At 40.4% G+C, this 140,677-nt stretch overlaps 16 protein-coding genes across 18 annotated transcripts; 11 read left to right on the forward strand and 5 right to left on the reverse strand.

Moving 5' to 3' along the window:
* The first annotated feature begins 16,581 nt into the window (after positions 1-16,581).
* LOC108019212 (glycine, alanine and asparagine-rich protein) lies at positions 16,582-29,853 on the forward strand. 3 transcript variants are annotated; one of them, XM_017087009.4, is made up of 5 exons: positions 16,590-16,719; positions 17,520-17,897; positions 19,963-20,033; positions 20,115-20,943; positions 28,792-29,853. In XM_017087009.4, exons 2-5 carry the CDS (start codon positions 17,840-17,842, stop codon positions 29,757-29,759), a joined length of 1,926 nt encoding a protein of 641 aa, XP_016942498.3. In that variant the 5' UTR covers positions 16,590-16,719; positions 17,520-17,839; the 3' UTR covers positions 29,760-29,853. The 3 variants fall into 3 exon arrangements, with proteins under 3 accessions (XP_065723804.2, XP_016942498.3, XP_065723805.2); XM_065867732.2 differs by having other exon boundaries at positions 16,582-16,719; positions 19,963-20,943; XM_065867733.2 differs by lacking the exon at positions 16,590-16,719 and having other exon boundaries at positions 17,498-17,897; positions 19,963-20,943.
* Positions 26,409-28,143, reverse strand: LOC136117298 (uncharacterized). The gene is made up of 3 exons (XM_070997227.1): positions 27,938-28,143; positions 27,765-27,842; positions 26,409-27,709 (listed from the first exon to the last, which is right to left on the reverse strand). The coding sequence occupies exons 1-3, from the start codon at positions 28,084-28,086 to the stop codon at positions 26,434-26,436; spliced, it is 1,503 nt and encodes a 500-aa protein (XP_070853328.1). The 5' UTR covers positions 28,087-28,143; the 3' UTR covers positions 26,409-26,433.
* A 3,600-nt stretch (positions 29,854-33,453) lies between the features above and the next one.
* On the reverse strand, positions 33,454-34,995 carry LOC108018877 (uncharacterized). The gene is made up of 2 exons (XM_036819831.3): positions 34,831-34,995; positions 33,454-34,394 (listed from the first exon to the last, which is right to left on the reverse strand). Exons 1-2 carry the CDS (start codon positions 34,889-34,891, stop codon positions 33,643-33,645), a joined length of 813 nt encoding a protein of 270 aa, XP_036675726.3. The 5' UTR covers positions 34,892-34,995; the 3' UTR covers positions 33,454-33,642.
* A 4,985-nt stretch (positions 34,996-39,980) lies between these two features.
* LOC108019052 (probable serine/threonine-protein kinase kinX) lies at positions 39,981-42,925 on the forward strand. Its single transcript, XM_017086678.3, has 2 exons — positions 39,981-40,239; positions 40,414-42,925. The coding sequence occupies exons 1-2, from the start codon at positions 40,107-40,109 to the stop codon at positions 42,783-42,785; spliced, it is 2,505 nt and encodes an 834-aa protein (XP_016942167.3). The 5' UTR covers positions 39,981-40,106; the 3' UTR covers positions 42,786-42,925.
* A 2,928-nt stretch (positions 42,926-45,853) lies between these two features.
* Positions 45,854-46,673, forward strand: LOC108018878 (uncharacterized). The gene has a single exon (XM_017086466.4). The coding sequence runs from the start codon at positions 45,918-45,920 to the stop codon at positions 46,671-46,673; it is 756 nt and encodes a 251-aa protein (XP_016941955.3). The 5' UTR covers positions 45,854-45,917.
* Positions 46,674-48,591: 1,918 nt separating this feature from the next.
* LOC108019056 (uncharacterized) lies at positions 48,592-49,702 on the forward strand. The gene has a single exon (XM_017086681.3). The coding sequence runs from the start codon at positions 48,698-48,700 to the stop codon at positions 49,568-49,570; it is 873 nt and encodes a 290-aa protein (XP_016942170.3). The 5' UTR covers positions 48,592-48,697; the 3' UTR covers positions 49,571-49,702.
* Positions 49,703-52,515: 2,813 nt separating this feature from the next.
* LOC108018879 (matrix metalloproteinase-2) lies at positions 52,516-54,232 on the forward strand. Its single transcript, XM_017086468.4, has 2 exons — positions 52,516-52,676; positions 53,295-54,232. Exons 1-2 carry the CDS (start codon positions 52,607-52,609, stop codon positions 54,104-54,106), a joined length of 882 nt encoding a protein of 293 aa, XP_016941957.4. The 5' UTR covers positions 52,516-52,606; the 3' UTR covers positions 54,107-54,232.
* A 1,281-nt stretch (positions 54,233-55,513) lies between these two features.
* LOC118878162 (ras-interacting protein RIP3) lies at positions 55,514-56,290 on the forward strand. The gene is made up of 2 exons (XM_036819835.3): positions 55,514-55,568; positions 55,641-56,290. The coding sequence occupies exons 1-2, from the start codon at positions 55,514-55,516 to the stop codon at positions 56,288-56,290; spliced, it is 705 nt and encodes a 234-aa protein (XP_036675730.3).
* Positions 56,291-58,752: 2,462 nt separating this feature from the next.
* LOC108018880 (putative uncharacterized protein DDB_G0274435) lies at positions 58,753-59,910 on the forward strand. The gene is made up of 2 exons (XM_017086469.4): positions 58,753-58,919; positions 59,040-59,910. Exons 1-2 carry the CDS (start codon positions 58,859-58,861, stop codon positions 59,855-59,857), a joined length of 879 nt encoding a protein of 292 aa, XP_016941958.2. The 5' UTR covers positions 58,753-58,858; the 3' UTR covers positions 59,858-59,910.
* Positions 59,911-62,083: 2,173 nt separating this feature from the next.
* On the forward strand, positions 62,084-63,381 carry LOC108018881 (PH domain-containing protein DDB_G0287875). The gene has a single exon (XM_070997853.1). It carries the CDS (start codon positions 62,209-62,211, stop codon positions 63,202-63,204), a length of 996 nt encoding a protein of 331 aa, XP_070853954.1. The 5' UTR covers positions 62,084-62,208; the 3' UTR covers positions 63,205-63,381.
* An 893-nt stretch (positions 63,382-64,274) lies between these two features.
* Positions 64,275-64,775, forward strand: LOC108018882 (uncharacterized). The gene has a single exon (XM_017086471.3). The coding sequence runs from the start codon at positions 64,275-64,277 to the stop codon at positions 64,743-64,745; it is 471 nt and encodes a 156-aa protein (XP_016941960.3). The 3' UTR covers positions 64,746-64,775.
* A 431-nt stretch (positions 64,776-65,206) lies between these two features.
* LOC108018968 ((3R)-3-hydroxyacyl-CoA dehydrogenase) lies at positions 65,207-66,362 on the forward strand. The gene is made up of 2 exons (XM_017086570.4): positions 65,207-65,364; positions 65,431-66,362. Exons 1-2 carry the CDS (start codon positions 65,322-65,324, stop codon positions 66,135-66,137), a joined length of 750 nt encoding a protein of 249 aa, XP_016942059.3. The 5' UTR covers positions 65,207-65,321; the 3' UTR covers positions 66,138-66,362.
* A 7,780-nt stretch (positions 66,363-74,142) lies between these two features.
* Positions 74,143-75,222, reverse strand: LOC139353444 (fibrous sheath CABYR-binding protein-like). Its single transcript, XM_070997656.1, has 3 exons — positions 74,679-75,222; positions 74,518-74,595; positions 74,143-74,447 (listed from the first exon to the last, which is right to left on the reverse strand). Exons 1-3 carry the CDS (start codon positions 75,104-75,106, stop codon positions 74,285-74,287), a joined length of 669 nt encoding a protein of 222 aa, XP_070853757.1. The 5' UTR covers positions 75,107-75,222; the 3' UTR covers positions 74,143-74,284.
* Positions 75,223-77,828: 2,606 nt separating this feature from the next.
* On the reverse strand, positions 77,829-102,289 carry rst (irregular chiasm C-roughest). The gene is made up of 8 exons (XM_017087012.4): positions 101,878-102,289; positions 94,019-94,120; positions 84,448-84,946; positions 83,774-83,974; positions 82,217-82,453; positions 81,843-81,945; positions 80,399-80,947; positions 77,829-79,678 (listed from the first exon to the last, which is right to left on the reverse strand). The coding sequence occupies exons 3-8, from the start codon at positions 84,940-84,942 to the stop codon at positions 78,936-78,938; spliced, it is 2,328 nt and encodes a 775-aa protein (XP_016942501.3). The 5' UTR covers positions 84,943-84,946; positions 94,019-94,120; positions 101,878-102,289; the 3' UTR covers positions 77,829-78,935.
* A 25,044-nt stretch (positions 102,290-127,333) lies between these two features.
* LOC108019050 (fibrous sheath CABYR-binding protein-like) lies at positions 127,334-128,468 on the reverse strand. The gene is made up of 3 exons (XM_036819955.3): positions 127,869-128,468; positions 127,708-127,785; positions 127,334-127,637 (listed from the first exon to the last, which is right to left on the reverse strand). Exons 1-3 carry the CDS (start codon positions 128,273-128,275, stop codon positions 127,475-127,477), a joined length of 648 nt encoding a protein of 215 aa, XP_036675850.3. The 5' UTR covers positions 128,276-128,468; the 3' UTR covers positions 127,334-127,474.
* Positions 128,469-133,842: 5,374 nt separating this feature from the next.
* Positions 133,843-134,882, forward strand: LOC118878181 (uncharacterized). Its single transcript, XM_036819956.3, has 3 exons — positions 133,843-134,363; positions 134,447-134,524; positions 134,595-134,882. Exons 1-3 carry the CDS (start codon positions 133,942-133,944, stop codon positions 134,734-134,736), a joined length of 642 nt encoding a protein of 213 aa, XP_036675851.3. The 5' UTR covers positions 133,843-133,941; the 3' UTR covers positions 134,737-134,882.
* The last annotated feature ends 5,795 nt before the right edge of the window (positions 134,883-140,677 follow it).

A 140,677-nucleotide genomic window follows, 5' to 3' on the forward strand; every position in this document is an offset into this window, starting at 1 on the left:
TTTCTAAGCCAAGCGGAACGCGCCAAAGTCGAGAGCTTAGCGAGAATTTAAATATGCGAGCTGCATACTTTTAGGGGCAGGCAAACAGTGCGTGCGAAAAAGCAGTGGCGTCGGCGGAAGGGGGCTGGTGGAATCTAGAGGGGTGGGGGGGCAGGTGGAGCAGCAGGTTGAGCGCAATGTTTTCGGCATTAGAAGGCCACGTGGCCGCTGTGATTGTTGTTGCTGCGATTTTCAAATCAATTGGCAAACAGAACAACAAAAGCGCAAACACAAACAGGGAATTTAGTGTGTGAGTGTGTGCGTGTGTGTGTGTGTCTGGCTGAGTGAATACGATTTGTCTGTGTGCGTGGGCACTGCAAGAAACTTCGAGGCAGTTTTCTAGGCAGTGCTTCGTTATTTTCCATAATTTCAATGTTACTTAGCCTATAATTTATTTATTCGTTTATTTATTTTAAATTTTTCAAAAATGTATTTGGTATTTGAAAATATTTTAACTTTGTGGTATTATAATTACAGTAGTTATTGCTTTGAGTTCTTAAAAATCTGATTTAAAAAATTCGTTATAAAGTTTAGAAATGGTAAACCAGTGGTGTTGTTCAACATTGTCTTAATACCACTAAAATACTCTTATTATAAGCAAAATAAATATATTAAAGGGAAAAAATGTTATTAAATAAATACATTTTTTCTTGAACTCTCTATACTATGAATTTTAAACTGTAAGTAGATTTTATTAATTTTAATTTTTTCCTACTTAAGAATTAATTATTTTTTATCTTTCTAAATTAAAAAATCCTTTTTTTTATTGCGTATATTTTTTAAGCAGTCCAAACTATGTTTCTCAAAATTTCTGTATATATTTCTTCGCTTACCCTTAATATTTTTTAAGTAACCTCCGGTTTCTCGCAGTGCCGTGTGAGTTGTGCTTTGGCGGCATTTACTCGGTGCAGTAACATAAATTACCGCAGGCGGCGACCGCAGCGGATTCCCCTCCGCTGACCCACACGACATAATAAACGGGACAGGTCGCGACCGCCGAGGAGGGCGGCTGTGGGCGGCGGTGGGCGTGGGGGCGTGGCGGTCGAAAGGGAGGACCGCAGACGAGCCACTGCAACGTTTTGCGGCTTGCAAATTATTTACTTAATTGCCAACGAAATGTGTCTAATGAGCCAAATGGCGAAATGCAATGAATGCCAATGCGAGGTCCTGGAAATGAAAATGGCACAAAGGATTACCGATGCGAATGAACACGGCCATAAAAGTCGGCGGAAAGTTGCCTGAAAACGGGAATTGCAAAGGTGGGCAAGTTGGGCCTTTTGGAAATTATTATTTCGACTTTGTTTCGAAGATGATTCGATTTGTTTTGACACCCCCCTATTAGATCAATTGGTCCTTATTTCTGCCATCAGAGGGCATTTAAAGTTCGTTATTTCGCTGCCATTGTTTCGCTTTTATTCTTTGCTTAGCTGCAAAATAATTTCCGGTAGACAATGGACAAGCGAGAATCGAATTTTTCGGAACGTCAACGGCAAGGACGAAATAAAGGAGTGACCAGTGGCGCGAGGAGAGGGGTTGGGGGTTCATCGGAGCAGGACGACGTTCAAAATGGTCATGTTTGCATATGTCGCTTGTGCCCCTGCTGCACACAGAGACGGCGGAGGGGGGGTTTTGGGGCACCCTGCCGAGGGCGTGGCCATATCGAACATTAGCTAAAACTCAAGTGAGCCGCAACGAATTGAAACGAATCGAATTTCTAGCCGGGAACGTTGCAAGGAATGTGGGGCACACCGAAAGAACCCCCTCTTGAGCCCCTCTCGAAACCCCCCTCTAAGCGCTTAAGCACTGGAAAAAATTCCCTACATATTTACTTTAAAAAAGGTTTAGGGAATTACATATCTTGAGTTTAATAATATTTGGTTCTGTTATCTTACATTTTAATTAATTTAAATTAAATGAATTTATCACTTATATACTTAGAAATTTATCCAGCATTGCGAAATAAACTGAAAGAACGTAAAAAAAAGGTTTACAAAAATTCTCAGATGTATTTTATATTACATATTAATTTCCTAAACTTTTGAGCTCACTTGTCGTATACGCAATATCAATGGTCAGGTTCGTATACGCAGTGTTGTATGTTAATATTTCGTATATGACAGGTGGCGAGTATATAAAACATAGATTGCTTGATTTTCCAAGCTCATTTAAGGTAATTGAAATATTTTCTCGCAGTGCATTGGTGGGGCGCAGCATTTTGCGGCGTGTTTGTGCAGTGACAGCAACAGCGACAAAGTTGATTTATCAGTTTGCTGGCCATTAATCATCGCAGCGACAAGTTGGACAGCCAGCGGACCAGCTGGGGTCAAACACGCCCCCCTTTGAGCCCCCTAAGCCCCTGCCTTAACCCATGTTGCCCATGGTCAACAATGTCGCTAACGCTTCAGCGCTTTGCCATACTCCAGCTCGTCTTGTTTCCTTATTTTTTTCACCAAAATTTCCTATCTATTTTCTTTTTTTTTAGGAGATAATAAAACAAGTGCTGGGAGATAGATCGATTGGGGATTTTCGGGTGAGGCGGAGGGCTTCCTAATAACCCAGGAGGACACTGGCTTACCAGGTGACACCGGCAATGGCCCCGCCCACTTTTCCACTTCCGCCTCTCCGCCCTTCGGTTTGGCTTTGCATTAAAGCATTTTCTTGGCTGCATTTCAATTCACAGCACATAAATCGACAAATCGCCGCTGGCTTCGAAACTTTTGCGGCAGTTAGAGGAGCCCTTCCTGCCCCCTGAATTCCCATTGTCCGAAAAATACCCTTAACCCACTGTAATCAGTTAATTTTAGAACCTTTTTAGCTTTTAAAGAGCCATGAAAAATCCTTTCTTTTTCAGAAAAACATTTTGTGTATATTGAGACATCAAAGAAAATAGTATGTTAAATATTTTTAATTAAAAAGAGAATTAAAGAAATTTATTAATTAATTTAAAATGCCTATTATTTGTAATCTTTGGTGTTTAATTGATTATTTTAAGCATATTTCATTTGCTAAGTTGATTAAAAATGACTGAAAATCAATGTAAGAAATTTTCTTTAAGCAAGAATAATTGAAAATTGGCTAAATGGGTTAAATATCCTTCGTGTCGTATCCTAAGTTCTTGGCCATTTATCTGAGCTGCACAGGTGACACGCAGTGGAAAATGTGCAAAATTGCTGGACATATATATTGATCTGCTACGGCTGCTGCTTCTTCCCCTGCGCCTTAACCCTCTGTTGCCCCAACCCGAGGCGATAGATGTTAAACGGCCAAATCGATGGCAACACATGCGAGCCAAAAGCCAAAGAGAATTCGCTGCCATGGGAGTCGATTCCTTGGCTTGGCTTTCGCCGGTATCCTGCTGCTATTGACCCCCTCCACCACCCCCGCCGTCACCCCTGGCAGCCACGCCCATGCCCAGGCCCCTCCCCCCGCCGGCAGCAATTAAAGCGCCGCCAGTTAAAGCCGACAAAGCGAATGCAAACAAGGAAATCAGTCAGCGATCTTGGCCAAAACGGTATGGGAATGCTCTATAATTAATATCCGCTGTCATTTATGATATTATTTTATAATGGTTTTGAATAATTTATAGTCCAATAAATAATTACTATTTATATTTGTCCATAAATACACACAAAATACTATTTATAACACCTAAATAAAGGGTGTTACAATATATAAAAATTTTAATTTAGGAACTTAATATCATAGAAGTATTTTAACCCATAAACTCAAGAAAATGAAGTTTATATTTAAATATATTCTCAATATTGTAGTATAGTATTGTAATAGTATATTACAACTGCTGTTTAAGTATTATTCTGCTGTATTTATATAAGATATACATGCAGAGCTGTGAGAAACAAACCATAATAATAAATGCATTCATAATGAAAAATTCTAACCAACTAAAGAAATCCTATACCCTGTAATAACGCCGATCCCTGTCATATCTTAGTCTGCGATAGTAGTACCATCGTAGTACAGACCCCTTCTATAGGGCATATGCTAAACCAGCTCATAAACCATTTGTTATTCGCTGCCTGAAAAAATGTGGACTCCGAGTAAGTTATTTGCCACCCAGCGAGGGGCTCTGGTTTTAGTCAGTTAGTCTGGTGTTTGTGCTGTGTGCCGGGCATAAATAGCACATGGCTATATGCCGTATAGTCGGGACCCATGGCTATCCTATCCTATCCCAACCATCCTATGCCATTCCATCTCCCCTCGGCTGTGTGGATATTGCGTATGTTTACACAGGGCCACAACCACCGAAAAGGCAGACGAGTGGTGCGATTGCCAGTGGTGCAAGTGCCAGTGGGTTAGTGGAGTCACAGTCGCAGTCACAGGCAAAACTAACACCACACTTGGGCACTAACTGCGTGGAGATGTATCTTTTGTGTGCTTAGTGTAGTTTCAACTAATTGCTTAATCAATAAATACATAGTTCAATTACTCTTATGACAGCCCGCCAAGAACTTGAATAGGCCCGTCTCTGGGGGATTCGTCCTACATCAATTATATTTGGAGCTGTTTGTGATATAGAGAAGGCTCCCTGTTGATATGTGAACAAATCGATTTACTTATATAATATTTCCGTTTAAGCTTCTTGAAAGCTTTTCCATTTTTATGACATATATCGCTATATTAATATTTTTTGGTATATTACATATGAATTTTACAATGGCATCATTTGTTAAAGAACCCATTAACCATCAAGCAGGATTTTTATATTATGTCGAAATTAATTATTCCTTTTTTTATATATGAATTGATCCTCTTGGTAACGCATTCATAAATAAATTCTCTATGAAACAAAAAATATTTTTGGTTCAATATTATTAAAAGAATTACTAAAAGAATTATTTAAGCCTTACACAATTATCTTTCTACATTCGTAGAGCTTCTATATTCATATATATTGATATACAAATATTTAAAGAAATTTGTTCATAATTATATTTCTATCTCTTATAAAAATGCCAATGGGCTCGTTGTATTTTTGTGCAGTACACATGAAGCTGTCAAAATTTTAAGCTGAGCCAGCCTAATTTTTGCCCCAGGCGTGTTGCCTTTAATTTCGGTCAACGTTTTTAGTTTTATTTTTTTTTGGCATTTGGCGAAGGGGCGGACAAGGGGTTTTGGCCGTGTTTTTGGTGTGAGGAAGTTTTGGTCAAGCTAAGCGGCTTAAAATTTCGAGCACACCAGTTGGCGACGTCAAATGGCTGCCATCAACGGGGATTTTCGGGCCCGCGGACTTACCAATTCAATGAACCCGCCTCCCCCCCACCCGCGAGCCAGCATTTTCCAGCCTCCGGAAAATTCCCTAACCCCCCAGAGCAAGCCTTAGCCAAATGCGATCACACAAAAACCCAATTAAAAAGTTTGCATTTTTATGCCTCAGCCCCGCGGAAAAAAAAAGATGTTGCGCCAAAAGGGAAAAGCAAGGAAAATGAAGGGAAAGCGCCCGAGAAAAACGCGTGCGGAAAACTGTTTGTCAAATAATTTTTCACAGGCCAATCGAGAGCTTACGCTGGGGATGTGGTATGCTGATAAGGCGGCGAAATGATAGAGAGACAGGAAAAGTGCCGGAAAAGCGGAAAATGGGCGGCCCATTAGGTGGGCGGGCCCAGTCGAAGAAAATATAAATACGAAAAATAAATGGAATTGTGACGTTTACGCGTTTTGCCAGCTTAGAGTGAGTTAATACTTTGGCACGTAGCTTGGAAAAGCGCGAAAAATGGCTGAAAAATCGAGGGGGTTGTGTCGTGGAGGGGAGGGGGGGGGGAGCTGGAAAAGCAGCTGTCACCGAGGCGGCGGAAAAGCGGGAAGACATCTCCAACTTACTTTTCCCAATTTTAATTATTTTTCTTCTCGTTTTATTATTTTATTTTCGTTTTTTGCCTTTTCATTTCGTGTCTTGTTTTATTTTCATTATTTTTTTGTAGTGTTGTTTTTGGCCCCCGCTAGTTGTGTATTTTATTTTTACATTTTTAATTAAAACGCAATTTGCACTTACTTAGAAAATCATTTCGACTCTGTTTCCTTTGCTTTGTTTTTTGTGTCTTCCATTGTTTATTTATCTTAGCTGGCTCACTTCGTCGCCAATATCTTTCTTTTCGTTCTTCATTATATCACCAGAGGATTATTTTTCCCATGATTTTGCTGTAGGCAGCTGGGAAATTTTAAGGAAAATGCATTAATTTAAAGAATTTATTTGTTGTTGGAGTTGACGTTTTTATGAAGTTAAAAGTGTATCCAAGAAATCGTTAGACTTCTGGCACTCAACCTAGAATTATAAAATCATAGAATGTAAATAGTAGGAATTTTTAAGCCATTTTAAATAGCTTGTGATTTTGACCCACTATTTGTTAATTAGCCATTTTAAACAAGGCAAAAATATGGGGTGTTGAAGGCGTGGCCCCGGGGGCGTGGCAGGGTAATCAAAAAATTGGCAAATGCAATAGTGGAAATTTCCAGCTGTTTATTACACTATTGGCCATCAAATAATCACAAATGCCAACAAATTTAAAAGCAGGTCGCTCTTTCCATTGCCAAAAATGTTGGCCTTTTAATTGTTCGTTTGCCGAAAATGGTAAAATGTTTGAACACTGCGAATTTAGCACTGAATGCGAGTGCATAATTAATATCGAGAGTTGCCACGGAAATCGGGGAATTCGGGGGCAGTCGCGGAACTGCGGACCTCTCATAATTCTCCTAATATTTGGTCGGGTCTGTGGGTCCATGGCAATTGGTATGTGCTCCTTTGTTTTGCTGTGAACATAATAAAATATATTTTATCTCATTGATCTGAGCATGCAGGCACGTCAAAAAATATATTATAATTTTAAAATATGGATTATGGTATGGAGATATTTTGCAGATTTTATAAACAAATTATCTATACACTTAAAATGGTAAGCAACTTTATAAAATATATATATATTATAAATATTTTTTAAATATTTAAAATTTATATTAGTGTATTTGCAAACAATGGAAAATACCAGAGGTAAATTCCGAGGGGAAAGGTGCTATTCTTGCTATTCAAAATGACCGCGAGAACTGAAAAACAGGGAGAGAACGGAGTAAGTACAGATAGAATGATAACAATGGCGCAGACTGTACATAACCGAACAATGGAGGGATAAACGGGGAGTTGGGACACATAGAGCCACAAAAAGAAGAGAATGAACAACATAAATTAAATTTAAGGCGGAAAAAGTAGGCTGAAGTGTTGCGAACAATTGAAAAGCTGCTTCGGCTGAATTCGAAACTACACACTACACTTTATTGAAAAATACAGCATAATTAGAACTTGGAAATATGTCAAACCTTACTTTTTTCCAGATTTATCCTCCGCTTCACTTGAAAGGCAAGCCATTTACTTTTCGGCGCGAAAAGTCCTTTAAGCTTCTATAACTTATTTTTCTCAGCAGCCTCTTAAGGCTTCACTGCCAAAATAAAATAAATCCCTCTCATAAAGTGCTGATGATTTTCGGGGATCGTTCGCGAGGCGTTCAGCTCGGCAAACAATTTAATTAAAATATGTCAGTGAGCCAACCGAAAGGAAAAGCCCCACAACACCCACCCGAAAAACAAAACAAGACGGGACAAAACAACAATTGTCGCCGGGATAAAATGGCAAATTGAAACATTTTGCAGCCGTGACAGAAACTGGTGACAATTTTGCGACTGGACAGGACGAAGGCCTCCTTTCGGTGTTGCCATAAAACTTTGCAGCCACTTGCTCCACATTTTGAGTTGAACCCCCTTCACAGGACCATCCAACAACGCCCGTCTTACACCCCTCTTGCTGCCGAATCACCATCAAGAAAAACCCCCTTTGTTTTTGCGTTTTTAATTTTGCTTTGTGACAATCTCTCTGCTACTTCCCAGGATCTCCAGCTCCTCATCCTGCTCCTCATCCTGCTCCTCATCCTTGGCACTTCTTTATTTTTTCGCAATTGTCAACTGCCTGTCGGAAACGCCTTCCCTTAACGCCGCCCCCCCTGGACTACACCCTTGTGTTGTCTTCATTTGTGCAATCTTTTCTTCTTACTTCGCGTCGCCATTTGATAAGTTTGACAGCGGCTACTTCTCGGCCTCCCCTCGCTGCCAGCCACTCTTCAATGGCTGCACTGGGAGAAATTGGAGGTTGAGGTTTCCTTTTATGAATATCTTTCTCAACAGATTTAGTTTTTCAGAAACGTTGAATATTAATCAATTTTTGTCTAATATTTTTAATTGGTGGCCATATTAATAAGATATTTCTTATATAAAATAATATAAATAATATTGATAAGAAATTTGCTTACATGTTTCTGTAGAAAATAATGAGAATTCATGTTTAAGCTAAATCTTTTGAGGCCCTAGTTTATTTTTGGGCTTAAGATATATAAAGTACTCTTGCTAAAAATATTATAACATATATATATTTATATTTAAAGATATCACCATAAAACTTAGCAAATCATTTTGTACCTTGTCCATATCTTCGTCAGGGTAAAATGGTCTTGCCGATCGTATGAGTATATCCAATATCTGCATTAGAAACATATAGAAAATATAGTATGCCAAATTTTAATGTTTTTCAAAATATTTGTCTATATTTTACTGTTTTATATTTAATATTTTGAATTAATACTCTTTTCGTATCAAGAAAAATGTGTATTGTGCACGAATTTTATTCTCGTTTTTAATGAATTGTTTTTTTTTTATGGATTACCATTTCCATTTTTTTTTCAGTGCACCATTCACTTTTCCCCCTTTGCAGCGCCGCCCCTTCGACACTCTTTCTGCTGTGTATTGTTGTGCAAATAAGCAGCGCTCAGGCGTCAAACTGAAAATAAATGAGCCAAAAGTGGTGAGCGGCTAAGGGCCAAAGAAAGTGGCGGAGAAAGGGGCACAAAGGGGTGGCGAAAGACGGGTGAAAGCGGGGCGAAAACGGGGGACCGGGCAGCCAGGGGATTGTGGATGATATTCTTGTTGCTGAAGTGAAAACAAATTAACTATCTCACGCTGGGTTTTTGTTACCAGTCGGGAGACTCTGAGAACAAGAGAATAGGACGGGAAGGACGAGGAAGGACTTGCCAGGATGCGGGGACAAGGACGCCATCGCTAGGCTCAGGAAAACAGGCAAACACTCGCCGAAATGGCACCGAGGATTGTCCAAGATGACAGCTCTGTTGATTCAGCATTACGCTCGAAAAAAATGAAGCATTTTGGGGGCAGGAATCCTGAGAATACGTCAATCTTGAAATATGTGGATTATGCTCTCAGGATCAAAACATGCCAGCCAATGTCTGAAATCAAAAGGGATAAAGGATAACTATAGATGAACACCTATGTAATCCACTCATTATTTATTTGATCTCTTCTTATAAGGACTATACAACCATGCATAATTTACTTCGAAATCATAATTGCCTTACTGAAATAATATTTCAATTCTGCAATATTGCTTCTATTTAAGTTATACTTAACTTAACATCAACAATCTATTATTATATTTTTTCTACTTTAATATTCCATATTTATAAGCTAATTTGTAAATAATCTATTATCTTAATGATTCCTTTTCGGCAAAAGTTCAGTGTATTTGTAACATCTTGGACATTGCTTTCTTTGCTCGTTCTATCACTTTCATTCCGTTTGTCTTTGGCACTTTGCCTCATTGCTTTGAGCTGTCGTAATACTCTATTACTTTCCTGGGTCCATAAAAAAATGATAGCTAATAAAAACAAACAGTTTAATTATTTATTTAAATAATACTTGAAGAGCTTAATAACTTCCCAAAGAACTTGATAGATTTCTACCAATATGCAGTATTTTTATTGGATTACCCTCTAAATTTTCTTTATAAGGGCATTTACAATTTGGTTTTGGGCTTCACTGCTCTTCTTTTGTTGTTTGCTGTCCAATTTCGCCGTTCGCGATTCGGTTTCTCTTTGTATTTTTTAGGGACTGCACCTGTTGATGAGCTGCAAATGAGATTTGGCAAACACTGAGGATGATGAAGCGAGTCCCAGGAACAAGATGACGAGAAGGCAGAAGTGGCAGCTGAAGTGGCGCTTTATGTGCACAATTTTATGCTAATGCCTTGCCATGGAATTAGCAAACAAATCCACGCACAACTTTAAGCCAGTTGACACACACACATTTGTAGAGGGGGAACTAGGGAAAATATAGGGTGTTTCAAGGAGAAACACAAATAGAAAATATGAAGGGTACACGGAAATAAAAATGTTAAATTAAAATTAAATATTTAATCAATATAAATTATTAAACTAATAATACATAACAACTTATACTGTGAATAAGATTATAATGCTAAAATCACCAAAGCTTTCAAAATCCCTTATTAAGGTGTCTAAATGTATGCAATAAAAATCGAACTTTTTCCGGACGCAACATAAATTGTTGCATACTTTTTGACACCTTTATAAGTGATTTGAAAACTCTAGTGATTTTCGTAAGAGATCCATAATGTATTGTTGCATACTTTAAGACATCTTTACTAGTGACTTGAAAACCCTAGTGATTTTCGTAAGAGATCCAAAATATATTGTTGCATACTCTTAGATATCTTTTAAGAGTTTTCTAAACCCTAGTGTCTAAGCAAGACAGAAATATGTATTCATAGCTGGTTTTTTCCCATGTACTCACACTTTCAACTCAGGACTGCCGACTATCCAAAGAGGGATTTTATGGACTAGGGTGGTTGGGTGGTTGGGTGGTGCTGCCACCCACCCAAAAGACGAAGTCAACTCGCTAAGCCAGTTGGCACCAGTAACAATAACTTAACAGCCAGCAAACAAGGAAAATCTGCTGACGAGCCACCCACCAGCACCACCCCCTGTGCCACTTTTCCCCCTCGAATGTAACATTTCAATTGAAAGGATTTACATTCTGTTGTTATGCTTTTCAACATTTTTGTTTTACAGCTAAGGTCGCCCAAAGACAAGTCATAATTGTGTGGTCTGCAGTTTCTGTTTCTGGATTTGGATCGGGATTAGGAGGGGCTGACTGCAGCCCCCCAAGACAACCCCCAAATGGAGGGTTTGTCAGCCAGTTGTCCTCGGCTTTATTGTGTGGGTGAGAATATTCAAAAGTAATTGGGCAGTTGAGTGATGTCGAAGTGAAGTGCAAATAAATTTATTTAAATTGCAGGGGGGAACTTAAGCACTCGGAATTATGAAAAGCATGGGAACTTGTAATGGATTTGCTCTATAAATAAGTGATGGAAAAAACGCAGGTATTTTATAAAATCGGCTTACTCATACTAAAGTATTTTAATATTTAAGAATATTATAGCCTTAAAAAGCTAACAACCAAATAAATTTGTGGACAACAAAGCAAAATAGGCCACTACCAAAACCTCCAGTCCGTTGCCATTCGCACTTAATTTTCGAGTGATTCGGCGATGATTTAAATCCATTTTTCGACAGCCAACGCGCTTCGTTGGCCATTAATTTGGCTCAGATCGGCTCATCTCATCCCAATTCAGTTCAGTTCAGCTAGCCCGGATTCATCCGAACTCGACTCGAAAATTTAGCCCCGGGCCGCTCGACTGATTCACTCATTTATGCAGTTGCTTGTCTAATGGCATTTTAATTGTCTCATGCGAGTTGCCAGTTTGCCATCGCCACTGCCATCATCATCGGCGTGCGCCACCTAGCGGTGGCAGCCCGCACTCGCACCCGCACCCGCAAAAGTTCCGCCCACAAGTTCGCAACCAGAAGTTTTTATTTCGAAAATAAACTCATTTTAAATACTTTTGCCAACAATTTGCCATAATTTGGCTCATTTCCTACAACACACGACGCTGCCAGCTTTGTCACCAGTGGCGGGGTTTCAGTGGGTTAAAGGGGGGGCGGGAATGGGAAAGGGGGTTAAAGCGGTGACTACTGCAAACTTTTGCGTGTGCTGTGCCCAGGGGGGAGGGGGGCGTGGCAGACCCGCCACTCCGCCCCCTTTTGTTGCTTGCACATTTTGGCATTGTGTGTTAAGTTCTTAAGCGCTGCCAAAAACTTGAGCCCGTGCAGGCAACCCTAAGGCGGCAACCCCACAAATGCCACGCCCCCCCGACTCCCGACTGCCGCCCCCCGTCGCTCATAAAATAGTTAAAATGCGACAGTTGCGAGTGGGGCGATACCGACCCCGCAGAGACCCTCTAGAAAACTGGAGAAAGTCAGTAACTTTACGAAAATGAATTCTTTAAAAATGACATAAGATATACAAATATTCTGCAAGATTAAAATATTTTTTGATTTATCATTTACAAATTAGAAAACTTTTTCAACTATAGAATAATAATTTTGTTTTTAAAGAACCACTACAATTTTGAAATATATTTTTTATATAAGCGAGTGTAGCATGGCTATATTGACTAGGTTCCACAGATCTTACCTACGAATACATAATTTATTAGTTAAATTTCAGCCAGGTGAACTTGGGCAAATATAGGTGAATTTATTACGGCTTTTTCCAGGGTATCGGGCACAAAAAGTGCCGCCAATGCAGTTATAACAAGGTGGGTGGTTGGGTGGTTGGGTGGTGGTGCAGTTGCTACTTTATTACAGGGCAAAAACCGAGTCCGGCGGAAGGAGCAGGAAGAGACATCTCATTCTTGTCTAAGGTCCCGTCGTTTTTTGGCCTGTTTGCATAATTTCCCAAAGAGAAGCAACAATTGGGGGTGGCAAGGGGTTAAGCCAGGGCAGGGGTGGGTTAAGCACAGTGAGGAAATTTAGAAAAAGATATTTAAAAAAGATTCATGAATATATACTTAATTGATTTTATAAATTACATTTGCCTTTCATTAGAAACCCCATTTTAATATTAGCTTACTAAGTATAAATTATAAAATATTTAACTTATATGAATCTATAACTTATTATAAACATCTACTATATTTGAAGCTATATACACTTTAAAACCAATAAACATTGTGTACATTTTTTGAAACAAATCATTTTATCTGCCTAACTTCAAAATAAATTGTTTCCTGTGCAGTTGACTGGGTCTGGCTTTTATATATATATATTGAACCATCTATCCAGCAGACACAAGGGTTCACTTCGGAAGAAGTTAGGAGCCCAAGTTGAAAGGAATAAGGGACAAAGGGGTGCAGGAAACACAACGCAGGATAAGGGCAAGGATAAAGAAAGGGGGGGAGGGGGTGCCACACAATGGACTCCCTTATGTCTTCAAAAATTACATTTTAAGTTCTGAAATTACAATACAAAATTGAAATATCTTATTTCAGCGCTGCAGTTGGAGGCAATTTTTCATGCGTATAAAGGGGGCAGGGGGAAGGACGAAGGACGAAGGGCGAGGGACGAAAAGCTAACGAGCCGCATGGCAGACAAAACTTTGCTGAATTTATCAACGAGTGTGTGTATCTGTATCTTTTGCATTTATGAAAATGTAATAATAACAAAAGACGCAATGCAGACGCGGCAGAAGTAAACTGGAAACAAACACAGGACTTTCAGGACGAGGGCGAAGGAGCGGCAACCAGGATGTGCGGCATATGTGTGCGTGGCAACCCTAGACAAACATATGGCTCACCGAATGCACAATGTATCTGCATCCGCAACTGCATCTGTATCTCTTTCTGTCTCCGTGTCGCCATCTCGCCAACTTCTGCTAACGAAATTTGCAACTTAAAAAATTTGTCAAAACAAATTATCATAAAAAGCTCATCAGTCGGCGGGAAGTGAGACAAAGGGAAGGAAGGTATCTTCAACAGACCGAACAAAAGAACAATTAAGCCTTGTGTGTATAAGATGGAATATTCCCCAGAAAAGTCAATAAATACACTTTTAAGACGCAGATAATCCTATGATAATCCTATACTAATTTTAGTAATAAGTAATTTAAAGTTATAATAAGTGGTTTATACTTAGGAGGTAACAATATTAAATTATCATAGCATTAATAAAAGTATGGTTAATTAATTTACATATAGAGAAGATGGAATAATGTTTAAAATATTTTTATTTTATTTTTATTAGTTATATTATTTATACACGTTTACACAACCTTCACCCCAAAGAAACATTTTAAAACTTTAAGATCTGTGAATGCATCCCAACTTCGGCTCTGCTTAGAAATTCTAGTTTAAGGCATTAGGTGGGAATGTAATTAAATTGAACTTGCCCTGAAAGGGAAGCACTCAGAACGCAGCTCCAAAGTGAATTCAAATAAACCAGTGTGGGGTTTACCTCTGCTCCCCCCCTCAAGAACTCGTATATATATGGGAATATGTGATATCCCCTCGAAAGCAAATGAAACTTCAATTAGCAGCACAAATCAAAGTCAGACAGTTTCGGTCGAAGGACAAGCGGCATCAGGAACATCGGAGAATGAAACCAGAAACCAGAGGCCAAACCAAAAATAAAATATAAAAAAAAAAGTTACAAAAAAGTTAAAGCCGCGTGTCCAGAAAAGTTGTGGGCATTAAACTGATAGAAATAGAGGGGCTCAAATGGGGGAAAAACAAAATAATTGGAAGGGGTTCTATGGAGGGGGGCTTGAGAGTTTTGCTGCGATATTTTGCCTTTGATAGAAAAACAATTTTTCTACTCCATTTCACGCGTTCAAGGCAGAACCATAAAAGCTGGCCAGAAAGAGAGGGGGAGTTCGGCCAGAAAGAGAGGGGCAACTCGGCCAGAAAGAGAGGGGTATTTTGGGGGAATCGTCAGCGTAAAGATGCCGCCAGAGCGATAAACGCTAGAAATGAAATAACAATAAAAACCAATTTTTTATATCGAACACCAAACTGAAGTTTAGCCCTCTCTTTCTAACACACTCGTTCTTTCTCTTTCTCCCCGGCGAAAGTTGGTGTATGTGTGTGTGTTGACCCAATTTTCGTTGGCCTTGTTGTTGTTACCGTTCACTGGTTTCTCGCAGTGTACAAATTTCGATTTGCAAACAAAATATTAGGCAGAAAAATATATCACGTCATTGCCCAGAACGATTTTAAGTTAGAAAAGCTAAAAACGATCGATTAGAATGTGAAACGAATTGGCAAAAATATAAATAAAATAATAAAAATATTAATACACTTCAAAAAAATAAAAATAATAATAAGGTATTTTTATGATACCAAACATATTATTATGAATTGATTAGAACTATCAGCTTTTAATTTTACTTACAATATTTTTATTTAATAATTTAATACAATAATGTTCATTTAATATTTAATATTTTTAGAAAACTTGTTGAAAACTCTTTTTAAAAATATAATTATTTGAATTAATATTTTCTAATATTTTAAACACACCCACTGTATAACCTGTAAGTCCCATTGTTTTGCTTGTCATTAGCAACTTAATTAATTCATAAAGGGAAGCTGCCCACCCGAAATATACGTATCTACAAGTTCATTAATTAGAACCCGCTGGCTTAATATTATTCCACACACTCACAAACGTTGTTCTTAGGACGGGTTTTTTCTAGCCCCTTCCACCCGAAAAGAGCGCTAAAAACTTTTGTCAATAAAAGAAAACATTAACAAATACAAAAAAGAAGAGTTAAGACGGGTTTTTTGTTGATGCTTCTATTTGTTTGCCTGTTTGCTGACCAAATGTGGAGGCTGCCAGCTTGGAGGGGCTTAAAGGGGGTTACAAGTGGCCAAAAGGAGGGTGGCAGATGTCCAAAAAAAGCGGTAAGAGGGGCTGAAAACGTGGCGCCCAACGAGCGAATTCCAATTGACCTACAGCGCGTTCATTTGAAGTTCAAAACTTGACCATGAAGTGGCAGATGCTCAGCGGAAATCAAAACCGAAACTTTGAGCCGGGGATTCATTCGAATAGCCACTTGTGCTAAGGTCGATGGGAATCACCCAGAAAAATTAGAGTCATTGAGATGATCTAGCAAACAAATTTGTCGGGTTTATTTATGGGGTGTTTCAAGCGAGATTCTTATAAACACGGCATTAGCCAGAATTTGTGTGTCATTTGCGAAGTCATTTCACACTTTTGCATGACAATTTGAATGATTATTATAGCTTAAGGAAACTATTCTGCATTGCATATTTAATATAATAAATATATTTCTAAAAACCTTTCCTACTTCAATAGCTTTATAATACGAAGCTTGGTAACCCTTTTAAATACGTTTGGAAAACCTTTAAAATATATTCATAAATATTAAAAATATTAAGACCAGGTGCTTAACAGATTAACTACCGCTTATCTAAACACCATTTCACCGGCTGGCTTTCTCTGTCCAATGAAGACTTTTAAGTAATTCAAATATATGCCCGGATAATCAGTAAACCTTTCTCCCGTGCCAAAAATCCCCCGCGAAAGAGAAACCATCTAATGAGGCGGGGAGGCCCAAAAAAAAAGATAGATACCTATTCGAACTTGTGATCGGGACAGGAAAAAACCAACATCGAAAAGTGATCAGTGTTTGTTTATTGTTGCCCGAAACGAGTTAAACGTGATTTCGGTTCTTTTTTGGGGGTCTGTCGCATCGAACAATAGGCATATTGACGGTTGGGCGTCAAGTCGGACGTTAATTATTGATTAGTTTAAAGCCCGATTAGCAAACCGGCATCGGGGTTTAGAACGAATCGGAACGTCCGACGCCCAACAACTTCCACCGCGCTCTCCGAAAACGGTTGAAAACAAGAAAAATCAAGACAGGTACACGGAGAAAAACAGCCTATAATTGGTAATATTTTTGTTTTTGTGATGGTTATGTAAAAAGTGTCCTTTATAAGAAATGCAGGAACTAACAGTTGCTTATTGCTCATAAGTAAGATGTATTCCTATTTCCATTAAGTTTTAAATGTATTTCAGTTTTCCATAATTATAAATGCAAGATAACATGCTGAAAAGAAAACTAAATTGATTAAAAATAAAAATACGACTAAATAATAAATAGTAAAAGAGATAAAAGTAGGCGTTTGCATGCCTAAGATTTTTTTCTATTCACATAGTTCCTAAATATAAACCAAATAAAATGTACAAAATATTTAAAATTTAATAAAAAGTTAATTAAAAACTATACAACATATTTTAGAATAGACAGATAAAGACAAGACAAGATAAAACGACTAAATAATAAATAGTAAAATATATAAAACTTATAGAAAGGCCTTAGATTGATTTACTGTTAACATATTTCTTATATATAAACAAAATAAAGTATACAAATCTTGAAAATGAATACAAGGTTATAACAAGTTAATACAAAAACATAAACATAATTTGGAATGGAGAGATAAAATTATATTTACATAAAAAAAATAAATTTATTTCTGACATTTTTTTTACAGTTAATAAAAATGTACCATCCTTTGAATAAGATTTACAAATAGTGGGTATAATATATTCATTAATATTCAAACATTACTGTCAGTGCAAAACAGTCATTAACTATTTTTTCGACTTTTGAAATAATTTAAAATCTTATTTTTTGTGATAATTTAATACTTGAAAATAATCAGAGGCAAGTTCTATTTTTTTCAGTGTGGCCAGAGAGGCAGAGCTGCGGCGAAGAACCGGCGGAACAACAAACTGAACAGCGACACCGCAAAAAAAACACGGCGGAGAAACAATAAAAGTCGGCCAGCGGCCAAAAACGCGCTCATTGCGTGCGCTGTTTTCGCAACGGCAACGGAAAATTAGCCACCCGGTTGAGGTGCGAGCGAGACAGCGAAAGTACGGCAGCGGAATACGGATTTGCAGAGTAACGGGAAAAGTACGGAAAGTGCGGAAGACCCAGAGGACAGGCGTACGAAATACGGAACACGGAGTGTACGGATACGAAGTACGGATACGAAGCCAGGATGCGACACGCATTTGTTGGATTAATTGTGTGCTGGCTGGCAGTTTGTCAACCGCAAGGTAAATATTTTTCGAATACGCCACGGCATTTGCGGGGGATCGGGCATAGACAGGATAATGACAGGATATATACCCCCACGCACACACACGCACCCACACGCACCCACATTAAGGCCAACACACACGGGGCCTTTGTTATTACAGTAATAATTGCAAAATTATCGCTGGATTTTGCGCCTACGTGCGTTGCATTGTCAACAGAAAAACAGTGAATAGTCTTTTGCAAAAGGCGAAAGAGACAGAAATATTGGCAAAGAAAGGGATAGCATATGTGGAAAAGGAGGCATCAAAGGTCTAAGGGCTTATCCATGTTACAACCACATTTTAAAGCTTATTATCTGCGCTTTCGTGGGGATCAGTCTATTTTGTACATTTATATCTGACATGGAACCCATGTTGGGGGCTTAGTACTTCAAACTTAACGACAAAAAGGGTTTTCAGTATTTAAATACATTTTTAAGGACCTAGAAATATTATATTACTAGATTTCGAAACACAAATGTTCGCTAATCAGCAATAGATACTCCTATTATTATCTGCGCTTTCGAGGGATCAGTCTATTTTGTAAATATATATGTCACAGGGAACCCATGTTAAGGGTTTAGTTCTTTAAGTATTAACAACGAAAACTGTTTTCAGTATTTAAGTACATTTTTTAGGACCTAGAAATATCATAGTACTAAATTTTGGAATACAAATGTTCGCTAACTAACATTAGATACACATATTATTATCTGCGCTTTCGGGGGATCACTCGATTATACATATTTGTATCAGTACATAAACATAACAGCTTTGCCTGACTAGAAACCTTAACATTTTAGTATATACATTTTTTTAGTATTTTAGTCTATGGCTTTAGGACCTAAAATTATCGTTTTACCAAATTTTGAAGTTCATAAATGAACTTTTTGTAGAGCCAATGAACGACATTGATTAATTATAGGTATTTTTCAGATCATTAATATTTATAATTTATGCAAGAAAAAATATTCTTATGAGAACGACAGAGATGCCAATATCTCCCCCTTTTGTTAGACATTTTAACATAAACACCATCTTTCGAGATGTACACTCAAAAACCAGTTAGAGATCTTTCCAGCCTTCGTCCCTTTCTCGCAGCCAGCCATCTCTTTCGTTTCTGTGCAATCTAACAAATTTTAAAACGAACAATACTCAGAAAGTGTCGAGGAATAAAGTAGAATGGAATAAAATGTGTGGAACAAGTTTTGCGAAAAGATTATAAATGCATGGTGTTCGGGGGATTTTGTTTACTTTTGACTGCTGTCAGGGCAACTTGCGGAACTTTCCACTGATGTTTGTTACCACTTTTTTACGCTCGCTTTAGTTGCAAGTAAAAAACGTTGAAATGTCTTTTCCACTGACAATTGCATGAAACTCGAAAACCGATTACCCCAATGATGGATTTACTTAGAATTTGCATGCTAGTGCTTGGCAATTTTTTATGAAGCTGTTTTGAACAGCAAAGTGCTTTATGAAAATTGTAATGGCTTTTTAAATAAAGTTATTAAAACGTTTTACCTTGCTCATAACATGTATAATCAAAATATTGTCCCTTTTTAAGAAAACATCTCGAGTACGTACAAGTTTGTTAAACAATCTACACTTAAAATATAACAAAAAAACACCTCGTTCTGCTTATTAAGTTTAGTACTAGACTGAAATATGTATAATAAGTAAAAAAAATAAAATTTGCAAGTATTTTCGAAATAAGGACAACATGGCGTATGAGCGTTAAATATTACGTATACGCAAAGTGTGGCAAGAAGTTTCTCTTAAAAAATACGAAATGTTTATATTAAAGCCCATATTTTTTCTGCTTTGTGTAAATAGTTTTTCTTTGTCTGAAAATATTTTAATTGATTGTGTGAGTGTTTTTGGTTATTATTTTATTTTATTGATATTTATTATTATTTCCTGTCTGTGCAGCTAACTGAATCGGTTGTGTGCGAAAAAAATCATATTTCCTAGGTTCGCCAGCAAAAAGTGATACACATTTTCACTTCTATATATTTATAATATAATTTTGTAACTCTTTTTTCAGCTGAGGCGCAGTTCGGGGGCTTTGGACCGCAGCCGCAGTTCCTGCCGCAGTTCCAGCCGCAGTACCAACAGGTATATCGCCAACCGCAGTTCCAACAGGTGTATCGCCAACCGCAGGCTTACCAACAACAACCTCTGGTCTATTACCAACAGCCCCAGCAGTTCCAGCAGCCCCGCCAGCGACAGGGATCCGTCTCCAAGGCGAACACGAATGCCTACGAGCGGCAGGTGGACTTCGGGAACAACCTGGAGTACACCCAGGGTCTGTCCAACTCGCGGGCGGTGACCAAGCAGAATGGCCAGCGGCTGGTGACCAACAGCCAGGCGCAGACGAGGGATGTGGATCTGGGTGGCCTGCAGTTGGGCAATACCCTGACCAGAACCAGGACGAATGCCAATGGCCAGGTGTCACAGGGCATTGCCGATCAGTTCCGGATCGGTAACGTGGGCCTGGGCGCCTCCCTGTCGCCGCAGAATCTCCAGAATGGCTTTGGACTGCAGCGCGGTGCCGACGGTGACCTCCGCCTGGGTCTGGGCCTCCTCAATCTCGACCTGGACCGGAATGTGCCCAACCCAACGAACACCCTGTCGCAGGCCCAGGTGAATGCCCAGGGCAAGGGCGCCAAGGCGGGATCGAGCAGTAACACGCAGTCGAATACCCAGAAGTATGGCGGAGTCACCGTCACCGACACGCGCTCCAATTCGAATGCCTTTGGCAAAACCAGACGGGGCCAGACCTCGGCCTCCACTGGCGGATTCGGAGGCAATGCGGCCACCAATGGCCAGGTATTCGGCGGTCCCTTCCAGCGGGTGGTGCGCCAGAACAGGCCAAGGCCCAAGCGGAGGGCCCAGTTCGTGCCCTTCGGTTATCCCGGTGGCGGTTTCGCCCCACGACCAGGACCCTTTGGTGTGGGTCTTCTGGACAGGCCGAGGAGGCAGTTCGGCGGGTTTGGCGGTTTCGGAGGTGGTCCCGGCTTCGGAGGTGAGTTTTTGATTATTTTATATTAAATACTATAGATTTTTATGCCTTTGATACTGTTATATTTTTAAAGAAATTCATTTGTTTTCCAGCCCCTCTATTTTATGCACCATTTTTTTCGCAAAAAATGCGAAAATGGGTAAAAAATTAAATTTTCCTTAAAATGATTAGGATCGTTAGCATATTTAGCAAGCTGTTCAAAACAGTCGGTCTTTTAGCTGTACGCCTTGATTTGGCCAAACTGCGATTGAAAAACTGGAAAGAAAAATCGGTTTTTTGGCGAAAATTTGAATATCATATTTCTGAAAAGATTTGAATCCCATTTTTTCGCCATAAAAAATTAGTTTTTTGGCTGCTATAAAGAAAATAAGCGTCAGATCGAGGAATGTCATACCTCGTTGGATTCGTAGTTCAATTTCCAAACTATTGGCACTCAAACCTAGAAATTTTTTAATTTTTGCCATTTTTCGAAAAAAAGACGATGCACCCCTTACAAAAAATGCGAAAATGGGTCAAAAATTAAATTTTTCTTAAAATGATTGGGATCGTTAGCATATTTAGCAAGCTGTTCAAAACAGTCGGTCTTTTAGCTGTACGCCTTGATTTGGCCAAACTGCGATTGAAAAACTGGAAAGAAAAATCGGTTTTTTGGCGAAAATTTGAATATCGTATTTTTGAAAAGATCTGAATCCCATTTTTTCGCCATAAAAAATTAGTTTTTTGGCTGCTATAAAGAAAATAAGCGTCAGATCGAGGAATGTCATACCTCGTTGGATTCGTAGTTCAATTTCCAAACTATTGGCACTCAAACCTAGAAATTTTTTAATTTTTGCCATTTTTCGAAAAAAAGACGATGCACCCCTTACAAAAAATGCGAAAATGGGTCAAAAATTAAATTTTTCTTAAAATGATTGGGATCGTTAGCATATTTAGCAAGCTGTTCAAAACAGTCGGTCTTTTAGCTGTACGCCTTGATTTGGCCAAACTGCGATTGAAAAACTGGAAAGAAAAATCGGTTTTTTGGCGAAAATTTGAATATCGTATTTTTGACAAGATCTGAATCCCATTTTTTCGCCATAAAACATCAGTTTTTTGGCTGCTATAAAGAAAGTAAGCGTCAGATCGAGGAATGTCATACCCCGTTGGATTCGTAGTTTAATTTCCATTCTATTGGCACTCAAACCTAGAAATTTTTTAATTTTTGCCATTTTTCGAAAAAAAGACGATGCACCCCCTTACAAAAAATGCGAAAATGGGTCAAAAATTAAATTTTTCTTAAAATGATTGGGATCGTTAGCATATTTAGCAAGCTGTTCAAAACAGTCGTTCTTTTAGCTGTACGCCTTGATTTGGCCAAACTGCGATTGAAAAACTGGAAAGAAAAATCGGTTTTTTGGCGAAAATTTGAATATCGTATTTTTGACAAGATCTGAATTTCATTTTTTCGCCATACAAAATTAGTTTTTTGGCTGCTATAAAGAAAATAAGGGTCAGATCGAGGAATGTCATACCTCGTTGGAATCGTAGTTTAATTTCCAATCTATTGGCACTCAAACCTAGAAATTTTTTAATTTTTGCCATTTTTCGAAAAAAAGACGATGCACCCCCTTACAAAAAATGCGAAAATGGGTCAAAAATTAAATTTTTCTTAAAATGATTGGGATCGTTAGCATATTTAGCAAGCTGTTCAAAACAGTCGGTCTTTTAGCTGTACGCCTTGATTTGGCCAAACTGCGATTGAAAAACTGGAAAGAAGAATCGGTTTTTTGGCGAAAATTTGAATATCGTATTTCTGAAAAAATCTGAATCCCATTTTTTCGCCATAAAAAATTAGTTTTTTGGCTGCTATAAAGAAAATAAGCGTCAGATCGAGGAATGTCATACCTCGTTGGATTCGTAGTTTAATTTCCAATCTATTGGCACTCAAACCTAGAAATTTTTTAATTTTTGCCATTTTTCGAAAAAAAGACGATGCACCCCTTACAAAAAATGCGAAAATGGGTCAAAAATTAAATTTTCCTTAAAATGATTGGGATCGTTAGCATATTTAGCAAGCTGTTCAAAACAGTCGTTCTTTTAGCTGTACGCCTTGATTTGGCCAAACTGCGATTGAAAAACTGGAAAGAAAAATCGGTTTTTTGGCGAAAATTTGAATATCGTATTTTTGAAAAGATCTGAATCCCATTTTTTCGCCATAAAAAATTAGTTTTTTGGCTGCTATAAAGAAAATAAGCGTCAGATCGAGGAATGTCATACCTCGTTGGATTCGTAGTTCAATTTCCAAACTATTGGCACTCAAACCTAGAAATTTTTTAATTTTTGCCATTTTTCGAAAAAAAGACGATGCACCCCTTACAAAAAATGCGAAAATGGGTCAAAAATTAAATTTTTCTTAAAATGATTGGGATCGTTAGCATATTTAGCAAGCTGTTCAAAACAGTCGGTCTTTTAGCTGTACGCCTTGATTTGGCCAAACTGCGATTGAAAAACTGGAAAGAAAAATCGGTTTTTTGGCGAAAATTTGAATATCGTATTTTTGAAAAGATCTGAATCCCATTTTTTCGCCATAAAAAATTAGTTTTTTGGCTGCTATAAAGAAAATAAGCGTCAGATCGAGGAATGTCATACCTCGTTGGATTCGTAGTTCAATTTCCAAACTATTGGCACTCAAACCTAGAAATTTTTTAATTTTTGCCATTTTTCGAAAAAAAGACGATGCACCCCTTACAAAAAATGCGAAAATGGGTCAAAAATTAAATTTTCCTTAAAATGATTGGGATCGTTAGCATATTTAGCAAGCTGTTCAAAACAGTCGTTCTTTTAGCTGTACGCCTTGATTTGGCCAAACTGCGATGGAAAAACTGGAAAGAAAAATCGGTTTTTTGGCGAAAATTTGAATATCGTATTTTTGACAAGATCTGAATCCCATTTTTTCGCAATAAAAAATTAGTTTTTTGGCTGCTATAAAGAAAATAAGCGTCAGATCGAGGAATGTCATACCTCGTTGGATTCGTAGTTTAATTTTCAATCTATTGGCACTCAAACCTAGAAATTTTTTAATTTTTGCCATTTTTCGAAAAAAAGACGATGCACCCCCTTACAAAAAATGCGAAAATGGGTCAAAAATTAAATTTTTCTTAAAATGATTGGGATTGTTAGCATATTTAGCAAGCTGTTCAAAACAGTCGTTCTTTTAGCTGTACGCCTTGATTTGGCCAAACTGCGATTGAAAAACTGGAAAGAAAAATCGGTTTTTTGGCGAAAATTTGAATATCGTATTTTTGACAAGATCTGAATTTCATTTTTTCGCCATACAAAATTAGTTTTTTGGCTGCTATAAAGAAAATAAGGGTCAGATCGAGGAATGTCATACCTCGTTGGAATCGTAGTTTAATTTCCAATCTATTGGCACTCAAACCTAGAAATTTTTTAATTTTTGCCATTTTTCGAAAAAAAGACGATGCACCCCCTTACAAAAAATGCGAAAATGGGTCAAAAATTAAATTTTTCTTAAAATGATTGGGATCGTTAGCATATTTAGCAAGCTGTTCAAAACAGTCGGTCTTTTAGCTGTACGCCTTGATTTGGCCAAACTGCGATTGAAAAACTGGAAAGAAAAATCGGTTTTTTGGCGAAAATTTGAATGACGTATTTTTGAAAAGATCTGAATCCCATTTTTTCGCCATAAAAAATTAGTTTTTTGGCTGCTATAAAGAAAATAAGCGTCAGATCGAGGAATGTCATACCTCGTTGGATTCGTAGTTCAATTTCCAAACTATTGGCACTCAAACCTAGAAATTGTTTAATTTTTGCCATTTTTCGAAAAAAAGACGATGCACCCCTTACAAAAAATGCGAAAATGGGTCAAAAATTAAATTTTCCTTAAAATGATTGGGATCGTTAGCATATTTAGCAAGCTGTTCAAAACAGTCGTTCTTTTAGCTGTACGCCTTGATTTGGCCAAACTGCGATGGAAAAACTGGAAAGAAAAATCGGTTTTTTGGCGAAAATTTGAATATCGTATTTTTGAAAAGATCTGAATCCCATTTTTTCGCCATACAAAATTAGTTTTTTGGCTGCTATAAAGAAAATAAGCGTCAGATCGAGGAATGTCATACCTCGTTGGATTCGTAGTTTAACTTCCAATCTATTGGCACTCAAACCTAGAAATTTTTTAATTTTTGCCATTTTTCGAAAAAAAGACGATGCACCCCCTTACAAAAAATGCGAAAATGGGTCAAAAATTAAATTTTTCTTAAAATGATTGGGATCGTTAGCATATTTAGCAAGCTGTTCAAAACAGTCGTTCTTTTAGCTGTACGCCTTGATTTGGCCAAACTGCGATTGAAAAACTGGAAAGAAAAATCGGTTTTTTGGCGAAAATTTGAATATCGTATTTTTGACAAGATCTGAATCCCATTTTTTCGCCATAAAAAATTAGTTTTTTGGCTGCTATATAGAAAATAAGCGTCAGATCGAGGAATGTCATACCTCGTTGGATTCGCAGTTTAATTTCCAATCCATTGCCATCCAAACCTGGGAATTTTTAATTTTTGCCATTTTTCGAAAAAAAGACGATGCACCCCCTTACAAAAAATGCGAAAATGGGTCAAAAATTAAATTTTCCTTAAAATGATTGGGATCGTTAGCATATTTAGCAAGCTGTTCAAAACAGTCGTTCTTTTAGCTGTACGCCTTGATTTGGCCAAACTGCGATTGAAAAACTGGAAAAAAAATCGGTTTTTTGGCGAAAAATTGAATATCGTATTTTTGACAAGATCTGAATCCCATTTTTTCGCCATACAAAATTATTTTTTTGGCTGCTATAAAGAAAATAAGCGTCAGATCGAGGAATGTCATACCTCGTTGGATTCGTAGTTTAATTTCCAATCTATTGGCACTCAAACCTAGAAATTTTTTAATTTTTGCCATTTTTCGAAAAAAAGACGATGCACCCCCTTACAAAAAATGCGAAAATGGGTCAAAAATTAAATTTTTCTTAAAATGATTGGGATCGTTAGCATATTTAGCAAGCTGTTCAAAACAGTCGGTCTTTTAGCTGTACGCCTTGATTTGGCTGTGCTACGGCTTAATAACCGCCAAAACAAATGGTGTTCTTGCCTAAAATCGAAATATTTTTTTTCGCCCAAAAAATCCGTGGCTACCTGTCGTATAAGTTATATTTTTAAAGGAGTTCTTAAATATAGCCGGTTGACAGGTTTTTAAAAACAAATATGTATTGTTAACTTAAAAAATGTTTTTCCACATAATTAATATCAATATGATACGGGTTCAGACCAACATTTGCAATAGATATGATTTTATTTCAAATTGATTTGAATGAGTATCAATTTGATATGAAAAAAGTTATATGTAAAAATTGAGGAGACAATATCAAACGGGTATTGTTCCATTTTTTCTCTGTGTAGAAACGAATATGATGAACAACGAGGCTAGAATTTGTTTCCACTCAGAATTATGTAAATGAATTCTTTATTTAACAGTTTCGATTTCGGGCTTTCGATAACTCTTCGAAAGCAGGTACAATTGCTTCATCATTTCGTCACCCTCAGTAGTGTTCATTGCGTTAACGGTGGCCAATCCGGACTCATAGAGTGCAGCCGACACTCCGGGCATATTCTTGTTCACATAGTGGGCAGAGTTCGTCTCATGAAGGAATAGTTCCGAAGAAAGAGAGTGGGCCTTACTGAACTCCTGCAAATCAACGCTCCAGGGGAAGTAGGCACCGGAGAAGAGACGCAAGTGTAGCAGTTTGTGGCAGGTATCGAGATTGAAATTCTCCGTGCCCATGGTTTTGCCCACGATCTTCTGTAGGGCTTCGGCTAAAACGGCCTTGCTTTCACCATTTACAATCATGACTGTGCCGTCGGCCCAAATCCAGCCTATCTGGGGGTCCTCGAAGCGAACTTCGATTACTCCTACGTCGCTTCTGTAGACGGCGTTGTCGAGGTTCCTCACAGCGATTTCAAGATCCACTTGTCTGTGAATCTGCAGGGTACAAAACACTCTGCAGATCTTCATTTCAATGAGCAAGCGCAAGGGCTCGCTTTGGCTTCTTGGAATCCCTGACTTCTGGAGGATCTGCTCCTGACGAACTGGCAAGGGTGCAAGCACCAACGTTCTGTATAACTCCTTCGCCGACTCGGAGCCATATAGCTGGCTCCACTGGGCAAGAAGTCGTTCGGCCTCGGGATCCTTGTACTTCCACACATAATAATCCATGCTCTCCTCTACGTCTCCATTGCGAAGTAGGTAGCTAACGTGCCAAGGTTTTTTCGCGGCACCCACTACGATTCCAGACTTTCCCGACCTTCGGGGCACTATGTGCTCCTTGGGTACCTCCCCTTCGAAATCAACGGGCTTGGCACTCTCCTTAATAACTAGAAGTAGCAGTTGGTCGGAAATGGTAGTACTGCATTGCTGCAGCCACTCCTGAGTTGCGGCCTCGTCTTGGGGCCTGGGCGGGATTGATTTCAAACGTACTGGCGTAAAATCGTATAACTGGATTTCGCGAACTGGCTCTTCGTAGTCTTTGGATTTGTCGTCTACAGATTCCGCGATTATTTCATCGTGCGACTCCACAGCATTCATTTTAGGTCGGGCTTTAGGAACAATACATGATTTTGGAGGTGGCATGAGCTCCGCGTCGGATTTCATGTGGATGGAGACAGGGTTGCTCTGGATGCCAGAATTCAATACAACACCTTCAAGACAAAAATTGTCGGGCATTTCTTCTGAAATCGGGGCACTAAAACGGGTTTTAAAAATTGAATTGTTTACCTAGTTTACTAAAGATGGCTTACCAGGACGAAAGAAGTTCCGAGGAGGGGTCTGTTTTTAAGGGCTCATTTATTTCTGGAGCTTCTACAGGAAGTAGGGTCCTGAGTATCGGAAATAAATTTAAGGAAACGCATGAGTAAGTTCAGAAAACATTCTGGCTGTTCAGCGTTAAATTAAATTCTATGTGCGTCCCTACCTGTTAATAGGCTCGACTGGCTCAGATAGACGTATGCGCTTGGTTGGGATTACATAGCCGCTTGCCAATTCACCTTTATCTTCACCGTCCTTCGATTTAGCATGTCCTTCGCGATTCGAATCGGATTTGGTTACCAATAGACCCGGCATTTTGTAAGAAAAAAATTCAGTGCACGACGATATCTACAACCTAAAATCAAACAATTAAATAAATCTTACTGAACTGTCAGGCGTCAAATTTCCCAACAAATCTACAGGGTTGCTGCGTTAGCAATTGTCGTTCGATAAGACCTATCGTAAAGGGTTTTCAATTAAACCTATTCCATTTACTTTATCTTATTTAATATTTGCAATAATATATTATTCTTCCTTATTTTTCATTATAAGTAAGTGCCTAAATCAAGTATTAGCATTAAATCAAATATTGCTTAGTAGTGATACTAAAATGTTTCTGAGTTGCAATGGCTTTTTAAGGTAACAGGGTGACAACTACGGGTTTCAGCAGATATGTTTTATAGAACGATAATTGCTAACGCAGCAACCCGATATATTTGTTGAAAATGTTGACGCTTGAAAGTCGAATTTTGTACGCCGTCGTATCACGATAAGTTTTTTAAGAGTTTATGAAAATTTTATATATTTTCTTATTATAAACAATAGAAAATTGTATACCCATATGGAAGATACCACAACACGGCGTTTTATAAATTATATTTTAAAATGTTACTCGTACGTAGTATGTGCCACATGTATTTCTTAGCACTTGTACACTCTATTACTATTTAATGTAGCTCTCAAAAAGCCCTCTTCATCCCAGAGTTTCTCACATTTCAAACTATTCTGTAACCCACTCAGGTTCGGAATTCGGCGGAGGAGGCGGTTTCGGAGGAGGACCCGGCTTTGGCCAGGCTCCCGAGTACGGTGGCTTCTACCAGCAGCCACAACAGCAGCAGCACCAGAAGAAGAAGAACAACAAGAACCAGGCGCATGGCAATGCGAATGCCCAGGGAGGACCCGGGTTCAACCAGCAGGCCTCCACCCAGAACCACGCCAGCAACGGCAACACGGGCAGCAGCTCCATCGGCTCCAACCTGGCCCAGGACGGCAGCAGTGGCCAGGTGACCTCGGCGAACACCAACACCCACCAGGGTCAGACGGCCAACGGGGGCTACGAGAGTGACCAGAACTCGCAGAGTCAGGCGCTGAACTTCAGGCCGGGCGAACAGCAGGCCTCCAGTGCGAATGCCAACACCCAGCACACCCAGCAGGGCAACCAGGATACCTACTCCTCGAACAGTGGCTCCACCGCGACGAACAACAATAAGTACGGCTCCTCCACCAACACGGCCAACACGAACTCAAAGGTGGTGAAGGATGGCAACAGCCAGGACGCCACCAGTGATGCCAATAGCCAGAGCATCTACCAGGGCAACAATGGCCAGGGAGACGCCTCCGCCTCGACGAATGCCCAGACGAGCAGCCAGCAGGGTCCCAATGGATACGTGTCCAACTCGGCCTCCAGCAGCGCCACCGCCACCGCCCAGAATGGCCAGTCGGCCAATGCGAATGCCAATGCGAATGCCGGTGGTGCCGGAGGTGCGGGAGCGGGAGCGGGAGCCTTTGGGGGCGGTGGTGGTGCCAACTCTGGTGCCAATGCCGGTGGTTTCGGCGGTGGTGCAGGAGCCAATGCGGGCGCCAATGGCGGTGGATTCGGAGGCGGCGGTGGTGCCAATTCGGGTGCCAATGCCGGTGGCTTCGGCGGCGGTGGTGCCAACAGCAACGCTTTCGGCGGCTTTGGCGGCTTCGGATTCTACGGACGTTAGTTTTAGACAATAACTCTCCTTTAAAACAACACACCCCCTTTTTTTTGTCACCCACGAAAAGCACGAGAATAAAAATGCATTTTCTTAATTTAAACCACATTTTTTAGCACCACGTTATTGGGTTTTTTTTCACAGCACCAGTTACACTTCCTGCATATTTTTTATAATTAATTTTAATATTTTTAAAAATTTAATGCAAACAAGTAGACTTTCATCTTTTTAAAAATTCTTTCTTGTGCATGAAAAATATTATTTTGATTTGAATATTAAGATCATGAAGTTTAACTTAAGATATAGCATATTAATATTTTTAAAAGATCAATTTCACTCTTTAAATTATAAAAAAAATTGCATATTGGCATATTCAATGAGATCAAATTCACATTTTAAATATTTTGAATTTATTATTTCAGTTAACATAACATAATATAAAATATATATTTTAATAACAGAATAATTTATTTTAAACTATAAATTAAATTTATAGAAAATCAAATGCTTCTTTTTATGCGTAAAAAGATTTAAGGAAGTTGAAGTCTGAAATATTTTATGTATTATGTATTATGGATCTCATTCAACTCACATTTTATCTAGGTTCAAAATGAAAGAGAAAGCACATTGTTTGGAGATATGGAGTATTGCACAAAAGTCACTTTTGATAAATTTTTGATATTCCTATTAAAGCCCATATATTTAATACCCCTAGTTCGCCAACGTGCCCAGCAACAGATTCGCTTGCAGCGCTGGCAGCCACGCCCCCAAAATGGCACTTCATCCAGGAGCTCCTCCTCATCGTCCTCCTCCTCGATAAACGATAACTTTGAGTACGTGTACTTCAACCACTCGTCGTCCCGCCTTGAAGATCTGCGGCCTGAGAACTCCGAGATGGATAATTCTGGTCAGGATTTGGGTGGAGCAAGGCTACCGCTTAACACCTCGGTGGATACCTTTGGACCCTACGATAGCACCCAGCGTCAGGGGCGGACCTTCAACTTGATCTTTGACTGGATCAGTGGACTCTTCAACTCCTGCGTCTCACCCTGCACCTTGGAGGCCTACCAGAAGCAGACCTGCTGTGAAACCTATGTGGTGGATCCCTCTTATCCACCACCACCGCCTCCTCCTCCTCCACCCCCTCCTCCACCACAGACTTGCTGTGCCCCTGTGAGACCCAACTACCCCCCGCCACCCAGGCCACTGCCCCCTCCTCCACCACTGCCCCCTCCACCACCACCGCCCATGCCCTACCCCTACCCACCCATTTATCCCAATAAGCAGACGCCCGTGGTGGTGGTGGCCACGCCCATCAACTGCTGCACCGTGTGCACATTCACCTACTACGGACCTCCGCCCTGTGGGCGTCTCTACAACAACAGCAGCAGGAGCGATGGAAGGAGGGTCATCTATGTGCCACCTCCCTACTATGGCCGCTAAAATCATAAACGTACCCATAGCTATAAGTATTTTTTTCCACAATTAAACACAAAATAAAACTAAATATAAAGCTTTAAAAGATTTGTTTTTTATAAAAAAATTGGTTGTCACTCAAATCGCTCGGGTTTAAAAATCACTTGCATAAGTGTCTAAAAGTATGCAGTGAATAAATGAAAGTAGTCTTTCTGAATTAATTTAAAAAACGTCATATTGTTACATACTTTTAGACGCCTAAGTGATTGTGATTATGATTAAATCATTATATTTAATTAGAAAAACATAGTTCTTCATTGGGAAAAAGTAAAATAAACCTTTTAAGCGGTATTCAAAAATGATAGAGATGCCGACAGTTTTTAAATAAAAAGTGCTCCTAAAATATAAATAGAATCTAAGATGTATTTAAGAAACCCCAAAAGTATGCCCTGGACCTAACCAGAAGTAATTGTAAACTTTTAATATTGAGATTAATGACTTCGAACTTTCTCTTCTTTGAGTGTAATTACTCTTTTTAATTTCGTGGAAGCCATGAGTTCTTAAAATAGAAAACAGTCGAGTGCATCTTTAAAGTTTAAAACGGAAGGCTTTTGAGTGTGGCAATATTTTTACCGTATGTCTGTCCCCTGAGGTTTTGTCCCTTTGTTTTGTTTGTTCTTCGCCTGGCTAATTCGGAAAACGCTTGCATAATCTCCGTTGGGAGGGGGGTTTTGTTGCTTGGGGGAATCCTGTCAAAAATGCGGCAAATAAGACACACGACAGGGCCAAAGGGAGGGGGGGCGGCTATATAGGTAGCTGCACTGTAAAAGAAGTAAAGTTTATATACCCTTACTAAGATATAGGTACCCTTGAAAGTTGCTGCATTGAAATATCTCAAATCAATTCCTAATCTACATTTTATAAGATAATTTTTAATCAAATTGAAAACTTAGATATGAAAAGATAAAATTTTATTGCTTAACACTTTAAATAATTGAATATATATATGTTTTTTAACAAGGGGTATTATTTTAATAAACATTTCTTTATATTGAATTTATTTTCTTTTTGTGGTATTTAGACGTTAAAAAATCTACTTTTAAGGAATTCTTTCCTGATTCAGTATATTTGTTTTTTAAAGCCTCTGAGAACTATCTTCGATTTTCCTAAGGACATTCTACATTCGTGGTTATAGCTCCAAAATGGCAGGTTAACGTGTCCCATCTTTCTGCCGCTTTTGTTGTGTGGCTGCCTTTCTTTGGGCCTCCTGTGCCGTTGACTTTTGCGCCTAAGCAAAATTTGTGCCATGTGTTTTGTGGCTGCTTTGTTTGTTGGCTCAAATTTGCTGGCAGGCTGCCACACGAGGACTCTTTGGGACTGCGATTTGGACTGGGATCGGTGCACCGAAACTGAAACTGAGACTGAAACCGAGGACGGGGATGGGGATGGTGATGGGGATGAGGCACAGACAGGACATGTCACGTCAGCGGCACAAAGCCCGAGCACAAAGGCCTGATAACTGCAGTCGCCTGATAAGCAGCGCCCCAAACAAGGACCTTCCGCCCACTCGACGACACTCGAAAAAATAATTGTACATTTCCTACTCACTATTTAGAATACAAAGCTTTTTATGATATGTGACCTTTTGATTTGCAGATAAAGAACATTTTTAGGATATAATGATCATTTTGATGAAATGTGGAGTCAATTCTCTCTAGAAACGAGGCGTATCACTATGGAAAGCTTGCCCTCTTTTTCTATTTAATGCTGTCTTGCTCTTATTCAGAGTAATTCTAGTCATATGCCGGTCTTTTCTCTCTTATTTCTTTTTAAAGAATTTTTAAAGAAATGAAATCCCAGAAATAACATTCCTTAATGGTAACTTTACATTATTCAATAGGAAAGATGATGTGGAAAGAATTATTTAAAAACTTTTACCGGAGATGGAGTAAGATCGACCTAGTATTTGGGCACGGTCTAAGAGAAGGTTGTCTGAATTTTTTTTGTTAAATGCTTTTAGTTATGTTATACAAATATTTGAAAAACAAAAAAAAAGCTTTAAGCAATTTGTCGGATTTTTTAAGATCATAAAGAGTTCTTTATGAGTTATTCTCCAGTAGCGTCTTTTATTGAAATTCAAAATCCATCTGCTTAAAAAAGTCTTATTTGTTATTAAGGAACCTTACTCGCTTTGCAGACTGATACTCCCCTTCCAGCCCCCATTTCTCCCAGTGTGGCCTTTTTTCCTGGAGACCCACTGGAGACCCTTTGCCACCCGGAAGCACAAGTCGCCCCTTTTGTCATTTCGCTCATAACGTTAATTTATATTCAGTTCAGTCTAAAAAAAAAATAAGGAATAGCCAGTGGTAGTGGTAGGTACAGTGAAGCCCGTGTGACAGCCATCGAGAGGAGGAGTGTGGAAAGTGAATAAGTTAAGTTAACTATAGGTTTAAGTATAGGTTTAGATCAGGGAGTTCTAGTTGTAGAACTGCTGGCGACGACGCAGCGCGGGGGAGGCGGCCACGAAGCGGCGTCCAGAGCTGCCCACGGAGTGTCCCGCGGAGGAGGAGCCCTCGTTGGCGGAGTACAGGAGCAGGGGGATCTCCTCCACGCTGGTCTGCTGCTGCTGGGCGGAGTTGCGGACGCCGGAGCGGAGCAGCTCGTCGGCGGACAGTCGGCGCAGGGCGGGGGCGGCTGGGGCGGCGGCAGCGGGAGCGGCGACAGGGGCGGCGGACACACCATCCAGCAGCTGATCCTCGTCGTTCTCCGGCTGTTCCAGCACCAGATCCTCGGGCTGGGCCACAGCGATGCTGTTGCCCACAGGCGTTTCGCTCTCATTGTCGGCGGCCGAGATGGAGCTGCTCTGGAGCAGGGCCTCAATGTTCTCCAGGTTGGAGAGTCCGTTGATCTGCAGCTGGTCGTGGAGCTCGGCGGGAATGGCGATGGCCTGGACATCCTTGTGGCCCGAGATGCCGTTGGGGGTGGGGATGAACTGGACGTTCTCGGGGATCTGGTCGGTGGGATAGACGGGCACCAGCTCGGCCTCGTTCTCGTTGCTCGACTTCAGCAGGATCAGGGAGATGGGCACGATCTTCTTGAACTTCAGCAGGACCAGCTTCTTGATGGCCACCGCTCCGGGGAAGACGCGTCCCTGGGGACCACTGTGGGGCTTCGCTATGAGGGCCCGCTGCTCAAAGTTCTGACGGCGATGGCCACTCACGTGACGGGCTAAGAGATAAAAGGGGAACATTTTATGGAATTAGGAAGGAAGTTGATATGTTATCAGGTGATCTAGTATACCTAGTCTTCAAAATTCTTACATTTTGTAACTATACAAATATGAATACATTTCTTTTTTTTTACTTTATAGAATATATATCGATTATATATCCATCTGTTAAAAATGAGTTGATTTAGATAAAAGTTATATAACATAAAAGTTTCAATAGAAAACCTAACTCAATTTGGGAAAACATTTAAAAATATTATTTGTCTTGGAGAAGATTTAAAAAAAGCTGTCATTTTGTAGTTTCAAAAATATTAAAGCCAACCATTCCATTTATTAATTATTTACCGCTAGATAATTATAGCCCCTGAGCAAATATTTGATAATGATGGGATTAAGAAGAAAGATCCAATCATCAAAGATCGTATCACCACTCACCTTCGCACACGGCCAAGATTGCCAGGCCGATGGCCAAAAGGGCTACCATCTTAATTGCCATACTGGTGGGATCTGGAAACTGTTGAGTGGACTTGGGATTGGAAGACTTGGATGTGGACTTGGACTTGGGTCTGTCGCTGGACGAGGGCTTCTATTAAATGGTCTAGCAAGTGCCCGGCAAAGACATTTTATACAGGGGAGGAACGTTCACCTGACCGGAGAAACAGAAAGAAAGAAGGCGAAACAGCGGAGACACATAAAAATCACCCGAAAAACAAAAGAAATTAGGTAGCCGGGCAGCCGAACAAAGTAAAATGTGGCGAAATCGGAGGGGATTTGGATTTGGACGATTGGCAAATTATTAAACTATGCAAATGTCCGTCTACTGATTTATGCACAGAAACCAGAAACAGTAAAGCAAAGACCATTCCATCCCAGAGATCCCAGAACGTTGACTTTTGGTAGGTTCATCTCCATTTCCATTTCCAGTTGCAGTTGCCTCTTACCAAAATCGAGAAATTTGCATTTTGGGTCGTCTCAAAAACTACGGAAAAATACAAAATACATACAAAAATACAAAAAACATGGCGAAGAGTGGAGAATGAACCGTCTGGCCAATTCTTGAGCCAATTTTGAGGTCAAAAGTGAGATTTTCAATAAGTCAGGCCGCCTCCATTTGTCACTGTCCGAAGTGGGCGAGGTCCCACTGTTCTTCCCCCCAGATGTCAGAGTTCGGGCTTATTTGGGCCACATGCATATATGTTGTATATGGCTTGGGCCAGCATGTGTTCCCCATTCGGATCGGACAACGGGCATTTAAATCAATCAAATGGATCGAGTCCATAGTGCGAAATTTATTCTTTTCTCCGCCATTCTCCCCATTGAAAGTCGGTCCAACTTAGTGCCAGAGATTAAATCGTTAACCCATCGAACTATGAGTTGCGAGCCAGGCGAAATAATGGCAAGACGGATTATGATTTTATGGGATTTATGGCCGTTTGCTAACTATTTTAGTTCCCCCCCATTGTTTGCCAATTTAAATCAATAATCCTTTGTTTGTGGGGCTTTGTTTAAAGCCAATTGAAATACAAGAGATTATTAGGCCAAAGAGTGTCTATAAGCCTTCAAATAGCGTTAAGCAGCGCCTAAAACTTTGCCGTAAAACATGTTCCAGTCAAATGTTTTTAAATTGCATTAAAGACTTTATTAAGTAATTTATTATCACAAGAGATAATTTAAAATTATAACATCGATTTAAAAAAAAAAGTGCAACCAGCTTTGAAACACTAATGAATTTAATAAATTGCAGATCGATATATGTATATATATCTATTGGGGCGATTTGCAGAAAAAGTCACACCGCTTAAGGTGATTTATCAAGGGCTAAGGGAAATTTTGAAATCTGTGACAACAAAATGGGTGATTGGGTCCATTGCACTAAAAGGAAAATTAAATCTACGCTTACATAATTACTTACGCTTACTTTACATATACACTGGTCGGCAGAAGTATTTTGACAAAACAAAAGTTCAATATACTCATAATTTGAACTTATTTCTTGTAAACTTTGGCATCAATGGAAAGGTAATTTAAACGCCGTTAGAATGATACAATACATTTCTTAACCCATTCAGTATTTTTTGAAAAGGAAGAATTTCAATCCTTCCTATGGCAGCTATCATATATATTCGTTCGATATTTAAATTAAGAAAAAACTAAATACCAATATCGTAAAATAATGCTATACCCCAGAGAAGGGAGGCATAATTTTTTTTCACTTTTATTGTTATTAATTCAGATCAGATGTCTACAGCTTGTCGAGCGGAATTTACAGACGTAACATTTTTTAAAAACTCTCGGCTTGCTGCGGTAGCAATTGTCGTTCGATAAAATCTTTCTGCTGAAAACCAGAGTTGTGACCATATTTTCTTAAAAAGCCATGGTAACTCTGTAACATTTTAGTATCGCCAGTAAGCAATATTTATTTTAAAAACAATTTAGAAAATGTATTTATATTTTATTTTACTTTATTAATAGCTTTAGGCATTCACTTCAATTAAAATATTGCGTGGTCTTACTTTCGAATAATTTGAAAAAACATGACAGCGGTTTGAAAACGCTGAGACGTGTTGAATTTTTAACAATTTAACAATTCAACAGTTCAGGGAATTCCCATGTTTTTTTTCCTTGTCATATATCCAAATCCCATTCTACCGGTTATAAGCAGCCCAAAACGTTATTTTTGCTGTACGCCTTGGTTTGTATAAACTGGGATAATAATAGAATTTTTGCCTTAAATCTGAATCCCTTTTGCCCTGTCTGAAAAAATATACAAAATAGCTTTATTGCACTTGAGAAGCTAGCCTCGCCAGCCGAAGTTTATATACCCTTGCAGGTGGTTCCTGTGGGAGCTTTCCTATTTTTAAAAAAACTAAATTTAAACAAGAGTGAACGCTTTAGTCGACAGCCTCGATTGATAGTCGATACCCGTTAGAGATGGAGATATACACGCAGCAAAGTGATGGTTCCCAAGATTAAACTCACCGCAACAGTGACACATAGCGTCGATTCCTTTATTTGCTTATAACTTTTTAATCGATTTCAATAATTTGGCATTTATACTTTATGGGGTCAAAAACGCTTCCTTCACAGCGTTGCAAACTTCTGACTGAACTCAATATACCCTCTGCAAGGGTATAAAAATAGCTTTGCCTGGAATTCAATCTTTATACCCGTTACTAGTAGAGTTAAGGAGTATACTAGATTCGTTGAAAACTTTGTAACAGGTAGAAGGAAGCGTTTCCGACTCCATGAAGTATAAATATTCTTGATCAGGATCATTTAGCCATGTCCGTCTGTTTCTTCTGTCCGTATTTTCGTCTGTCCGTATAAACGATCTGCGATCTCGGAAACTATAAGAGCTAGAGTATTGTAAATTCTTGGGCTTCCTGCGCAGCAAAAGTTTGTTTCAGCAGGGTGCCACGCCCACTTTAACGCCCACAAGCGACTATAACATTAAAACCCGTCTAACGCTCATGACAGTTTGTTTTTATTATTAATACCTATCTGCACTCCAAAAATGATTGAAATCAGACCAGTCATTAAAAAGTTATAGCCAAATAATAACCAATATGTTGCAATTCAATCGAGATTGCACACCACAAGCAGCAATTAAGCTGTTTTCACTAATACGCCACCAAGCCGCTAGGGGCGCTATAGGCTAGTTGGCCCTGTAGGCCAAGTGGCGCTATAGAAGAAGAATATAGGTGGCGCTATAGGCTAGGTGTGTTAGTGGAAGAAGCAGAGTTTCTATAAGCATATCTCCATTGTTAAGAAAATCTTACATTTATGTGACGCACGTTACAAATATTTGTGGGCAGCAAAACTTTCCCAAAGAAGAAGTTATTATTATGGAGCGGTTTAATCGAAATCGCATCGTTACCAATACCGATCCCCTGGCCGGAATATTAATTAGATTCCTTGAACAACGTATGGAATCGGAAACCCATCGATTTTCTCCGCCCGATCAAATTCCGAATTCGGGCCACTGACCACGGGTGGTATGATTAATTTTCGTTCTGTGTTTTTTCGTGCCACATTTTTTGCCAGACTCGCCGATGGTTTATCTAATTTATGTTATTGCCGCGGCAATTATTTAAATTTTCCACAGCTACCGTGGTCAGTTCTTTGTAATGGCAAGGGCGGTCTGGGAAAAAAGGAAACATATTTGCGGCCCATTAAGGGCGACATAAACAAATGTTTTTATAACCAAATTATGCGGAGAAGAACGCAGTGTATTCATTAGCTTTGAGGCCTGGACGAGCAAATGAGATCCGGGCCAAGTTATTTGATGCTAATGGAAATGCATAAAAAAATCATAAATACTCATTAGCAAATTTTTCATTTTTTCGGTTTTTTTTTTCGAGTATATGACTAAGAAGAAAGTTGCCCCCAAGTCGGGGTCATCTCATTTCACCTAATCATTTGCGGGGTCAACATATTTGGAAAGTTTCTATAGTAGGGAAAGTTCTATTTTTGGACCATGGCTATGAAAGATTCCCGGAATTGGCACAATGATCCACATTTGCTGAAAAGAAATCGCTGAGCGGAAATTACTAGTTAATTCAGGGGACTTACTTGACTTCGATCAATCAATATCTTTAAGAAACCATCAAAAATAATTTATGTGTTTGTTAGAAATGGAAATATTTAGAAAATGCGATTCATCAATAAATGTAATCCATTTTTCTTAATTGTAATATATTCTTGTGTGTTATTTGAGCAGGATATGAAGTGAAAAATGCCGGGGATCACTAAAAAAATAAAAGTCTGAATAACTCTTATGAGAAGGCTTTTATTAAAAAAGTCATCAAATCATTTTTATTTGGTGACCAAAAATATAAAATTATTTTCATAAAAGATGTTTAGACTTTATTTTTTTCAATAACCCCCGGCATATTTCACTTCATATCTGGAGAGTTCTCTTGGAGATAGAAGTGAAGTTCCAGTGTTTGACTTGTGGGCTGAAATTCTCTGTAGTAATAATAGTAATAGGAGTATTAGTTATTTTTAGACTTTATATTTAAATGTCATTGAATAAAAGTTCCGGGACGACTTGATGGGCTGATATTTTTTAAATACAGACAATGAACCTACTGATCAGGGCTGAGAAAGAAATAATAAGTTCTTAAGCATAATTTATAGTTTAAAAATTATAAAATGTTTTATAAAAAGATTATTAAAAAAAAAATAGAATGTTGAACTCAAAAAACCATTGAAATTTGTGCGACTTTTTGGTAGGCTATGTAAATCTAGAAGACTACCCACCTAGTTTATAAGAGATTAACAAAAACATTCCAGCCTATAGGAGTGGCCGTTTGACCCAGCATATTTATGGGTCTGGGCCCGAACTAGTTATGCAGAAGTAAAAATATTCCAGGCCCAGCGAGACCGTTTAGCTAGACGACCTGCGACCCGATCTCTTTTGGCCAGCGGTCAAGAAACCGCAAATTGATTTACAGCATGGCCATAGCCCCCAATTGCGAAGAAAGAGAGAGCTTTGGCTCTCCGGATCACTCGCTCTTTTTCGGCCAAGTCGGGCTTTTGGCCAAAACCGTTTGTAGACGGCACATAAAAAGCTCGGGTCGCGTCGCTCCCCCAACAGTTCGGCAAAAGAAACCTCTGTCTGTGGACCCCCAGAAATCGAGGGCTTGAGAACGATAGATAGTAAAATACGATCCCAGTGCGTGCGTGATAGAAAATCCCGAGACCTGACCATGACCAAGTTCGTGGTGGTGGGCCTGTGCCTGCTGATGGCCTTCGGCCAGATGGCTTCCGTTTCCGGCGTGACCGAGGCTCCGGAGGTGGAGCAGTCGACGGAGTCGCCCATCGCCGACATGGCGCTGATTGGTAGGACCATGGACCCCTTGAAGCCCCCTGAATTCCCCCAGAATCCCCATCAGAACCCCTAATTAATCTTTGCCTGTGTTTCTCTTTTTTTTTCATGTGCCGTGTGTTTTGTTTGTTTGTGATTTAAATGCATTTTTTTGTCTGTGATTTGTGTGCGCTCGGCTGGTGGAGCAGAAGATTTGGCGCCAATGGCACCCAAAACGCCCACGGAGAAGCCGCCCCTTGTCCAGGATGCCCCAGTGGCTCCAGTGGCCATGGTGGAGGTCCAAGAGAAGGCTGCCCCACAACCGCACACGGTGGCCGATTTCATAATCCACCCACTGATCGCCTTTAAGCCACGTCAGGCCAGCCTGGAGGAGATCCAGGGCAAGCAGACACAGGGGGCACCAGGCTCCTCCTCGGGCACCCCCGCCGCCCCGGGCACCTGGCTCTTCGGCATGAATCCCGCCCAGCAGCTGGGCTCCTCGTTCTCCTCGCTGGCCGGTTCCGTTTCCGGTTGGTTCAACGATCGCCTGCAGCTGCCCGGTCTGGTGGAGACCCCGGTGAGGGAGTCCACCAGCACCAGCAGCACCACCTCCACCACCACCCAGCGACCGGATATCGTGGTGCGGGTGCAGCAGCGTCCCCAGCGTAATGGCAACCGCAATGGTAACCGGAACGGTAACCTCAATGGAGGTAACCTGAACAACAGGCGTCGCCAGCAGCGCCCCAACCGGTTCAACAACCTTCTGGACTCCTTCGAGGACGACTACTACGAGGATGACTACTACCAGGGCAACCGATTCGATGAGGAGTTCGACGACGACGAGGACGAGCAGAGCCTGGAGCAGTTCGAGGATGATGACTCCTTGGAGCTGCGGCCCCAGCAGAAGCCCAAGAGGAAGCATACCCAGGTGCAGAGTCAGAGTCAGCGCAGGAAGTTCCAGCAGGAGGAGGAGCAGCAGGTGGTCAGCCAGAAGCGTCGCCAGCCCCTGAACACCCAGAACAAGAAGACCAAGGTGCAGAAGAAGCCAGTTAAGCCGGTAGTGGAGGAAGCCCAGGATGAGGAGGAGCAGGAGGACGAGGATGCCGAAAACGACGACGAGGAGGAGCAGGAGGATCAGGCCCAGGATGACGATAGCCAGGAGCAGGACTTTCAGCCCGAGCCCGCCCTCGGTTCCACCACGTCGACGAGGCGCAGCCAGAACCAGCCCAACTTCATCCAGCGCGGCCAGCAGAGCATCATCAGCCAGATCCGCCAGTTCACCAGGGGTCAGACGCCCGGAGAACTGGCCACCACCTTGAGGAGAACCCCTGTCTCCTCCTCCGGTTCCTCGAAGACCCGTCGTCCCCAGCAGACGACTCTGCTGGTGAACCGCAATGGTCAGACTGTTTACTTGGCCCCCGAGCTCCTCAACCTGAACTCCCCCTATCCCTACGCCTATGTCCAGGGACAGACCAAGAAGCAGCGCGTCCCTGTCAACGGAGCCTTCCCCCAGCCCCCATTAACGGTGCCGGTGAGGCGTCAGGGTCGTCCCACCCAGTACATCACCATTCCCTGGAGCCAACTAGGTCTCTCCCCACCGGATCAGCAGTCGATGGTCTCCCTGGCCGAGGGCATCCAGGCCCAGCCCCTGATCCTGAACATCCCCCAGAGCGCCATTAGTCCAGTGAGGACGGGATCCTCCGGTGGCCAGAAGAAGAAGCAGCGACCCCACCTGACCGCCTCGGCTGTGCCGCTCTTGGCCGATGCCTCCCTGATGGACATCTTCCAACCGCCCCAGATCCCGCCCTCCAGGACCGGAGCTGCCTCCTCATCGTCATCCTCCTCGGGATCCGGAGCCTCCATCAAGCCCATCTCCGCCCAGCCCGTTTTGATTGCCGCCAAGCCCGTGAAGGCCGGCGGAGCCAACGGACTGCTCCCCACTCGCATCCGTCCGGGAACGATTGTAGAGAAGGCCCCCGCCATGGAGGAGAAGCCCATGGAGGCCACCGAGGTCAAGCAGGAGCAGGAGATGATGGCCACCGAGGCGGTTGCCCCCATGGTGGCGGCCAGGAGTCCCGAGCAACAGGAGTTCATCCTGGTCGGCGATGATGACGAGCCCGGCCTCTCCCGACATGTCCAGCCAGCTTACGGTGATGCCCGCTATGTGTCCTATGGCGATTTCCATCCCTACCTCGATCTGCTCACTCAGAACAGGCGATTCGCCCTGAGGAAGGGCGGTAGGTCCTTGGAAAACCCCGAGGAGCAGGTGGTGGAGCAGGCGCCAGTAATCCCTCAGGAGGAAGTTCAGAAGGAGGAGGTTAAGATGGAGGAAGTGGAAAAGAAGGAGGAAGTGCCAAAGGAGGAGGTTAAGCAGGAGGAGCCTCAGAAGGAAGAAGTTCAAAAGGAGGAGATTGAAAAGGAGGAGCCCAAAAAGGAGGAGATCAAGAAGGAGGAACCCCAGAAGGAGGAGATCAAGATGGAGGAGCCCCAGAAGGAGGAGATCAAGATGGAGGAGCCCCAAAAGGAGGAGATCAAGAAGGAGGAACCCCAGCTCCTGGAGCAGTCAAAACTCCCAGCATAATTTTGTAAAACAGAAAACCCTCCCCAAAAATCGAACCCAAACGAAATAATGAACAACAAAAAAATAATGACAAACAAAACCAAAACCAAACGATTTTCAATCCCCGTGAAAACCACAAAGAAATAAATTTTTTTACCTTTTTTTTGCGTGTGTTAATGCCTGACCAAAAAGTTGAAAAGCCGGCGAGAGAGAGAAAACTATTAGCATAACTAAAACTTTTTTTTTTATTGTTTCTTTCGACCAGTTGAAAGTTCAATTTGCGAGAGCATTGACCCACGAAAGACCAGAAACCTGATCTCGAGCTACGAAAGCGATGGTTTATTAATGAGGCCCGTGCGCTTTGACCGATTTAGATATCCACCATCTTGTAACGCTTCTTTTTCGCTGGCCTTTCCATAATTAATATTCGCCCAGAGACAAAAGAAATTCGGTGCTGGGGTTAAGCAAAAAGAACTGCCTGATTATTGCGATATCGATATGCGAATTGATTGACCGATTAACGGTATTCGGCGTAGGTACAGTTGCTTAAGCATTATAATCGGTCGAAGGCAACTCTGCGCAGGGGTTTCATAGCAGCTAGCTTTTTCAGCACTTTAGGAAGTTTCGAAAGTTCAACAGAGTCTTTTGAAAATATTACAGGTCTGTGAGCTTCGAGCTTAATGGAAGGACACTCAGTAATTGCAATAAACTTTTGTAGAAAAGTATAGATATCAATAAACTAGAAAATGATCTGGAAACTTTAAGCTTTCTGGATGAAGATTCCTTAACTTAAAGCTTATATTGAGGATACAAATATAGAGGATTTTGAAATTCGATTTGAGATCATAGAACTTCGAGAAATTAATAAAATTGCCAAAAATCAAAGAATTTTTTGAGCTTTCAATAGTTAATCCTCATATTTTCATTTATTACTTGCAATATAATAGATGCATAAATATTTTTTCTTCGATTTTGTGAGTTTTCAAGTGAGTGACATGAAAAAGTATTTGAAGGCTTATTTAAAATTCCAATGATCAAAATTACCCAATTAAAACACATGCTTAGCAGTTTTAAATATTTGGTTACCCCTTAATATGCATTTTTCTAATTAGTCAGTAAATATAAGTTAACCGTTTTTGAAGCTTAAGGAATCGGAAATAAGACTTATAAGTTTCAGACATCATTAATTGAGACTCATAACCAAAACTTATTAAGTTTTTAATATTAAATGAAAATATTAGTAAAATACAGAAAGAAAAGCAGACTCCAAGGGATCACATTCAGATATTCAATGCCCGAAACATTGCTGTTGAAGGCCCTTTTATAAATCTCTCCCAGGCGCACTCGACTCTTGGTTAAGGCAAATAAAACATGCCCAGAAGTTATTATTCCAGCTTGATGACCCCGGGCAACGTTTAGCAAGTCAAGCGGATCGGGAACCAGCGATAACGATCCATTCCAGATCGATGAGATGAGATGAGATGGGAATGCGTAGCTGCCAACACACTTTGGGCCCTAGGGCCAAACGGTGGAAATTTGCATAATCATCCCGAGAAGAGCGGACACTATTAGGCCAACATGCGAGCACTTCAGCACGGCCGGTTGACAACATTATTCCAGCACTATTTCGATCGTTAATTGTTTCCAGCGACAAAAGGCCGGGGTTAACGCTCAGCCAAGTGTCCAAAAATGGTGACTAGAAAAAACTGGACAGAAAAGCCCGGAGAAAGAGATTCGAATGCTTATTCTCCAAATCAGGCGTGTGTGCAGAGATATGGTCGTAAATTCATAAATATATCCCCCCCAGGCAAAGGTCAGCACCTGCCGAATCGGACTTGACCATATAATTAAGGCCCGCAAGAGGAACCCGGGAACGGGCAATGAACTTTCAACTCGATCGGGGCCCTGCCCATAAGTCGGACTTAAGACAATTTATTAGCCATCTGCCGGAGTTGGCCAAAAACCAAAAAATCAAAAACTGGACAGCAGCTTTCTTTGTGCCGTTGCCTCGCCTGAATATGATTTTGTATTTTGTTTTTCGGCCTGACCCCGTTGAACTTCTCCCTCGGCACATTCTTATGGAAATTAAGTTGGCGTTTCTTTTCTTTTTTAGAAATTTTTCGCAGTTTCCGCGACTGTTGCCAAGCGGATTCTTCTGCGACTTCTTGAATGTCTCTAATAAAATATGTTTGAATTTGAAATTGACCCAAGTGCGTTTGGATTTCTTTTTTGGGCGGGGGGAAAAAGTGATTTTAAATTAGCGGATTTATGAAGCAAATTTGCACCGTTGGTGGAATTTCTCCAATCCATATATGGTAATTATAGCTGACCTAGTTTTGTCTAACAGTTCATCAGAGTTAAAAGTTCAACGTCATGAGAGAACGAAATTAATTTATGCGACCTTCTAAATTATTTAAATTTTTCAACTCCTAAAATAATACAGATCAGTTACAAACAGTTATCCAAAAGCTGAACTCATTGAGCTTTGATTAATATTCTTTCCTAAAAACTTTGCCATCCTTACGAAATCGTCTACCCTATAAGAGATTTTTTTTGCATTATGAATATTTATGACATTAGATAATGTAGGAATATGTTAAAAACAGAATGCCCAAATTCTTGGAGTGAATAAACTAAAAATACCTCTGGCATCTTTGATCTTCGTTGAAGATTTGCCGAAGAATTTTGACTAAAAGAACTAAAAGAATAAGAAATGACACAAATCGAGAATTTATATTTATTTTCTGATTATCCCAGTTTTGTATTTCGCCATAAAATATAAATGGAAATCAAAACGGTTATCTCTTTTAATCAATTAAAATTACAAAAAGATGACTCGACTATAAATAAATAGATATATAAATAAATTTAAATTTTTTATGTTATGTTCGTTGAATTCTTTTTTTATATTTGTCCAACTTGAAATTTATATATTTATTAAAATAATTAAAAGTTAGTAAACACATTTTTTGATTTTAAATTAATTAAAGTGAATTATTTTTAAAGAATATGTTATTTATTGGAAAAATTTAGGTGTCTGACACTTAGATTTATAATTATTTTTAGTAGTATATGCCTTACAAGTCACTTTGAAGTCTGAAATCTGTGAGCTTGAATCTTGAACCTTGTGAACCAAGCATCAAAAATCTATAAATGAGCGAAGTTCAGAACGGCACCACCGAGAAAGTGGTGATCTATGAGTTCGCCTGGCCACTTTTGGTGGCCGTTTTCGAGGTGAACCTGTACAGGATCCTTTTGGAGCTGCTGGCCCACATCCTGCTGGTCGTGATCACAGTGGTGGTGGTCAGGAAGACCTGGGGAATGGATGACCTGCGCAGCGGCCAGCACGCCCTGTACTCCGTGGTGGGACTCTTTTGGTGCGTGGGCGAGGCCATGTTGGTGTGCCACTCCTGGTGGTTGGGTGACCTGACCACCAAAGAGCGGCTCAACCTGCTGCACATGGTCCTGGGAATGGTGGCACTCTGGCTGGGATTGGTGGGCATCTTCACAAAGAGTCTGGCCAAGAGCAGGATACTCGAAACGCACTTCAACTCCAAGCACGGACTGTGTGGACTCCTGGGCTTCCTGCTCATCGGTGGTGCACTGGTCAGTGGATTGGTGCTGGTCTACATCAGCCACCTGGCCCTGCATCTCACCCACCGACTGATGAGTATGATAGCCTTCATCTTCCTCGGCTGCAGTCAGTGGTTCGCCCTCAACTTGGGGTTCGCCCGCCGGGAGTGGAGCACTCGGAAGATCCAGTGGCTCAAGATCGCCACCCTGGGAGCCACCATTTCGGTGGCCGGATACGAGTTCCTCTGCCTCTCCAGGGACATCGTCCACCTGCTGCCCAGGAACTGGTTCACAGCCATCGGGCTGAATGTTAAGGATAGCCTTGATCTCGATTGATCTGTTTTGCTGATCAAGTTAATGCATAGAACTACAAATGCAGTATTTTGATTGTAAATATTTAATTTTATTGTTAAAATATAATATAATGATAGTTTAAAATAGGTAATTTGTATTATTTTATTTTTAATTAACAGCTTATTTATAAGGATATTGAATGTAAATTGCAGAATTGCAAATATTCCATAATACAAAAGTATACATATATATTTATTCCATTAAGGGCCGGTTTATCGAGCCGCTGACAAAATCCCTTATAGCTATCTGAACAAAAAAGGTCAAAGACCAGAAAAACTTGTCGTAAAAGCAAATCGGTTTTCTTGACTCTTAACTTATCTATACGAGAAACAATGACTAAGTGCTGTTAATCACAAAATTGAGCTGTTCCAGTACAGGTCTTGATTTAATTATTGCATTAGCTGTTTAGGTTTTGTTTGTTTAAAATTAGAAATTGTCATCTTAGTAGGATTTGTAAAATCAGCTGTCACTTTATCGAACCAAAAATTACTTAGCAGGGATCTGAGTCCCTGACTGGATTAGCTCTCTCATTGACGCTCGAGAAAACACAATTTCCTTAGCAAGGACTTTATCTGTCCGAGAAATCCGTCCTTAGTGGTAATACAAAATGAGTAGTACAAATAAATATAAAGCTTAAAGATGTTTTGAACGGCCATCTCAAGCCAACTTTCAAATGAACAATTTTCCTACTTGCAAATATATTAATGGTTTTAAAGCTTGTCCACAAGGGCTGTAAGAAACCGAAATGTACTATACTAAAAATGAACCCAAAAAAAATCACAAATCTTTACTACTAATCAAAATGCTTTAAGTATGGATGTTTAATATTAACAAATAGGAAAGTATCTAAGCAGAAAATGAATTTACTTACTTAATTGTCCTAAAATCTCTAAAACTAATTATCATTATTTTAAACGGAATAATTCTACGAATATGTTGCAGATAACAAATGTTTTGCAAGTACAGCTAGTAATGCAAATTGATCAGTCTTTTCAGAAAAAAATTCTTTGGTGACCAATATAAAACGAGACTTAGGATAAAAAAATACTTCAAAATCAAAAAAAATAAAAAAAAGTTCTTATAAACGGAACCCAGATATACCATGTTTTCTTTCTACGAATTTAATTGGTATAAAAATGTCTGGCCAGCTCGGCTAGAGTCTGCGACTCGATCGCATGTGAGCCATGAACCATCTTTCAGTCTTTCACCTGCAGAATTTCGCATTTGACCGGGCGCGAAGCCACTTTGCCAGCAAATTAATCACGAGAACAAAACCCTAATTCGGGGTCTATCAATCAGCGGTGCTTTAGCCCCATACCATCGCATCTACGAGGTATGGCTACCCCACCCATGGGAATCCACACGGGACATTGGGTATATGACCGGTGGCCGGGGATGGGATGCGACCACTTCGCATGCGTCGCTGACTCCGAGAGCAGGTCCATCGTAAGTTCGGATCGGATCGGCATCGGCCCTTGACTTCTTGACTTCTCGGGTTTCTAGCCAGTCTTCTGGTCTTCCAGTCTTCTGGTCTCTTGGGAGCCTGGGTTCTTTGCGTGTCTCTGATTGTTTTGTCATTAGCATGACCGGCGCGCTTTTTTGGGCCTTTGGTGATCTTCGACTTCTTGATTCGGCGACTGTTGATTTATTCAGCGCTCTTTCTTTTGTCCCGCCGGCGGGTCACTGACTCTCGTTTCTATTTTTCTATTTTTTCACCATATCTATTTTTTTGAAGACTTTTTTCCACAAATTTCGCCACTTGAAATTATGCCGACATCGACCGCAATTATGCCCAGTGTTCTTCTGGCCTGAGTGGGCTCTCTCTTTGTGTCTTTCGGTTGGGTTCTAGATTCTAGATTTTGGCCAGAACTTTTTCGCATAAAAACCTAATGCCGCCGCCGCAGATCGTACAGTTCTGTTTGGGCCTTGCTTACAATTAGGATCCGGTCGGCAGTAAATCTTTCATTTCTCTGTGCACTTTCAGTTGAGAAAAGTCTATAAACAAGATGTCCAAGTTGGGAGCTATCTTGGTGATGGGCCTGTGCCTGTTTGTGGCCTTGGCCTTGGCCGAGCCACGCCTACAACGGGGTCAGCAAGGGCGGGGTCAGCAGGTGCAGTTGCAGGGTCAGAGGTCGCAGCACCCCTACATCTTCCTGACCATTCCCAAGGGCCGCGCCAATGCCGGCGCTGTGGTTCAGGGCTTCGAGATCGTCGAAGAGGAGGACGACCAGGACCAGGATCTGCAGGATGACGACCATGAGCAGGAGCACGATGACGTTGAGGAGGACGATGACGAGGAACTGGAGCACCAGCTTGGCCTGAACTTTGCACGCAGCGGCTTGGTCTACCGGAAGAACCAGCCCATCGATGACGACCAGGATGATGACCAGGATCAGGTGCCGGTTCAGGTTCAGGCTCAGGTCCAGGGACAGGATCAGCTGGCCAAGAAGCAGATGATGGTGCAGCGGGACCAGGCTGGCGCCATCATGGTGCCCGATGGCATCATCGAGATCGAGGGCCAGAGCGTCCTGGACGAGAAGACCGGCAAGGCGGCCCTCCTGGTGCCCCGTGCCGCCCTGGACGCCATTCCCGATGGCGCCGTTGTGGCCCTGATGGAGCGATCCGCCTCCACCGGCGACGAAATCGAGGAGGAGCGCGCCAACCGCGTCGTGGTCCGCCGGCGCAAGAACAACGGACGCCGCAACATCCGTCGGCGGGGCATCAACACCAACAACGTCCGACGCCGCCGTCGTCCCGCCCAGCGTCGCCGTCGAGCGGGCGGCAACCGCAGGCGCAACGTGCGCGTCGGACGCCCCCAGGGCGGCAACCGGAGGCGTGGCAACCAGAGGCGCCGCGGCCAGGTCGTCCTCCAGGGTTGAGCTACAGGAAACGGCTGAGGTACCCGTCACCTCTTTCTATATAGTATTATAGTTAAGATCCACTCCCGATCAGGACACGAACTTTGAGACACTCGATAACGATGCGACAAATAAAATGTGATATGAAAAATATATTTTGTTGTTTGTTATGGGTCATGGGGAAGCCATGGTAAATAAAAGTAAAGTATATAAGTAAAAATTCTAGTTGCTTCCTGTTCCTTCATTCTATAGAGATTAATTGCTCCTCTGATATGATACATTTTTGCAAGTTTAGATTTTGTTAAAGATAGATTTTGTAACATATTTTGTTATACTAAAGCAAGGTGTTTAAACTTATGACACGAACTTTGAGGCACTTCATTACGATGCGATTAATAAAATGTGATAAGAAAAATATATTCTGTGGATTTTTATGGGTCTATTATATGGGGGAAGCAATGGTTAATACAAGTAAATTACAGTAGGCTTATTACTTTGCCTATGAAATTGCAACTCCTTCCTATTCCTTCATATTTTAATGACTAATTTTTCCACTGATATAATACATTTCTACAACTTTCGATTTTTTATAGATATATTTTGTAACACATTTTTATACTAATATGTAATATGTAAATTTATAATATTTGTAGTGAAGATCCACTCTCGAACAGGACACCAACTTTTAGACACTCGATAGCGATGCGACAAATAAAATGTAAAAAAAATAAATTTTTTTTTTGCTTTTTATTGGAATTGAGTTGATGGTTATTCATTGATCTGAATAAGATTCCATCATCCTCTACAAATATTTATATCCTTAAGTTTGCCATTGATTTGTTGAATAATATTCTTCTGAGATTATCATTTCGCATTCGAAATTCGTATAAAATCAATTCTTCTATATATTTTAATATTATACAAAAGGGATAAATAAAAAAAAACACTTATACTCTGGGAATACTAATTTTTCTTACTTGATGATTGATATTTTATGAATTTTTTACATTCTTGGTTTTTATATTGTGGTCCAAGCGGTTAGACAACCGCTAAGCTGACAACCACAGATAACCAAATTTACACTATTTCCATTACAGTGAAAATAAACATTTACTGGGTACTCCCCAAGCAGAAAATTTCAGCAATTGAGAGAACAACCCTAAATGGTTCCTGTTGAACTTTCAAACAGTTGTGACGACAGAAGAACTAAAATAGTCTTTTTAAATTGATTTTAAAATAAATATTGCTTACTGGTGCGCCCACGAAGGGCGAGAAGAAGCGCAGAAAGAGTTCCAAGGGTCTTGACAGGTAGGAACGGAGCAGATAATTTACTTTATGGCTTCACAGCCAGATTGTTTTCCGTACTTACACATTGGTTTTCTGATATTTATTTCATATATTTAGGGCTTAAGTGCATGGAGAAGGTCCATTAGGTCATTCTGGTAAGCCATCTTAGTAAATTAAATATATAATTGATTTTTTTAACCCCATTTTAGTGCCCCAATTTCAGAACCATTGCCCGACCCTTTTTGTCTTGAAGGTGTAGTATTGCATTTTGGCATCAAGGGGACATCCGACAAAGAGCTCATGCCACCCCCAAAAACATGTTTCGCACCTAAGGCTCGACGTAAAATTAATACTGTGGAGTCGCACGATGAAATGATCGCGGAAACTGAGGACGGCGAATCCAAAGACGACGAAGAGCTAGGTAAGGAAAAGCAACTTCTCGATCCTTCCCCAGCATGTTTGGAACCAATCCCGCCCAGGCCCCAAGACGAGGCCGCGACTCAGGATTGGCTACAGGAATGTAGTTCGACCATTTCCAAGGAACTTCTACTCATAGTTATTAAGGAGAGTGCCAAGCCCGTTGACTTCGAAGGCGAGGTACCCAATGAGCACATGAAGCCCCGAAGCTCGGGAAAGTCTGGGATCATAGTGGGTGCTGCGGAAAACGGGTGGTATCTTAGCTACTTACTCGTGGAAATACAAGAATTCGGAAGCCAAACGACTTCTTGCTAAGTGAAATGAGCTATACGCCTCCGAGTCGGCAAATTAGTTGAACAGAAGAAATAAAGAATTCAATTTCATAATTCTGAGTGGAAACAATTTTTAGCTTCATATTCCTTTCTGCTCTGGGGTACGGCTTCTTTTTTACGATTTCAGAATTTCGAATAAGCATGATTTTAAGCGGACGACTATATCATAAAGATTCCATAGGAGCGAAAAATAATGAGAAAACAAAATTAAGAGGTTTTGTTGTTTTTGATCATGTTTCCTTCTACTCTGCATTATTTTAAGATTTTAGAATTTCGATTTTTTTCATAGGAACTGTCGGTATATTTGTATTCGATTCTTAACATAGGTATAACATAGGTCTGTAACATAGGTATAATTATAATTGCAGTTTGACTCTCGAAGAAGATTCCTTTTTTGTTTTTCTATATTATAGAAGGTTTACATTGGAAGTATACAAAAGCTTGTATTCACTGGCAACTGAATTTTAAGTTAAGAGGCTAATGAAAATTACTGATTGGTAGTTGCATTTCTAAGCAAATACTTTTTGAAACTCCAGTTAATTACTCCACTCTGTGGGGAGGAAATGCCGTTCGCAGAGTGTAAGCTGAGGAAAACCGAGAACTGACAGCCAAAGAACTTCTGTTTGGGCCAGATTCCGGGGGTCAATCTCGACTTGACGTCAATCAATCATCGGCTGCTCGGCGATGGATGAAAGAATGTTTTTGGCGAAAGAGATGGGAAATTAGCATAAAATTCGTACGCTTCTGACCCGCGACCCGGTTCACTTTGACCCCGGGCGAACTTTTGCTAATAGAGCTAGCCAAAAAAGGAGGAGCTCAGGGGATAATGGGGATGAGGGGAGGATTTGACAGCTATCGATCAGCTGGACGGGCTACCAAGTGGCTATATAATCCCGGGTCGGACCATCAGTTGTCAGTCAGTTGTGAGTACAAACTCAGAGACAACAAGTGATTTAGGAAGCCTCGATCCAACGTCAAGGAAACCGCAATCGTAATCCCGATAAGGAAAGCCATCTGCAGAATGCATTGCCTGCTTCAACTGAGTTTGGCCGTGGCCCTTTGCGCCCTCTTGGCCCCATCCGCCACCTTGGGTGAGTCCTCCCAAATCTGGTTAGAATAGCGCGAAACAAAGGGCCCAAGCCCTTTATCAAAAAAGAACCTTCTGATCTCTGCCATCTAAAGCTTAGACAAAGCCACACTGTGACAAAAGGTGTTGGTCTCTGACATCATTACTATCTGTAAGATATAGTGTTTTTTGTGTGTGAATCATTTATAGGGAAAACACTCATTTTAAAACTACAACAATATTATCCGAAACTTAAAAAAACATTAAAAGTTTTGGATGTATTAATTTGCAAAACATCTATATTTAAGAGCTAGCAAAATACTTTCAGCAATTTTGCAAACATCTATAACAACTTTTTCTACCTGTACCTTTATTTGTGTAAAAGTTTGATGAGTTTGATGAGTTATTTGTAGGGCATAATATATTTTAGTGCTGGATATGATTTTTTTTAAGAATTTGAAATACAATACGTTTTGGAATAGTTATTACATTTAAACTTTTATTAATGGTTTGTCACTTAAACTATATGCAAATGGTAATTATTTCATTCACTCTAGTGAGATCATTCTATATTATTTCGTAAGCATTATTAGCCTTTCATTTATTTTTCAAACCTAAAAATATAATTTCATTCGATGTCCAGGCGAACGCCGCAATATGTACCGCCTGGGTGGCCAGCGCTCCTCAGAGATTCCTGCGGAGGCCCGCTTCACCTCCTCGATCGCCAACAAGCTGACCTCGCTGAAGGGCGGCAGCTCGACGACCACAGAAGAACCCTGCACCTCCTGCTACACGCCCAGCACCTCCACCACCACGTCGACGGTCTCGCCCACTGGACCCACCACCTCCACGGGAACCACCACCACCACCACCACGCCCACCACCAGCACCGACAGTCGCGCCTACGCCCCTAATCAGGATGAGGTCAACGACGAGGATGACGAGGAGATGCCCCGATCCTTTGAGGAGGAGGACGACGACGATGCCGGCGGCCTGGAGGACGACGACAACGACGATGACGACGAGGAGAGCTTCTACGTGGCCGCTCCCTCCGCCGGCGGCATCAGCAACGCCGTGCAGCAGCCCTCCTCCGCCGACTCCTCGGTGGTCCGCCCCACGGAGCTCCAGTGGCGTCAGTTTCAGCAGGAGCAGCGCAACCGCCGTCGCATCCAGCGCCTCCAGCAGGAGCACAACCAGCGGATCAGGGCGCTCCTGCGCCGCCAGCGGACCGCAGAGAAGCGCAGCCAGCAGCGACTGCGCCGCCAGCGGCAGCAGAACCGTCGCCGCATCGCGCAGCGGCAGCGACGCAACCGCAACCGCTCCAAGGCCCAGCGCCAAAGGCAGCGCAGGAACAACATCAGCCGTCGCCGCCAGCAGCAAAAACAACGCCAGCGCAGGCAGCGCCAGCAGCAGCGCCGCCGCCTGATGCGTCTCCTGCGCCGCCGTCGCGGTTAAGGATCAAGATTCCGGTGCCCATCCAGATCTAGATGTATTACTATTTCTAGCTCCCGAATGGACTCGATCCCGATCCCCAACTGATCCGAGAACCCCCGAATAAACTGACCTTGTATGCAAAACCAAATCTTTTTTTTTTCAATTATTACTCATCATATGTGGGAGAGGAGTGATCCTAACTGGGGATTATCAATGGTACTAACTATTGAGAATGCTTTATTGTTTTATAGGGACAAACAAAAAATAATGAAACAAGATGATGGAAGATCTATAAAGATCATTAAAAGCATATATTAAAAACTTATGAGGATGGATCATGAGAAATATGATAAGGTACAATCTGCGAGGATCATTGTAAGTAAGCAATGAATATAAAGAGGGAAACATATTGAAATTATACAAAACATGGGGCCTTCGGTTTCTCGGTTAGGAATACAAACTTGAGGAAGAAATCCCTAAATTCAAAACCACATAGGAACGCGGATATTTTACTCTGATATGTTTGATATGTTGAGATAAGCATATGAACCTCAAGGAAAAGCAGTCTTTCAGAGTGGTCTACTGTTCAATGAAAGAATATTTTCAGAAATCGTATTACGCTCTACAGTTCCATATGTAAAATTCATTGCATAAATTGCTAAAAATCTGAAGGAAATCTAAGTACATTAAGATTACTGGGGATATGGTAAGAACAATATTAAAATATGAGCTGCATAAAACATATTACAATACTTATTCAAAGTAACCAAAAATCAGTTGCCCATGTAATATCCACAATATTCCTTCACGACTTAGACCAAATCCCTTGAAGTCTCGTAATATCGGAAACTTCTTTGCTACAGAACGTACGAACTGTAGCTCTTTCCCCGAATTCAAGTGGCTTTCTTTGCAGAATTCCCGTTGGGGTCAGTGCTTCGGTAGTTCATTGACACCTCGCCTCCACTTTCGCCCTTTGGTACTGGTACTCAGAATCTGAGATCAGAATCGATTATGAATATGTAAATGCCGTCGATTCGCGAGCTGTATGCAAATGATGAGCGGCGATCGATCGAAAGATGGCTGAGGTTACGGGTCAGATCGCGATTATTTATGGCATTATGCAAAGCGCTTACAACGCTAAAAAAAAGCAGGCCTTTTCTGGGCCCTTTCTTCGTAGGCCTAAAAACTAGCAACTAAATGGCCAAAGACTAACTCTGTCTCGCCTTCTCCACTGTTACATGTCTATTTTTCGCATGTTCCTCTCTTCTTACAGCCGGTCCCCTTGTTGTAACCTCTTGTAACCCGAAAAGGGCCATGGTTACATATAAATATGCCGGGTCTCGACCCAAGAAGTCAGTCACAGCAGCCCAGCCATCCAAGAGATACTCACATCCCAGCCAAGCTAAGGATACAAAGAAAAACCTCGAGATGCATCTGATGAAGGGACTTTTAATGGTTGTGTGCCTGGCGGCCTTTGCCAGCGGTGGGTGATCTTAGGGATCTTTCCCCCTCCCCCCCAAAAGCAGTTCAATAACAATTATATTTTAACCCACAGCCAAGCCCCAGCAGAACTTCCAGGTCTTTGGTCGCCAGCGGGATGAGCCCGCCGCCCAGGGACGCCTCAGCGCCACCCAGCTGACCGACCTGCTGAGCAGCCTGAAGGGCACCAGCAGCTCCACCACGTTGGCTCCCACCACCACCACGGTGCCCACCACCACCACGGTGACCACCTCGCCCACTGGACCCACCACCTCGACGGGAACCTCGACCACCACCACCACCCCCACCACAACCGGCCGCCAGTTCCAGCCGATCGAGGAGCAGGAGGACGACGATGAGGAGCAGGAGCAGCAGGTGGACCAGCACCGCTTCCAGCTGGAGGATCAGTACGACGACGAGGAGGAGGAGCAGCACCATCAGGCGGCCCGCTCGCAGGCCAGCCGCCGCCGCCAGGTGAACGCCCGCCGGCAGCGCCAGCGGCTGCAGCAGAAGAACCGCCGCCGCCAGCAGCAGCAGCGCCGCCGTCGCCAGCAGCAGCAGCAGAAGCGCCGCCAGCAGCAGAAGCGTCGCCAGCAGCAGCGCCGCCGCAAGCAGCAGCAGCAGAAGCGTCTCCAGCGCCGCCAGCGCCGCACCAACATGCGCCTGGTCAGCCGCTTCCGCCAGAGCACCCCCAACCGGAACCGCGTCGTCCGCATCGCCGCCTAAGTTTTGGAACCCCCCTGTAACAACCCCGAATAAACTGCATTGATACATGATAGTTATTCCTGACTTTAAAATGGGAATAGGGAGGGGAAGCTGAAGTCGGGGTCACCACTCAGCGTTACTATTCTTTACTCACAGGATGGGATCGAGGGAACCACCCCGGGTTACCAATCTTTACTATCAATAACACCTTTTCTGAATCATCTTCTATTAAATGGGATAGGAAGTGGGGAAACAGGAGTCGGGGTCACCACTCCAGGGGACTAAGCATTACTATCATGAACATCTTTTATGGACCATCCTTTATTACTAATCTTTAAAATTAGGAACATCTTTTGTGGAACATCTTTTATGGAATGGGATAAAAATGGGAATCGGGGTCAGCACTGTAGGTTACTAATCTTCATCATCAGGAACATCTCTTATGGATCATCTTTTAATATACGGTACGGGAAATGGGAATCGGGGTCACCGGAGTGGGTTTTATGACTTTACTATCAAGACCATCTGATAAGGAGCATCTTTTATTGAATGAGAAGGAAATGGGATCACCTCTTCAAGTTACTAAACATTACTTTCCTGAGCTTAATTTATAGATCAATATTTATTGAATGGAATGGGAAGTGGGATCGGGGCACCACTTCAGGTTACTATTCTTTAATATTAAGAACTCCGTTTGTAGAATATCTTTTAATGAATGGGATGGGAAAAGGGAATCGGGGGCACCCCCGATCACCATCAGAAACATATTTTATAGATAATCTTTTAATAAATGAGATGGAAATGGGTATCGGATTCACCTCTCCAGGTAAAAAACTTTACTATAAGGCACACCTTAAATGGATCACCAAATATTTAAAAAAAAAAGACAGGTGAATTATTAGGCATCTCGATCATATCTTATATTGGCTCAACATTCATAATATTAAATTCCATTTAAAAAGTATCAAATTCAAATTTTCCCAACGTAGTCTTATTGATATATTCTTATGTAGGCCAAAGCTACCACTCATCTAAAATATGTACAATCGTGAAAGTTGAGTTCTTGGAAGGGTTTACCGACTCGGAAGCTATATGAAAATCTATAAGAATTGACGTTATTTCCGGTGCTAAGCATAGACCTTTTCTCCAAGAGCTTGAAGCGATGACTAACTGCTTGCATCGTTCTTATTGTATTATAAGTTTTGGTAAACGTTACTTTTGTGGAAGCTTGATGATTCTATACAAATCTGCCGGGTTACGAGATCCCAGAGTTCAGTCATAGCACCTCCGCCATCCAAGTTATTATTTGCAGCTAAGAAAGGCTAAAGAATAAAACCTCGAAATGCATTTGATAAGGGAATTACCATTGGTTCTGTGCTCAGCAATCCAAAAAATGTGCATGCATCTTTGCCTGTTTCACAGATCAACAGTCAAGAACTTTCAAGATAAATATTTAAAACGATCACACAGCCACTCCTGTGATCGAGACAATGAATACAATACGATTTACAATATGTATGCCATTTTAGTAAGTGGACTGGGAAAAGGATATGTATATTGCAGCTATAGACAACCAAATATTTACTTTTTTGAAAAAACTAATCAGCCTAGTTGTAAATTATAATAATTAATACGAAGGACAGCTCTATAAGGCTCATAAACTGCTATTCTTAAAGTGAAAAGCTAAAATTTCTTTTCCAAATTTATACCGAAATAATAATTTATATACAAGGGTGCCACAGAAATCACTTTTGCGCCAAGTCGTGAAAAATGTGTGTATATGATGCACATAAGAAACTTAAGCTGAACGCTCTGCGATTTCTGCGGCATCCCGGTAATGACATTTTTTTTGTTAAGTTTTTACAGGTTTTCTTTTGTATACATTTGAATTTTTTCTTTTTTTGTAAAGAGATGGTTGTTATTTATTTAACCGACCTTTCATAAAATGATATTTCAACCATTTAAATTTGTCATTACCTAAGACAATAAAGGATACAATTCTAAATAGAAAGAACTTTACAAAAATTAATATAACTTCAGTTTTTATATCCCAGAGCTTTTAGTTGCTTAAAGGCAATGCAAGAAGTGAAAAGCAAAATATTGAAACCCAAAAAAAGGATAATAAGAATGCTTTTAACTTTTTGATTCATTATTGATGTTCCGTAAAATGTGTCACTGAAATACATTTTGTTGATAGCTATGTTGTTCTATTCTGAATCGGTTTTTATCAATCACCAGCCAATTGATGCGAAATACTACAGCGAACTCTGGCTAAAAAATGTCGCACGGGTCAAACTAGTTCAACGATCGCCGAGCGGTCAACTAAATTTATGCAAAAACTTTTGCGAATGTGCAAATTTGCGAAAAAAGAAATGATAATGAGAATTATGGTCGCCAAATCTTGGGTGGGTTGTTGTTGTTAGATCGGTAACTGGAGCGTTGGGTATATAACCCCGGCTGGCCGCTGGCAATATCACAGTCCACCGGTGACCATCCCTCAGGCACAGTCCCATCCAATCCAATCGAGTCTTAAGACCTAGTCCAGTTCGTCCCAGAAAAGTCTCAGAAAATACTCAGGAAATCCCCAAGATGAAGTTCTTCTACGGAGCTCTGCTGGTGCTGGGCACAGCCATTATTGCCCAGGCGGCTGGTGAGTCAAGACTTCCATTAAAGGGCTCTCTAAAAATGGTAGATCTTTCGAAAAGACCTATGAAAAAATTTAAAACAATTCAAAATATCATGGATTATTCTTAAAAAAAATCTTCTTTAGTCGTAGCCCGATCCAACGATGAGACCGACAAGGAGTCCGCCCAGCAGACCAAGTACCGCCTGTTCAAACAGCCCGTGCAGATCGAGGCCCGCAGCTTGCAGCAGCTGATGGCCCTGAAGCAGCCCGCCTGCCCACCGGCAACAGGATCCACGAGCACCTCAACCGAGCCCAGCACCATCACTATAACGACCAAGCCCACAGGACCCACCTTAGTGCACGGCACCACTTCCACATACACCACACCCATCGATACCGAGACCGATAGCGGTTCCTGGGACGAGAGCGCTCGTAAGGCGAACCACCACAACCAGGTGAACGAGGACGATGACGAGGAGTTCGATGAGGAGGAGGAGGAGAAGTACCTCAAGGATCACGATGACGAGATGGAGGACGAGCACGAGGATGACGAGAGCGAGGACGAGAGCTTCCAGCTGGCGGCGCCCAAGGCCACCTCATCCTCATCCACATCGGTGCGCCGTCGTGGTAGCTCCACCTCGGGCTCCTCCAAGGGCGACCTGTCCACCAGCGAGCTGATGCGCGAAATCGAGTTGCGCCGGCAGAAGGAACTGAACGAGCAGCTGCGCAAGCAGCTGAGCGCCGCCCGCCGCCGGTCCGCCCAGAACCGCCGCCGTGCCCAGAACAACCGCCGCCGGCTGATGCGTCGCCAGCAGCAGAAGCGCCGCCAACAGTCCCTCAACAGCCAGAGGCAGATCCAGGCCCAGAACCGTCGCCACCGCAACGCCCAGCGCCGCCAGCGCCGCAACAACCGCCTCAACCGCCTGCGCCAGCGCCGCCGCAACAACCGTCGCCGCAACTAAGCGAAGACCCCTGACCCACGACCCGAATGACCACCATTACAATCGGTTTCAATAAAGCTAATATATAAAAAAAAGAACACTCCTTTATCACTTCCCGAGGGCTCGCCAAGAAGTCCTTGACAGAACAGAATCCCCAATCAAGCACCTCTCATAATATGTCCAATAATATACATCTATTACATCCACTATTTCCATAATATCCATTATATTCATCGTATTCATTACATCCATTATCTCCATTTTAATAATAAATATTTCCATAACATCCATTATATCCACTATAGCCATTATATCAACTTTATCCATTATATCCATCATATCCATTAAATCCATTATATCCATTATATCCATTATAACCATAATATCCATATATCCATTATATCCACTTTATCCATCATATCCATTATATCCATTATATCCGTTATATCCAGCACATCTATTATCCATTATATCCATTATATTTCTGTTATATTTATTATATCCATGATATTTATTTAATCCTTTACATCCACTATATACGCAGCCTTTACTAGAAGGGCTGTACCCCAGAGTATAAAAGAAATTGATCAAAAACAACGAAGCTAGAATTTGTTTCCACTCAGAATTATGAAAATGAATTCATTATTTATTTTCGATTTCGGCCTTTCGATACCTGGTTCAGCATTTCATCACCCTCAACCTTGGTCATGGCATACATGGTTACCAATCTTGTCTCATAAAGCTGAAACTCCGGGCATATTCTTGTTTACATAGTGGGCAAAGTTCGTCTCATGAAGGCATAGTTCCGAAGAAAGAGAGTGGGCCTTACTGAACTCCTGCAAGTAGAGACTCAAGTGTAGCAACTTGTGGCAGGGATCGAGATTAAAATTCTCCTTGCCCATGGTTTTGGCCACTATATCCTGTAGGGCTTCGGCTACTTCGTCGATTGACAATCATGACTGTGCCATCGGCCCAAATCGAACTTCTATTACTCCTACGTCGCTTCTGTAGACGGCGTTGTCGAGGCTCCTTACAGCGATTTCAAGATCCACATGACTATGCATCTGCAGGGTACAAAACACTCTGCAGACCTTCATTTCCATGCGCACGCGCAAGGGCTCGCTTGGGCGTTCAGTGGGACGTCCTAGGATCCCTGGCTTCTGGAGGCTCTGCTCCTGACGAACTGACAAGGGCGCAAGCACAAACGTTCTTTTCAACACCTTCAACGACTCGGAGTCATATAAATCACTACATTTAGCAAGGAGTCGTTTGGCTCCACGCCCAAAAGGGGTCAAAAAGTGCGTAAGCCCTTAAATTCATGAACGGTCGTTCATAAAATTTGACCGAAACTTTAGCGTTGGGTTCCGAACGAATGGTGTCAGTTTAAGAACATTTCGGGCTTAACTTGAGAACATACAAATCTAAAAAAAAACGAGGTTCGTGTACATGATAGACTGTCTGGACGCCCTGTAGAGATTTATTTAGTTTCCCACCTTATGTTTTGTTATTGCTAGAATTTAATGTATTTTGGTTTTTTGCTGACGACAAAGAAAATGTATTTATTAATAGAAGTACATATAAACATTAGAAATACTATTTAAATTAAACTTACAATTAACATTCGTCTTCTCGAGAATTTGACGAAAGAAATTAACTGACTTTGACCTACCTTACCATATTCCAAACTTCCAACCTAGAATAACTTTCATATTTATACATTTGTTAATAATTAATCTTTTTGCTGTCAATATACAGGTACTTTTTAAAAAAATATTCAAAACCGCGAGGCACAAGTTTTGGCACTTTGTGGGTCACTTTCGCAGGCTGTTGGCCACCTTCGACCCGGCAGCTTCAATTAGAAATCAATTTCAATGGATTTTCACTTTTTTTCAGCCCACTTCAGCGAAGGCCCAAGGCGCTGCAGAAACCAGAGAATCCGAAAATCAGAAACCCAAAACCCAAAACCCTAAACCGAAAACCAGAAGACCAAAACCCAAGCGTTCCGCTTGACCAAAAAGCCCATGGGATGACCGACAGAATGATGACGGCGGTGAATTTGGAGAATATACAATATAGCTGGCAGCGATTTGCCGATTTGAGCCACCACAGCACAGATCAATTGAATTTCAATTGTGTACACAGTTTTACCGTTTGGCACTTACGGTCATTTGCATTCCACAGCGACCATTGGATTATGCTGGGACTATAAAAACCCTCATTGCCGGCCGATAGAGTATCAGAGCCTGATTGTCCAGCCATCGGCGAGCAACGCAACAATCCAAGTGATTTTGGTCCACCCCGAAAAGTTCTCTCCCCAGCCAGAGTAGTTTCCAAGGAAGCCAGATCGCAAGAAGCACCCTAGCAGAACCAAGATGAAGTTGAACGCCATTGTGATCCTATTGGCCTGCTGCCTGCTGTTCGCACAGGCGGCACCCGAGAAGAAGAACATGTCGCAGAAGTCGCGCCAGGTGGAGCAGGATGCCAAGGTCGGAGGAGTGGCAGGAGTGGCTGGTGTGGCCAGTGTGCCCGGTGTGGCCGGATCCAGTGCAGGATCCTCCGCCACCGGCGCCAAGGATCCCTCCAGCGGACGTCTGTTCCTGAAGAAGTTCCTCACCTTCAAGAACCTCTTCAGCAGCAACAACCAGCCGGTGATCCCCATCATCATCACGGGCGCCGGAACGGGTACGGGCACGACCACGAGCCCTACAGCCTCGCCCACGGTGACGGTGACCTCGACGGGCACCATTCCCTCGGCCACGGGCACCATCACCACCTCACCCACCACACCCACGACATCGCCGACGACGACGGCTCGCCGAACGGTGATCAAGGGAGCCCGCTACGGCAGCCAGGATGACGACGACCAGGAGCAGGAGCCGGAGAAGGACCAGGAGCTGGAGCTGGAGCAGGAACAGGAGCAGGAGCAGGAGCTGGAGCAGGCGGCCCAGATGCCCGCCCAGGCGTATCCCGCCGACCTGATGGACGAACAGGCACTGCAGGCCGCCTTGGCTGCCGGCGCCCAGGAGTACGAGGTGGTCACCGATCACGAGCTGCAGGGCACCGGCGGATCATCCGGCGAGGGGGCCAAGGCCACCCAGGGCAGCAACACCATCAGCCTGAGGCGCAAGGGCGCCCGCCGCGGCCAGGTGATCAGCGTCCGCATCCCGCCCAGGTACCGCCGCTACTTCAAGAACGGCCAGAAGGTGATGCTCAACACCGGCCGTCGTCCCGGTGGCAAGCGCCGCGTGGTCCGCAAGCGTGTGCCGGCCAAGAAGGTCAACCGCAAGAACAACCGGAGGCGCAACGGCAACAAGAAGAACCGTCGCAATCGCAACAAGAACCGTCGCACCCGCCTCACCGGCGTCTAAGGATCTGGATTTCAGGACTCGAAGAGGGGGATCAGGGATCGGGATCTAGATATAGATCTTGATCCCACCATCCGGCCCTCCCCGCAATAGCATTTTTTTTTTCTAATTTATTGTAGTCTAACTTGCGACTGCCACACTTCCTGCGGCAGTATATACCATTAATAAAGACCTTTTCAAACGTAAGCGAGCTGTTTCTTGACCTCATCTTAAAAATGGGATAAAAAATAAAAAACCTAGATATCATTTAATAAAGAATTAATAAAATCAACAAGTAAATCTCTTCTAAGGTCCTTTACAACACTTTTATAAATTTAAAGTAGTGAAAGAAGGATTTAAGTTTGGAACATAAGTTCAGATATATACAAGACAACCTTCTGCTATTTTCAATTTTAAAAAATTGAAATAAGCTTAGAAAATAAAAAATTAATTAGAAAACCTTGAGTTTAGAAAGCAAATGCACTTTTACCTATTTTAAAGTATACAGGTAATCAGGAAATTCAAGGAAACTTTAATAATAATGCAAGCAAAATTTTAAAAAACATCATGGCTTTAAAAAATATTTAGAATATAAAAGAAATGCCCTTATAAAATGTTAGGAAAAAGGAACTACATTTTGTAAATGGAATATTATGTGACTTTAATACACCATTAGGAATGAACTACTTTTTTTAAGGAAAACATTATGTTGTTACTTAAAAACCAAAATTCTAGAATATATATACAAAACATTATTTTGGGCCGTTTACATAAAAAGTAATGTATGTTCACTCACAATTTAACCCACATTAGCGCACATCATCTATAAGATCTGGGGTTACAGCGATCAAGTACCCAGCCAAAGATCAGCGATCGTTGATCTCCAGAAGCAAAAAAGAAGGCAAAAATAATTGTTTCTTCTTATTCTGTGGCCAATCTCCTTTATGGGCATAGAATCAGTGAAAAAATGTAGTGAAAAGTGCGTACTTGACCCACATTTCTGGGCAGAGATCACCAAAGAGATCAGATCGTGACGAATGATGGGGCACATTTTTGGGTATTTAAGCGGCAGTTGCCCGGGGCAATGGTCAAACATGGCTGGACAACGATTTCTGATCGTACTGATCGCAGCTTCGATCTGCTGGGCCTCTTCGATTCCGGGAATCTCGGCCAAGAGCTGTGGATCGAGGCTCCAATTGCGATCCCAAAATGATCCCATCGATCTCAGTAGGCTGAGCGAAAAGCAGCTGCAAGAACTCCTCCAGCAGTTGGCCAAATTGCAGACATCGAAGGAGGATGGGGATGACGGGGCTCTGGAGGAGGATGAGGAGGACCTGGATAAGAATCAGGATCTGGAGGATCCCGAGAACGATCACCGTGGAGGAAGTCGTCCCTGGAACCGAGTGCAGCGCATCATCCGACGACAACTGGTGAAGATACCCAAGAGATATCTGAAGAAGTTCCTCAGGCAGTTTGGATTGGCCAGGAGTATCGGTTATAGCGATCTCAGGAGTACCAATATAATGCCACAGCTGGAGGAGTACTACCTAATACCATTGGAATGAAATAAATGTGGGAAAATATACGCATCTTGAGTATAAAGTTATTTTCGTAGCACTCTTTTGGGCATTATTTTAGATCAGTAGACTAGCGAGTCTTCAGAATTCCACTGCCGACGCTGCCTTTCTTAAAGATTAAAGCTATACAGTAAAATATGGCCTAATGTTTTGTATATAGAATATTTTTTTATGCAAATATTCTGTAAAGTATGATATTTAAGTTTTCTTTTTATTTTTTTCTTTTTTTTGTCAAATGTGGCTTCTTTTGAGAGATGTGCAAGCCTAAAACTATGTTTTAGAAAAGTAAGAATAAGCTGAATCTTTTGTATAGCTTTATATGATCTTTGGACTTGTCGAAAGTTTTTTTTATCAAAGATCTTGTTTTGGTTCCATCGAAAAGCTCGGCCAACGATCATTAGGTAAAGCTTTTCACCACTGATGTTTAATTTGTTGCCTATCAGCTTCTGAACAGCTGTTTACCGGCAATAATTCTGATTATATAGTTGTCACACGACGATCAGAGGGAAAACAAGTGAAGACTTCTGTTTACCGAGTTATTTGTGGATCAGAATTGGAGGCAGAATGTCGGCAGGAGTACTAGCTGGAAAAGTGGCCTTGGTAACAGGTGGGTGTGGTCCCCTTTCCAGGGAAACTCTAATAATTGTAACTCGAATCCATGTTTACATTTGAGGTGCCGGTTCGGGAATCGGACGAGCCACCTGCCGCATTTTGGCCAGAGATGGAGCCAAAGTGATCGCCGCGGATCGCAATCTCAAGGCGGCCCAGGAAACCGTCCAGGAATTGGGTTCGGATCGTTCCGTCGCCCTAGAGGTGGATGTCTCCTCCGCCCAGAGTGTCCAATCCTCGGTGGCCGAGGCCCTCAAGAAATTCCAGCAGGCCCCCACCATTGTGGTCAACTCCGCCGGGATCACCCGCGATGGCTACCTCCTGAAGATGCCCGAGAAGGACTACGATGATGTGTACGGGGTCAATCTGAAGGGCACCTTCCTGGTTACCCAGGCCTTCGCCAAGGCCATGATCGAGCAAAAACTGCAGAACGGCAGCATTGTGAACCTCTCGAGCATCGTGGCCAAGATGAACAACGTGGGCCAGGCCAATTATGCGGCCACCAAGGCAGGCGTGATCTCCTTCACAGAGGTGGCCTCCAAGGAGTTCGGGAAATTCGGCATCCGGGTGAACTGCATCCTGCCGGGCTACATAGACACGCCCATGGTGGCGGTGGTTCCGGATTCCGTGAAACAGGAGGTGGTTAAGCGCTGTCCACTGGGTAGATTGGGCCAGCCCGAGGAGATCGCTGAGGTCATCGCCTTTCTGGCATCCCCCCAGTCGTCCTACGTCAATGGGGCCGCCATCGAGGTCACCGGGGGTCTCAAGTGATGGGGGAAAAAGGAAAACAATACATACAATCCCACTTTAATAGCTCAAAGTTCCCTGAAACTTTACCTATATAAACACAGGTAAAATCAATTCAAAATTCAGCTGGAGTTCCGAGTTATGAAAGATGGATTGTATATATTATAGGGGCGGGGCCCAGAACATTGCATTTACTTGTCCAGCCATCCGGTAATTTTTTTTGTTCCTTAATATATAAAGCAATTTTAACAGGTGGTTCTTATTTTTCCATCTATTTGCTAACAAAAATTCCAAATTACACACTATCCAGTTTCTGAATGCCATAAACTTAAATTGAATTGTAAAATAAAATCTATAAACATGTTTGCAAATCAGAACTTTGACCCTATACCTGTATCTGTTGTCTCCGAAATATAACTACGCCATCTATGGGTGATCTTTGTATTGTAAAGCGGAGCTTTTTAGTCTAACGATACTATCGCTTCAAATATTGGTTCTGTGTAATTTAAAAAGAAATACATTTAGTAAAGCTAAAAAGGTTATTTGGTATAAAAATATATATGTACGTAAGGTAGACTATTAAAATGAATTATTTAAGTTTATTTTCAAAAATGTTCCTATATTTTAAACAGTATCATCAGAACCTAACTTTTATGACAATGCCTAAAAGTATGCCAGAAAAAATTCCCAAAGCCAATTTAATGAAATATTCTTGTGGTAGCCATTTATTTGATTGATTATCCCTATCTCCATGTGTATACAGTTTCGATCAGCAGTTCAGCGCCAGAAATCTATGCTCCACTTGGCGAAACCACCGCGATATCCCATTCCCATTTCGATTGACCACAAAAGGACCATCGAAGTGGGAAATGGAATGTGCGACACGGCTTGTTGTGGTTTATCGGCGGGGCCTTTGGGTGGGTATTTGGTATTTGGACCCACCGAAATGTACAATATTAATATATTTCACAATTCCCCAGCTGCTAATTAACTACGTCGCTCACACACTCACACACACAGTCACACTGGGGAGATATATGCATGTCAAGCGACACACACACACTCACATATGGCTGAGTGGTTGGGTGGTTGGGTGGCTGGGTGGCTGGGTGGTGCAAAGGGTGAGTTTTCCGCCTCTGTGGTCGTGCGTGCAATTTAAATAATGAAGACATTTTATTAATTCAAGAAATTCAACTCTCCCATACTGCCCACGCACACAGAGACACAAAGGCACCCACACACACACACCCACATAGAGCAGCAATTACAGTGGCCACCCGACATTAAGCAACCTCCAACCACCGACACCACCGCACAAAGGGGCACACAAAACTTGCCAGCCATTTTGGGGTTAGGGTCGATGGGCGGAAAAGCAACCCACCACCCACCGCCCTCCGAACCACCCAACCACCAGCTGCTAGCTGGTGCGTTTCCCATTTCCTTTGGTTTTTAGTGCATAGTGAAAAACAAAACATTTGCTAATCATATGAAGCGACCCTGAGCTGAAGCTCTTTTTATGCACTCAAAAAAATTTCAGGACTAATAGAATTCATTTATTTTGCTAAGAAAAGTACAAGAAGAAACACTCCCTCTAGAAAAACTATTTTCTTTATATTTTTCGCAGAGAAAATGATTACATTTCTTAGTGCATTTTCTCAAATTTTTAATAATAAGCCTATGAAAACCAAAATTATATGGAACTCAAAATTTGTTCTAATTTTTCTTTACCCCCACCATTTATTCTTTTTAAAATATCTAATTCCGGTTCCATTGCTTCAACTTTAGAGTAAATCTTGTAGTTACTAAAAATATATTGATATAAATATATAAGTCCATAAAAATACTTGAAGAAGTGTCGAATTGGACTATAAGATAATTCTTTTTATTGCTTCTGTGGGAATGGTCTAGCAACGCAGAATAGCTGGTTCACAAAAGATAATCGAAAAAATGACGACGTGGCAGGTCTGGCAATTTAAAAGGCGGAGAAACATAAAGAATTCGCGAGGACGATAGAAAAGACTTGCGAAGAACGACTCTATCGATAAAATAGTGAACTAATTAAACCATCTTGTAACACAAAAACATTAATTAATAAAACTATAATAAATATAATAAAACAAATGGGATATAGCTTAAGTTATTTGGAAACCTAATCACAACCCAGTGTTTTTGATCTGTTATTTCCACTACTCAAAACGTTTCTTCAAAGTGGGTCAATGATTTTTCCGAGTGCATTCAACCACCTGTCCCTGTCGCTCCTTCGACCACTCTCTTTGTAGCAATTAACAACGCAGTGCGACACAAGCGGCGACGACAAGCCAACACTTGAGCCATAAACCAGCCCAACACGACCCCCGGAACGACCCCAAAAAACCCGAACCCCAAAGCCCCGAGTCACCATAACCCATAACCCATATCCCATAGCCCACAGCCCACATTCCAAAACCCCCGCCCAAAAAAGACCCTCGACTTCGGAGCGACCAGCGCTTTGGCACTTGCCATATCTCATGTTAATGAAATCGTAACTCTTCGGGCGCCTCGTGTCCGTTTTTTGTCCTCCGCTCCCCGTCAACAAAAAAAGACATCCAAAAGGAGCCGAGGGAACCGAAAAGCCCGAAAGGATGTTGGATGTTGCCGGCAAAACTCCGCACGACTTCACGGACAATGGAAATTGGAGTTCCTAAAGGAGGTACTACAGACCTTGGCCAATTGTCACCGAGTTGGAATTGAAAGAAAACGTGATTTAAAAAATGCGAAAATTGAGCAAAAAAATAAAGAATGGGGATCGTTTGCATAGGTAGCAAGCTGCTCAAAACAGTCGGTCTTTTAGCTGTACGCCTTGAATTGGCTCAACTACGATAAAAAACCGAAAAAAAATGTCGCATTTTTGGCAAAAATCTGAATTTGTATTTTTGACAAAAATGTGAACCCTTGTGATGCAGCCCCTGAAAAAAATGAAAAAATTGGTCAAAAAATAAATTTTCCTAAAAATGATGAGGATTGTTAGCATTTTAAGCAAGCTGCTCAAAACAGTAAGTCTTTTAGCTGTACGCCTTAATTTGGCTGAGCTACGATGGAAAAATCGAAAAAAATTTCGCATTTTTGACAAAAATCTGAACTTCGTATTTTTGACAAAAATGTGAACCCCTTTTTTTCACCAAAAAAGTTCAGTTTTTTGGCGGCTGTAACAAAAGTATAAGTCGGAACGAGAAATGTCATACCTCGCTGAACTTGTTGCTTAATTTCCAATCTATTGACATTTTAACCTGAAAATTTTTAATTTTTGCCATTTTTCGCAAAAAAGTGATGCAACCCCTGCAAAAAATGAAAAAATTGGTCAAAAAATAAATTTTCCTAAAAATGATGAGGATCGTTAGCATTTTAAGCAAGCTGTTCAAAACAGTCGGTCTTTTAGCTGTACGCCTTAATTTGGCTGAGCTACGATGGAAAAATCGAAAAAAAATTCCGCATTTTTGACAAAAATCTGAACTTCGTATTTTTGACAACAATTTGAACCCTTTTTTTCACCAAAAAAGTTCAGTTTTTTGGCTGCTGTAACAAAAGTATAAGTCGGAACGAGAAATGTCATACCTCGCTGAACTCGTTGCTTAATTTCCAATCTATTGACATTTTAACCTGAAAATGTTTAATTTTTGCCATTTTTCGCAAAAAAAGTGATGCAACCCCTGCAAAAAATGGGTCAAAAAATAAATTTTCCTAAAAATGATGAGGACCGTTAGCATTTTAAGCAAGCTGCTCAAAACAGTCGGTCTTTTAGCTGTACGCCTTAATTTGGCTGAGCTACGATGGAAAAATCGAAAAAAAATTCCGCATTTTTGACAAAAATCTGAACTTCGTATTTTTTTTCACCAAAAAAGTTCAGTTTTTTGGCTGCTGTAACAAAAGTATAAGTCGGAACGAGAAATGTCATACCTCGCTGAACTTGTTGCTTAATTTCCAATCTATTGACATTTTAACCTGAAAATTTTTAATTTTTGCCATTTTTCGCAAAAAAGTGATGCAACCCCTGCAAAAAATGAAAAAATTGGTCAAAAAATAAATTTTCCTAAAAATGATGAGGATCGTTAGCATTTTAAGCAAGCTGCTCAAAACAGTCGGTCTTTTAGCTGTACGCCTTGATTTGGCTGAGATACGATGGAAAATCGAAAAAAAAATGTCGCATTTTTGACAAAAATCTGAACTTCGTATTTTTGACAACAATTTGAACCCTTTTTTTCACCAAAAAAGTTCAGTTTTTTGGCTGCTGTAACAAAAGTATAAGTCGGAACGAGAAACGTCATACCTCGCTGAGCTCGTTGCTTAATTTCCAATCTATTGACATTCTAACCTGAAAAGTTTTTTTTTTTTGCCATTTTTCGCAAAAAAGTGATGCAACCCCTGCAAAAAATGAAAAAATTGGTCAAAAAATAAATTTTCCTAAAAATGATGAGGGTTGTTAGCATTTGAGGCAAGCTGCTCAAAACAGTCGGTCTTTTTGAAGTACGCCCTAATTTGACTAAGCGACGATTGTAAAGGACAACTTTTGACTGAAATCGGAATTCCAAAACACATTCATGTTCATTAACATTTTCATATTACCAAGGGCTCTACTCAGAAATATGAAAATGAATTCTTTATTTTACTGCGTAGACATCGAACAGTTTTTTTTGTGTGTCTTTAGGTCTTCTTTACTTCGATTTGTAATTGATTAGGGGCTTGAGTTGGTAGGACCTTCGCCTACTTTAGAGGAAGATGCCTAGGACATCACGCATTCCATTGGAGTTTCTGACTTCCCCTGACTAGCCACAGAGCTCCCAGGATACTCCGCTTCCAACGGCTCCACCACACCATTCGAATCAAATTTATCCTTTTCGGCCGACGGGGCACTGAAGAACATTTACGTACTCATGTGGAATCGTAGCTGGCTGATGAGGTGATTTGTATAAAATATTACTTAAAAAGGAAAAAAAAAGTTCAGTTTTTTGGCTGCTGTAACAAAAGTATCAGTCGGAACGAGAAATGTCATACCTCGCTGAACTTGTTGCTTAATTTCCAATCTATTGACATTTTAACCTGAAAATTTTTAATTTTTGCCATTTTTCGCAAAAAAGTGATGCAACCCCTGCAAAAAATGAAAAAATTGGTCAAAAAATAAATTTTCCTAAAAATGATGAGGACCGTTAGCATTTTAAGCAAGCTGCTCAAAACAGTCGGTCTTTTAGCTGTACGCCTTAATTTGGCTGAGCTACGATGGAAAAATCGAAAAAAAATTCCGCATTTTTGACAAAAATCTGAACTTCGTATTTTTGACAACAATTTGAACCCTTTTTTTCACCAAAAAAGTTCAGTTTTTTGGCTGCTGTAACAAAAGTATAAGTCGGAACGAGAAATGTCATACCTCGCTGAACTCGTTGCTTAATTTCCAATCTATTGACATTTTAACCTGAAAATTTTTAATTTTTGCCATTTTTCGCAAAAAAGTGATGCAACCCCTGCAAAAAATGAAAAAATTGGTCAAAAAATAAATTTTCCTAAAAATGATGAGGATCGTTAGCATTTTAAGCAAGCTGCTCAAAACAGTAAGTCTTTTAGCTGTACGCCTTAATTTGGCTGAGCTACGATGGAAAAATCGAAATAAATTTCGCATTTTTGACAAAAATCTGAACTTTGGATTTTTTGACAAAAATGTGAACCCTTTTTTTCACCAAAAAAGTTCAGTTTTTTGGCTGCTGTAACAAAAGTATAAGTCGGAAAGAGAAATGTCATACCTCGCTGAACTCGTTGCTTAATTTCCAATCTATTGACATTTTAACCTGAAAATTTTTAATTTTTGCCATTTTTCGCAAAAAAGTGATGCAACCCCTGCAAAAAATGAAAAAATTGGTCAAAAAATAAATTTTCCTAAAAATGATGAGGATCGTTTGCATTTTAAGCAAGCTGCTCAAAACAGTAAGTCTTTTAGCTGTACGCCTTAATTTGGCTGAGCTACGATGGAAAAATCGAAAAAAATTTCGCATTTTTGACAAATATCTGAACTTTGTATTTTTGACAAAAATGTGAACCCTTTTTTTCACCAAAAAAGTTCAGTTTTTTGGCTGCTGTAACAAAAGTATAAGTCGGAACGAGAAATGTCATACCTCGCTGAACTCGTTGCTTAATTTCCAATCTATTGACATTTTAACCTGAAAATTTTTAATTTTTGCCATTTTTCGCAAAAAAAGTGATGCAACCCCTGCAAAAAATGAAAAAATTGGTCAAAAAATAAATTTTCCTAAAAATGATGAGGGTCGTTAGCATTTTAAGCAAGCTGCTCAAAACAGTCGGTCTTTTAGCTGTACGCCTTAATTTGGCTGAGCTACGATGGAAAAATCGAAAAAAATTTCGCATTTTTGACAAAAATCTGAACTTCGTATTTTTGACAACAATTTGAACCCTTTTTTTCACCAAAAAAGTTCAGTTTTTTGGCTGCTGTAACAAAAGTATAAGTCGGAACGAGAAATGTCATACCTCGCTGAACTCGTTGCTTAATTTCCAATCTATTGACATTTTAACCTGAAAATTTTTAATTTTTGCCATTTTTCGCAAAAAAGTGATGCAACCCCTGCAAAAAATGAAAAAATTGGTCAAAAAATAAATTTTCCTAAAAATGATGAGGATCGTTTGCATTTTAAGCAAGCTGCTCAAAACAGTAAGTCTTTTAGCTGTACGCCTTAATTTGGCTGAGCTACGATGGAAAAATCGAAAAAAATTTCGCATTTTTGACAAAAATCTGAACTTCGTATTTTTGACAACAATTTGAACCCTTTTTTTCACCAAAAAAGTTCAGTTTTTTGGCTGCTGTAACAAAAGTATAAGTCGGAACGAGAAACGTCATACCTCGCTGAGCTCGTTGCTTAATTTCCAATCTATTGACATTCTAACCTGAAAAGTTTTTCTTTTTAGCCATTTTTCGCAAAAAAGTGATGCAACCCCTGCAAAAAATGAAAAAATTGGTCTAAAAATAAATTTTCCTAAAAATGATGAGGATCGTTAGCATTTTAAGCAAGCTGCTCAAAACAGTCGGTCTTTTAGCTGTACGCCTTGATTTGGCTGAGCTACGATGGAAAAATCGAAAAAAATTTCGCATTTTTGACAAAAATCTGAACTTCGTATTTTTGACAAAAATGTGAACCCTTTTTTTCACCAAAAAAGTTCAGTTTTTTGGCTGCTGTAACAAAAGTATAAGTCAGAACGAGAAATGTCATACCTCGCTGAGCTCGTTGCTTAATTTCCAATCTATTGACATTCTAACCTGAAAAGTATTTTTTTTTTGCCATTTTTCGCAAAAAAGTGATGCAACCCCTGCAAAAAATGAAAAAATTGGTCAAAAAATAAATTTTCCTAAAAATGATGAGGGTTGTTAGCATTTGAGGCAAGCTGCTCAAAACAGTCGGTCTTTTTGAAGTACGCCCTAATTTGACTAAGCGACGATTGTAAAGGACAACTTTTGACTGAAATCGGAATTCCAAAACACATTCATGTTCATTAACATTTTCATATTACCAAGGGCTCTACTCAGAAATATGAAAATGAATTCTTTATTTTACTGCGTAGACATCGAACAGTTTTTTTTGTGTGTCTTTAGGTCTTCTTTACTTCGATTTGTAATTGATTAGGGGCTTGAGTTGGTAGGACCTTCGCCTACTTTAGAGGAAGATGCCTAGGACATCACGCATTCCATTGGAGTTTCTGACTTCCCCTGACTAGCCACAGAGCTCCCAGGATACTCCGCTTCCAACGGCTCCACCACACCATTCGAATCAAATTTATCCTTTTCGGCCGACGGGGCACTGAAGAACATTTACGTACTCATGTGGAATCGTAGCTGGCTGATGAGGTGATTTGTATAAAATATTACTTAAAAAGGAAGAACGCTATAGTCGAGGGCGTCGACTATCAGATACCCCTTACTCAGCTAAACGGAGCAAAGCAGATGGAGATATGCAAGCACTAAACCGACTTTATCCCAAAAATTATACATATCTGAGTCCCAAAACGACACCACGTGATATTTATTTAACTGCGTTAACATCAGTTATTTTCTTGTGTATATTCGGGTCGTCTTTTCTTCGGTTTCTGAGTGCTTAGGAGCTTAGGTTGGTAGGAGCTTCGCCTACTTTCGAGGAAGATGCCTAGGACATCACGCATACCATTGCTTCGGAGGGTGGAGATTCTGACTTCTCCTGACTTGCCATAGAACTCCCAGGACCCTCCGCTTCCAACGGCTCCAACACACCATTCAAATCCACATCTTCCACACTATACTCTTCGGCCGACGGTTCTAAGACCGGGGCACTGAAATGGTTTTTATGAAATTAAATAATGAAATTTGGATAATTTGCCAAATTAACTTAAGATGGCTTACCAGGGCGAAAGGAGTTCAGAGGTTGTGTCTGCTCCTAATGGTTCATCTATTTCTGGATATTCTATGGGCATTCGGGCCCTAAATTGAAGAAAACCCATGTTATAAGTACACAAAGCATTCTAGCTGCTCAGCCTAAAATGAAAATATCTGTTCCGTCCTACCTGTCAGAAGACTTGGACTTCTTGCGGCGCTTCTTCTTGCGCTTGCGCTTGCGCTTGCGGCTTGTGGAGGACCCTTCCTCCTCCTCTTCTGCGTCCTCCGAAGAATACTTCCTTAGGCGCTTCTTCTTCTTACGCCTGTGGCTTGTGGATGGTGCCTCCTCCAATGGTGCCTCCTCCAATGGTGCCTCCTCCATTGGTGCCTCCTCCAATGGTGCCTCCTCCAATAGTGCCTCCTCCAATGGTGCCTCCTCCAATGGTGCCTCCTCCAATGATGCCTCCTCCAATGATGCTTCCTCCGACGATGATGCATCCTCCTCCAAGTCCGCCCCGGTGATTCTCTTCATCATTTTGCTGAACAAGAGTTTCAAAAATGCCTTTTTTTCCTCTTCCGAAGAATCTTCGAATTCCTTTTCCGGCCGACTCGCCATTGCTCGTTTAGAAAAAATCACAAGTCAGCAGCAGCTCCGATTTGTTAATATCAAATGTGAAACTAAATTGTCAGACGTAATATTTTTCAGGAACTCTCGGGTTGCTTCGTTAGCAATTTTCGTTCGACAAGACCTATCTGCTGAAAACCAGAGTTGTCACTCTATAACCTTAAAAAGCCATGGTAACTGTGTGTTAGTTTAGTACCACTGGCGAGCAATATTTATTTTAGAGTCAACTCAGAAAGTATTTTTTAGAATCATAATAAATAATTTAATAATTTTAGGCGTTTAGTTATTATGAAAGATTAAATATTACGTGGTTTACGCAATTTGTCGTTGTCCGATTCGGCACGTTCCTACTTATTTACTACCTGGTATATAAAAAGCCTTTGGGAAAATTTCATCACTATATAATAATATATAAAACTGAGAGACTAGTTCGCGTAGAAACTGACAGACGGACGGACATGGCCAGATCGACTCGTCTAGTAATGCTGAGAATATTTATACTTTATGGGTTCGGAAACGTCTCCGTCACTGCGTTGCAAACATCTAACTGAAATCAGTATACCCTCTGCAAGTGCATATAAAGAAAATGGAAAATCTTCAGGAATATTAAAAATCTTTGTTTTGTTCAAGACAAGTTTTATAAACATATTTTTATTAGTTTCAAAATGCAAGTATGTGTAGTCCTAACTTGAACAATAAAGGGAAGATTTTTAATAAAATAAAAAACAGGGGGTTGATCTCCACAAAGGGCCACTAAAGAATTGCAACTAATGTCAGTTGCTCTGGGTTTACTTTCACCAGTCTCTTGACATTTCCCGACTCACGTTAGTTTCAGTTTTCGAGAGTTTCCTCTTCGCTTTGCCAATGAAAAAAAAAACGCTAATTAACACAGCCAACCGCAATTGCAACTTCCTTCTGGCTAAGTGCACGTATGTTCGAGCCACCCTCGACCCCCCACCGAACCACCGACCCCCTGAAGCCGTCAGGCCACCCAAACTACCCCACCACCGCCCCCAGCGAGCCACGTGTGACAGCGAGGGTCGTTCGGTGACAAAGGGCAACTAATTTAGTTTAATGGGCGTCGTGCGCGACTTTGTTGCCCACAGCCGCAGAATTTCTTGCGGCCAACACTTGCCTCAAGGGGCGGCGAAAAAGGGTCCTGAAAAAGGGGCGAATGAAGGGGTATGGAGCGGGGAGGGGGTAGTGCAAGGGGTCAGGGGCCAGCGGGTGGATTGGTGGGCGGTAGGGCGGTTGGGCCACCCTTACGCACTCTCATTAAGCATTTTTAGTCGAGCTTAGCGAGCCGTTTGTTTGCTGTGTCAACTTCACAACTCTGGTCAACTGCACTGAGCAAAAAAACAAGGAAACAAAAATTTTTGGTAAAAAGAAAAAAAGCTCAATACTTTCCAAAACTATTCTGCCATAAAATTTCCAGAAAACATTAAAAATAAATACCACTCACATTTAAATCAATTTAAAACATTTAGCCCTGTTCCGGTTGATATTTTCAAAAATTGCATTCCAATTCGTTTGGCGATCTGTTAATATATTGTCGGTTTTAAAAAATGTTTCTTATTTCTAAGCCAGATCAGATGATATATAAATATTGATTACAATTTTTCCAAGTTTTATAAAAAGGGTTTCGAAGTCAAATCGAATTCAACAAAATAACTCAAAAAGAAAAAAACTAAACAGTCCTGATTAAAAAAATATACTAAAGATATCAATATTATCGGATTGACTTTTAGTAAATTCTATTTATATTTTGATTTGAAGCCTGAACTAAAATATACTAAATATCAATATTATTTATTTTTTATTTAAAGCTTTTAGGAATTAATTTTTTTCATTTTCGTTTGCTTAAAATTCCCAACTTGGTTTTAAGAATAAACATTTTCAAGGGACTTATAATTACCGTTGCAATTACTTACCTTTTCTGGATTTTATATACAATATATAGATGAAAAGCTCTCACAAAGTAAATTCCGCTGAAAAGGATAACCTTACTTTGAATGAATCCGATTTCTCGCAGTGCAGTATCGTAACTCTGACAACTCCGAGGCGACTTGCCATAAATTAACACACATGACTGGCGGTGGTGGTGGTGCAGTGGTGCTGTGGTGCCAGTGGTGGAACATTTTCATTTTACTTTTGTTTGTTTGATTTTTGGCTTTTTGCAGCTAGCTGACAGTTGGTCCTTCCGACCTGGGCAAATTAAAAATGTTTTTTGCCACCACCTCACTCCACCCCGTTTATTTGACTTTCGTCTTTGATGTCCCCCGTTTGCAATGCTATTTTTTCTGTTTTGGTTTTCAATAAATTTTATTCAGTTTTTTATTTTTCGTGTTTAACTTTGTGTGTTTTATGCTGCTTATTTGCTTTTATCATTTGCATTTTGTAAACAAAAAAACATTTGTTCGTTTCGCGCTTAATTGGCGACACTAATAAAATACCCACAGCTAATAAATATAGCAAAAAGAGGGAGTAATATTTAGTTTTCTGGGATTCCTTAGATGAAATACGCTCGCTTATCAAAATATAATGCTTAGGGCTATGAAAAAAAATGCATGTATATATATCTAGGGCTAGGTCTATATTTTAAATATGCGTGTGTATCTTTAGTTAGGCTACAACTAGGATAATTAGACCGTTATACACTTAGAAGTACACTTAGCACAATTGAACTGACGAATTGAATACGTTTACGCTCTCCTTTGTTTTTTTTTTTTTGTTTTTCTTTTTCTTGTTTTGTATATTTTCATGGGCGTTTTGAGATGTATGGGCGTGTCATAAGTTAAGGCGACTGTCAAGATCTAGCTTCTATATTTATTTAACCATATAACGCACTATCGAAATCTAAGTTCTAGCTTAGAGTTCCGGGCGAGAAAAGATAATGCTACATAATTCAGAAGAAGTTGATGGGGGCGGGGAATTACCGATCTGAAGGGCAACCCACCCCCGACTTAAATACTATCAGGTACTTTGGCATTTCGTTTGCTTACTTTGCTATCCATTCAACTGAATGTCTTTATGCTTGTATATAGATTCTTTAACATTTAGCATATACTATGTCTGTGTATACATAATTGAATTTGTTTTTTATATTTTTTGCGGCGTTTTCAGGGGCAGTTGTTTTGGGAAAAGAAAAGATTTTAAGAGTTTAGATAGATATATTTAAAATTTAAAACGGTTACTGAGTTTAAGGACTGGTAATATGAGAGTTTAATATCATATTGAATAAAATTGAAAAAGTATTGTATGTATCGCAAGTAAAAATGAAATAAAAGCTGAGAACAAGTTTAAAACGGTTCTCACTTCCCACAATCAGCCCCCGGAAAACCCAATTTTGTAACTGGAGGTTAAATCACCAATCAGTTAACCATTACATTAAGGCGTTCTCTCAACAAGCAGTAAAACTCTCTAATATTTTAAGTATTTTGTTTTTTCTCTTCTGTAAATGCCTAACACTCATTCTTTGAAGCTTAGTCTCTCTCTAGATCGAACTGGGGATTAGCCTACTATAAGATCCTTAGGCTAAGAACACAAAAACGACAAATACAAAAAAAAAAGAGTACACTAGACCTAAGGACTAAAGAAATGATGATGCTACGATTACGGCTATATAATCAGATGTGTGTGAGCTAAGAGCCTAAACCTAAGCAATTCGAATTTTTGGTAGCTGAAAAAACGCGCCACCAACAGTGATACCCCCCTAAAGCGGCCCCGGTTCCTTGTGAGATCAGTCTTGGCGTGGCTCAGTGGGTGGGGTCGTCGTCGTTGGCGGTTGGCGGTGGTGGGGCGGCGCCCGCACTGGTCCACCCTAAACGGCGGTGGGTGGTGGCAGCAGCGAGGAGTTGGAGGACCGCAGATAGGGATTCCCATAGATGGCGCTGTAGCGGGGATCCACGCTCAAGGCCATCGAGCTGGGCACCACCACGTGGGTGGTGGTGGTGGTGGCTGCGGCGGTGCTCTGGTTGCTGCAGCTGCCGTTCGGCGACGAGCTGACCACCGAGGCGGTGGTCGACTGCAGGCTGGGCAGCCCGTTGTCCTGACGGATCTCCCGGGAGCCGATGATGCTGCCGGTCAGGCTGCCGCCGCTGCTGTTGGTCAGGAAGGTCATCGGCAGGGTCGTCGTGGCGGTCAGGGGGTTGGAGGTCTGGTGGTGATGGTGGTGGCCCTGGTGGCTCTGCTGCTGCTGCTGCTGCAACTGCATCTGGTTCTGGTGGTTGTTCTGCAGAATGGTCGAGCTGCCATTGGACTTGGTCGAGCAAGTGGTCAGATACTGCGGCGGCGGACTGTAGTGCGTACTGTAGTCGCCGTAGGGCACATAGCCACCCGAGATGTCCACCTTGAGGTCACTGTAGTTCGAGGTGCGGTCGCCGGCCTCCAGTTTGCAGCTCACGCCGCCGTTCTTGGTGATCTGGTGCTCGCTAATCACATCAGCCGGTGGCAGCTTGGTGCGCTTCTTGCACTTGATGTAGACCACCACCAGGATGGTCAGGACCAGCAGGAAGGCCACCACCGAAATGCCGCCCACAATCGTCATCAGCAGGGAGACGCTCTCTGCGAAGGAAAACAAGGGAAACGGGGGAGGGTGGGTTAAAAATGGTGATATAAAACAATAAACTATAAAACTATCTGCGGAACTTCATGTTTTGATTATATCTTATTATTAATGATATAAAGTATTTGCAAATTTTGTATTTTCCGGAAATGTGTTGAAAATATAACGATACACTCAAATTAATAAATTGAAAACTATCCCTTTAGTTTAATCAAATACCCGTGAAGACCAAATACATATTTATGTAAAGTATGCGTACTTAAAATGTGTTGTTAAAGTCTGCCGGAATGATTTTAATGATATTTCAGATTTCCAAAAATATTTATAGATGTAAAGATACCCCAGAACTAGTAATTTGTATCCCATGCGTTTAAATGAATACCCTAAAAAGTAGTAATCCATAGTTTTTTAAAGTGTATGTCAGATAATAATATTATTGCATTAATAATATATTGTTATAAATGACATAAAACCCTTAACAAATATTTTTTGTATCCACCTATCAGCAAAAAAAATATACTAAAATATATGTTAACACCCAAAACCCCAAGTCTGCATGTTTTAAAAAAGAATTTCAAAGTAGTCATCCATAATTATTACCTACAAAATTAAATGTAATGCAATCTAAACATAATTGATAAGGTCCTATTAGTTTTTTCCATGTTCCCCAACCCATGCAATACCATATATAACAACACAACCATCTAAGGGATACTCACTCTTGGCTTGCAACTGGATTTCGGCCACGTCGTTGCCATAATCGTTGACCACCGTGCAGTTGTACTTTCCATAGTGATAGGCCTGGCTGTCCCGGATGATCAGTGTGCTCTTGACGCCCCCGGGCACGGCATCCACCAGGATTGAGTAGTCGTGTCCCGACTCCGAGCTGATCTCCTGGCCATTGAAGGTCCACGAAACGTGGCGGGCACGCGGAACACTGCTGGCAAAGCACTCGATCCGGGCCGTATCCCCCACCAATCCGTACTGCGTCCTCTGGGAACCGATCGCCGGCGAACCCTTCAGATAGACATAAGCATCCGCCGATATCTCGGCGTATCCGGGAACATTGGCCTTGCAGTAGTACCGCCCGGCGGTCTCGTTGCTCACGCTGAATGTGAGATTCGTGCTGGTGCCCACCACTCGGTCACTGGGATGCTGGATCCACACGATCTCCGGCTGCGGATTGCTGTCCACCTCGCAACTCAGGGATACCACGCTGCCCACGTCCGCCTCCATCGACTGAGGTCGCTGCCGGAAACTGGGGGCATCTGCAATTAAAGTGGGAAAATTATAATAAATTTAAAATATTTAATATTAAATTATATAATTATTAAATTTATATAATAAATAGAACAGAAAAATATTTAATATTTATAATAAATTTAAATAAATAGCCAATATACTCGAAAAGAAAAAATTAATAAGCTACCTATAATATTTAAAAACTTAATAAATAAAATATATCTAAGGATATAAAATATATCCCTACATAAGACAATAATAAAACTATTTTTAAAAAGTCAAAATAATTAAAATAACCTAGAAACATTTGGATAAAATAATAAAAAGTCAATAAAAGTACAAGCTTTATTTGTAAACCAAAATGCATACTAAAAATGTCCGGCTCAATATTATTTGCCTAATAATTTGTGTGGCAAAAACACACTCTCAAAAAAATGCAGCCTAGGGAAAACTAATATTTGAAATGCTTTTCCCTTTTTTCCATATTATAAGTTTCTACCCATTTTAGCCAGTAAAAACAACTTTAATTTGATTTTGCCAATAATTTGATGCCCCAAGCAGTGCGATGTTGACTTATGGAAATTTACAAATGTACATATGTAGGTGTCAATAATTTTCGTGAGGTCGATAAATATTTGCTTTAGTTTATTTTTGATTTTATTGGCATTGAAATGCCAGTTGCAAAAGTTTGAGTTATGGAAATGAAACTCAGTTTCAGTAAATAAAATATAAAATCGGCTGTTATTTTTAGTGTTGATTGATTTAACAAAAAGAAAAAGTAATTTCCTAATGAAAAGTAAACGTTTTTATATTTCATGAATGGTTTTAATTAACATGCCATTGATGAAGTTTATTTATATTGATTGTAGGCAATAGTATTACCATAAAATTAAATACATCCATAACTTTAGGATTACTTACAGCTTATATCAAGGGTTTCGCTGTCCTCACTCTTGCCCACGGAATTCTGCACCTCGCACTTGACAATCGCGTCGTGGAACTTGCGCGTCACATTGCGAATCACCTGAAACGAGGGGAAAAACAGGAGAGAGAGAGGGTCGATCCATGAGTTCCAGTTGCGATTAATTGTGGGAACGTTAGGCCTTTCCGGTGGCTATCTAACTGGTTCCAATAATTGCCAACATTATACAACAGCAGGGGCAGCATTTTAATCGCAATAGTTGCTCTAATTATGCGCCAGCCTGCCAAGTGGAATGCGAACCAGTTTTTCCCGAGTAAAAATCTCTGGAGAGATGCAGGAAAACCGGAGGATGGGGAGAAGGAGCGCCACTTACCATCTCTGTCTTCTGGCCGCCAATGATCGGCTCGTCGTTGATGAACCAGCGGTACCGGACATCGCTGGGATTCGCATCTGCCCGGCACTCCAGTCGCACCTGCGAGTGCTCCACGATCCGGGAACCGGTGCCCAGGTGGACTCCGCCGCCTGCCCCACCGACGGACGCACCAGCACCACCTGCACCACCGGGCAGCGAGCCCATCACGTTCACCTTCACTTTGGGCGCATATTTCACCTGGAAAGGGGGAAAATATTGGAGATATTTAATTAGGTTTTAGGTTTATCTTGCTTTGAAATATTTACTATTTTAAAATTATTCCTTTCGTTTCAAGAGAGAAAATAAACTTTATCCCTTGAACTGTATTACTAATATTGTGACTGTGATTCTATGGTATTAGCAAAAGCTTTGAAAATTTCTAAATTAAATATAATTTATAAGAACTACCACTCTAAACTTTGGCATATGGTTTTAAGAAAGATAATATTGATAGGATAATCAAATAATCCATAAATATACAACATTTGATATTTATATTTAAACTGGTATTTTTCGGTATTTTTTCATCCCAACTTATGTGTATTATTTAGGTACATACTTAAACACATTTTGAGGACATCAGAAATGATGTGCTAGCATTGAGGTGACTAAATTCACTTGCACTAGAATTTTTGAAATTTAATTGCAGCCACACAATTGGTATCCCATGTGCCCGGTGACCAAGGAATAGCCATGCATCGGCACCAAGCTGGCCCTCATTCAGCTCAATCAGCTGGGAATCCGGACACTCCTTGGTCCGACATCTTCGTCAGGGATTTGTCAGCGCCCTGGACATGTGACTCCCCCGGTATTCCCCGTAATTCCCCCCCGAAAAACCAGGCCAATGACAAGTGGGCTGAGGTCAGGTCTTTGTTGGCTCCTCACTTTCACACTCCTTGGCGAAATTGGGGGTTCGGTGCTCGGTGTTCGGCAGTAGGTAGTCGGGATTCGGGGTAACCCATGATGGGCGCCTTTATGTCCGGGCATGAATTAGCCCGTCAGTGTCGTGCCATGTCCGGCACAAAAGCCCATTCAAAAAATACTATCCCCCGGCGTGCAGCTGTCCTCGGGAAAGTCGGTAGAGCAGGGGACTTCCACTTCCGCAGCGCCTCGCATCACGTAAAACTGATAGCAGGCTCTCACTCTCTCTGTTTTGCCCCTTTCATACTATAGATAAGGTAACCTCAGCCTGCGGCAGCAGGATACACTCGGAAAAAGCAGATGGAAGATATAATCTTTGAAATTTGTAAAATAAGCAATACCTTGAGGGTATAAACATTGTTTAGAAACTGTAATATCCATTTATGGGACATCTTAGGAGGTTCCTAACAAAAATTACTTAAAATCCTTTCATATATGTATCAGCCAATAAGATGCCCTAAAATCCTTACATATTAAAGCAAAAAGGAACTTAGAAATTTTCGCAGTGTGGTCATGCAAAACCTGCAATGACCTGTCAGCAGGACGACCACCGGGGGGTCAGCTCCTGGTTTTGTTACCCGGAGGACTACTACTCACCTCGACACGTATTTTCGCCGAGCGATAGGTGCGGTCCGCCGTATTCTGCGCCTGGCAGGTGAAGTTCGTGTTGTGGTGCTCCTTTTTGGGGGTCAGCCGCAGGACGGACTTGGCCGTAAAGCGCCGCTGATCGGGCAGCGGTATCACCGTATACTCAATGTTATCCGTTAGCACATTGCCCAGGCCATCAATCCAGGTAATCTGCGGGAGGGAAGAGAAGGCGAAGAATATGGTTTATTGTTGCTTCGATTAGCTGCCAAATAATGGGCCAAAAAAATATATATAATTTATATCCCGATTATTGGAAGAAAAAGGAACAAGGGTTATAAAATATAATGTTAAATGGGATGAAAAGTGAAACAAAATGCTTAGTATTGAAAATAAATTACTAGGACTTTGAAATCACTTAGAAAGGTGTCCAAAAGTATGCTTCATTATATTGGGAGCCTAGAAAACCGATGAGATAACATTTCTTTTTCACTGCCTACTTTTAGACACCTTCATAAGAGCTTTGCCTTTGCATACGTTTTATATGATTTAGAAAGGTGCTCAAAAGTATGCCACATTATAATGGACATCCGATAATACTTTCCTTTTTGACTGCATTCTTTTACACACCTTACTAAGTGATTAAAAAACCCTATATTTTTTAAAAATACTGAAAGTACACTCACCTCAGCAGCCGGCTTTCCGCCCACCGAAACGCACTCGATCTCCACCTTGCGATCCTCGGTGGCATAGATGACGTCGCCCTGGGTGATCTTGGGTGCCTCGGGCGGCACGAGCACCGTCAGGCCGGCGAAGGTGGACCTGATGGCCGGCTGGGCCTCGGGACCCGGACTCACTTGGCACTGGTAACGCGCATCGTCGTCGAGCATCACCGGGTAAATGTCTAAAGAGTAGTCGCCCTCCTCGTCACTGCCCACCATCGCGTACCGCTCGAAGCCACTCAGATCCCGGGAGGTGCCCAGTCCGAAGTCATCCTTGGTCCACTGCAGGGTACCCTGTTTGTTGATCACCCGGCAGGGCAATGTGACCCTGGCCCCGACCACCGCCGTCTGGTCCTGCGGCTCCATGGCGAACCTTTGGTTCTGGTAGCTCGTGTACGGCGAGCTCCTCACCATCCCCACAATCGTGGCCAGCAGGAGCAGCTGCATCGTATGCAACATGGTGCTGAAAGATAGAAACACTCGAGTTAAAATATGTAGATCAAAGTCATGGATATATTAAATAATAACTTATATGTTTATAAGTATTTTATGGATAGTACCGACAAATTAGAATTCGTCTTGAATTTTAGAAGTTGCAGTCATTGTCATTTATTTTTTTTATTTTATAAAAGAAATCTGCAACATGATAAATTTACCTTAAATATTTTTTTAATATTTTCTTTAGAGTAGATAGTATTTTTTATTTATAGAAGAAATTGTCATTGTCTACAAATTTCTAAAGTACAGGCAAATACTTTAATGAGTTGATGTATTAAAATGTATTTGTATCGACTTATAATCTTTTTAAGAACTCAATTTATCCGAAATATCTTTTCAATATGCTTAAAAGGTTTATTTTCTGAAACTTTATGGTTACATTATTTCAAAAATATTTGGAACACATAATTTTAAGATAATTAAATTTCCCAAATTCTGTATTTGACGTGGTATCTCCATTAGAGATAAACTTCCTACATCGATTGGCGATGCGGAACACCTCGGGTAATAAAAAGTCCTTCAATTAACTGCGATTTTGGGTGCAACAAAGGCCGGGGTAAACCGGATTGGATTTCTTAGGGGAGGCCTTGAGCAGGCGCCAATACAAATATAATAGAGCCCCAAACAAAATTGTCTTTTCTTCTTGTTCACACATGTATCTATTTGTTTATATGCTGTGCTTTTTATGCGCTTTGTTTTGCTTTGTTGCGTTTTTTGGTTATTTTTTTTTATCGCGTTTCGCGTTTTGCTGAACAAATTTTTCGATGGTATGGGGGGGGCCACAATTGCCTCAGGGTCTTATTACTTATTATTGTTCGTTTATTGTTCGCTGTTGGCGCGCGTGTTTTTTTTTTTTGTTCCAGTACCAGTACTCGTACCCATACCCATTTTTATTTTCATTCCCATTTTATTCGGTTTTATTCATGTTTTCCAAGTGCAGACAGCCGTACGTGAGCCCCGAAAACGAATTACATTCAAATTAGTCAAAGCAGCAGGTTGGGTGGTGCAGGGTGGTGCAGGGCGGTGCACGGGCATCCACCGCAGAAAAAGGCTTAAGCCGCGGGGCAATGCCACAGTTTACGACAAAGGGCTCCCATAAACGGGGCAAATGTGTAAAAATCTTGTGAAAATATTCCACAAAGTGCCGGGCCAAAAATGCAAAGCAAAAGTATTAAACAAGCGAGCATTAAAATTGAAGCAAGAAAGAAAGATGATGAAAATATATACAAGTCTGGAATAAGTAACCATTTCGAATACTTTTTATTCAATCCTCAAAATCTCTAAAAGAAATTGAAGTATTCAACACCTAAGTTGATATTTAATGCAATCATCGCACTCTTACAATTCTGCTGTTTACTGCTCTGGCCACACTAATTGCCTTGTGCACTGACTAGACTCTCGTTGCAATACCAATTTATTGCTTTATTTCCTCCGATTTATAGAAATCACTTGGGCTAAATTCCTTCTGTTAACCACTTAATTCCAGCCAACAAGTTTCAATCCCCACTTTCAGCTCGAGTTGCGTTTGAGGAGATTTGCCTAATAAATTGCAGCTAGACTATGTGTATGTATGAAGCGCAATCTCGTCTCTAAGTACTAAACTACACTACTCTCCCTTTCCACTTTTCCGCACCTTTCGTTCCCAGAGCACTTTTCCACTTTTCCAGTTCGACGTACAGGTGCCGGTTGCCCTGGAATTTTCTCACGCATTTTTCCCAGTTGTTGGGTAACTATTTTACTATTTCTGTATATTCTCTAGGAGTTTGGGGTTTCTTCTATTTTATTTTGTCTTCGTTTTTTTTTTTTTTTTGTCTGCTTCCGTCTGTCTAATTTCGTTTTCTTGTAGTTCGTCGCTATTATTTGTTTTTATTGCATTTATACGGAAATTGGCGCCTCAAATTAAACGAAATTATAACAGAAAATGAAAAAATAGAAGAGGAGAAATCCATAAAAAATAACCCAAAAAAGATGCAAAGGGAGGCAAAAGATTAGCGGGCTTCCGTTCAGGAAAAAAAATATAGAAAAAAATAAAGAAAATACAAAACGGAAGGGTTCGGAATCCGGGGGCGGGGCCTGAAAATTACTCAAAATTAGAGTTGTATCCGAAAAGCAAAGCACCGCGATCCAAAATCCACTGGAGGCTGTGGGAGAAACTCCACTCGATGGAAATCTCGAAATCATCGCCGACTTCCAGCTGAAGATGATAATACTGCGTTTGCTAAGCCAATTAAAACCGATTTTAGACACGCTCGCAGGGAGTTTTTTTCCCCTTTCTTGGGGCCCTGCCTTTTATGGGCGATAAAGATTCGGTTTCATTTGTTTTAAGATATCGGTTTTTTTTTGGGGAGAAAAGAGATCTAAAAAGAGTGTTGATGGGTATGCGTATCGATGGAAGAAATTGGCTTTATTGCCTTGAAAGAACTTACGGCCAAACCTGATCTTGCAGCTGAGAATTATATTTGTTTTATATATATTAGCATATTTCCAATTAGTAAAATAAACAAGGGAAATAAGGTTGCTAGTCTTCCTAAATAGGTTTTAAGAATTTAGTTTAAAGTAAGATTTCTGCTTGTAGGGAAATATAAAATATTCTATAATTTAACCACCTTTTATGATTATTACTTTTCTTCTTTTGATAATCTTAAATTTTTCAGACCATCTGGGAGTCTATGGCTTGCTTTCTGTGCTGTTTTGATCATGTTTTCCTCTTGAAATTCTTTCACTTTTTGGCTTTTTTAATTTGTTTTCTCCATTTCGCTGTCACTGTCTCAATATCCAGGGCATGTCATACACGAAAATTGCTCCGAATCTCCACCCGGAAAAGTGTGGGTGGTGCAGGGTGGGGCTTTGGGAGGGAGGTGCAGGATGGGGGTGGTGCAGGAGCGGCGGTTGGCCAACAATACAAATCACTCCACTCATTGGCCAAGTCCGAGACTTAACAGTAGCAGCTGCCATCTGGTTGGAAAGTGCCTGGGCATCTCTCTTTCTCCTCGGAAAACTAAAGCTCAAGTGGGGTGCCTGCCCCCCCTCTCCCCCCTGGATTTTCCAACCACCCCCCTCCACCACCGCCCACCTGCCGAAAAACTTTTGCAAGAGAAAGAAGCAAGGCGAGTGTTCGATATAAATTTTTCAAAGTTATTTGTACCAGGTGGGCCTTTCTTTATTGATTTATGAGAGCCACTTCGACGTGCTGAGAAGGAGCAGCCGTAGAAACTTCAGGGGCGTCGCTGACGGGGGGGGCTGGCAAAAGGGGGATAGATAAACCGTAAATGACAAAAGTCTCGAAGGAAGCCGCACATCCGCTGCAGCTTGCATCTAATAACCGAAGCGAACTGGCGATAATAATGCGATCGTGGAAACTGGTTTACGTTTTTTACACTGGCCAGCAGGGAAAATAATAAATAATTAGCGTAAGTGGTTCGCGGAAAGTGTGCAAAACAAAAGGGGGTTTTTATTAAAATTATGTACTTTTTATAGTTTTTTGTGAAATTTAAAAAAATAAAATGGAGTGGTGTTCCGGTATTATCTGGTACTAACTATTGATATAGTTCTTTGTTTTTTATTTAATGATTAATTTCTAATCTCCTTATATATTATGAAAGATTTCCATCAAGACTTACTATATCTAGTTGGTTTTTGATTGCAAACTGTCGCTCATATTATTTCGGATACACTTTTATCTCTTTTTTAATTGATTTTTGAAGATATTCACAAATCAAGGCAACCCTTTTTTCTCGCTCTGGGCTGACAACTTGATCTCGGGCGTCGTCTTAGCACCTGTTCCCCCGATTCCAGTTGCAACTTGCAACTATAAATATCACAACAGATGCTTGGGCTGTGGCATTAAAGGATGCTGTTGGATGTTGGATAAGTGCAGCTGCATCTTGTGGTCAGCAGGGGCCAGGGGCGTCCGACAGGGGCCGCTCTGACAAAAAGGGGGGCCCGAAAGGCAGCTGCAGAAAGGAAGCCCCATGGCCGGGGAAGTTGCTGCCAACTGCCAACTGGCAAAACTGGCAACTTCCAACTGCCGACTGACTGACAAAACAGGCAACCATCTACCCATATAGTGCACAGTATCGATTGGATTGGATGGAATGGGATTGGATTGGTTCGGCTTGGTTTGGTTTGGCTCAGATCGGAGGGCCGGGGAGTCGAGATTTATGTGTGATAAGCGTCGCCTGAAAATAATTACTGTATCTCTGTGTTGCTGGAGCTGCGAAAATTGAAAACTGGAGCGGAAAGCGTTCGCAGCGGAAATGTTTTTCTTACCATCGGAGTTTTACTGTTTGCCAGTGATTGGCAGCGTGGGGTTAAGAGCGAAACAGAGAGGGAGAGTGGCGGGACAAGAGGGGTTAAGTCTCAGATTGTGGCATTGAAATCGGGGGAATTATCCTCACCAATGGCGTGGCAATCTGCTTTTGTCCATCTGCCGAATAAGATGATTTCCAGCGATCTGCTGGGACTAAAGGTATATAGTATCGAGTATTGAGTATTCTTCATTCATTTATATTCTTCAATTTATTTGCCAAAGAACTCAGAGTGAGTGATTGAAATGAACTCAATATGTTAGATAAAGTTCTTTCGAGTTTTTTGCTGACAAAAGCTGACTACCACAAAACTTTTACTTTGAAAAGGTACAGTCTCGTCTGATTTCCGTAGTTTTTAAGATTTTAATTTAATTAGGGCTTTGCAATTGAAATAAAAAACAATCCGAATGGGAAAGTCAAGTCGATAAACCAAAAAGCAACTTTATTCACTGCAAAGTAAGTGAATATGTGGCCCACATCCTTCGGCTGGCTGTTTGCCTGAGTAAGCTGTCCCAGCAGCCTCGAAGTTTGCCAAAACAAACCGAAAACTGAACTTTAACTGTCAGTTAAAGTGTCGACTGTACTTGAGGGCTCCTCCATCTGTCTCTGTCGCACCTATACCCCTCTCTGTCTCCCTCTAGCCTTCCCTCACACATGCCAGTGCCCTTAGGGACCGGTTAACCCTTCACCAACAAAAAAAAATTGGGGAAAAAGGAGAAGGAAGTAAAAAAGCTCGGCCAAAGGAAGGCTACTTAAAGGACTTTTGCTGACAAAATGGAAAAGGCAACAAGCGGAAGGGAAAAAGGGCGGGAATCGGGGGGTTTTTGGGGATCGGGGATAACCGGAAAAGGCATAAAGGATATTGGCCGAGGTCCAGGGTTCAGCAAAGATTAGGACAATTAAAAAAGGGAATGCTTAACAATTAAAATCAATTTGTGCGTATGCCTGTGTGGGATACCCCCGCTTCTCTCCTTTCTTTTCTGTTGACAATTTGTTTGCTCGAACAAATCAACTAAAAGGCAACGGCTAAGTGGCAAAAGGAGAAAGCCAACGGAAAGTCAAAGTCAAAGGATGATGATGACTGCCCGGTATTCAATTGACCCTCTCTTTCCTGCTGCTGCCATCTCTGATTACGACACAAATGTGTGTCCTGGGGCAAAGCTGGGGCACCAGGATCTGGGATCCGGGATCCGGGATCCGGGGTTCCCATCCCATTTCAGTGTCAATAAAAAGGCAACTGGCAAAAAATAAACTTAAATCGCCTATTAATGGGCCACACACCAAAAGTTTTTGGACAAAGTCAGCACAACTTAACGGAACAGTAAGGGCAAGCTAAAAAGGTCATCGCTTATCCCCAAAAAGAGCCACTGATAATTATCAATAGGGCGGGGGATGGGGTAAGTGAAACGTTAAGAGCAAGTTAAATGTGACAGCCAGTGTTGTTTACTGATTAAAGGGGTCAGTGTTGGACAGCACTAGTTAAAACATTTGGGAATTATTAGAACGTGAGCTGCGTTGAAATCGTTTAGATAAAGGCAGTGTTGAAATAGCTTAAATAATAGCCAGACGATTTACAAACATAATACTTATATGGCCATAACAATTTTAAACTGATCCCAAAACCAAAGCAGTGTTGCAAATGTGATCAACCAGTGTTGCCGATCAGTAACTCATTCAAAACACCCGGCAAGAACATCGCGAGAAATGTTTTCAAAAATAATCTCTCTTAGATCAATAAACCCGAAACGAAACTTGAAGCCAGCTCAGATTTCATAACACTAATCGAATCAACCCGCGACTGCTTCTTGCCTTAATATAATAACCAACTGCAGCTCACCCAGAAGAACGAGTTAAGTTATTCATCAATTCTTCAGGCTCCGTGGGGCTAAGACCCGGCGAAGGGGGTGAAAAACTTGTTAGCCGTGTATAATTAAAGCATCTGGGTTCGATCGGACTCTCATTAGCATAATTCTAACATAATTCCTGACATGGCCAGGCATAAAATTATGAATCGAACTCCCAGCAGCCGAAACTCCAAATAAAATCATAAGAAAGAGATATATGTAAGGTAAGGTATATAAAGGAGATGGGCTTGGGGAATGGAGCAGATCGAATGAAAGTTGCTTGGCCACATCGAAGCAGAATTTCAATCAGTAAATTGAACACCTGAACTTAACTGATTTCGTGGTTGTGGCTGTTTTTGTTGTTTTTATGCTCTTTTGTGTGTGTGGTTATATTATTTCGGTTTTTTTTTCTTCTTTTTTTCGGCTGACTGGAAAGGGGAGAAGCTGCGAAGAAGCAAAACAAGTTGAAGTCGAGCAGCAGGAAATTAAGCCAGGCCAAGAAAAGACACTGCAATAATGACAAGCCAGCTGGCTTCGACTTGGGTTTTAGTCGGGGTTTCGGCTGGGGCTTTGGTTTTGGTTTTGGGTTCCCCATCGACCGCAGCAGCTTCTCCACTTTACGTTTAGCATTTTTTTCAAATTCATGTTTATGGTTTTGTATTACAAGCGATCGACACACAGCCAGCCGTCCAGCCAAGCCGGCCAGCCAGTCGAGATTTGTATAACTTTAAGCCTTATTAACATATTTTATGCTCCATTCGAGTTCCATTCCAAGTCCAAGTTCGCCCACACACCGACATTTTTTCATTTCATTTCCAAGCATTTCGTTTTACTTCTCCCCAGTTTTCGTGTGGGCCGCCACTTTGACATAGATCGATCCAATCCGAAACCCCAAATAAAAAATATACAGAAAATAAACGAAAACCCACCAGAGAAGCCCATGCGATGCGATTGGCAAAGAGTGAAAAATTATTTCGAAAGCGGCACTTGACCAGACAGTATTTGAATAGACGTCAGATGGTAAGCCTAGATATTTATTGGGCGACTAGTGTGGGGATCTCACGGAAACTCTTGGTTAGTTATTAGTTTTTAATAAGACTTTAAATTATCGAAATTTCAGCTGGAAAGCCCAATGGGTTCCTGAGTTACTTAAGGTTAAGTGGATAGATTGGAACCATTACTATAATTATGAAGGCTATTCTAACAAATGAGTATATAATGCAGTATATCTTTGACATTCTTAACATTTAATAAATGAGATCCTTGTAAATTTATTGGTATTTCCTTATGGTAATATATTATATACTGTTTCATGTATAATGCAAGCTACATACCAAATTTTTCCACAAAACCTTTGCAGAAACTCCAGTTCCTTGAGGTAACTTTCTAAGACCAAGTGACAATCACAACTAGTGTCACGCACTTGTAAATGTACCACCTAACTAAACACCATACCACGTTTCATTGGACTAACTGCACAGTAAACCGAGTTCCCATAGGCAATGTTTTCATTTCAAATTATCATCCACAACGACAATTGCCTGACCAGGAAAATAAAAAAAGAATCGGTGAAACCCTCACCTGACAGCTGTCACTGTTTCGGGCATGGCGACTGGTACCTGTTCCCCAAAAACCTAACCGAACCCAAAAAATAAACAATCTCCGCTGGCTACCTCATCTCGGGCTTATTCTTTTGTCCGGCCGTCAGTATCCCCCATTTCCTTCTCCCCATGCAGCTAATTGAGTTATATCCCCACCACATGACACTGCAGCAGCGTTGCAGACCCCGAAAAATATAAATAAAAAGAGGAAAGCGATGCAGAGACGAAACCTATTTTAAATCGTCCCAAAAAAGAAGAGATACTCCACACAAATACGAATCAATTCAATAAACAAGAGCGGGACCTTTCCCATACAGGTTTCGAACCGCCCCCCCCTCCCTCGCTGGAAACCCAAACGTGTTAGAATAGAGCAGTAATAATGAACACGAACCGAGAGGTGCAGAGATACAGATACAGATATATAGATGCAGGTACGATCCAGAGATACTGGGACGTTTGCAGATATATAGTACCGATTCGACGACCCACTCGGCGCTGTCAGTTTTTCTTTCGTTGGCTTTTCCATTTGATTGCCTTGTAGTCGACCGTTACACGATTGGGTGTGTGGGCGGTATACCCATATCTTTATATATATATATATATATATATATATTCCAGTTTCGGAGCACGACTGGTGGTGGTGCAACCACTATGACAACAAAAAAGATACAACGAGAACAACGACAACTACAACTACAACTGGCGACACCTTCGTTCGCTCGCGTCTAACTAAATCCGATTATAACTAATTATTATGGACGCCGAACCCGAACCCAAGCCCAATAGCAAGCCCCTGATAAAAGAAGGGGGTACGGGTACACACAAACGGCAGGAGGGGCCAGGGTTGCCACACTACCAAACTACCATTTATTTGCGGTCTTGGCGTGGGCCATTCTTTTGTATCTGTATCTCTGCTCATTGTATTTCTTGGCTTTATTTTATTATTCTCCTCTTTTGAGGTTAAGACTTGAGTTGGGTTTTGTTATGACCATTGTGTAATGTCAGTCATGTGTCCATATGGAAGTTGTTCAAACTTGTGGTGTGTACATGTGTCCAAGGAAAGGGAATCTTTAAAGTTTTAATACAAACGATTTTATTGTAGGCCAGTATATCTTTTTATATCTCTTCTTCATTAATATTATTTTTGTATCTTCCAATAAGTTTCCATACTACGGTTGGTAAATGATTTTATTGTAAACTTATTCACATATCTTTGTTATTAATATACTATTCTATCCTTGAACTAAACCAATTTAAGTGAATTTTCTTTAGTTTTCCGACTCACCTTCAACACCGTTTTTACTGGGAGAACACAAGTCTCGAGTGTCACTTTCTAACTTTTCTTTTCTCCCTCCTTTCTTTTTTGTTTGTCTTTGGGCCTTGAGATCTGCAAAAAGAGGGCAAAAAAGGGGGAAAAAACATAAGTAAGATTATTAATTCAATTTTTTTTCTTGTTCTTGTGCCGCTTCATTTGCTTGCCTCTGTACGTATTAATTGTTCTGGCTAATGCTTCTGTTGGCCCTAATGTTGTTCGTCTTCATCTTGGCCATAAACACGCACAGGCCGTGTTTGGCAGCGACGTTCTTCCGCATTCATTGCTCTTTTATAGGGCACAAAATGTTTATTAGACATTATGTACCCGCAGTCCCCTTAACTACATTCTACATACCACATACTACTTTCGTCCTGGCCGAAGGCGAAAAACTTGCTGAGAATCACGCATATTTCGCATAAAAAGTCAACAATCGACATTGTGTGAGCTTCCTACTTTTTTGGGGCCCTATTTTCCCCCCCGGGTGACAGTCTTTTTCTACTTAATTTTCTATTATGATCTTTGGTAATTGTTGCAATGAAAATTTATTGCGGAAAAATGTTTCCAGAGAACTGCCGGCCATGGCAATTTGTTAATGAAACTTCTCGAATAAGATTGAACCAAATATTGGTAAAATATGTGGTTAAACATTAAGAAATATATGCCTGATTACGTAATCATTCTATTTTATTTAACAATTTAGTAAGAAATTATGTTGTTTGCCACTCCAAATTGCCGGAATGAAACCCTGTTAAATCGAGACTGTTACTCCCAATATTTTCGACTGGCATGCAAAGACTCCAAAACAAATTGAAAAATTGATGCCTGCATTAGGGGGTCCTTCCAACCCTTTCCTATATGCCACAGACCTGTAAATATAACCACAGATAAGGGGGAGCTCCTCGCTTGTACCCCTTTTTTGCACCCCACCTCCATGGCATTTTGAACCCCCTTTTAGTTTGATAAAGCGGCGGACATGATTCATGGAGGGTTCCGTTGGCTATGCTCTCGATTATATCCTTGCATGCCTTAGGTTTTCCGGGGGAGAAGGGGCCGAACCCCCTTCGTTCAGGGGCGGAGGTACACAAACACAGACAGAACATGCAATACAATACAAATAAATACACAAAAAATGAAAAAGTACAAAACGTGTGTGGCACGAAAGCCGAATCAGGCGATTGTCTCTGTGTTTTTTTATTTATATATTTTTTTTGACTACGGTCTGGTTGGGGGGTGGTGTCCTGGCTTTGAACGCACTTCAGGACACAGGACTTTCAGGACAGGACAGCTGGAACGGAGCTGAATGTGGCAACAAGCGTTAAGTGGTTGCCTGTTTGTCGCTCGTGTACTTGGAAATGCTTTACAAATTCAGCAGCGTGGATAAAAAATGGAAATAAATAAAGGGAATATCGAGAAATCCCGTCGAGGGGGGGCCCAAAAACGAAAAAGAAAAGCACCCCGTCAGCTGTTTTCTCCGTAGACCAAAGTCAGCTGCTAATCCTCGGCGGGGGTGTCCTGTTTTCCTGCCAGATGACGATGACTCATAGTGCGACGGGGTGACTGCGATTCCTTATTTTCGGTGGTTGTCCAAAAAAAAAAAAGAAATAATAAAATCGAAACTTAAACTAGAGCAGCCGAGGGGGTGGTTGCATAATGACTCATAGTCCCAAACAAATGAATAATTTATTAGAAGCCCCGCTGTAGTATCCTTTTTAGCTCCCCCAACTAAGCCAAAAAAATTAACATTCTATCGATTTTGTTTATTATTATTTGGTAGTTCATTTTAAATATTTATTTCCAACCTTTGCCTTGTGTTTTCTGTTCTATCTATTTTCCACTCCCAAGACTTTTTCCCGGTGTATTAAAAGTTTTCCGAATTCCCCCCCACTCCCTGAGCAACTTTATTGCCCCCACCCTTGCCTTAAATAGTTAATTTCAACCACTATGTTCTCTTACTATTTTAATTGTAATTCGAAGCGACTTGGCATATTCTTGACTGGATTTTCCCAAGATCTCGACAAAGTCCCTCCCATTCCTTGACCATCAGCCCGCTATCATCGCTATGGCATTTTCATCTTGTAGACCACAAGTATTTCACATGTAGAAGTAAAAGTAGAGAAGTAGAGCCCCCACCTCAGAGCGGTGTCCAAAGTTTTCGGGCTTATCTAAATGCCATTTTATTCCGGCTTGTTCTGCTTCTTGGCTTGTTCTTGTTTATCTTGCAGATACATCTGCGAATCTGCGAGGAAGGGAACATTCTGCGGTCAGAAGTTGTCAGTTGATAAAAATGCCCAAGCCCGAGCAGAGTCAACGATAGCCCGAAATCCACTTTGGCTAAATGTAAATATTAAATTTGCGCATAAAAATAATACGGCAAAAAGGAGATAGAGATAGTCAAGCCAAGCTGGCAAACTAAAGTGAATTCACAAAGGAAAAAGGAGAGCCATAAAAAGCTGACTGCGGCAGGACTATGAAGTGCCAGTGGAGGCTAAGGTCCTGGACTCGAATTCTCAATTGACGCGCCACGTCCTCGAAGGCAAAAAAAAGATACATACATATAGCCAGATACAGATACGGATTGAAGAAGAGCGAAAGGGGAAGGGGTGTGGAAGGGGGGAGACCGTGGAGGACGACTCCATAATAATTTTATGCGCTTCCAAAAAACTTCCGTTCAGTCATTGCGTTGTGTTTCCGCCCAGAAGACGGAGACGAAGACATCGCACATGGTTACTTCTTTTCCATTAGAGGTGCCAGCGTGAGTGGGGCACATATATAGTTATAATGGACGGAATGGGGTAGTTTTAACCTATTTTAACCTTGTTGGTCTTATAGATAAGCCAAATCAACTAAAAAGGGAAACCATAAATTCAGATGCTCAAGAATTCGCGTTCTCTTTGTTTGGTCTGTTGATGTGTGTGTATAAAACTTTCAACAACCATATTGCCGCGAATTCTTTAGGATCACTCAATGTGGATTTAATTATAGAACAGTGAGCAGGTTACTCATGGAAATCGCGAATTCTTCAGGGTCATTTAACAATTTTAATTTCTAATATTAAAACCACTGTGAATGATCCTGAAGAATTCGCGTTGTGTATAAACTGATTAATTCCACAAACATAAGTCTACACGCCAGCATCTCTACATATTTTTCACGTTGCTGGCCAAATTGGCATAGAAATTTCGTAGGTTCTTGTATTTTTTGCTACTGCCTCGCTTTTCCTTTATGGTTCCCGTTCGCCGGCTTGATTTTTCCCCTTCCGCGGGCTGCTTTTTGGGGTGGTGTTCGGGTTTGGGTCTTGAGTGCTGGCTGAATGAATGAACCGGCGAGCGAATGAATGAATGAATGAATGTTCAACTGTCACTTCCGTCAGGCGGGCCAAGCGGAGTCAGGCCAAGAAAAGGAAACCCGCACCACCCACATGTCGGGAAAGCGGGTGGTGCGGTGGGTGTTTGGTGGGTTGGTGGGTGAGTAGAGCGACAACGCGTCAACATTGTTGGGGAAAATGCGGGGGCCAAACGAGTAATGACATATTCAAACGCAGCGCGAACTTGACGACGCCCCAAAGGAGTGAAGATGTTCTACACTAAGAAGACGCTTAGTGGGGAAAATCGAGGGGGGAAAGGCAGGGGGTAAGCCGGGGAAAACCAAGGGGGAAATGTGCCCAAGAAGCGTTGCCAGACATTCTGACAAAGCTGGCGACAAGGACGTACACTTGTAATAACACGAAAAGGATATTGTAAAACATTTTCATAAGTTCTCTCAATTTCTGAGCGCTTTTTTCTTCCAGCTCGCGTCGCGTTCAATTGCTGATGAAAATGGTCCTTGGAGAAGGGTAAAAATCTGGGAACTTGGCGAGGACTCAAAAGAAAGTACTGCAGATTAACTTAATTAGCGCTAGGAATCATTTTAGGAAAGAGGCGGATGGGTTTATCATAAATATTTTGAGCTTCTTTTAGTACAGTCTTCGCTAGTAAAAGCTAAAATAAAGAAGCTGAAAGCTTCACATGATTTATAGTGGTGTCTAAAAACGAAACAAGAATTTGGGATTTTAAAATATTAGAAGCCAATTAAGACGTACAGTCAAATAAATCGTATTTTATATCTAAAAAGTTTTAAAGACATAACTATCTTCCCTTTATTTTATTTATTTTCGGCCAACTGTCAACTGAGATATACAATTTGCTACGCCTAGCTACCACCCCAAATACAATTTAATTAGGTCTGAAATAAAATCGATCTACCCATTTCAGACACTTTTACTCCTCTCAAAATCGACCAGCTTCCGATTTACCTTCTGCATTCTCCGGAAATTCCCCTTCTTCGAATTTTTTGTGCCATATGGCCATACATTTCTCAACTTTGTCTACTTATTCCAACTATTGTCCGGCAATAAGGAAATTTTATGCCCATTTGAGTTCGGTCTTCCGATGTCTATCCCCCCCTGCGAGTCACCCTCTTTCATTTTTAGACCAATTTGATGTTTGTCCCCATTTGAGATACGAATTTCTTGGGTCTTTCCTTTTTTTTTTCCCATTTGGGCTGCCTGCCAACCACCGAAAAGTCAAGGGAATGGAATCACACATGGCCGCCCGTTTTCCATTTTATCCCCCATTCCAGGGGGATTTTCTCTTCCACAACCCCTCCTGCAATTTTCCCCACCCCTTCCGTGCCTTTTCAAGGCGACGGCACACTTCAGTACCCCTGCCTTTCCACTCTGGATTCAACTTTTCCCATCAATGACTATTAATTGGCATTCTCGATGGGCGGAGGGTGGTTGCAAGGAGGGGGGGGGGAGTAACCATGGGTGGGGGTGTCCCAGCCCCCAATCCCCCTGCATGCTTCACTTGCATTAAGGCGGCGCCATTAAAGCTCATCAAAAATGCAGGCCAAAGTGGCGCACTTTAAAAATGCCGCCTCTCATAGATTTTCATTTTCCATTTCCATTTTTGCCTCGCCTAGCAGAGGGCTGTGTTTTTGGGGTCAGAACCCCCCTATAAAGCCCCCACAGCCCCGCACCACCCCCTCCTAATGATGATGGCTTGACAAATATTTATTGCTTAAGCATTTGAGTGCAAATATTTTAATTAGTCTGGCGACAAGACAACAGATCTGGAGATCTGGAAATAAAGATGGAAATGGAGCTGGATTCGGAATACTGAACACTGAGTACTGGATTCTGGATTCTGGACAACCCCCCCATTTCTCAAACGCTGATGAGGCTTAATGAACTGCAAAGCGGCTCTCAATTGTCTTCAATTAACCAAATTAACCAAGGGATAAATTGTTTGCCTTTTGGATGCCCTCGTCTGCTTTTCTTTTCAAGCGAGATGAGAAATTAGCTGTTTAAGCCAAAGATGCAGAGATGCAAATGCCAGGGCATATTAATTTTCTTATTTGAAAATCCTTAAATAATATAAAGCAAAAGGGATGAGTGAAGCAGTCAAATCAGTGGAAACGATACGGCAGAAACTGTCAAAAAGCCTGACAGCTCCGCTCTCAAGGTGAGCCAGAGGCGGGGGGTAAAAAGGGGTTAAGGGGGTGCCGAACATAATTTGTGGCATGCAAAGAACTAACAAAACGACAGGCAGGCAACAAAAAAAAAAACAGTACAAAATCGCAGGGCGAAATTGAAAAGGAAAAATAAGTTTCGACATGCTGACGAGGACGCGTCAAAACGATCCAACAAATGCGGCCTCGCCAATCGATAAAAAGCTGCAAAAAACAACAAGAAACATGGGGAAAATAAGGCAACAACAACTTGCGACATGAGCATGTTGCACTTCCTGCCACGCCCCCCTCTACGCCCCTTTTTCCTCCTGTCGATTGTTTCAGACGTTTTTAGCAATTTGCAATGCCAGCAAATTGGGCCAAATTATAAAATCCAAAAACTACGCACACACTCTCAAATACACTGAGGGAAATTTAAAAACTTTGGGGAATATTTAAGTATGAAGTTAAAGTTTACTTTGAAATTATTCTTTAAAAAACATATAAGTATAAAATAAAAATATTCAAGGACTTTAACAAATTTTTCTTAAAAGATCTTTTTAACTTTAAGACTTACTAAAGATCTTAAAGTCTTAAAATAAAAAAATCTTACAAAAATATATCAAATCTCAGGTACTTCAGCTGAGCAAAGACTAAGAAAATTTTGTAAACTAAAAAAATTAAAGATCATTACATTATATTATGCTATAAAATTGATTTTTGAATTTTTACGGTTTTAAAAAAGGTATTTTTAAGCCAAATTTGCTTAATAAACTTCTTAAGTTATACATATTTTTTCTGCGTTTATAATCGACATATGTGGAAGAAGGCAAGTAGCAGCATAAGTAAAAGCTAAGCTTGCCAAAGAAGAAGATTGAAACTTTGCTTGTTTTTTTAATGACAAGGGACAGGTGCGTGAGTCTCATATACACATATATCAATACTGCAGCTGTGTGTGAGTATCTGTGTGTACTTTTCGATATATTAGTGGAGCTTCTGTGCCTGCAGCTTCTTCAACTCGCATCTGTGTCTTTTACACCGAAGCTGGCAGCTACCTTTTCTCGATTCACAGCTGGAGGCGGTGTCTTTTTGGTTATACACAAAAAAATACAAATCAAAAATATAAAAATTTACCCATTATAAAATTATTAATTAATATGTTTATGAGTTTTATGTACTAAGCAAAAAACTTGAAAATAATATCATTTAAATAAATATAAAAGGCGTCAAGATCACACATGAATATGCGAATTTAAAAATTATCATAAGATAAAATACTCTTTTGATTTGAATTGGCTATTATTTAGATAAGAACTCGAGGTTGTGCTTTGTATTCATTTAAATTAAACGTATGCCATTAATGATTTAAACTAATAGCAAAATTTTGCCAACACTTAGCATATTTGAGCCTGTTTTAGCTCTTTGCCAAACAATGCTTTATTTAATTTAAAACATAATAGTTTCAGTGCAGGAAAACATGTTTTCTTTGACCACATATATACGTTTTTATTTTTTTTAATTTTCAACTAAAATGCTCAAGGAATGCTAATCGTTCTCTTGTTTGTTACTCTTTCAGTTTTAAACTTTTTGCTTAAAATCATAATCATAAATCATGCAAAACCAAGGAAAGAAAAGATCGAATCAGTTAAGCAGAGCACTTTTTTCCCGAAGATGCTCTGGGGTGGAATGGTCAGAAGAAGTTAATTAGGTGGCCAAGGTCTGGAGAAGAAGATCTATTATTGCAGAGTGGAAAGTAAATATCCAATTGGTTTCAAAGTGCTAAGATTATGATTTTTTTAATGTTCACTATCAATAAGCAAATAAACAAAAAAACAATTTTTTTTATGTAGGGAAACATATAGGCATATGTTGCGTTGAAATCATCTTGTATAAATATGTAGCTATTTTCATAACTTACACTTTTTATATAAAAAAGTAAATTAACATTTTTTTTATTACAAAATTTTGGATAGACATTTATTTTAACCGCGGTATATTTTTTATAATTGGTAAAAAAAAATATTAGCAATTTTTAATTTGTTATCATAATATTATATTATATTGTAGGCCAATAGTTTTTGAAAATGAATAGTAGCTCAATATTTTTTTAGCCTCCATTTCCACATCAAAACTTTTATTTTTCTTGGACAACAACACAAAGACCATAACACTGGTAACCAAAATGTCAAAGTGGCCAAAAGCTTAACTTTTGTGGGGCCAAAAGGGGCGGGGATTTGGCGAACTGTATTTTATAAACAAAATCAAGCGAAAAGGTCAAAGTGAGGGAGCAGCTGTTGCAGTTGGCACACGAAAAAAATTGGGTTTTCTTTATATTTACTCACATTTTTTGTATATTTAACTCGGGCTCCTTAGTCCTATAAACTGCATAAATATTTGTAACTGATTCTGAACAATCACAGGCACTAATCCATAATCGTTGTGTGACAATATTCAGCTTGTTTGCTTTTGTTTGGGCTGTTTTTTTTTTATTTGTATCTTTGCTTAATCCATTTTAGCACTCACTTTTCCACTGGTAATCCACACCAAAATGTGTTTTTTTGGCTTGCGTTGGCACCAAAAAAAAAAATAATGTATTTGAAAATAATTCGATTTTGTTTGGGTTTTTATGCTGAGAGTTCTTCTCGGGCGAACATTTGAATTCTCGTCTTCGGGTCTCGAGAAGTATCTGAGAGATACTTGGTATTCGAAAGTACGGAGTTTCCGCCGCTGCGAAGCGAACGGTATGAGCGAACGGAACGAAGTGCGAGCTCGATCCGCAAAGGCGACTTCCTTGGCCACGCCGGCTTCCCTCGAACAAAACAAAGCGACGCAACATGTTCGCGGCCGTCGCAGCGCTGTTAACAGCGAGCAACAGGGCTAACAGCGGGGTTCGATGTAACCTATGCCCTCTTTATCTCCAATATTTAACTCTATTATTCTATCGTTAAAAAAGAATTATCCTATGACTTATTTTTTGTACTGGTCAGGCGCAAATAGGGATACAATTAAAAAATAGCTGTTACCAAAAAAAAAAAATTTTTTTTTTAATCTTTAAAAAACGTATCCAAAAAATCTACCAGGATCCATCTTCCTTCTTGAAGCACTTTGTCTGTAAATTAGTGTACTTAATGTGAAAATTATATTAAAATACATTTTGCTTCTTTTTTCGTTATCAATATCTTCTACGCCGGTATATAACATAGCCAAAAATTATCATATATCAAAAAGAAACACATTTTTTCTAAGCCAATCCTGACGCTTATATATTAGGCAAATTAAGAAAATTTCAAATGAATATTAAGAGCTATTTTATTTGGCCAAACTACAATTGAAAAAACGGAAAGAAAAGTCGCATTTTCGACTAAAATCAGAATCTCGTATATTTGACCAAAATCTAAACCCATATTTTCGCCCTAAAAATGCCGTTTTTTGGCTGCAAAATTAAAAATAAAAGTCAGAATGAAGAATGTCATACCTCGTCGTGCTCGTTGCCTAATTTCCAATCCATTGGCATTCTACCTGAAAATTTTTCATTTTTGCCATTTTTCGCAAAAAAAAGTGATGCAACCCCTGCAAAAAATGAAAAAATTGGTCAAAAAATAAATTTTCCTAAAAATGATGAGGATCGTTAGCATTTTAAGCAAGCTGCTCAAAACAGTCGGTCTTTTAGCTGTACGCCTTAATTTGACTGAGCTACGATGGAAAAATCGAAAAAAAATCCGCATTTTTGACCAAAATCTGAATTTTGTATTTTTGACAAAACCCTTTTTTTCACCAAAAAAGTTCAGTTTTTTGGCTGCTATAACAAAAGTATAAGTCAGAACGAGAAATGTCATACCTCGCTGAGCTCGTTGCTTAATTTCCAATCTATTGAAATTCTAACCTGAAAATTTTTAATTTTTGCCATTTTTCGCAAAAAAGTGATGAAACCCTTACAAAAAATGAGAAAATTGGTCAAAAAATAATTTTTCCAAAAAATGATGAGGATCGTTAGCATATTAAGCAAGCTGTTCAAAACAGTCGGCCTTTTAGCTGTACGTCTTAATTTGGCTGAGCCACGATGTAAAAACCGAAAAAAAATTTCGCATTTTTGACAAAATTCGGAATCTCGTACTTTTGACAAAAATTTGAATTTTTTTTTCGCCATAAAAATTGAGTTTTTTGGCTGGCATAACAAAAATATAAGTCAGAATGAGGAATGTCATACCTCTTTGAGCTCGTTGTTTAATTTCCAATCGATTGGCATTATAACCTGAAAATTTTTCATTTTTTGCCAATTTTTGAAAAAATGTGATGAAACCCCTACAAAAAATCCAAAAATGGGTCAAAAAATAAATTTTCCTTAAAATGATTAGGATCATTAGCATATTTAGCAAGCTGTTCAAAACAGTCGGTCTTTTAGCTGTACGCCTTGATTTGGCCAAACTGCGATTGAAAAACTGAAAGAAAATCTGAATCTCGTATTTTTGACCAAAATCTAAACCCTATTTTAGTTGAGTTAACCGAATCTCAACCTTAATATTTTTTTCTGTGCAAGCAATTTTGGGGATACCGCCGGCTCAAGTTCCTCTTTTTTGCCATCTGCCTCTCGGCTCACCTTAATTGCCCTCTGATTTGCTGTTAGCAGCGCCACCTTCCGCCGAAAGTGTGGACCACCAACTGTTGCCGCAGAAGATAAAAAAAGGAAAGATTAAATAAAGTATAAAACCCTTTAAGAGCTGCAGATTGAGATAAAGTTGGGGAATTGGCCGTCGAGAGGTCAATGCTGTCGGGACAGCAGCTGTTCTCCATCTCTCCTCTTTCTTCGCACCCACAATTCTTCCTGCTTTGGTAGAAATCTGCGCAGTCTTTCTTCGGTTTGTGGCATGCCAAAAGGGCTGCGAAGTGCGACATATGGTCCACTTCAGCGTTTGGATAGCAATTTGGGTAAAAGTCTAAAACTTTGATTTGACAAAACGGAGCGAGACCCATGGGAACCAAACTGAACCGAAACAGTCGGCACAATGAATTGAATATTGGGTAAAGAAATACATTCAAACTAAGCAATTTTAATACGGATTAAAAGATCAAGCAACCAATAACTTTTGGATGAATGATTTTTGTAAGTGGAAGGGCACTTCGTTGTGAGACTTCGGTTAATCCTATTTTAGTTACCGATTCAAATTAAAATAGATTATTTTGAACTACTCTTCCCAAGAAGTTTCGGAACTATTGTAACTAAAAAGACCATTAATTTATTTAGATAACATTTTTTGGGGATTTTAGTACATTTAATATTATTTTGAAGACCAGAATCTTTATAAAGCCCAGATTAGCTGGAAGTCTAACGTTGTGGGAGCCGTTTGCTATGTGCGACTTGTTAATCAATCGACTGCATGATGGGTTGATTCTACAAATCCCCATAATTGAATCGATACACAGGCAGCGCGATCCACGAGATGCAGAGACACAAAGATACAAAGATAGCTGCGATGAAGATGGACTGCTGGATGGGAAGATTTCGGCACTGGAGACATGCGAAGACCAAAATAAACAAGTTTCGGCTGGAAATTTATGGCACGATTGCTGCGAACGCAATTTAAACTACGCGTGTGAGGGAGGCACCGCCGGAAAATCGGAAAAACTGGCAAGGAGAGGGAGTGATGAAGTGTCGGCTCTCTTCCAATTTTCCGCTTACTTCTCCTACTCTCTCTTCGCGCCTACTTCTCCGCTTTCTTGACTTTTCCGAGGGGAGATTTTCCGAGCACCGCTGATTTTCTACGGTTCCCCAAGTAATTGTCGTGTAATTTATGGCCCCCGTATGGGAATATCAATGCATTACGCTCTAAATTTACACAAAACCGACAGATAAAGAGAACATTGGATAGTTAGGGTAGGGTATTTCCTCTACTTGACTTTTACATTCATACGCCTAGTATAGTATAAAATTGTTTATAAACACCCCCAGCGAACAATAACAAAAAGGCTTTTTTCGATAAGAAAGATCATGCCAAGATCCCATAAATTCGAGAAGCGATAGGGTTTTTTTTTGGAATTTTGTAGATTGAAACACTACATTACGAATTAAAATCGTAAATTTCCACACACTTATGGTCCTTTAATTTTTGAGATAGTTCGTTATCTCGGAGAGAGTTTTTTAACCCTACGAAAAATTAGTTCCAGCTAATTTGTGTTCTGTTCATTTTAAAATTCAAATACATGGATTCCCTTGGGCTAGACTTATGATTTTACATCGCTACATTTTTTCATTTCCTTTCTCGGTTGGCATTAGCCTATTTTTAGCAAGAATGTCTTTAAATTCTCTTTTGAAGACAGAATCAATTTCCATGGCACAGAATCAAATCAAAATGCGATACCTTCCGCCCCGTATCTCTCTGTTTTAAGTTGACAGTTTTGGCTGCTCATTAAGGTGGGGAAAAAGGCGGAAAAGGTGGAAAAGAAAAGTTGGGGGGAAAACTGGCCATGGCAACTGCAGATGCAGACGTTCATTGCCATCCCCATTTGGATTTTCCATCATTGTTGCCAGGCAGCTAAATATAAGCACTCAGACGTGTAAGTTACAAGTCCCCCACCACCGATCCGAAGTCCATATCCCGTATCCAGTATTCCGTATTCCGTAACCCCCACTCCATCTGCATCTCCATTTCCATTTCCATTTTCCGTCTCCCGGACAGCTGTACTTTGGCACGCTTCTCCGTTGCTGATTCTCCGGGATTCTGGGGATTCAAGGGCAGAGAGACACCGCCAATCTCCAGAAGCCTCGTCCTTCCCCCGGGATTCTCACAGACTCCTCGAACTATTTTTGAACGTCCGGCCGTTTTTATTTGTGTTTTTTGCACTGCGCCGTGTTCCCCTGGAAATTCCCGTGTTGTGTGCCTCCTTTTTTTCGGGATGAGCACCGTGGAAAGTCAGGGCATTATCGACAAGCTCTATAGTTTCGTAAGTTCAAAACTTAATTTAATCTTTGAAATACTTCTTTATTTTATGTGGATTTCTAGGCCTTCTGTAAGTATAAGAAATAGTTATATACTATTGTTAACTATAAAAATACCAAACAGATTCTATTAAGTCTAAAAAGCATTTCTAAGCACCTCCTTATAAAATAAAAAGGTTTTTTTCATATTTCTTAAACCAAATTGAAGTTTACTTTTCAAGAGGAATCCCAGCGATCGGGTTTTCCTCGGTCTAATCCCCATCTTTACGCCCCACAATCCCCCCTCAGTACAGAGGCCAATGCCAGCGTCTCTTTTTATGTGTGTTTACTGTGAAATTTATTTTTAATTTCAACGACGCGACCTGCACTGCGCCCTCCGCTTCCTCCAGTTTTATTTTCCCTTTTTTTCGCCTGGCTGTAAAAAGATGCCGTGGAAAGGGAAAACATTTAAACAGGATGCAGCATTTCCAGGCGGGCGGCCAGGGAAATGGTGGAAAATGTCCCACCCAAGTCATGCTGAAATTGCTTAAAAATTGCCAGACAGTGCAAATATGTTCCAGCCAAAAAAGGGGGCACACAAAAAAGGGGGGGATGCTGACTCAAAGTCCCCCGATTACCCCGCCCCTGAAGTTGACAGCAGCGGCAGCAACAAATAGTTTTCAGCCCTCCGAAAAAAGAGGCGAAATAAAGTGAAATAAAAATATAACAAAATGCAAAGCGAAAGGGATCAAGACCCCCCTCCCCGCTGGGCAAACCTCCGCCCATGGCTGTCAGTCTGGGGCGCATTAAAATGCAGAATGAGGAGCATTTCATTTGCCGCCGTCGCCTGGCGAAATTCAAAATCAGCAAATTACGTGCTGGGCCAGAATGTAACTAACACTTTGCCAGTCAAACCCCCTTGGCCATCACCCTCCCTACCCCCTGCTCAATTTTCCCGCCCCCCGTCCATGGCATTTCCCATTTTCCAACCCCCTTTGCGCGCCTAAGACGACATGTAATTATCGTTCAAAGGGATAGTTCGCAGGGGGTGACAAAAAAAATAAGTTTCTCTGAATGGGGGCCAAAAGTAAATGAGCCAAAGGTTAAGCAGTCACAGTGACTGGCAAAGTCACAGTTTTGAGATTGTAAATTTAGTATAAAACAATAGAACTACCACACAAATTATGTAAGTAGGTAAAATCCATAAATAAATTTCGAAAGTATTCCTAAGGCAATACATATTTCTTATTCTATGTAAGAAAATAAAAGGTTTATGCTCACTTAACTATAAAATGGTCATTATTAAATTTAAACATAACTAAATTATTTTAATTTATACTTATATCTTAAATATACCAAATCTATTTTAAAAATTTGGGGCTTTCTCTATCTATTTATATTTTTAGAATACAGTACCTTTCGACAAATTACCTTTTTGCTTTTTATTCCTTAACCTGTAACCTAAGAAGTATTTCTTACCGACCAGACGAATCCCACCCTTTGCATCAGTTAATTGGAAAATGGTCTTAATAAGGCCGGGTGAAAAGCGACTTCTTCGATTCCTGGGGGTCATTGGCAACAGCTGTTGGTGGAAATGGTGGACCCCCCTTTCCCCATTGCCCCCTCTCACAATGAAGTCTTAGAGTTTCGTTCGCGAAAATTGAGGGAGGAAAACTGATGGTGGGGAATTTTGGTTCCGTCCATTGGCCTCACGTACGAGTGGGTTTTTATTTTCCCCAAGTTCATTTAAATTTCCACCGCCTGTCCATCTGTCCGAACCTCTAAACCAACTCGTTGCCGATTACTTTCGCTGTCTAAATTATTTGCGCAAAAAAGTGGGGGCAAGCACTTGAAACTGGAAAGTCGAAGACCAAATACCCTAGAGTAAATTAAATTTATCTTTAATAGCTGGAAAAAAAATTTGAAGAACTATAAGAAAGTGCAAATCTTGATGGCTTAAAATATTTTGGCTAATATCCTAATAATATAAGTAATAAAATTGCCCTATTTACTATAGAATACTATTTTTCTTAATATTTGTTAGACCCCCATATAAATTTATTTCTTGATTAAAACTAATTACATGAAAACCTCTGTAAAAAAGATCTGAAAACGAGTAGGCAAATAAATAAGAGGTGGTAAAATACGGTTTTGGGTGTTGGGAGCGACGGGCGGCTCAAGGTGAATGGCGCAACGGTAATTAGTTAAAAAGCAGCTGCCTGTGAATGCGACTGCGACTCGATGAATCGTGAAGGCACTGAGAAAAATAACCCTTACAAAGAATTTGAAACAATTAAATTATCAGCTTAATATATGTTAAATTGCAAATATATTATCTTATTATTGACTTTAATAACTAAATAAATAGAAATAATAGGAACTATACTGTATTATACATTTTTCTTTACTGCATTTTATACTGTGTTTTAAAATTCTATACATATACACTTAAATATTCATTAGAAAACATCATGTTAAAGCTCTTAGAAAATGAGTAATAAATTTAACTTTAATTTTAAGTGAAGTATATAATTCTTAGATATTTTTCCCAGTGCAGCTGTAAGGCTCGACCGTCTTTGGAGGATTCCAATTGGAGGGGGGCATGGGCGGGGTGCGTGCACCGGTTTATAGCACGTTTGGGAGCCAACCCAGGGGGCGGGGGCGTGGCACAGGCAGGGGCGGATTTCAAAGGGGGGCGCACTTGACCGGCTGCCGTTCGCTTGACAAAAGTGAAATGTAAGTAATTAAAATTGCCAGCGTTTTAGCCCCGCTTCATTTGTAACTCGAAACTTGGCATGTACTTGCCACCCGTCCACGTCCTCCGGGGATCCACTGTACAGTGTGTCTCCCCCGTCGCAATTTGGATTTGCCATTCACTTTCGCAAATTGAGAAAAACTAAAGACCGTGCTGATACAAAAATATCTTTGAATTGACGTTATCTCACATTGTTTTTAAATGGACAATTGCGTCTACTTTTAGTGAAATTAATTTGAATTTTCATATTTGCCTGAACATGATGCTCGAATTTAATTAGATCTTCCCTTTCGAGTTTAAGCCTTCAGAACCATCCTTCAGATACGTCCCCCTTTTTATTGTGATTTCCCATTGTTGAGCTTGTATTAATATTATTATTATGATATATATTTTTTTGGCTATTTGTTTGTTTTGTCTTTACTTTTCTGTTTTTCATTATTATTATTTTTGGGCGGTCGAAGAGGCTGCAAAATCGCTGAAAAGGCACGTAGCCCATTGATGAAATGAAAAGCGGGGAACGGAGACGCCTCTGGGGGGCAGCAGGGGCGTCGCAGGAACGGGGGGCTTGAGACAGGGTCGAGGCACTTCACCACGTCGCCGCCTGGCACTTGGCTTTCATTTCAGAATTTTATTTGGACTCTGCGCCCGGTTCTCATCTTTTTCCACTTCGATTTTCCATTTCTGTATGAAAATGCTGATAATCAGAGGGTCCCCTTCATTTCCCATCCTCATTACCCAAAGTGCGAGCAGATCACTCGAAGGGGGTCCGCTGATTGTGATAAGCGTCGAAAAACAATTGTGGAGGGGGTTTCGAGGGTCGGGAATCGAAAGTGACATTTGTCGATGATTATGGAGGAATTAATTTAAAGCCAAAAAGTTATAAATTCACACCTTTCAAATATTTGCAAGTAAATGCATTTTCTTATCACCTAATCAATCCTGATAAATGAAGAAAATAATTTGATATAAGATTTCGAAAAGAATGTAAAAGTAACCGCATGTAGATGGATATGTATCCACTTTCCAAGTGAATCACTCGCCAAAACAATCATTTGTTTTCGAGTGCGATGAATGATTGATCGAATTAATAGATAACTCAATAAGGCATTCATTAGATGAATACGCCAAGCAATTTCCATCATTTTTCCTCAGCTTGAGCTTGAGAGATGCATCTGCATCTTTTACCCTTTTGCTCCTGCTCCGGGGGACATATATATATATATAGCGTCTATACATATATGTATAAGATATATGTGCTCAGCCATTGTGACACTCGCTGCGTAAAAATCATGTTAAATAAATGAAATTGTCATACTCGATGGCTTTGATGGGGCAGCTGAAAGCGAAAAATGAAGACGAAGACGCAGACTCAGACACCCAGATGATGATGATGATGATGATGCTGGGATGGGGGACTTGGGATGGGGTCTTGGGATGGGGTCTTGAGATACGATGGGGATGGGATGGGCTGCAGATGGATTCGAGATGGGTTGCCAATGGAGTGGATGCTGCAGGCTGCAGCCTGACAATGACGTTGACGTTGTCGCCCTGATGACTTTCAATGAGTCAACTCCAGGTTCCCGTCGCCGCCACCCCTGAAATTCTGGGGCCAAAGTCCCCCCGCCCCCTTTTCATTTGGTTCCGAGAAAAGTCCCCGGCTCCGAACCAATCACAAAGTCTTTTTTGAGCCGTAATTATTACCCGGCATTATCAGCATCTCTCTTGCAGACCGACTGATAAAAATAAAGTAATCTCGCAGTCTTCGAAATTGTCACCAACTTAAGTTTTTCAAGTTTTAATACACTTTAATGGAGTATAACAACTTTCAAATAAAAATAGTGAAGCTTTAAGATCCAAAGGAATAAATATGAAATATTTATGGAAACATATATTGTATAAAATGACTAAAATAAATTTACATTTCATATATTTTTTAATTATAAAACTAAAATAAACATCCCAGAGTATTGCAAACTTCGTCATATAAGCCAGCCTTCCATTCGTTTCCATTTCATTAAATCGCTTCATGCACAAAATTTATTGTTATTATTAGGAGAGCAATCGCCTCGATTGATAGGGGAATTTCTTCAAGAGAGGGGACACTCTCTGTTATTTTCATCAAAAACATATACATTTCGGTTTTTCTTTTTGGCCGGGGCTGAGTAAAAATTTATGTGAAAATTCATAATTGGATTATGGCACTCGGAGCTGTTGGTTAGCGGTCGTCGCCTTTGAGGAGGTCCCCATTTCTCTGCCGACAAGTGACAATGAACTTGAAAATGGAAAATGTGGAAAAGCGCTCGAGGGGCAGCGTGACTTGGCATTGTGGTTTTCGGATTTTCATCGCCTTTTCTCTTCCATTTTGCCCATTGCTCAATTAAGTTTTTTCCCCCGATTAGCAGGGGATTTATTAGCCAAGTGACGACTGTATTTGATAGTCTGGTCAGGTAGATGGCTTTGTTGGGCTTCGTTGGGAGGTCAAGGGATTCCCTACTACTCTATTTGTAACGTTTCAAAAAATAAAAAATTCAATCAAAAACTGGTCTATGACCTCTTATGTTCCCAATAAATCAAGTGAAATCTTATATAGTATTGGGAACAATAATCTCATAATTTTTACGAGTCTAACACATGGAAAATCCATTAGAAAATCATGGGTAGAATTCGTTTAATGACTGAACAAACAGCTGAGTTTTATGTTCGGACGTTTTGTACATTGAGCCGGGTACAAGATTTTACATATTCATCAAAAGGAAGCACTACAAATTTTTCCAACCTGTTCGCTGACCTGTCAGAACCCTGTTTATAAATCGAAACCCATCATCGATTACACCCCACTCTTTGGTTTTTCAGATGAAATATGCATGTATTTAAATGCGTTACAATAAATTTTTGATTTATTTGCGACGCCATTGACTGAATTTTAAATGACAGCGATTTATTTCAGATTTATACATAACAAAAAAGCTATGAGAAAAAAAATTAAAGCATCTGCAGGAGGTTTTTTTAGCGGGGGGGAGATGGGGCTATGAAAAGGGTTTTATATTTGCGAATATTTTGGCATAGATGGGGGTGTTTTTATAACCAGATATCCAATGTGTAGCCCTATCTTTGTCCATCAGTTCATGATGAGGAATCGGTCAGCATTTTTCACATGTTTCGAAACTTTTATATTCGTTAGATTTAATTCGTGTCAACTTAATTTACCTTTTTTTGTTACAGAGCATATTTTCCTATCTGAGTTTGTTTGATTATTCTGGTGATTGAAAAGCGTCTGAAAATTCATCAAAAAATTTCGTCTAAAATTGTTTAAAGTGCTAACTTTGCTACCGACTTAATTAAGCATCGACGACGAAAAACGCCTAAGCGCAGCTTTTACTTTTGGCCTGGGAAACTGGGAAACTCCGTGTACTTTGCGCAAGTTTCAATGAAAACAACAAATTAACTGAGACAAAAAGCGAGTGGGGGGCTTTTCCCCTCGGAAAACACAAATTATCAAAGCAAAAGGCGCTTGAAAAACAGACTTGAAGAGTAACTGGGGCCTCGTAATTATGCCGTCTTACTTCTGTTTTTCGTTTTTTGTTTTTCTTACCTCCTTCAGTTTCAATTTCACATGATAAAGCTTAGAGCTTTACTCCGGTGGGGGCCCATAAAGATTAAAAATATAAATTAAGCCCGAATCATAAAGATAACATTACATAATATCATTGTATACGGCCACAAAGTATGTATAAAATATCAGAATAAATATTTTTAAGAAACCTATGCAACATAAAATGTATCTTTTGGATATTATAATTACACAAGCCAAGAAAAAATTCACACATTCAGTGAAAATGTTCCCCATTAAAAATGAAATTAGTGAAGACAACGACCCCCACATATGGCCATCCACCCCACACACAGAGAAATCCTAAGAGCATTGTCTAAATATACGATTGGCAGACGAAGCCGCGCTTGCCTGACGCATAAATCCCGGAAAATCTCAGACTATATAGTTTATTCCAGTCGGCCGACTCACTCCCTTAAACTAAAAATAACTGCAAATTGTCTAGAATTTACGGAGCACGGGAAATGGAGAAAAAAGGGAAACCGAGAAATTTTCTAACTCGCCTGTTGAGTAATTCTACGAAAGATCGTCTCCGTCTGGGAATTGGTTTTCCCTGCTTGAAGAGCCCTAAAGATGTCTAATGAGCATCATTAGGTCGTCTGTATCTTTGTATCTTGTATCTCGTGGTGTGTGTACATCGAGAAAATAGGATTTGTTTATAATGAAGTCGAAAAGGCACAGACGTGACTGAAAAGGATGGCTGGAGAGTGCGAAAGAGAGCGGGCACCAAGGATCTGATGACCTTTTTTGGTCTAACAAATTTCTAATCGATGTCTGGTTTTCAGACTCTGTTGGAAAGTGTTTGGTATTAGCAGTGCAAGTGAAGGAAATACTTTATGGTACTATATCACATTTTCTTAGATTATGATCATAAAGTAAAATAAATAAATAAAATTCCAAAATTAAAGGAAGTATGATTTTATCAATATTAAATCTAAATCTCTACCGATTTAAAGGGTATTTCAGCTTTAACCTTTCTTGTTTATCGTGATTTGGATGTCAACTTTAAGGTTTTTGAATAATCAATAATGATCGATGGTTCTGCGATGAAATCTTTGGGCTTTTGAGTGGGTGTCTGAACTTGGCTGGTTCGTATCTCCCATTCTTTATCTGCCTTTCCTGTCTTGTTTTGGTCACCTTTGACCTCTGCCGCCCCGAATTCCTCTTTCCCTCCTTTTCTTTCTGTCTTCGGGATCGCATCTTCCGGCCCGCTTGACATTTTTATGATCGCCCTTTTCTTGTTCTGGAATCTTTATTGTCTTTGGTTCTGTTTTTGGTCTCTCGCTCTCACACACAATCCTTGATATTTTCATTAGTAATTAAATAAAATTTACAATTATTTCTGTTGCACCTACCGCCTTCTTTTTTCAGTCCACTTTTCCCTGGAATTTGGCTTTTCTCACACGCTTAACCCTCGTGTCTCCGGGGGGCTATTAAATGCCATCTTGTTGCCTCTTTCACTGCTCATTATTGTTGTTGTTACAACACACCTAGCGAAAGAGACAGGTAGTGGGAATAGGGAAAGAGACAGGGCGATAGCATTTGAAATCTCATTTCACGTCCAGCTTCCGCAGCAGTTAAAAATAATGACAACTGAAATCTGGGAAATATCTGAGGCCAAAGAGGAAGCCAAGATCTGCTTAGGCATAATTTTGATGAAATATTATTTCAAAATATATTGAAAGGTCGGAGGGGAGTTTGAGTTCTGCTTGAAATATACTTGAAATGAGACAATTTCGATACATGTGGCATCATATTACAGACTACTTGGGAAACCATAAAAAAAATATTTGTAAAAGCATAAAGGAATACAATGAAGTGATTTTATTACTTCGGAATCATAAAATAACATCACAATATATATATGATGATTTTCTTTATACATATGATTTAAATGCCGGTTCCAATGGCCCTTTTCTTATACATAGATTCATTCCCAACCCATCCATCAAACCCTAGATATTTCTGTTTCTGTTGGCCGCATTTCTCCGATTCTCCAGCTCTCCATTTCTCCATTTCTCTGGCTCTGTTCACAGTCAATTGGCAACCTTGTCCCGCTTGAGAATGGGCACTCGAATGGATCTTGTTGGGAGCAGTAAAAGTTATAACATTTCTGCATAATTTGTAGGCCAGAGAACTGGGAAACTGCAACGGCAACCTTGGCCAAACACAAGAATCGAGTCAGTGGCGTGTGGGAAAAGATACTAAAGTATCTGCGTATCGCCGGGGAAGTATCTGAGTATCTGGAGCCGTGGAATCTGTGGCCTGGCTAATTGCAGTTGCAGATTTTGCCCATCGCCGGGGTGTCAATTAAATTCACTCGCAGTCGGGAGGTGCCACATCGCAGTAACAGCAGCAACAGCAACAGCAGCAACATTGCAGGCACAGCAGCAACATTGCTGCCACGACAGCAACACATCTGCAGCCCAGCTGCTCCTCAGAGTTCGTCTGAGGTCACACTGCGAAAAAAAGATGAAAAAATAAATAAATATGAGGGAGCAGTGCGACAAGTGCAATGAAATGATGGCATCCCGTCAATGCACTTTATACCATTTAGTTTTCCATTACAACATTTTCCTGGGCTCTCATTTTTCCAGCATTTTCTGCTCCGCTTTTGCGATGGGAAAAAATGCAGACCAGCGACAATTTGTAATGCGATTAATGCGGCTGATTAAGTTTTGGCTTTCAAAGAATAGTAACTGCAGGCTGCACAGTGGGCCAAAGAGGGCGGAAAAGCTCATAGAATTAAGTTACCACCAATAAATTAATTAAAAATACTTTAATGACACTTTTTTATTTAAATATAAAACTAGATATGTATGAGCTCAAAAGCCAGAATAGCATTACTTGTGGTATTCTGTGAAATATATTAAAATAGTTTGTTGCTATTATTGAATTTGAAGTACGTTTTAAGGTTAAACGATTTGATGCGGTTTCCTCCTGTAAAAACATACTTCATGAAATGGTATATGTTCCGAACCTAATCAGCGAAATCCTCCAATTAAGAACTGCACATCCCGCGAACAGAACTCCCCCAGAAAATAATTCGATATTGTAGATAACATCACTCGATTTCGTACGATTCCCCGGCAGATATATGTATATTCGAAACATTGGAACCCGAGACAGCTGCGGCTCACACAAATCAGGGAGTGAAAATAAAAACGAGAAGCGGGGTAAAAAAATGCCAGAACAAAAAAATATGTGGGGAAGCCAGGAGAGTGGAAAAAATCGAGTGCAAACGCACGAACCGCATTCGTAGCTGGATTTTCTGGTGGCCCCCGCACCCTAGAAGTTGATATTGCTGCCGGGTCGATGATGTTGCTGCTGTGGTGCAATGTGCTGCATTTCCGGTAGCTGCTCAGGATCGACAGGCCTTCTACTTCTTCTTATTCTGCTTTTCTCGGTGCGTGTCTTTCACTGGTGCGTGTGTCTCACTTCTGCCCGGATTCCCCGATTCTCTCGTTTCCCCTACACTCCGATTCTTCTCCGATTCTCAAGCCCTCAATTCCATTCAGAGCGGTCCAGGGAAGACGTGCCTGTTGGGCCCTGCAATTGATTTCTTTGAATTTTTTCGCTCGTTTGTTTTGCAGTTGGTCCTTACTCTTTTGGTGATATCCGTTTTCTACACAGCGAGAAAAACATGTATAACAAAATTTTAAGATACAGAAAATATTAAATAAAGGATGTGAAAAGCTATCAGACTATTTAGCTTCTTTAGTTAATATTCAAGTAAAGCGAGTTTCTGTATTAGGAAAGTTAAACGCGAATTCTTCAGGTCTTTAATTATTTTAGCAGAACAGGAAAAATAGGTAGGAAGAGTACATTTTTTCATTTACATTTCCTTTTTTATACTATAATAATGTATAATAATGTAATGTAATATCTGTGTTAAAATATTAAACGCGAATTCTTCAGGACTTTTATTATTTTTGCTAAATAGGAAAAATAGGTGGTGTTTCCTTTTTAATGCTATAGTAATGTACAATAATGTAATGTAATATCAGTTTTAAAGACGCGAATTCTTCAGGACTTGCATTATTTTTGCAGAATAGGAAAAATAGGTAGTAAAAGTATATTTTTTCATTGCTATTTCCTTTTTTATACTATAATAATGGACATTTCTTCCGATGCATTTATTGCTGTTTTCTTTTCTAGCTTTGTGTGAAGTCATTTTGTACCTGTGCCCAGGTAATGGGTAATGTCTGTGTGCGCCGACCACCCCCCCGTGGCGATGGAAAGGAAAATATTTCTAGTCCGATTCTCTGACCCTGGGACCTTGGCGACACGGCTTCCTGTGAGCCGGAATGCGTCTGTGATGAGATCCTGTGAAAACTAGACACTACACACTGCGAACTACACACCCAAGTGCAATTAACAAACAGAAGTGAGGCTGCCGTTTCGGGATTAGAAAAGCAGACGTGTGCAGCTCGGGGATATTCGGGATTGTCGGGATCTGCGAGATCTGCGGGTCTTTAACGTGTCATTGTCAGTTTCCCACACGAATGGACGTCGGGAATCATAATTTGCCTTAATATGTAATTTGTGAACGAGACGGGAGGGGCAGGATCTCTGGATGGGATTGGTTTGCGTGTGCGACCTTCTGTCGGCAATTAATGTGTCCACTCCTCGGAGGAGTTTTCCCTCCTCCGTTCGCCCCTGGTTACCTGTTCATAATTCTCACCTCAACTCTTTGCTCCTCATTATGAAAACAAGTCGGAGAACCACAAATCAAAGAGATCCAAGCCGACCTAGAAAAAACAAGAACGATGCCGATGATCAAAAAAGGGAAACAAGTTCGAGTATTTATAATAATATAATAACCTTTGATTTCTTCTACAGTCTGGTCATCCCTATTTGTGGATTGCTTTTCCTTAAACAAGAGATAATTATTTTTAAATCAATAATTTCCAATTACCAAAGAAACAAAAAATCACAATCCTCTGAGCTCTTATCTTTACAACATCAATTAAATCAATATTAATTTTTGACTTTTCATTTTCCATACATAATTAACCAAACGAAATTTCATAAAGCATGTTTTGAACTGCCAGCAAATTTAATAAATTAATTCAAAATGGCATTTGCTCCCTTTGCATTATGTGCTCATTGCATTTCTGTTTTTCATTTCGTCAAACACTTCATTGGAATGAAATTGCCGCAAAGTGCAATCATTTTGGCAAGCATATTGTTTTTTTAAACGGAGATATTTTTGGCATTTTAATTGCAGTGCCTTTTGTGTTTAATTAATTAATTCGAAAACCGAAAAACGAAACCCCAATATTTTTATGCAAATGCCTTGTAATGTGACAATGAGGTCATCGATTGCAACACAAAAACAACGAGGGTTTGCGGATGGATTATGATTTGTTGAAATACGTTGCAAAATTTCAGTTTATGGCTGCATTTTCCGCAAAATTGGCGCAGCATTTGGTCAATAATTTCACCATTTGGGTGTTTCTAATTTGCAACTGTTTCAAAGCTGCTGGGGTGGTTGTAGCAATTTTTCACAATAAATTTAGTTGACCAGGTCGCAATTTGCAGTTTTATGGTAGACGGAACATTTTATGACATTTTAACATTTATTTGGGAATGTAATGCACAATTTAAGTATGACCATAAACTTTTTATTGGAGGTAAATAACTTAAATTATTTAAGGCTAACTTTTTGTGAGAGCTGGACACTCTTTTGAAACGTTTAAAAGCGAAAAAGAATTAAATAGACTAGTGTTTTTATTTGCTTGTTTTTCATAATTGTTTTAAAGTTCTAAGTTGGTGTGACCAAATCGGGCCAACTTTTGGCCAGGGGCTAATTTTCGCCACGTGCCTGGGCAACTACGAACTCAACTCAATAAACGAATGACTAAGTGATTGACTGACGGCTCTGTGTTCCCCCAAAGAGAGTGTTTTGTAGTTGCCGGTTGCATAATTTCGTGCTTATCAAACGGTGCCCGAAAAGCAAAAAAGGACACTTTTCGGTTGGCTGACTCACACGGACAAACGGACAATATATTTCCAAAGGGGGTCGCGTGCCCAGGAGCAGGTGCACTGATTACCGCCTGAGTCACTTACCCCCGAAAGGCAGATCCACATCCCTTCCAAGGCATTTGTCAACGTCACAACTCTGCTCCTTGACTTCGGGGGTGGACTTTTGGGTCCTTTGTGTTTGCCCAGCCCTTGTTGCTGTTGCTTTTTGCCTTTGCCTTTGCCTTTTTCTGCATCATTCACTTCCGGTCCGTGGCTGCAACGTGACTCATTTTGGGCCGCAGTCGGGGGAACCCCTTGGCGACGACCCTACCCTGCGTTGCCAGGGGTATTCTAATTTTAGACCAGTTTCAGGAACCCCAAATAAAATGTAGTCACTGAAAATAAAATGAGTATTGTAAATTACGTAATTTAATAGGAAAACATTTGAACACATAGATCGTGCGTAAGTCATAAAAAGATTTTCATATTAAGATCGAAGTTTACAATCTCTGAATACCACTATAAATTATAGTCTACAATTGCTACATTTAATATTTCCTTTTTTAAATTTAAAAAAAATGGGTTTCTTTGGCAAACTTTTCAATGGCAATCTTTGAATTTACCTTTTGTTATCAACGTTAAAGTCGCCAAAGAAACACGTATTTGATCTATAATAATATGCTTTATTGACCTTAAGTAATCAAGGAAATCCCTCAGATTTTTTTAAAAATATATACTTTTAAGTAAACTGAAAAAGAGTATGGCGAATGTTTAGTAAAAATACCCTTAAATCTCCCTTATTTTAGCTCTGCCTTCTGTCAAACTGTCGAATGTCCAAATGCTAATTGGCCACGCCTACGAGCCGCCCACAAGCTTATGGCAACATCACCACCACCGAAACCATTAGAACCACCAGAAGCTTCAGCACCACCGGCAGCACTGCCGGGAAAAGTCTGCAAGTCAGTCAAGGCTCTTGAAAGTTCGAGCCGCATGTCACACGGGTTTGTTGCCCCAATCCAGGCGGCACTGTACTACACGGAATCAGTTTTGCCGTGTTAGAACCACTAGGAATGGGTGATATTATGATTTTATTATATCATTTATAAATAAGAGTGGCAATTTAATAAATATAAATGTGTCAGTTGTATAATATAAGTTCATCTTATCGATCTGGTAGAGGTTTTAGATATATTCCCTGGCATGTAGCCCAGTGTCGCAGGATGTGGGGATGCCTGCAGGATGCCAGGATGTGGCGGATGGCAAAAATGCAAAGTACGCTTGATTTACAGTCATTAAAAGGTCTCCTCCGCGCGGCAACCCCATCATCACCGCCATCATCGTCATCCACATCCACATCCACATAGCCCACCGTCATCTTGGCTTCCCTGGCAATTGCGCTAGACAGGATCGTCGGGTTTTGTGGTAGGCACTCTCACATTTGCCTGGCGGTGGCATTTTAATTGGCAGCCCAGGACGAGAAAAACATCGGCAGGAATTCGCCAAAGACGGAAGCGCATATCCTCCTGCATACCGTTGCATGTCCTCGGGTGTATGAATATGTATGTGTATGCGCTCTCATGCCCACGAATCCTTCTTCCTTCTTTTTTTTTTTTTTTGGTCCTTTCAGTCGTAGTATTTAGCTTTAGCGCGAATGAATGAAATGCCGAGTTCATTCATAAAATAAATCACAGACGAGCGACGGCGAGTAAGGCGAGTTCTCTCAATGAAATGGATTAGTCAGCAGGTGGAAAAGCGGGAAAAGTGGGTTGGAAAATGGCCGGGGGTGTGCGAAAAACAAAAAAAAAACACTGCAGGCCGGAGAACAAAAGGCAAGACCAAAGCAGGAAGTCGTAGCCAGAACAAGGACAATGGGGAGCTGGTTCCAAGACCAAGACGTGGTCTCATTAGCGATGCCCCAGACTGACTCTCAGCTGAGTGGCACCCACCCACGATAAGGGGATTACGGAGGAGGTATACCTTCTAAGGGGGGTATAAATATTGTAGGAAAACCTTTAGGTACCTAGAACAAAATATTATATTAAGATGTGGAAATTCAAAAACCATACATTTAAACTTAAAGTAAGGTGTATAGCGGAACCAGAGAACTAAAAAGATCATATCACTGAAGACGTTACCTATAAATCTTCAAATATATTTGAATATGTCTAAAATACACCCCCAAATACGGCGAGCTTTTGCCGGCTATCTTATCACTAATAAGCTAACGTTATTTAAACATTTTAAAATTATTTTTCCCTATAGAGTATATACCTTTCCATTGGTGTCACGCTTTTTTCCGCATTTCACATTTATATAAACTCTTTTTGTTCCGTCTGCCTCATCTGCGACAGGGAAAAAAACGAGTTGCTTCTATTTGCCCGAGCGAAATGTTGGTACACTCTATTGACAGTTCACTGCACGACACTTGACTGTTTGAGTTGGCATTCAAAACAACTCACACAGATACGCACGCACACACACGGGCGCCGAGTGCAAACACAGATACACCGACACATTGAAACGAACTGAGCCCAACAACTGCAGCAACACTTTTTAAACAAATACAAACAACAACTGACAGCCACCGCACTTTCTTCTTTCTCAAAAAAAAAGGAATAGAAAATAGGAACAGGGGGTTAAGGGGGTCCACAGAGGGCTAACACGACGCTTTGAACAATGCAAGTTAATTAAAGTGCAATTAAACACAGGCGGACCCACCGACAGATGGACAAAGCCAAGATGCAGATGCAGATGCAGCCAAAGAGATGAGGTCAACTGCGGAAAGGGGAAAAAGCGGGAAAAAGCTGGGAAAAGCTGGAAAAAGGGCGGAAAAGTGGAAGTGCGATAGAGTATACTACGTAAAGAAACCCCTGCTTAAATTACTAGCCATTAAATATTTATTGATAAGAGTGATAGAAGCAAAATTTAATGATGTCATTTTATTTTTAAGCCCTTAAATATTTTATTTAATAAATAAAATCATTTATAAAATTATTTTAATTAAATAATGTAACGCAGAAATATTTTTTACTTGCATCTATATTATTAACTTCGAGTTGAATTTAATTAATTGAACCAAAATAATGATCTATTAGAACTGAGGTTCTTTTATTTCGGCATTAAGATGGCCGCAATAAAATCAAAGTGTTAAGCTGGAACATTCCGGCCACACGAAAATCCTGTCTTACCAATTTGTGTTTAATCTTTTTTCGTGTTCAAGATGCAAACCGAAAAACCGCAAAAACTTGACCAGCTGCATGGACTGGAACCTGCAACCTTTCCTCCAACAAATCCCCGGACCTTAGTTGGAAAATATTCTGACCCAAGTTTGGCCAGTTGTTTGTAATTATTTATGGCACTTCCAGGAAACTCTCCTCTATTTGTTTCTTAACACTTACCAAGAATCCCCGAAAAGTTTCAACAACAAAAAACTGAAATCTTTAAGGATGCAAACTGGTAAAATAAGGCGAATTCGGTTGTCTGACAGGTGCATGCGTCATCAGTGCTGTGTGCAAAAGGCCAAAGTTGTAAATAATTTCGGGTTTGTCTCGGCTCGGCTGGCAAAAGTTGGCCAAAAAACAACCTGAGCCACCCGAAATATCAAACGGTGGAAAATCGAAAAGGAAAAATGAAAAACTGGGTAATTGGGAGTGGCAACACGCCCCCGTCGGCCAACTGCCATGGCAATTACACGCCTCTGACAGGAGAGGTGCACACAAATTAGCCAAAAAAGCCACCAAGACAGCCAAAACAAAGCCGAAAGCGAGCGAATGAAATACGGGAGAACGCAGACAATACGATGGCTGAAAGCCCGCAACCGAAAACCCAAAATAAGGCCCGAAAGTCGGCCGAAAAGATCCCCAAATGTGGAAAATTGAGGTTGGGCCCCTGGGCAGTGGTTACATTTTTTGCGAAAATTTCAATTGATTTTAATAACTAGCTTAAAAAATAGAGAAATAAAAGTGAGTTAAAAAAAGTTAAATAAATAATGGCTTTAAATTAAAAATATATTTCATTATCTCTATCTCAATTTTTCAAATTAGATCTGGAATTTTTTTTTTATACGTTCAAATATTTTATTAAAAATTGCTCTAGATATATGTTATAAAAAATTATTATGCAATAAAAAATATATATATCTTAACAATTAAAAACTTATTTTATAATCCTCATCTTACGATTTTCATAGATCTGAAATAGACTTATTTTAAATGTATTTAAAATCTATATAAAAAATGGTTCTTAATATATGTAATAACTAAGATACCATTATATTTGGTCTTGTGTTAGTGGGTGCTGAATTTATAAAAGCCAATTTATTTAAAATAATGATTAACAAAAGTGTTTATCCATTTGCTCACACATATTTCACCATTCTGATGACACCTCCTTGGCATTAAATTAAAGTTAGCCACTGTGCCTGCTGTTTTAGTTGCAGTTGGTTGCAGTTAGCCACTGCGGTGGCTGGCTTTTAGTTTTTAGCCAAATAAACCAGTTTCAGCGCCAAACTTTCAATTTCGAAACGCCACCGAAAAAAGGTTAAATGTGAACGGGTCTCTGGTGGGTTTTTCAGGGGGTTCGGCTTGAGGTTTGGGTTTCGGTTTCAGTCTTGCTTTCTGGGTAATGTCTTCGGCGGGCCTGACAAGCCGCTGATAAGAACGGTTTCTGGGTTGGGTTTCTGTTTTTTCCGGGCTGTCTTCCGATAAGATTTGCCTTTTTGGGTTGAGCATAACAAATGATGGTCGGGTGTTTTTTTGGGATTTTTCAGGGGATATTTGCAAGGGGCTTGCGTAGAAGGAGCCAGGAAAAATATATAAAAAAGATATTAAACCATCATTTTAAATATATTTTAATCATTTTAGTATTTTTTTGTTGACTCTTACAAATGTATTCTTATTATTATGGCATATTTCCAAGACTTTTCAGTTCTAAATTAGCCATATTTTAAATGTTTTTCACTGTATCAATCAGGTCTAAATTAGCATGAGACTTAATTGAGCAATAACTTAAAATTGAGGTCATGTTTATGATTATTTTTTCACAATTTGTCAAGTGCTTCACCCGCAGATCTGCTGCTATTATTGTCAGCTTAATTCCGGCACTCGCGCACATCATAAATTCTGGCCGCTGCAATTATTCAAATCTCGTTTAAGCCGCGGAAAAAGCGAAAAACCAAAGACCGAAAACCAAAAACCCAAACGACCTTGTGGCCAAGACAATGCAAAATGCAAGAGGCCCCGCTGGTCTATATACACAGGCAAATAAGCCCAGATTCCCACACAAGTCGCTTTGATACTCAAAACGGTCCAGTAAAATACATCTTAGCGTCATCTTAAGGTGCCAAATGAAATATGTCTCTAAAGTCTCGGCTTAAAAACGACGGAAAAAGAAGCGCGTGAAATATGTGTCATCACCTCAAAACGCTGATCATTATGATGAAACCGAAATATTTGCATTCTGGATCTGATTCAGACTTTGGCGAGTGATTTACGATCCATTTGCCAAATTCGAACACTGACTAATTCCAGATGCTCGGGTCTCCCTGGGCTCCGTTTGATCTTAACTCGAGGGCCCAGGGAAATATAACAAATTGCCGGTGTTGATTAATAAATTGTTTTAACATTTTTTTTCATTTGCCGAACGGGGGACCCTTCTTATCGCCAGAAATAGAAACCATAAATCTTGGCTTTTTTGTCCCATTATTATTTGCATTCAAATTGGAAAATATTCGAGTTAAGCATTTGATAAGTCAACGGAATTTGGCGGCTTAGAGATTTATTTCAGGTAGATAATAAAGTGAGTTTTAGGGTGACAAATTGCACCTCGGTGGACCCAAATTAAAACATGTTAAAATATTACAACAAAAAAATTCCAAACTATGTTTAAGTAAAGAATAGAACTAGGAATACAATGTCTTTGTTGTATGCATATTTGAATTTAATTACCAACATTTTCTTTATTTTTACAAGAAAAACAAGGGTTTTGTTGCCTGTTAATAAACTACAAATATGTATTGGCATTCCCAACAAAATTGGGTCAAACAAATGCTGCCGACTAAGGAAAACATATTATTTAAACATCATTTCAGATTTAACATCTTTTGAATGGCTCTTTTTCAACGCCCACAATGCCCATTCGATTACAATTAGATAATTGATTTTCCTTAACACGTTCGTTGTCCGGCCTCCGCAAATTATTTATTACAATTTTCAATTTGCCTTTGACCAAAAATCTCAAAGTCTTCGAGCCAAAATCGAAACAAAACTGCAATAAAAATCGGTTGCCTAAATGACAAAAGCAGAAGTCCAAAATAAATGCGCAAAAGTGTACAAACACAAGATGAAGTTTGACTTGATTCGAGTTGAAACGGCGACACAATAAAATTCGTTTATAATTTTAAGATTTATATTAAGCACTGTCCACAATAATTTGTAACTAAAAATCGATTTGTCCAGTCAATAGGTTATTTTTAGTCATTCAACTAGTTATATATATGTTATGTAATTCTCTTTTTAAAGTACCTACCTTATACAGAATGCGTGCTGTAAAAACTCCTCAGAAGTTCTTGCAAATTAAGTTGATGTCAGAAGTTAAAGCCCCCAACTGTCTGGCCATAAACTTTAAACTTGTTTCCAAAGTAAGCCAAACTCAATTGCAATTTCTGGCAGTGTGCGGCGACACGAAAACTTGTTTTGATGTCGCCCGTTTTTGCTGTTATTGTTATTAGCATTTTTCTCTGTCATTTGATGTTTTCTGTGGCCGGAGTCGAAATATAAAAAGGCGCAAATAAAAATAAATAAAAACAAAATGCAAAGTTATGGCCCAGAGTTGTGGGGCAGGTTTTATTTTATTTCTGTTTCGGTTTCTGTTTTGATTTTTTTCCTGTTTGGCCTGAAGACGAAACGCCCACGCGACCAACATTTTTTCCAGCGAGCACAAGACCCGCGTTGCGTATACGTCGCGTGGTCTCGCGCTTTTGAAAACCCGTTGCCAGCGAAGGTAAATAAATAAATAAAAAATATGTCTGTATCGCGGAGGCAGGCAGAAATAAAATCAAAGTGTTACACGGCAATCCGTGCAGGTGTCATTGAGAATCGAGACTTGCGAATGATTTGGCGCCAGTCGATGGCGCCAACATGCATGGGGAAAATTCTCCGGGTCTTCGAATCCGCTGAATCCAAAACTTCCCAAATACATTTCAATTTGTGCGGCTATGGCGATAAGTCCAAGTTTATCCTGTGGCAAACTGTCGCAAAGTTTCGCACAAATCTTGTGGCAAGGCAAACAGGCAAGTGACTTGAGTCTTTGCAGCCAGTTTGCCATATCTGTTTGTGGAAAAAAACCCAGTCTTCCATTGAGTCACCAAAAATATTCCACAAAATTAAACAAAATGTAGTACTTAATAATGTAAAAATAGAAATGATACTTCAGCTGTTTATTACAAAAATGTAAGAGAATAAAATCCAGAACCAGTATTATCATAACTCTGATGGCCTAAAAACCGCAGCGTCTTTTAATCCGGAATTCTGGGAATAATAATCAAACCGCCAAATTAAAAGGCGCGGAATATAAACCGAATTTAGTTTCGTTTTAAGCAGTTACTTCCGTTTTCAGATCGACTTCGAGAGCTAAAAACTCCCAGCTGAGCTTATCATCTTGACCATTATTATTTCTTTTTCCCAAGAACTTCTGGTGACCCAGCGAAAAAGCTAACGGGCATCGCAGAAGCGCAAATTAAAATTAAAATAAATAGCAACCGGCTGGCAAATATAATTCTTCTGCCCCTTCTTTTTTTTTGTTGTCGCGGTCTTATGTTGTGTGTTTTATGTTATTTATTTATATTTTAGTTGCCGACAGATGCAGAAGCTGAGAAATCCGAGAAATCCAAGAGATCTGAGAGCCCCGTCGGTCAGCAAACTTTGGGCTCTGCCTTTTGGCTCCTCTAATTAAGATGAATTAAGCAAAATCATTTCGATTAGAAAAACCGAGGGGCAGCGGCAAAAAACGCTCACAGAGATGATGAAAAAGCTGAAGAAGCTAACTGTTCTTTGGGGCGTTTGATGATGAGCCGATGGATGACCGCCACAAAAACCAGGGAAAAACCACGCGGCCGAGAGAAATAAATAAAATAAAATGAAATAAAATAAGGTTGACAGATGCTGAGAGATGCTAAATGACGATGAGGGGCCATGTAATTGCTGTTAACTCTGGGGCATAATAACTTTATTAGGAAGTTCGTCATGACGGCAGCAGCCGCAATTGAGGGCAAATTTAAGTGCCCCCCAGAAAGAGGAAAAACGGAAACCAGCCCATGGTAACTCGACTTTGATTCGAGATTCTGTTGTGAAATTTGGTGTGAAGAACATTTACGTACTCATGTGGAATCGTAGCTGGCTGATGAGGTGATTTGTATAAAATATTACTTAAAAAGGAAGAACGCTATAGTCGAGGGCGTCGACTATCAGATACCCCTTACTCAGCTAAACGGAGCAAAGCAGATGGAGATATGCAAGCACTAAGCCGACTTTATCCCAAAAATTATACATATCTGAGTCCCAAAACGACACCACGTGATATTTATTTAACTGCGTTAACATCAGTTATTTTCTTGTGTATATTCGGGTCGTCTTTTCTTCGGTTTCTGAGTGCTTAGGGGCTTAGGTTGGTAGGACCTTCGCCTACTTTCGAGGATGCCTAGGACACCACGCATACCATTGCTTCGGAGGGTGGAGATTGTGACTTCTCCTGACTTGCCATAGAGCTCCCAGGACCCTCCGCTTCCGAGTGCTCCACCACACCATTCAAATCCACATCTTCCACACTATACTCTTCGGCCGACGGTTCTAAGACCGGGGCACTGAAATGGTTTTTATGAAATTAAATAATAAAATTTGGATAATTTGCCAAATTAACTTAAGATGGCTTACCAGGGCGAAAGCGGTTCAGGGGTTGTGTCTGCTCCTAATGGTTCATCTATTTCTGGATATTCTACGGGCATTCGGGCCCTAAATTGAAGAAAACCCATGTTATAAGTACACAAAGCATTCTAGCTGCTCAGCCTAAAATGAAAATATCTGTTCCGTCCTACCTGTCAGAAGACTTGGACTTCTTGCGGCGCTTCTTCTTGCGCTTGCGCTTGCGGCTTGTGGAGGACCCTTCCTCCTCCTCTTCTGCGTCCTCCGAAGAATACTTCCTTAGGCGCTTCTTCTTCTTACGCCTGTGGCTTGTGGATGGTGCCTCCTCCAATGGTGCCTCCTCCAATGGTGCCTCCTCCATTGGTGCCTCCTCCAATGGTGCCTCCTCCAATGGTGCCTCCTCCAATGGTGCCTCCTCCAATGATGCCTCCTCCAATGATGCTTCCTCCGACGATGATGCATCCTCCTCCAAGTCCGCCCCGGTGATTCTCTTCATCATTTTGCTGAACAAGAGTTTCAAAAATGCCTTTTTTTCCTCTTCCGAAGAATCTTCGAATTCCTTTTCCGGCCGACTCGCCATTGCTCGATTAGAAAAAATCACAAGTCAGCAGCAGCTCCGATTTGTTAATATCAAATGTGGAACTAAATTGTCAGACGTAATATTTTTCAGGAACTCAAGGCTTGCTTCGTTAGCAATTTTCGTTCGATAAGACCTATCTGCTAAAAACCAGAGTTGTCACCCTATTACCATAAAAAGCCATGGTAACTCTGTAATATTTTTTGAACCACCAGAAAAGCAATATTTCCTGATCAAAAATATATATCCTTTGGGAGGTCGGAAACGCTTCCTTCTATCTGTTACATACTTTTTCTCGAATACAATATACCCTTTTACTGTACGAGTAACCGATATAAAAATTGCAATGATGTGATAGCATTTATTTAAAAAGCTGCATAGAAGGCATTTTATTTTTAAATTAAACGATAAAAAAATATTTTTTTATGGATCAGCAAGCTTGAAATATATGTCTTCTTTCGATTTTTGGTATCTATATAAGTGCCAGTTAAATTATATACTTTTGATCCACCAATTTGCAGATATTTATAAACTTGCCTGCCTTTTGGGCCATGTTTATTTCCCAGGCGTATGGAAACTTTCCGGCTTGTCGAAGCTTATTGTTGTGTTGTGTATTTTTGTATATTTTAATTAATTAAGATTTATAAGCGTTGGCCGAGCGCAATTCAGCGGAAATTTAAATGCTGAGACCGACCGCTTGTTTCTTGGTCTTCTCGGGCCTTTTCTGCCTTTCTTCTTGTGCGAAAAATGGCCAAGACTTGAGGCCGGAGTCTCGAGACTCCCCACTTTTCGCCACGACTCGCCATGTATTTAATTTAATTGAATTTGCGCCGCCATCAACGAGACGACGGAACTTAACGAGCGAAACGTGGCTAAAACACTGGCCAACGGACGACCCCGTCTACGGTTACCGAGTTACGGGGTTACGAGGTTCCGGGGTTTCCGGGGAGCCGGGGTTCCCGGGTTCCGGGGTAATATGATAAAATGATTACACATCCGCCTCGAGTTTGCACCGAGACATTGCTCATACGACACGTTGTTGCGCCGCGCCCCGAGGGCAGGAAATCGTGTTTAGTCTTGAGCCAGGGCCCCCCTTCTAGCCCCCTTTCTCCACTTTCCCCCGGAACAAAGTCCCCCAGTATATATACTTATATATATATATGAAGAAGAAGCCATTGCGAGATGTTGTGTCCAATGCAATTATGAAAATTTACGAGTTTTTTGTTTCAACAGACAAAGTGCGTTGTTTTCCTTCTCTCGCCTGCTTTATTTCGGTGAAAATAATTTACGATCTGCAAAAGTTTTCTCTCAACTTAATGCAGAAAAACATCCAGAGTTAAGCTGGGAAACGAGTCGTAGGGGGAACTGTGGCTCCGCAATGAAAGGTTAGGCATTTAATGGGGAAAAATTAAAGCAACTAGTGGATTATCCCAGATAATAACTAAATTTAATGTCTTAAAGAAGTAAAACGGATAAAAGAATCAATGTAGTTCATTTATATATTCCCCTTTTATATACGTTTTTGACCATCAATTGTCGGGCTAGCGAAATCGAAGATAGCCCCCGATTTGGCCATCATTCAGGACATTATTCGTCTTGCATGCCTCAGACAATTTTCTCCTTCTCCTCCGTCGCTCTGCAGTGAATAATTAATTACATAATTGCAGGCGGGCCAAAGGGAAATCGAAATGGGTAAAAACAAAGACGAACACCGAACGCTAAATTCTCACGCTTGTCTCACTCGTTGGGGTTTATTTTGAAATATTTATTATAATTATGGGTCAGATGGTCGTCTATTCATAGGATCTGCGAAAATAATCGATATGCATGCGTGTGCCGTTCAGGTTGTATTATTTTTGTGAATCCCCCGTCTTCGGCTGACGAATTGTGTGGGCCAGCAGATCTGACACATGGGCAGGTGTACAAAAAGGCCGAGTAAAGGGCCCTGCATTGCCAAAAATAAGGGGGGAAATATTATAAAATTCAAAAAGTATTAAAAAGGTCTTCATATAAGTTGCATAAAGGCATTCTAATACGAAGACTGATCCATCCTGAAATTTTAGGAATATTGATATATTATTTGTTAGGATCTTCAAATAAGTTATTCTGAAAAGACTGATCTTAACATTTCAAGAAAATATATATTTTCAAACCCAAATTTAAATTTCGAACCAATTATTTCGCCCTGTGTACGATTCTGGGTATCATTCGTCACCAAATCCTTTCATCGCACGTGAAAACAGGTGGTTGGCATCTGAACAAAAGTGGAGTGGGTGCTTCGAATAGGGATTTCGGAGGCGTTGACATTAACGAAAATGCTGCCCATCATTTCGGCTTCAATTATGCGCAATCATTTTTCAAGTTGGCACGCGACAGAAATTAATAATTGAGCGGTGCGAAAGAGACGGCTTGCGTGGGCGCGAAAGAGACGGCACGAGTGCCATTTGCTAAATTGAAAGCAGCAGCTGATGGGGTTTTATGGATGACGATGGGAATGGCAATGGCATTGGGTGTGGGGATCGGGATCGCTGGATGGTATATGATGATGATGATGCCCAGTCAGACACAAAGTGGCAAATCAATTTCGTTTCACTTTGATTGTATGCAAATCTTCGCTGGGGGAGTCATTCGGCGGCGAGTGCGAAAGAGAGGGGCGATGCGTTCTGCATGTTGCATGCAAATTAAGTGCAACACTTGTTGCCCCAGCACTCAGCCACCACTCAGTTTTCAGTGTCGACACGGCGAGAAATTCTCGTCAGTTTTTCATGTTTTTATGAAAATTATACAGATAAAACCATGTAAACTACGGAGCATTTTGATAATTGATAATAATTTGATAACATATTGATTAAAAGTAATAAATAAAAATTAGTTTTATATTACATTATTGGATTTAATCATGGTTATAATATAATATTTAGTGCATCTTGACAAAGTCACAAAAATTTATTGATTTAATAATATTAATGAAAAATAAGGAATAAAATAAATGGAATATAAATAATAGTACTTTAAATACTATTATTTATTTTAACATAAGTATAAACCATAATACATTTTATTCAAATTGGCATATCATACATTATCACGTTCAATATTTTTTTTTACTTTTAAAAATCATATTAAAAAACTCCCAAGTAAATGACGATCAATTTGGCCGTTTTTTCCCGCAGTGCAGCATCATCATCAGCACTTTCCCATTGTGGGACAGGAAATGCAACCGAAGATTTGGCTGCAGCTCCTGCTTTTTGCTTTCTGCTCTTTGATGGCCCCTCAATTTGAGCAACAGGATGCGGTGCGATTACGCAGCCGAGCAGGTGAAAACTTGGGAAAACTGAAAAGTTCGGCCGGAAAATGCTTGCTTTTCTGTGAGTTTGCTGTGGCCAGATTCTTGGCCCTATTTAGCGGGGTACAGATGTCATCGGTTTCGCTTAAAGTCAGCTTTAAAGATTTCTTCTGGCCAGTAAGAAAAATACCAGAAATATATCTTGATCAAAACAATAAGATATGGTGCATTTTACTTAAGTTTTAAAAATGTGGACTAAATAGTATTATTGAAAAAATACTTTTAAGTAACTTTCCATTATCTTGCGTTCATATAAAACCATATATCTGCCCTATAAATTGCAATTGCCGTAAGATTTATCCCTATTGCTCATCTCAATTTTCAACCAGCTGAACCCCAAAAGCCAATTACATTTTAGCCATAAATATCCAGTGGATGCATATATGTATATACCAAAAACTATGGTAAATTATTTGCACCAAAAGGGTAGGGGAAAAAACGAAGTGAAAAGAAATTGAATCAATTAAATCATAATATTTGCAGCACACAAGCAAAATGATCAATGGGTCGAAACCTTGTTGTGTCATTAATTGAGCAGGTAGAAATGGGCGGGGTGGAAAACCCAGAGATTTTCCCGGAGGGTGGTTAAACCAAACAACGGGTCGCATTTGCAAAAAGCCACATGAAAAACCGCATGAAATCACATAAATTAAAATAACTCTATTAACCTGAACAAATTTATTATTTTGACCAACAGCTTTTCGTTTTTTTTTTGGGATGGGGGGATGTCCATCCCCCCGTGGGTGGGGGTCACTTGTATTCCGATTTGCTGTGACAATGAAACGCGTGACTTGGACAAAGAGAAACAGAGGGGGTCACACACAGGGAATCCTGTTCCATTTTCAGTTGCCGCTTTTGTTAGAGTTCGCTTCGTTTCATATCCCTGATTTTCCTGCTCCTCTGTTTTTTTCTGTACTTTACGGAGCACCAAAATTTATTATCCCTACCGCCTGCTGTGGCACCTACCCCCAAAAGCATGCAACCCCCCCTTTAATTGTGCGCCATTTAAGCACCTGCTGTGCAGCCCCCTTTTCGGGGGCGCCCCTGCCCCTCCACCCAACCGATTTTCCAGCACAGAAAACCTCACATGTCCATACATCATTGGGCCGCAAAATGTTTATGACCCTTATGGCATGGCATGCCATGGTTATAGCACCCCCCTTTACCCTCCACGCCCATGTGTCCCCCTTCCCCACCGCCCCCGGCCCTTCGAAAGTGCGCCCCCAACGAGCATTTAATAGTTTTGGCGCGGCATTTTCTCGTAATGCTTTATTTATTTTTAATCATAGAACAAATACGAGTCAAGCCCCCCTTTTGGCACGCCCCTCACTCACCCCCCAAAAATATGCGGTACAGCAGGCAAAAATATGGCCCATCATTTGTTCAACGATATGTGCAAACAATTGGCGCATTAAAGCCAAAAGCGGAAAATAAATTCTCATTTAATTGAATGGAACAAACAACTGGCAATGGTTAATAAATATAATAATGACTGGGGATCTTGAACTATATAAGCTTCCAAAATAAATAAACTTTAATTGAGTTGGGCGCAGAGCGAAGACGACTTCAGAGTTTTATTTTCTCTGCAAAATGATAAACAATTAAAACGGAAACTAGAAAACTAAAGAAAAATGTGTGCCATTTAAGGGGATGGATTGTCAACGTTAAATTAATTTTATTATTTCGTTGCCTCTAAATACTTGTTGACCATTCGTGACATCGAGTAAGAATAAGAAGTCTCAGTTGGAAATACATAACGCTTTTATATACAACAAAAGGGAACTATCAGATACCCATTAGGCCAACTGTTTTTATCAGCTTGCTACCTATGCTAACGATCCCCATCACTTCAAGGAAAATTTATTTATTTATTTATTTTGGACCAATATTCGGATTATGATTGCAAGTAATGTCAAAAACTAAAAATTTTCTGGTTAGAATACCAATAAACTGGAAACAAGACTAGCAGTTCAACGAGGTATGACATTTCTCGTACTGACCTTTATTTCTATTCCATCATCCAAAAAACACAAAAATAATACGTACGCCATCTTAAAGACCAATAACTACCGATTTCCTTAAAAAAGTCATGACCACAAAGTAACATTTTAGTACCACCAGCTAAAGTGTTACAGTGTGGCCATGGCTTCTTAGAGAAACAGGGTGACAACTCTGGTTTTCAGCAGATAGGTCTTATCGAACGAAAATTGCTAACGAAGCAACCTGAGAGTTCCTGAAAAATATTACGTCTGACAATTTAGTTTCACATTTGATATTAACAAATCGGAGCTGCTGCTGACTTGTGATTTTTTCTAAACGAGCAATGGCGAGTCGGCCGGAAAAGGAATTCGAAGATTCTTCGGAAGAGGAAAACAAGGCATATATGAAACTCTTGTTCAGCAAAATGATGAAGAGAATCACCGGGGTGGACTTGGAGGAGGATGCATCATCGTCGGAGGAAGCATCATTGGAGGAGGCATCATTGGAGGAGGCACCATTGGAGGAGGCACCATTGGAGGAGGCACCTTTGGAGGAGGCACCATTGGAGGAGGCACCAATGGAGGAGGCACCATTGGAGGAGGCACCATTGGAGGAGGCACCATCCACAAGCCACAGGCGTAAGAAGAAGAAGCGCCTAAGGAAGTATTCTTCGGAGGACGCAGAAGAGGAGGAGGAAGGGTCCTCCACAAGCCGCAAGCGCAAGCGCAAGAAGAAGCGCCGCAAGAAGTCCAAGTCTTCTGACAGGTAGGACGTAACAGATATTTTCATTTAGGGCTGAGCAGCTAAAATACTTTGCGTACTTATAACGTGGGTTTTCTTTAATTTAGGGCCCCAATGCCCGTAGAAGATCCTGAGATGGATTATTTATTGCGAGCAGACAGCTCCTCTGAACTCCTTTCGCCCTGGTAAGCCATCTTAAGTAAATTTTGCAAATAATCAAAATTTTATTATTTAATTTCATAAAAACCATATCAGTGCCCAGGTCCTAGAACCGTCGGCCAAAAAGGATAAATTTGATTCGAATGCTGTGGTGGAGCCGTTGGAAGCGGCGTATCCTGGGAGCTCTGTGGCTAGTCAGGGGAAGTCAGAAACTCCAATGGAATGCGTGATGTCCTAGGCATCTTCCTCTAAAGTAGGCGAAGGTCCTACCAACTCAAGCCCCTAATCAATTACAAATCGAAGTAGAGAAGACCTAAGGACACACAAAAAAAAGCTGTTCGATGTTTACGCAGTAAAATAAAGAATTCATTTTCATATTTCTGAGTAGAGCCCTTGGTGATATGAAAATGTTAATGAATATGAATGTTTTTGGAATTCCGATTTCAGTCAAAAGTTGTCCTTTACAATCGTCGCTTTGTCAAATTAGGGCGTACTTAAAAAAGACCGACTGTTTTGAGCAGCTTGCTTTAAATGCTAACGATCCTCATCATTTTTAGGAAAATTTATTTTTTGACCAATTTTTTCATTTTTTGCAGGGGTTGCATCACTTTTTTGCGAAAAATGGCAAAAATTAAAAATTTTCAGGTTAAAATGTCAATAGATTGGAAATTAAACAACGAGTTCAGCGAGGTATGACATTTCTCGCTCCGACTTATAATTTTGTTACAGCAGCCAAAAAACTGAACTTTTTTGGTGAAAAAAAGGGTTCAAATTTTAGTCAAAAATACGAAGTTCAGATTTTTGTCAAAAATGTGAAATTTTTTTTCGATTTTTCCATCGTAGCTCAGCCAAATTAAGGCGTACAGCTAAAAGACCGACTGTTTTGAGCAGCTTGCTTTAAATGCTAACGATCCTCATCATTTTTAGGAAAATTTATTTTTTGACCAATTTTTTCATTTTTTGCAGGGGTTGCATCACTTTTTTGCGAAAAATGGCAAAAATTAAAAATTTTTAGGTTAAAATATCAATAGATTGGAAATTAAACAACGAGTTCAGCGAGGTATGACATTTCTCGCTCCGACTTATAATTTTGTTACAGCAGCCAAAAAACTGAACTTTTTTGGTGAAAAAAAAGGGTTCAAATTTTTGTCAAAAATACAAAATTCAGATTTTTGTCAAAAATGTGAAATTTTTTTTCGATTTTTCCATCGTAGCTCAGCCAAATTAAGGCGTACAGCTAAAAGACCGACTGTTTTGAGCAGCTTGCTTTAAATGCTAACGATCCTCATCATTTTTAGGAAAATTTATTTTTTGACCAATTTTTTCATTTTTTGCAGGGGTTGCATCACTTTTTTGCGAAAAATGGCAAAAATTAAAAATTTTCAGGTTAAAATGTCAATAGATTGGAAATTAAACAACGAGTTCAGCGAGGTATGACATTTCTCGCTCCGACTTATACTTTTGTTACAGCAGCCAAAAAACTGAACTTTTTTGGTGAAAAAAAGGGTTCAAATTTTTGTCAAAAATACAAAGTTCAGATTTTTGTCAAAAATGCGAAATTTTTTTTCGAAGTAAATAAATGAATACTAATATAAAACCCAATGACACAAATTAAAAATAGCTTCGATGTTTGCGCAGTTAAATAAAGAATTCATTATCATAGTTCCTGGTAAAGTCCTTGTGGACGGCAGTCCACGTAGTGACGAAACGCACTGGGAGTGTGCGGGAGGAGACTGCAATGTTTAGTTGCATTGAAAATCTACGATACGAAATATATATATATACATATAGTGCCTCGTCACTACTGACCGCACCAAAGCCTAATTAGCTTAGTCATTCTCAGCGTTTAAATAGGTATTGATCAATAAAATCAATATCAATTTACACCTATAATAAAAATCTTCAAAAATGTGATACTGATCAAGAACATATATACCTGATAGGCTAGGACACGCTTCCTTCTACCTGTTACATACTTTCCGACGAATATAATATACCCTTTTAATCTATGAGTAACGGGTATAAACAACAATCCTTCTAATGAACAGATAATTTTTAAATTGTATAAATTAAATAGTAGTTAAAATGATGTCATTTCCTTTCAAAAGTTGAAATAAGTCCAATTTGTTGGCCTAAGTTTGACTCAATTGAGATCAAATTGTTGCTCGAATTTGAACGGATTTTGCGAGACATTGGGTATTATTAGACCAACTTTCTGGGGCCCCCGGGGACTCAGCCGTCACTTTTTGACTCATCGTCGCATTTCTCGATTGAGTAGGCTCGTTTTGCTTTCCATTTTCTGGTTAAAAGAACTGACTTGTGGCTTAAAGCCGCCGGCATTTTTTCGATTTGAAGGCCATGTAATAATTATTACTGTTGTCATTCTTGTTCTTCGGTTTGTTGTATTTAAATAGCCATTTGATAGGAGTGACCACTGTATCTTGACGTTCCGACTCCAGTCAATTAATCAATCATTTTTGATAATTTCTTTTCGTTTTTTCCTCTTGAGAGAGGTATTTTACCAAGAAAGCCTGTAGCACGAATATGTCAAATCTGTACGCTTTAATGATTGTGAAAATGGAAGTTGGGTAGCAGGTTTTTTGGTGAAAGATGTTCTAAGCCACAGAATTTTCTATAAGTCAATGAAATAGCATAACAAATATTGGGATTCTATCATTTGTTAAAATACCTTACTAACCAAAGATTCCATAAAATCCAAGTAATAGCATACAATGGCTAATTGGGTTAAGAATATAAGCTTGAATTTATCCAAATTATAAATAAGTTCCATTTCATTTTTTCAACATTTTGCCAAATGATTTTCATTAAGAACTCGACTGTGAAATCGTTTTCAGAGATTCGCTAAGGTCAACGGTTGAATGGCCACGGAAAATTCGCGGAAACTGCCGGCAGCAGTTGTCGGTTTTTCTGATTTATTAATGATATAAATCAGAGATCCCAATCAATGCGTGATTTGTAATCCGAACGATAAAGGGCTTCGAAAGCGGCTTAAATGGGCAACCTTTCGAGGGCTTTTAAAGCCACAATAGAGGGGTTGGCATGGCACCTCGGGCAAATGGCAACTGGCAACTGGTAAAAGGCAAAAGAGCCCAAGTGAAACCGAAACTGAAGCCCATTTTCCGGAAAAACGGAAAACACCATACCATCCAGCCCACATCCTCTTCCGTCGCCATAGTCACAGGTTCGAGCCGCAAAATGCGCAGCTGCCCCGTTTTCTCGCCTTTTTTTATGATTTCCACACTTCCAGTTGGCATTTTCATTTTCTGGCAGCGGTTTCTTTTTTTTTTTTGCTTCTTTCTAATTAGGCTGTCGCAATTTCCCGCTTATGTAGAGCATGTTAACCCATTAAGACATCAACAGGTGATTTGAAAATATATTCTAGGGACCAAGGAAAAACTAAACAGTTTATTTAAAAATAAAACTAAAGATATGTATGTCTCAAGTAATAAAGACTGTGAGAATATAGGAATAAATCTTGAAGATTTGGTCACTGGGTTAAATATTTTTTATTGTCCGGGGCTGCTGAAAATCTTTCATAAGATTTTCCATTCATGGTTTTTGGCATATTTGATCCGCACTTCGCGCCAGACTTAATTTCTATACCGCCGAAATGTGGCTGAACTTTTGGTGGGGGATCCACAAGTGGAGGTCTTCCAAATGAAGTCTAACATCCAGCGAACAGTCACACACTCAGGTTTTAATCACAACTTCCTGTATGAATTTATATTTTTGTCTCTTGTAGTATTTCCCCGACGTTCGTTATTATTTTTAGTTTATGTCTTGGCTGGCCGTGTGTTTTTTTTCTGTACTTCAGTCTTTTTTTCTCTTTGATTTGCTAGCGTGGGAAAAAGCTAAAGGCCTTTTTGGCTTATGGGTGGGGCCAAAACATAGGGAGCTCGTATGAGAATTATGCAAGATTTGGAGTACTGTTTTTATTAATAATTAATTGCAATAATAGGAGATTGGAAGTACAACTTTTATACATTTTTATGATTTTATAAAAATAAATGAGCACAATCACAGGAACAATTTTTGTTCAACAATTATATAAATATACCTTAAATGAAAGCAAGAATTTTTGCTCTAAAGAGTATGAATGAGAATTATGCACGATGATAGGTACTGTTTTTTTATAATAACTAATTGCAATAAATGAAGATTGGGACTACAATTTTTAGACATATTTATGAGTTAATATTTTTGACTGCACAATCACAAACAGGAAAATATTGTTTAATAAATACATCTAAAATCAAAGCCAGATTTTCGGTGGAAGTAAGGATTATACAGTATTCCCCCCCCCCAACCTCTGCAAATATTATTTCATAAATATATTTTATTTTCGATTTAATTTCTATATTTTTTTGTCGAGTGCAACCGTGAGCTGCATGGCCTTGGGGAAAATGGGGGAGTTTTGGGGATTATGTTCGGTTTTTGGGAGCCGTGGGCTGCGAGCGCATTCTGATTTTCGGGGAATTGCGGGTACAGGGGGGCGGCAATTGGCACGCATAATTCATGTAAATCGCAAAATCGCACTTTGACAATGGCCCGAGGCCTGGCCACGCCCCCTCCGAGCCCTCGCCCCCTTAACCCCCTGGCGGCACGGCGAATCGCCCCCTCCCCGATTAACCCCCAAACGGGCAGCACCTAATGCGCATAAATTTGAGCATCTTTATGCGCTTGACTGCTGTCCGCTGATTGCTGCCGGCGAACAAAACTAAACACTTTTAAGCCCATAAATTTGGCCATCACAAAAGGCCCGGCCAAATCAAAACAAGCCCGAAAGAGAGGGAAGAGCTGATTTGAATATTGATATGATTTCGATTTGGTCTCGGGGTCTCTGCATTAATTAAAAGCCCCGAAAATTAGCGCTCGTGTTCAGCGCGTGCGCAGAGCAAGTTGGATATACTTGTATCTGTGAAATGCTTAGCTATATATCTCGATCGCAGCCGATATATAATATATATAGCACTGTCCGCCGCCTGACAACTCCCCATTAATCCACCGTCGATTTGTGATCCATTTGCATGGGAATTTAATCAATCGATGATCACCGAAAATAATGCCTTTGGCCACTATTCACGATTAATGACCCGATTTAACGAGATCGAAATGGAGAAAGGTCGGCAAAAACTGGCGAAAGGAATAATCTGGATCTTCACAATGGATCTGTCGTAAAATCGCTTTAATTATTCTCATTAATCTGCTTTTAAACTTTGCGAGTACTATAAAATGATTGCCAATCATTTATGCTCTCTAATGGGGATATAAAATTCATACTTTGTAATGAGAAGCAATATTTACCGAGCAATTTTATAAAATTGCGTATTTATTTTTTTTTACATTAAAAGCTTTTAAATATTCTCATCAAAATCATCATCAATTTAAACTGCTTGTGAAAGTGTGCCTTACTTTTTGTGAGTTTTGTGTTGCCAGTTTAACTTCTTGTTTGGTTTTCTATTTTTCTGTATTCCCCTGGCATATTTACTCGAAAATCGTATTCACATTCCAGATTTTTTATTTACGATTCCAACTTTTTCTGGGGTGTCGAATATTTTTTTGGTAGCCAAATGCTTTTGGTCTAATCCCAGTTTGAGCCCCAGCTAGCTTTTAAATCGGCTGGAATGGTTTTAGAGGGGGGTTACAGAGTGCGGTTATGATTTGATCGGATTTTGTTCATGTCGCCTGTCGGCTTTAGACATCAAATGGGTGGTGTGAAAACAGAGATAAAGATTTTCGAGTTGTTTGCCAATAAATTCTATTTTCGTTCAGACAGCGCGCAGCCAAAACATCTACCCATTTATGTATATTTTTCGGCTATTCTTCTTTTTTTGGTGATTTCTATTTGACTTTATATTGATGGCAGGGCTGCCTAATGTTCATTAAACACTTCCGCCTTCTGATGCTGTCTGAATCAACTTCACGAAAAAATTCATCAAACAAAAGCTTTGCATGCTAACATCATTTTCCCCCCAGAGAAACATGGAAACAAAGAACATGACAGACAAAGAAAGGGAGGAATCTAATGTAAGACACGGGGAAGCGGAATGCCCTCACCAAAATTATACAGAATTCTTGCCAAGAGAGCTACAATTCATATATGTTATATATATAGCTGTTTTAAGTACTATTAATCTTAGCGATTTCCATCTACAATC

The sequence above is a fragment of the Drosophila suzukii genome, chromosome X (assembly GCF_043229965.1).
Source record: "Drosophila suzukii chromosome X, CBGP_Dsuzu_IsoJpt1.0, whole genome shotgun sequence".
In the NCBI taxonomy this organism is placed as follows: domain Eukaryota; kingdom Metazoa; phylum Arthropoda; class Insecta; order Diptera; family Drosophilidae; genus Drosophila; species Drosophila suzukii.

Excerpts from the sequence above, each read along its gene's own strand:
- LOC108019212 (XM_065867732.2), top strand. The coding sequence starts at position 17,840 with ATGCGACACGCATTTGTTGGATTAATTGTGTGCTGGCTGGCAGTTTGT. Across the intron at positions 17,898-19,962 it reads GGCAGTTTGTCAACCGCAAG|CTGAGGCGCAGTTCGGGGGC; the intron begins GTAAATATTTTT and ends CTCTTTTTTCAG. Across the intron at positions 20,944-28,791 it reads AGGTGGTCCCGGCTTCGGAG|GTTCGGAATTCGGCGGAGGA; the intron begins GTGAGTTTTTGA and ends TAACCCACTCAG.
- LOC136117298 (XM_070997227.1), bottom strand. The coding sequence starts at position 28,086 with ATGCCGGGTCTATTGGTAACCAAATCCGATTCGAATCGCGAAGGACAT. Across the intron at positions 27,843-27,937 it reads CCAGTCGAGCCTATTAACAG|GACCCTACTTCCTGTAGAAG; the intron begins GTAGGGACGCAC and ends TCCGATACTCAG. Across the intron at positions 27,710-27,764 it reads TCGGAACTTCTTTCGTCCTG|TGCCCCGATTTCAGAAGAAA; the intron begins GTAAGCCATCTT and ends AACCCGTTTTAG.
- LOC108018877 (XM_036819831.3), bottom strand. The coding sequence starts at position 34,891 with ATGGCAATTAAGATGGTAGCCCTTTTGGCCATCGGCCTGGCAATCTTG. Across the intron at positions 34,395-34,830 it reads AATCTTGGCCGTGTGCGAAG|CCCGTCACGTGAGTGGCCAT; the intron begins GTGAGTGGTGAT and ends TTTATCTCTTAG.
- LOC108019052 (XM_017086678.3), top strand. The coding sequence starts at position 40,107 with ATGACCAAGTTCGTGGTGGTGGGCCTGTGCCTGCTGATGGCCTTCGGC. Across the intron at positions 40,240-40,413 it reads CGCCGACATGGCGCTGATTG|AAGATTTGGCGCCAATGGCA; the intron begins GTAGGACCATGG and ends CTGGTGGAGCAG.
- LOC108018878 (XM_017086466.4), top strand. The coding sequence starts at position 45,918 with ATGAGCGAAGTTCAGAACGGCACCACCGAGAAAGTGGTGATCTATGAG.
- LOC108019056 (XM_017086681.3), top strand. The coding sequence starts at position 48,698 with ATGTCCAAGTTGGGAGCTATCTTGGTGATGGGCCTGTGCCTGTTTGTG.
- LOC108018879 (XM_017086468.4), top strand. The coding sequence starts at position 52,607 with ATGCATTGCCTGCTTCAACTGAGTTTGGCCGTGGCCCTTTGCGCCCTC. Across the intron at positions 52,677-53,294 it reads GGCCCCATCCGCCACCTTGG|GCGAACGCCGCAATATGTAC; the intron begins GTGAGTCCTCCC and ends TTCGATGTCCAG.
- LOC118878162 (XM_036819835.3), top strand. The coding sequence starts at position 55,514 with ATGCATCTGATGAAGGGACTTTTAATGGTTGTGTGCCTGGCGGCCTTT. Across the intron at positions 55,569-55,640 it reads CCTGGCGGCCTTTGCCAGCG|CCAAGCCCCAGCAGAACTTC; the intron begins GTGGGTGATCTT and ends TTTAACCCACAG.
- LOC108018880 (XM_017086469.4), top strand. The coding sequence starts at position 58,859 with ATGAAGTTCTTCTACGGAGCTCTGCTGGTGCTGGGCACAGCCATTATT. Across the intron at positions 58,920-59,039 it reads CATTATTGCCCAGGCGGCTG|TCGTAGCCCGATCCAACGAT; the intron begins GTGAGTCAAGAC and ends AATCTTCTTTAG.
- LOC108018881 (XM_070997853.1), top strand. The coding sequence starts at position 62,209 with ATGAAGTTGAACGCCATTGTGATCCTATTGGCCTGCTGCCTGCTGTTC.
- LOC108018882 (XM_017086471.3), top strand. The coding sequence starts at position 64,275 with ATGGCTGGACAACGATTTCTGATCGTACTGATCGCAGCTTCGATCTGC.
- LOC108018968 (XM_017086570.4), top strand. The coding sequence starts at position 65,322 with ATGTCGGCAGGAGTACTAGCTGGAAAAGTGGCCTTGGTAACAG. Across the intron at positions 65,365-65,430 it reads AAAAGTGGCCTTGGTAACAG|GTGCCGGTTCGGGAATCGGA; the intron begins GTGGGTGTGGTC and ends TTTACATTTGAG.
- LOC139353444 (XM_070997656.1), bottom strand. The coding sequence starts at position 75,106 with ATGGCGAGTCGGCCGGAAAAGGAATTCGAAGATTCTTCGGAAGAGGAA. Across the intron at positions 74,596-74,678 it reads AAGTCCAAGTCTTCTGACAG|GGCCCGAATGCCCATAGAAT; the intron begins GTAGGACGGAAC and ends TCTTCAATTTAG. Across the intron at positions 74,448-74,517 it reads TCTGAACTCCTTTCGCCCTG|TGCCCCGGTCTTAGAACCGT; the intron begins GTAAGCCATCTT and ends AAACCATTTCAG.
- rst (XM_017087012.4), bottom strand. The coding sequence starts at position 84,942 with ATGTTGCATACGATGCAGCTGCTCCTGCTGGCCACGATTGTGGGGATG. Across the intron at positions 83,975-84,447 it reads GCGGAAAGCCGGCTGCTGAG|ATTACCTGGATTGATGGCCT; the intron begins GTGAGTGTACTT and ends TCCCTCCCGCAG. Across the intron at positions 81,946-82,216 it reads GCGGCCAGAAGACAGAGATG|GTGATTCGCAATGTGACGCG; the intron begins GTAAGTGGCGCT and ends CCCTCGTTTCAG.
- LOC108019050 (XM_036819955.3), bottom strand. The coding sequence starts at position 128,275 with ATGGCGAGTCGGCCGGAAAAGGAATTCGAAGATTCTTCGGAAGAGGAA. Across the intron at positions 127,786-127,868 it reads AAGTCCAAGTCTTCTGACAG|GGCCCGAATGCCCGTAGAAT; the intron begins GTAGGACGGAAC and ends TCTTCAATTTAG. Across the intron at positions 127,638-127,707 it reads CCTGAACCGCTTTCGCCCTG|TGCCCCGGTCTTAGAACCGT; the intron begins GTAAGCCATCTT and ends AAACCATTTCAG.
- LOC118878181 (XM_036819956.3), top strand. The coding sequence starts at position 133,942 with ATGGCGAGTCGGCCGGAAAAGGAATTCGAAGATTCTTCGGAAGAGGAA. Across the intron at positions 134,364-134,446 it reads AAGTCCAAGTCTTCTGACAG|GGCCCCAATGCCCGTAGAAG; the intron begins GTAGGACGTAAC and ends TCTTTAATTTAG. Across the intron at positions 134,525-134,594 it reads TCTGAACTCCTTTCGCCCTG|TGCCCAGGTCCTAGAACCGT; the intron begins GTAAGCCATCTT and ends AAACCATATCAG.